General features: G+C 36.3%; 3 protein-coding genes across 3 annotated transcripts; 2 read left to right on the forward strand and 1 right to left on the reverse strand.

Moving 5' to 3' along the window:
* Positions 1-3,968: 3,968 nt before the first annotated feature.
* On the reverse strand, positions 3,969-57,964 carry huwe1 (HECT, UBA and WWE domain containing E3 ubiquitin protein ligase 1). The gene is made up of 82 exons (XM_051095738.1): positions 57,893-57,964; positions 55,057-55,106; positions 54,111-54,180; positions 53,918-54,016; positions 53,625-53,831; positions 53,369-53,521; positions 52,924-52,986; positions 51,338-51,415; positions 51,158-51,205; positions 50,865-51,033; positions 50,635-50,735; positions 49,934-50,084; positions 49,178-49,305; positions 48,946-49,086; positions 48,721-48,826; positions 47,826-47,933; positions 47,625-47,726; positions 47,439-47,519; positions 47,111-47,217; positions 46,677-46,854; positions 46,511-46,602; positions 46,173-46,375; positions 46,012-46,069; positions 45,184-45,360; positions 44,806-45,051; positions 43,079-43,212; positions 42,758-42,858; positions 42,312-42,500; positions 42,003-42,219; positions 41,712-41,834; positions 40,234-40,471; positions 39,807-40,148; positions 39,479-39,601; positions 39,258-39,353; positions 38,833-39,102; positions 35,316-35,468; positions 35,053-35,180; positions 34,735-34,816; positions 33,052-33,228; positions 32,760-32,913; positions 31,317-31,675; positions 31,037-31,232; positions 30,769-30,936; positions 30,483-30,631; positions 28,487-28,553; positions 28,113-28,336; positions 27,752-27,963; positions 26,165-26,347; positions 25,705-25,877; positions 25,469-25,608; positions 25,302-25,377; positions 25,119-25,217; positions 24,855-24,982; positions 24,600-24,759; positions 23,720-23,948; positions 23,313-23,491; positions 23,150-23,239; positions 22,881-23,041; positions 21,166-21,211; positions 20,140-20,496; positions 19,652-19,862; positions 18,582-18,706; positions 18,278-18,501; positions 17,781-18,175; positions 16,806-17,475; positions 15,380-16,064; positions 15,090-15,184; positions 14,819-14,975; positions 14,461-14,593; positions 12,859-13,064; positions 12,435-12,697; positions 10,368-10,470; positions 10,036-10,185; positions 8,797-9,042; positions 8,555-8,672; positions 7,608-7,748; positions 7,182-7,469; positions 6,994-7,099; positions 6,794-6,911; positions 6,522-6,703; positions 5,141-5,331; positions 3,969-5,011 (listed from the first exon to the last, which is right to left on the reverse strand). The coding sequence occupies exons 3-82, from the start codon at positions 54,153-54,155 to the stop codon at positions 4,909-4,911; spliced, it is 13,674 nt and encodes a 4,557-aa protein (XP_050951695.1). The 5' UTR covers positions 54,156-54,180; positions 55,057-55,106; positions 57,893-57,964; the 3' UTR covers positions 3,969-4,908.
* Positions 57,965-59,641: 1,677 nt separating this feature from the next.
* On the forward strand, positions 59,642-63,452 carry tmem107l (transmembrane protein 107 like). The gene is made up of 6 exons (XM_051096863.1): positions 59,642-59,808; positions 59,932-60,022; positions 60,111-60,163; positions 62,784-62,884; positions 63,122-63,218; positions 63,320-63,452. The coding sequence occupies exons 2-6, from the start codon at positions 59,936-59,938 to the stop codon at positions 63,387-63,389; spliced, it is 408 nt and encodes a 135-aa protein (XP_050952820.1). The 5' UTR covers positions 59,642-59,808; positions 59,932-59,935; the 3' UTR covers positions 63,390-63,452.
* A 41,453-nt stretch (positions 63,453-104,905) lies between these two features.
* On the forward strand, positions 104,906-126,038 carry c1ql4a (complement component 1, q subcomponent-like 4). The gene is made up of 4 exons (XM_051095829.1): positions 104,906-105,067; positions 105,149-105,302; positions 105,755-107,228; positions 124,490-126,038. Exons 3-4 carry the CDS (start codon positions 106,686-106,688, stop codon positions 124,667-124,669), a joined length of 723 nt encoding a protein of 240 aa, XP_050951786.1. The 5' UTR covers positions 104,906-105,067; positions 105,149-105,302; positions 105,755-106,685; the 3' UTR covers positions 124,670-126,038.
* The last annotated feature ends 1,462 nt before the right edge of the window (positions 126,039-127,500 follow it).

Below are 127,500 nucleotides of genomic sequence, written 5' to 3' on the forward strand. Positions count from 1 at the left end.
AAAAATACAGGAAAAAACTATTTTTTTTAAAATATTACTACAATTTAAAATAACAGTTTTCTATTTTAATATACTTTAAAGTATAATTTATTCTTGTGAAGCAAAGCCGATTTTCAGCATCGTTACTCCAGTCCTCAGTGTCACATGATCCTTCAGAAATCATTCTAATATGCTGATTTATTATTACAATTATCAATGTTGGAAACAGTTGTGCTGCTTAATATTTTTGGAACCTATGATACTTTTTTCAGGATTCTTTGATAAGTTAAAAAGAACAGTGTTTATTCAAAATAGAAATTTTGTGATACAATATACTCTATAATACTCAAAGGTTTGGGGTCAGTACATTTTTTCTGTCTTTTTATGAAATGGTAAAAGTGGTACTGGTAAAAAGTGATAGTAAAGATTTATATTGTTACAAAAGATTTCTATTTTAAATAAATGCTGTTCTTTTTAACTTTTTATTCAAAGAAAAAAGTATCACAGGCTCCATTGTTTCCAGCAATATAAATAAATATAATATAATATAATATAATATAATATATATATATATATATATATATATATATATATATATTTTTCTTTCTTTCTTTCTTTCATTCATTTATTCCAGTGCAGTCAACTGTAAACATGGCACTAATTTTAACATTACATTTAAGCAATCTGGACTTTTGGTCTGTCAATAATTCATGAGTTGGAAAGAAGCCACTGAGCTCTGCCTCCATCATTACCCTTCAATTACTCAGTGATTAACACCGGGTCACACCATCAGAATGACCTCACATCCACTTAATGAATTCAATTAATCTATTAGCAGCCCAAGTACAGCCGCAAAATAACCAAGCTAAACCAGCGACCCCAAGAGCGTCCCCATGTTGTAACATGCATTTATATGCAACCTCTCTGTCTGGAAATGTCAGGGTAACAGTTAATAACACCATATGCACAACGTTTTAGATCTGCTAGAAAGATCTCTTCATTAATTCAGTCTTTTGGTTACAAATACAGACAAAACAGCACATTCTTTTCATCCAGTTTCTCTCCTCAGGATCTAAAGTGGGACAAGCTATGACGTTAGTCTCTCTCTCTCTCGAGGTCTCTGGATAATGTGCACCAGCACAAGAAACGGGTGCTGAAAATGAGTGAGAGAGATAAAGATAAAGGGAAACAGAGACCAGAGATGTAGACAGGAAGGAGGAAGCCAGCGCTTGATGATTTATAATGGCCACTGCTAGAATGCAGAGTCTGTTCATAAGTTAATTTGACCATGAGGTCATGTGAGCCGCAGTGGTGTCTGTGCTACTGGAAAGAGGTTTTCTCAACCTCTGATTTGAGCAGAGACTCCCAGTCCATTTCCACACTGATGAAAAGCAAGTGAAGCAGAAAAACAAAGGTGGGAAAACATTTAAAAGGCGACACTTTGGCTTCCGCACTGGGATTCATTGAACAACCAGTGAAAACGTGAAAGATGTCATCGCTAATACTCATATGTCGCCGTAGAATTGAAAGACCCAAAATTATGTTTTGAAAAGTATCAGCACATCTCGGCAGCTCTTAATTGTTTCCCATAAACACAGTCGCTGATAACGTTATTACATATGCATAATAGCCTAAAACTAATTGTAACATCCTCTGCAAACAATACGAGTATCATATGGTGAAGCTTTTCACAGCTTAATATAATGGCATTAAATGGGACGTCTGTTCAGGAAATTATCACTTGCACTACTCAAGGTTAAAATATACATTCTCATTTAGGAGCATGAAGTTAATTGCCTTTCAGTCGGCCTGAAAAATGAAGCAGCCCATTTATTTTCATCCTTATCATTTCTCCAGGATAGTCAATATTTAAGCTGATTTATGCACACTGTGCTACACTAAAAGTGTTCTGGCTTCGCCTCAAAAAACACACTTCATTAATGAACTGGCCTTATGCCTCGCACTAGACATTTTCCCAAATATGAATTAGTATATTTGAGGTAATAAACTGTGACAACTGAAAAACATTTGGAGAAAACCATAAGAGCACATTTGTTTAGGATACCTGCACAAATGCTTCACTCTGCTCGCATTATTGATAATAACTATGGATTTGTTTATTGATCAGGTGAAACAAAAACAAAGGCACTTGCATGCACAAAGAAAAATGTAGAGTTTAATCAAACATCATGCATACAGGTAGCCAAAACTGATTAATTTTTACCTGAAAGAAAATGATTGGAATTACTAGCAATGATTTAAGCATTTGTATGTACATTTATTAACTAATAGATCACTGCACTCCCCCTGCTGGCCAGCCTGAAATGCAAAGTCATAACTGATTAGTCAAACATCGTGAGGTAAAACGTGTACAGCATCAGTTTTAGTCCAGCCTGGAAAATTCTCCTTTTTGCATACACATTATTTCTCAATGCTTAAGTAACCCGTTTTCTGATGTGTGAGACCTCCGGTTCATTAGCGAGTAAATAATAAGAATAACTGTGCAGCAAACTGTAAAAGTGTTTTCACTACAAACCAGTGTGTTTATTATTAAGATAATACATTAAACAATATGGTAAGACACACCAGCTTGCAATATCAAGCAGCAAAACGACCTGTGTAGAGCTAAAAATAGCATGAAGCCAATGACACTGGAAGCCAGACACATTAAATGAACAAACAGCCGCGCCCGTTCTTACGGAAAAATAAGGCGGATAGCAAGCAGGATTGCCAGGTTTTCACAAGAAAACCCGCCCAATTGCTACTCAAAACTAGCCCAATATCTTTTGAAGGGGGGGTTCCCCGGTAAAAAAAAAAATTATTCTAGGGGGTAAAATACGTTTTTTTGGAGGGGTTCCCATGGGAAAATTAGCATTTAGTTATTGGGGTCGCTTCAACCCGCTGACATGAAAAACAACCCGCGGCAACAGTATTAAAACACCCCAATTCCACGATAAAGTCGTGAACTTGGCAACACTGATGGCAAGTCATGTTGCATATACCTCTAATGAGAATTAAGACGCTTGAAACTACAAATGACGGAAAACTGCTGGAAATTAGACCTACATTTGGGAAAAAATTTAATTTTTAAAGATGCATAACAGTGATTTGTAGACACATTGTGGTTTAACCTGTTGTATTCCAGTCATTTTGACCCAGAGAGGATTTTCTTTTGCCTGAAAACTTAAGTTAACCCTGCTGAAAAACCAGCTAAAACCAGCTACTTTCAGCTTAGGCTGGTTTTAGCATTTTTTTTCAGCAGAGAAATGTTATCACATTGGACTAAAACTTCCCAACTTCGCTCACACATGGTATAACAATTGTGTTTTATATGCTATAATTTATGCTATATTGTCACCAAACATGTTAACTTAAATTTCACTCAACTAGGCCTTTTTGTATTTCTTTTTAAAAGTAACTGATCAGGCACATCAGTTCTTGAGGAAAAATTTGCCAAAATGATCCACATTTTTTTTTTTACCTTTAAAACTGATGAGCTGAGCTCAGATTAATCAAGCCTACAATCAGTTGGTTCCAGAAAGAACTACAAGTTGAGACAACAATGAATCCAAGATTTGGTGACAATATATAGCATAATAAGAAATTTACAAGCAATTTTTAAAGGCTGGTCATTTGTGAAATATACAAAAGAAACATCTCGGCTCCAGCATCCTCTCTCACCTTTGATCTTGCACTTTATATTGAGAGCTGTCAGTCTAGCCAAGTGGACTCCTGCAGTTTGGGGTGAGGAGGAGAAAGCAGGCGTGGTGAACTGTATCCTAACAGCACAGACGCCCAGCGGGGACATTACTGGAAGCTCCAGATGGTCCGAGACACTCATTACACTTCACACCAGCACTTGTGCAAAAACAGCGGAAGAACAGAGGCTAAAAAGCCCGTCCTAAAATGCTGATGAACAAAAATCCGAAGCAATAAATGTGACACTCATGCAGGTGATCAATAACTGGACAGAATTCCTCATACATAACTCGGGATGAAGAATAGAGCTTTTAATACTTGGACCCCACAGCATGTGTCAAGTTAGTTTCCATGGACCTCCATCAGTATATTTCTTAACATATAAATGATATTTGCTCCTGTTAGTGCAAATGTGTAAGGCATACATTGAAACAACTCTAGAGGACACAGTGGGCTCATTTTATGCATTTATTTATGTAGCAATTTACGTTCTGATTAGCTGCTGAGAGGCTGCGTCAGCAGTTGGGTAATAACCGCATGTGTCTGAGCACCCGCGGTTCAACGTCTCAGTCCTTCACTTCTCAAATCGGTGTTCCTCTCCAAAAATACCACAAAAGATGCCTAAAAATGTCCCCGTTCTGAAAATCCCTGCACGTCTGCAATTTCACCAAAACCTCGCTCCATGTTCTCGCCCTCCCGCCCTTGTCCACAACTTCCCCCTCCCCCAAATTAAAGTTCCCATTTGCAAAGCTAGTGAGGTCACACATTAGCAACAGAGGACAATCAACTTTTTTTCCCCCCCCGCCAGAGGGTTACAACCATCCTCTTCACACACACAAAAACAGCCCTCTCCTTTTTAACAGCCAGAGAAGAACAAAAAAGATTAAACATAATAAACTCCCAAACCTTTTGTACAGAGAAACCAAACTAAATGGAGAAAATGTCTTTTATATTAGTCCGCAGATATCCTCTGTGATCCTCTCTCGGGCTCTGTAATTTTAATAGGGAAGTGAGACACACACATAGACCAAATACAGTTCGGTGTGTCAATGAGAGGCTCTGTGTGTAGTAGGCAATGTCAATACATCTCTGTCACTCGTTTAGCCGTCCGTTTGTTTTATGTGGATTAGAAGTAGGTCTTGGCCGTATGTATGATAGTGTGAATATGCATGTGTGTCATAAGTTAACAACATGTAAGTCTACATCTGTGTGTGGGTTTAGGGAGAGTCTTTAGGCCAGTCCGAAGCCTTCGGAACATTCCTGAATGGCCAGCAGCAGCATGTGTCTTAACTTCTCGTAGCTCTCATACGCTGGGAGGTCCAACTGGTTAAAGCTGGAAGATGAGAGAGAAAGAGAGGTATAAGACCACAACTGCCACGTGATGTAACATGTACCACTTTGGAGCTGCTTATCACACCCATTATGGCATTTCTGAATTCAAGAGGCACCAGTATTCATTTACCAAGTGTGCGCAGAGGGCAGGCGGTCAGTGGAGCGGTCGTCTCGGTGGATCTGGAACTTCTGGATTCCGTTCATTCCTTCCAGCGCAGCAAAGCCCTGCAGTGGCACTTTAGATGTGCCTGTAACAAACTGCAGGAATTTGGCTCGGTCGGCCTGGTCAAAGGATCGTAATGCACGCCAGAACCACTGGATCTGTGGAGAGTCAGGAGGAGAGAAAATTAAAACCAGGTAGAGAATACATCTTGTGAAGTAAATGGGGAAAATCAGCATTAAAATGACTTGCTGCCTATGAAATTACAGAGTGCTGCAGGAGTAAGTCCTAAAACCCACAAATGAGTCAGGAGTCCCACACTTTTGGTTCCAATGCCTCAGACTAAGTGAGTTTTTGGTTAATGGATTAGTTCATTTCCAGAATGGCTATAAAAGAGGCTATAAAATTGTCTGACGGTGTAGTTTGACCTTGTTTTGTAAACAATGTTTGACTTCGTTAACACGTTCTCCTTGTAAACACTGGGTCGGTACTTGTGATTATGCAATGCAGCACTGCCCCCAAACTTTGAGTACTGTCATAGCATTGTGCCAAAGACATTCAGAATTTTGTAACAATACGCCAATGCGTAAAATATAAATGTATAAACACAAACGTAAAATATAAGACAAAATCCCAAGTGGCCGACACCCAAAATAGCTGACATGGGAAAATTAGGTATGGCTTGACTTGACATGTTCCTCCAGCTCCAAAGAGACCAGTTTTGTGATTTTTGGCCAAACCATTCAAGAGTTACAAGCAAATATAGCCATTTTTCATATCTCCTGACCACCAGGTGGCGCTGCTCCAAAACTGTGCAAACAGCCTCAGGTCATGCTTGTTATAACACACAGCAAGTTTGATCTCAATACACCAAACCGTTGCGGAGATAAATCCATTTTATCCTCACATCCATTTTTGCGTGCTCTTCGTAGAATTCGTTCACACATTATTCAAGAACGGTTTGACTACTTAACTTGAATTTCATAACTTTTTGCCAGCATGGTCTGAAGATGATCTGACCCAATTTTAATGAAAATCAGACAAACCATCTAAGACGAGTTCAAAAAAGTAGGTTTTTATTAAAAATAGCGAAAAAACGAAACATTACGATTTTTACATTTTAGTGTTCGTTCGACTCTGCATGAGCCAGGGATTTCTAGAATAAGTGGTGGCGCTAGAGAGTTCAAGTTAGAGACTCCAAACATGCTGTGGTTAATGTTGAGACTGTCCACCACAAGCGGTTCTATGGGCGGCCATAGACTCATAAGCGGAAGAAGAAACGGAAACGGAAGAAGATTAATAATAAGAACGCCAACTGATACAATAAATATTTTATTTTATGTGTACATACCTGAATAGAACTGGACTGATATTTGTGGTATTCTGTATTGGCCTTGAGGTCGTCAATGTCGATGGTGGGCAGACCGGAGATCAGCAGCTCCAGCTCTTGCTCAGTGAAGATGGAGATCAGTCTCTTGGGGATGATCTCATAGAAGCCCTCCAGGAAGGCGGCCAGCTGTTTACGGATCGCACCTGAGAAACACAGATGTTTCAGCTCCCTGATATACTCATGATCCTCCCCGTTCTTCACTGGCAGTGATGTTTATTGGAGTGCATGCTCACCTGTCATCTTCATCTGGCAGACCAGATGCACGTATTCTTTCTTATTCTCCTCTGTGACAAGGATGTTGGCACCATTGGCCTTCAGATCTCTCACTTCACACACGCCAAACTCTTGGACCTGTCAACATATGAGGAAATGATTATGACATGAAATGACAGAAATAAAACAAGTGTACTTGGAACCAAAATGCAGCCCATACCTCTGTGCTGAATGTCAGCTCGTAGCCCAGAGTGGACACGTCGTTCTCCAACAAGTAGACCAGACCCTGGAAGAAGGGATAGTCTTCGCTTTCCATGTCTGTATACCTATAAACCACAAAAATTTTTTTTAGCTTGTTTCATATAGATGGATGAGATAAAACCTAAACATGATAGATGAGGCTAGTACCTGACACTCTTGCCCAGGATGTGTTTGTAGAAGCTGCGTGTAAAGTAACACTCTAATAGCCTGTTGTCATAGACTGCTTTAGCCACCACACGTCCCACAAACTTGAAGTAGCTGAGATGGTTAGGGTTACAGTGGGAGGATGGGTTGATGGTGTAGGTGACCCGGTCGCCAGGTGAAGTGCGGAACAAGGCGTACATGGGGTTGAACATTTCTCTGGAGATGATCATGTACCACTCCCTTAACAGCCCACCTGCATCTTGACCCTCTTCTCCTTCAAAGACTATGTACCTGTTGAGAAAGAGAGCATGAGAATAAAGTGGAGAACAAACTATACTGCCCTGCTCTCGCAGCTTGCAGCTATCTGTAAAATACTGGGCACGTTTGTACGAGAGAGATTGGCAGAGTGAGAAAGCGTGAGAGATTTACAGTCTGTTCTTCATGTCCTCCGGGCTCTTGCGGTGCAGCTCTCTGTAAGAATCTTCAAAGACGTGGTCTCTCCTCACATGGACGGCCATATCCTCTTTCCTCAGGCCCTCATCCAGACGCTCCAACTCCTGACGGAAATACCTAAGAGACACACTTATTAGATAAAAGACTCGACCCAAAGAAAAATATAAAAACACAAAATATATTTAACTATTTCATTTCACCTCTAAAATAAAAATAAATAAATATAATAATAATAAAAAAATATATATATATTTTATATATTATATATTACATTATATTATAATTACATATAAGTTGTGTAGATACTACTTTTATGACATTAAAGCACAATTTTCAGAAGTTCTCACTACATTACAGATGTTTTATTTTAAAATTTTTTGTAATTCTCATTTTATTCACATAATGATTCTTAAGAGACATTCACTACTTTGGAAATTAATTTAAAATTAACTACTTTAAAGTTAATTGTAAAAATCAAGAAAATACAAAAAGCATCGCAATTATGTATTGTTCGCATTACATTATTAAGATTAAAGCATATATTTGTATTATTACTACTATTTTCTTTTGATTTTGAGGTGATGACCCCGGGATAAAGGGATTGTTCACCCAAAAATGAAAAATTCCATCATTAATTACTCATTAATTACCCTCATGTCTTTCCAAACCCATAAGACATTTGTACATCTTCAGAACACAAATGTGAACATGGTAGTTGCATTGGTGTCTATATAGGGTCAGAAAGGTCTTGGATTTTAATCAAAAATATCTTAATTTGTGTTCCAAAGATCAACGAAGGTCTTACGGGTTCGCAAAGATATAAAATTTCATGTGAACATTTTTGGGTGAACTATCCCTTTAAATGTCATAAAAACCCTAGCAACTTTTTTTTTCCATATTGGTGAATAAAAGGCAAATCTTACTTGCGCTTGACATCGAAGTCCAAGATGCGGATGTAGTCAACCAAAACTGCGAATGGCCCGTCTGCCAGATGAGTGGTGGACTGTCGCAGGATCTGATTTAGCACTGTGCGGTGGGTTTCTGTTAAAGATAGAGAGGGAGTTCATATCGAGGACAGTCTTCATCAGTATTCATCATGTGTTTCTTTACACTGTGTGAACCTCCATAGGGAAACATCAGGACAGCTTGTGTTTGATTGACTCACCTGCGAAACGCAGGAACTTCTGCGTGTCTGGAGGCAGGTTGGAGGAGATGTGCATAGAGGAAGGCTCCCTGGAAAAGAAGGGGTCCAGAGAGGAGGGGGTGGCGGGGGTGAGTGGGGCGGGCGACAGTGGGGGTGGTTCGTCCTTGATGTGTGACAGCTGGCTCTCTCGAGTGTCTCGAACCGGAGGTTTGCTTTCCCGCTCGGTGGCGTGCACAAGGAAAAAGGCCTCCACTGCGGGTTGCAGCACTGGAGAACAGAGAGATTTGTTAGCATGCAATAAGTCCTTTATTTTTAATACACTACCAGGCAAACATTTTTGAATACGATTTTTAATGTTTTTTAAATTAGTCTCTACTGCTCACCAAAGCCTGCATTTATTTGATCCAAAGTACAGCAAAAACAGTAAAATTTCTAAATATTTTTACTATTTAAAATAACTAAATTTCTATTTAAATATATTTTAAAATGTAATTCCATGATTTCAAAGCTGAATTTTTAGCGTCATTACACCAGTCACATAATCCTTCAGAAATCATTTAATATTAAAAAACAAAACAAAACACACATTATAAAGTTGAAAAGAGCAAAGTAGACTTTTTTCAGGTTTCTTTGATGAATAGAAAGTTCAGAATAACAGCATTTATCTGAAATAGAAATCTTTTGCAACATTATAAATGTTTATCTTCACTGTTGATCAATTTAAAGCATCCTTGCTAAATATAAGTATTAATTTCTTTACCAAAAAAAAAAAAAAAAAGATACTGACTCATAGCTTTTGAATAGTATGGTGTATAATGTTACGAAAGCTTTTTATTTCAGATAATTGCTTATCTTTGGATCTTTCTAGTCATCAAAACATCCTGAAAAAAATTACTCAACTGTTTTAAATTTTCCTAATAATATCAATATCAATAATAATAATAAAAATAATAATAATAATAATAATAATAAAAGTTTCTTGAACAGCAAATCAGTACATTACAAAGATTTCTGAAGGATCATGTGACACGGAAGACTGGAGTAATGATGCTGAAAATGTAAATTTGATCACAAAACTAAAATTACATTTAAATATATATTCAAATAGAAAAGGGTTATTTTCAATAGTAAAAATATTTCACAATTTTACAGTTTTACCCAGATTTGGATCAAATAAATGCAGACTTGGTGAGCAGGAGAGACTTCTTTAAAAAACAAAACAAAACAAACAAAAAAATAAAATAAAATAAAATACAATACCTAAAACTGCATGTTGATCATGAGACTCCTCAAGCTCTTTTAGACACTCCCCCAGCATGTCCCATAGCTCATCCAATAGCAGCTGCTCACTCAACAGTGGCAAGTCAGGCAAACGCTCCTCCTGTTCCTGCTGACTGCTGCTCTCTTCACCTACTCACACACATAAACCATATTTTAACATGCAACTAAGTTACATCAACACAGCACCAGCATCCATTTTCACAAATTACTTTAAGGTCATGGCATGATAAAACAAGTAGTTCTATGCTATAATTCCAACCACTGATGTTCCTAAGCCATCACGTCACATCTATTGTTTCACAGGACCTCACCTAATGCTGCCTGATCCTGCTCTAGGGGAGAGGGCTGGTCCACATCCATGGGCGAATCATCTCTTTGAGCTGCTGGGGGCTCGGCAACAGAGTGCACCTCCGACTGAACCAGGGGAACCAAGGAACAGGGTGAGATTCAATACAATTCCCCCCGACAGAGAAGAAGAGACAAAAAGTGTATAATGTGGGAAAAAAGATGAAATGGGGGTAATCATAGACCGAAACCAGAAGCAGTGCTAGAGACTCAGTATCATGCATCAAAACATTCAGACATTGGCGAGAAGAGGGGGTTGGGATGGAGCTTAAGCAAAAAGCATTGACGGCCAGCCAAAAATCAAACCACACACAAAGAGACAAAGCCAGTGAGAATCACAAAGCTGGATGCAACATTCAAATATCTCAAACACAGCACCATACAGACTTTCTGCATTAAATGCAGCACAATGCAGTGGAAGGCAGAGCAGTAGAGAAGTGGAACAGATTTTAGGGTTTAGAAAAGAGTCACTGGTACGTCTTATGACAGAATTACTTGGTTTGTGATTTGAAAACAATTGTGAGTTCAGTGTAACTTTTAAAATGGTGTTCAGGTGCTTGATAAATAGAGCTGAGGTGATCTTTCAGAGGATGCACAGTATTAATTTGAACTGAAAGCAAATATTTACTTGTATAATGATATTTAATGTTTAATCAGGGCTTGGGGATATAAATGTGTGATATTTCGCAATGATTTTGTTGGTGATATAAAACTAAGAATCTTGAGTACCAAATATTTCACAATCATGCGTATCAAAAAAAAAACATTAATTATAACAGGCTCTCATATTTAAAAATGGGAGTTGAAATTCTTAATTTTTGTATGAATTCCAAATCACTTCTTCTAAACTGAAAAAGGTAAATATTGCGGTCTAGCCAATCTATTGGTAAACTGGTAAATATAATTTTTAATATATCTAAATTTTACATAAATTAACATTTTTTGTTCATTTAGGACATTTAAAAAAAAATCTGCATTTTTCTTCTCTAGCTTGCTTTATGATTTAGTTTTCTATTAAACCTGGCATTGTATATTACAATTATTGTTGATTCTTCAACAAATTGCTTGTTTTTTTTTTTTTGTTGTTTTGGATAAAAGCATCTGCTACATATATACAGTACCAGTCAAAAGTTTTTAAACACTGAGATTTGTACTGTTTTTTTTTTTTTTTTTTTTTTTTTTTTTTTTTTGAAAGAAGTCTCTTCTGCTCACCAAGCCTGTATTTATTTGATCCAAAGCACATTAAAATACAATTTAAAAATTTTTTTACTATTTAAAATAACACTTTTCTATTTGAATACATTTTGAAATGTGATTTATTGCGAACCTGCGATTTCAAAGCTGAATTTTTAGCATTATTACTCCCAGTCACATGATCCTATATATATAAATATATATAAATATATATATATATATATATATATATATATATATATATATATATATATATATATATATATATTTTTTTTTTTTTTTTTATTTATTATTATATTGAAAACAGCTGAGTAGAATTTTTTCATGTCTTTGATGAATAGAAAGTTCAGAAGAACAGCTTAACAACTTATCGGAAATAGAAATCTTCTGGAACATAATAAATGTCTGTCATCAATTCTGATAATTTTAAAGCATCCTTGCTAAATAAATGTATTAATTCGATAATTTCTATTTTATTCAAATAGAAAACAGTTATTTTAAATAGTAAAAACTTTCCAAAATTTTACTGTTTTTGCTGTACTTTGGATCAAATAAATGTAGGCTTAAAATAAAGATATACAATAAATATTGTCAAATAAACATTTTAGCTATTTTGCCTCAGCCCTGTGTGTAATACGGTGCAGTCTGTTCTTCAAAAAAAAAAAAAAAAAAAAAAAAAAAAAGTACTGTACCTTTACTAAGAGAAATAAGTCAGTAATAAGTGCTAAGTCAGATATCATTACTGTTAAAAACACAGGATATTATGAACAACATGGGTGTGTGTGAGGGTGAGTACAGTCAGTAGCAGTCTGCCTGCTGTCAGTGCGGCCCATGCTAACCGTGGCTGCGCTGGCCGTGCCAGCGGGGGGGTTGTTGGTTGCAGAGGTACTGGGGGCAGACGATCCAGCCACAGCCACAGCAGCGGATGCAGCAGCAGCAGCAACAGCAGCGGAAGAGGATGCGGATGAAGAGGGTGGGGGGGCCTGCTGTAGACGGCGTGCCCTCTGCCCCTCTCTCACCATCTGAATGATGGCGTCCGCTTCAGCCTCTAGCTGACGGACCGCAGCCTGGATACTGCTGGCCGAGCCCAGACTGGTCGAACCTGGAGACAAATTGAGAATAAATTTAGAGACCTGTGAACATAAAATAAGGTGTATATATTCCCCAAAGGGAGAAGAGACTCAATTGAAAGCTTCAATGTCAAGCGTGGAAATGTTCTTAAAGGATTAGAGGATGCTTGTACGTTAAAAGAGAGTGACTTACTAAGTCGTCCTCCTGTCTGCTTAGCTTTCTTGTTAGCTCGCCGTGTGTCTTCTCTAAGCTGGATGATGACCTGCAGCACGCGCAAGAAAAACTTCTGCGTGGAGGTCTTGGACGTGAGCGAGCTCATGCAGGGCAGCTGCAGCTCACGGCCACCTAACGTGCGCTTCTGAGCAGCCACAATCACCACACTCTCTGACCCGTCAAATCTGTGATTCATAGAAACAACGGGAATCACTGTTATTGTAAAGAACCATTTTACAGAGATAGTCTGAAGCAAATCTCAATTTTTACACATTTAGTATAAGCTTTTAACAACATAAACCACACCAAATGGGATTTGAGCCAGTCGTTCTGCAACCAGCCCATCTTGCAACAGTTTACGGTCAATATGTTTTTTTTTTTTTGTTTTTTTTTTAAGAAATTAAGACTTATTAGAATGAATTCTGAAGAACTGAAGTGATACTGAAAACTAAAGAAATTGCTGTAGAGAATTTAGATTTGCCATTTTAAAATATTATATAATAGAAAAGTGATTTTACATTGTAATATAATAAAGTAATTAAAAAATAAATAAATAAATAAATAAATAAATAAAAATAATAATAAATAATAATAATAATAATAATAATAATAATAATAATAATAATAATAGATAGATAGATATCTTTTATTGCAATAAAAACAGACCTAAGCAAACAACAGCCTTTAAAATTAGTTCAAATACACATAATAGCAATAAGGAAACAATAATTAGTTCAAATAAAGTATCAAAAGCAAGTAATCATATGGTTTTATTAAAAAAAAAAAAAAAAAAAAAACTGTTAAAATAAAATAGTGTATTATGAACAATGGCGCTAACGTACATTATGCATAATAAATAACTGCCAACAGCCTGACGAATGTTTTTACACTTTACTGCGCAATCTAATCCTTGTTTAATATTGACTAAAAAATTAATTCAAACGTCCACTTAATCTTTAAAATTTGGCCATTTCTTTGGTGCTATAGCCACTGTCATTTCTTGAATATGTGGACATCAAAGCATGTAAATGCGAGTGTTTGAGCATTTATTTGAAATTGTGATGAACAGTTAGCACATTAAGAAAGATATAGATGTATTCTCCTGTGTTTGCGTAGGTTTATAAATGATTCACTTTACAAATTTAATGAAATGGTGCACATTGCGTTGTGAAATGAACGTTATAATAAACCCAAACTCACAGCAATATGCAGAGATGGATTTTGAGACACTCCACATGTAAATAATAACAGTTTGGGTGGAGCAGCATTTACTGTGAATGGAGCCGTAATTGAATTGAACTGAATCGTAGTGTGTGTGAACTCATAATAGAACGCTTTATTATGAATTTGAAATGGGTTTAATACATCATGCAGCCTTGAAAAAAAAAAAAAACAGTCTAATAATGCATTTCATGGATTCTCGTCCATGGAATGCACCACTTCCAGTATTTTGCAAGTGCAAGGATTTTTTTTTTTTTTTTTTTTTTTTTTTTTAAATTGAGTACTCTAATTGAATTAAGAAATACTGACAGCCCTAAACTGATTCCTAACGGTAATGTAGGTTGAAACTCTGGTCTTCACCTGCTGGTCATCTTGCCCTTTAGGCGTGTGGTGATGGATGGGTCTTCATGAGAAGATTCAGGAGACTGAGCATCAGCACGTGCTCTTCTCTGCTGCTCCAGGTTATACTCCCTCAACTCCGCCAGTAAAGTGCCTAAATACACACCAGAAGCAAAAGAAATATTAAGTTTTGCAATTTCTGCTAGCTAAGCTGTAAAAAAAAAGCTTAGTTTCACAAACCTAACACAATAATGAGTACCTTACCAATATCCCTGGGCATCCACATATAATACATATTCAATATTCAGCACCATACAGAAACTTAAAAACAAAAAAAACAAAAAAAAAAAAACAAAAAGGGTATTAATGTAGCACTGACCGATTTGTTTGCAGAGAGTGTATCCGAGCTGACGTGCCCCGCTGAGTAGAAGTCTCAGTACAGTGTCTCGGGTCGGTGCGTCCCCTCTGGACAGCTGCAGCAGGATGTTGGCTGCATCCTCCAGACCTTCCTCTGAACATGAGTGGGATGTCAGCACCTGGACACAAACCACAGGAGGTAACTAATCCGACCGCTGAGCAGGGTCAAAAGAGCCCAGGGTGAGGAGAACCAGACATGAGGCGACATATGTGCGTGCACCATCATTAAATACCTCCACAGAGAGCTGCAGCTGTTTCTCTGTTAGTCCAGTAGAGGCCAGTTTGGTTTCAATGTCTGCGGCACTCACTGCTGCTTTCTGCTTTCCTACTAAAATAATGAGATACAACAACGTGATTTGAATATTTTACTATCATAGAAGTCCAAACACAACTGACTGGCCATACATCAGCATTATTTAAATTACTTGACTACAGATGGCCTCTAAAATGTATAATTGCATTGAGCTGGATGTCTTTCTATATGAATTTCTGTGTGTGTGTGCGCACGCTCTGAGAGACTCACCAGCAATACTGCCGGAGGTGGTGGTGCTGCTTGCAACAACAGATACCGTAGTGGCCGGTTGAGAGGGCGTCGGGCCCACTGAGCCTTGCGTGGTGCCCGTACCTGCCACCGCTGAGATGGTCCCTGACCCTGCTGTGGTTTGAGCGGCAGGGGCAGAGGGTGTGGCAGTCGGGGCCTGAGGCACTGGGTGGCTGGCTGGAACCTCCGTGGCCTTGTTGTCAGGCAGAGCGATGGAGATCAAAGAGAGCAGACGAAGCAGTTTCTCAGTGAGAAGGGAACTACGGCGAATCACCGGGTGGGAGAGCATGTTCATCAGCTGGCCCAGCGGAGATGCCTCAAGGCTCAACAGAGCCCCCTCTGTCTCACCAGCACCCCCTAGAGGCACAGTCTTCATAGAGGCCTTGCCTTTACGGCTCACATTCATGTTGTCCAGCTTGACCAGGAGATCCCAGAAATCGGTGGAGATGCCCAGGGACTGTGGTGTAACTGTGCAGGCGCTCAGGGAATTGTGGGAAGAAGTGGGATTACTCAGTATAGCTGAGGAATTGCTCTGGCTGGTGCCACCTGACCGGCAGCTGCCGCTGGGAGTCGGTGTTGAGCTGGCACAAAGACGAGTGTCCAACTCGGATGAGGACGACGACAGGGGATCTTTACAGCGCTGCTGAGTGAAGTGACTGGGAAATACCTAGAAGAAATAAGAGCAAGAGAAACAGGGTTCATACAGGTCTTTCAAGAATCATTTGATTTAGATCATTTAATTCATTAAATGATTCAAGAACTTGTTCCAATCTGAATCAAATGATTTGCGCTCCGAAGTTCCGATCTAAAGAAAAGATTTGTAATCCACGCTCCGATGTCCTGTTACAAGCGATGTCGAAATTTGAAAAAGAATGGCTCTTTTAATTTGATCTGGTTTTAGTTAGTGAATCGCTTGAAATGAGTGATCGAAGTCATGAGTTTGAATCAATCGAAGCAGTTCCAGTGTAAATGACTATTGATTTGGTTCATCTGTTCCTCTTTTGCATCATACCACTACTTGCTTAGCTTGTTTGTTTTCTGACATTAACTGATGTTTTGAAGTGTGTGAATTTAGCTTGAAAAGATATGCGCTTACTGATAAAATTACACACTTAATTCATATATACATTGTCTTTCAATAATTCAAGCACTTTTCAAGGGGTTTTCAGGCCTTTAATTTCAAAATGTCAAATTCAAGTACTTCAAGCACTTTAAGCACCTTGTACGAACCTTGAAACAAAGACTTTGTCTTTGTGTATTGCTTTATTGCATTTAATTTTCTTTTTGGCATGAAAAAGTTTTGAAATTTGTTTTCAGGAGGACAACACTTCAGTTTCTGTACGCACACTTAAGTTAGTGAACGCACTAACAAATGATGAGCGCACTTTAGCTAAAGGTGCTCTAGTACCTTAGCCAGTTGGATGAGGGTATCCAGTACATGTCGACAGACAACCGGAGCAGCCTGTGGGTGAATGTGAACCGTTGATCCGCCTCCTCCCCCTGCACACGCCACTCCCGCTCCTGACACTCCACCTCCGAGCCCTCCCGAGCTCATGCTCCCTCCAGCTGAATGTTTCTCTGCGTGTTTCCTTCCCGACACCCGCTGGATCTGAAAGATGTTGGTCCTGCATCCCAAAGCGGCATCCATTGAAACAGACAGCCAGGAGAGCTGACTGGAACTACGCGACTCCACTCTATTCAACAGCTCCAGAGAAGAAGATGATGAGGAGGACGATGACGAAGAGGCTACAGCCGCCTGCGGGGATGAAGAGCAACCCTTTCCTCCACTTGATGAGCCCTGGCCTAGTGAGCGCTTGCCACGGGACTCCTCCAGGCGTGCGGTCTCCAGACACAGCTCGCTCTCACTGCTACGCTGAAGGATAGACAAGAGGCTGCGGATGACCCAGCCACGTGTCTGAGAGTGGTAGCACAAGTTGCGCAGCACTCGATGGAGGCGGCTGGTATTGAGCTTGGGCTCGTCCACAAAAAGCAGCACTAGAAGACAGGACAAGGCCTCGTGGTCCAACAAGAGACGCCCCCGCAGACGCAGGAGAGAATCAACATTAGAGCTAGAGGGCCTAAAATTGAAAACAAACAAAAGATGAATTAGAGATACTACATGTAACTGTCCACAAATACTGCTTTCACCAGGGCTCCACAGCATTCAACTAAAATAGATGTATAAACTGTAAATTGCATTTGTATGTGTGAACTACTCAATATACAGTTGAAGTCAAAAAGTTTACATACACCTTGCAGAATCTGCAAAATGTTTACTTTTTGCAGATTGTAAACTTTTGACTTCAACTGTATATAGAGAGAATTACCATTTATGTGCTCAGAATTTTTTCAAGCATCAAACCCTATTCATAGTCACACTCACCGGCTGTGATTGGCACTCCCTCCCATTTGAAACGTCCCTCCTCTTTGCACAGCCAATCGAGTGTATTGTACCCCACGGTTGCCGCCGAGACGGCTTGTGAAGGCAGGTGAGCGTAGGATGGCGGACAGGGCTGAGGAAGAGCTGTGACCGAACAACCTCTCATGCATCAGCTGTCTCTGCCTGGCCTCCTGTTCCCTCCGCAGTGCTGCAGCTTCTGCTGCAATATCTGGGGGCATGACCGCCAGCACGCTATCCTCCATGTCCTCCAGAACAGACCGCCGCAACTCAGAGGGCAGGGTCTGGATGAACGTGACAGGGTCCAGAGGTTGATCTCCCTGTGTGGGTTGTTGAGATAACTCTCGACGCTGCTGCTCCGCCCTCTGCTGGGCCAAGACCTGAAAGCACATAACAAAAAAACAAAAACATGCATCAAACATCATGTTCAGAAAGCTTTTTCTGTTTTTTTTCCCCAAGTTCTCTCCAATTGTTACTCATACCTCTTCCTGAATTGCAGGTGGGAGGGCAGCTAGGAATTCTGGGCTGACCTCAGTAACCCCTGGCCCTCCTCCCAGCACAGTGCTAGCTGACGACGCCAACGTGGAGGCGACAGGAGGCCGAGAAGGAGGTCTGATTCCCAGCTGGTTCTGCAGCACTTCCCGACGGATGTCTTCAGGCAGTGCTGCCAAGAAAGATGGGTCCACACCTTCTGGCAGACTGATGCCTGCAAGGAAGTGGCAAAAAAAATGTGATACAAAGTTGAGGTATGGTTCTATAAACATCAAACTAAGCTGAAACACCTACCTGCCAGAGGGTCATCCTCGTCATTGCTGGTAGATGGGAGGGGCTCCTCCTGGATGGCCTGCGATTGGCTATCTGCACTGTCACTCCGAGGCATGGTCTCACCAGGAGATGAAACAGAAGTTGAGCTGAAATAAAGATCATACTATGATAAGAATTCAATAGTCATACAAAACCAAGTACATTATTCATAGGTACTGTGGTCCAAATCAGTGCGACAATTTCAGTTGCATTTACGACTGAAAAAGTACTGCATGTGACTATGAAAAATGTTTTAGAAGCACCAGTGTGACTGACTCGATGAGACTCGACAGACATATCTCAATCCATTCATAAAGTGTAGAGAGAGTGTAAATAAGAGATTCATTGTGCAGTGTAAAGAGCTTCGTTGATTATAATGGAACTTTGTGAAATCGCATTGAACTAAGGGGAGTGAAAGCTTTTAATGATTTTTTATGGAGTTTGTAAATGAGATACGGATTTGATACAACAGTTAAATAAACAAGAAGTTAATATTAAATGACTTACATTTTCTGACTATGACACTATTGCCTGATTTTGCTCTATTTCGGCACCAAAAATAGTTTAAAACATCTCTGCCGTGCATCTCCATTCAAACACAGCGGTGTTTCATTTATGAATGAACGCGCGATTTTAAACAAATCTAGTGAGTCAGTGATTCAATTACCCATTCATAAAGAAAGTCACCTGATTTACTCCTGAATGAATCAGCCATTTGAAAGAATCGAATGAATGATTCAGTAATTAAACCAGTGACTTGTGCTATTCAAAAAATTATATTTAAAACAATCTCAACATGAATTTATGAATTTGATTGCCCTCATGCCACCTCTGAGCCTCATTAAACAAAACTACATCTAAAGCCACTTTTGTGTTCTTCTGTGCCACCTCTGTTGTACAAATTATCTTAATACTGATTTTATTTGATTGATAACTTATTCTTCTTATTCTACATATTCTTATTCTGTTGTTTTAATTAGAAGGTGCTCCTGAAATTTTGACAGTGCTCCTAAAAAGAAAAGTAAGCATAGAGCCCTGGTCCAAATACTCACCCTGTTTCTGCATCTGTTTGCCTGTCTGTGAGGCCACTGTCACCACTTCCTGACAGTTCCTGAGACATGTGATTGGGTGGAGCGGAGCTGGCAGCTGGCTCTTCCTGTGTTCCTGAGGCGGGACTGCTTGTATCCATGGGTGAACCCTCAAGCTGAGACACACCCACTGGCACAGGCTCTGAACTTTCAGCTATATCTGGACTGAGAGAAGCTAAGACAAAGACAGCAGGGGGAAAAAACTCAAATCATGTTCGCAATTGGTAGACAATTCAACATACGCAATGTAAAAGTCGGGGAAACGTACATGCAGTAGTTGCATGTAGAATGCAGTGGGATTATACAACAATTCTGATAAAGGCCCAGCCTTTTCACAGATCATTTAGCTGTGGCATTTTAAATGAGAATAAGGAATTCACTGTGCTGTGAATGCCACTCCACCAAACCACAGTGCGTAAAATTTAATTTTACAGGATTCAAAGTTAATCTACCTTCCCTGACTGCATCCAATGCTCCTCCTCCTCCTCTCTCACCAATAGTGGGTGCAGGTGACATCTCCATCTGAGATGCTTCTGCATCACAATTCGGCCTATCGGGTGCTGAGAGCTGGGGAAGCCCCGCCCCTGCCAAGGCTCCGTGAGAGTCAGGATTGGAGTCAGCCAGCAGCAGCTCCGTGATTGGCTGGTGCACCTGCTGACTGATGGCTGTTTCCAGAGACACGAGGGCTTGCTCGTGCGGGGCAGGGGTGGTTGGGGTGACTTCTCCGGATGGGGGCGCTGTGAGGAAACCCTCAGAGGTGCGAGGAGGGTCCAGGCAGGATGACACTCCACTCTGGGCCTGTTCTCCTTCTGACCAAAATACAGAATGAGAAGAAATGAGTGTTGCGGACATTAGTTAAGACAAACAAAGTAAAAAACACTGTAGCTCAGCAGTAAAAGGGCATGTGATTGAGGGTCTGCAGTGAGGAAGGCAGTAAATTGTATAGTTATCTCCTTCGAGGGCCACACTACACTGATCCCCAACAACAACACAACTTACTACCTCACCACAACACAGCCACTGTGGCCTCACCCAACTAAAGACAATAATTACATTCAAACATATTACAGCCAAAGGCAAAAAAAAAAAAAAAAGTGTTCATACTGAAATTAATGTGATGAATGCAATTCATATAGAGCAGTTGCCTAGAAACAATTGATTGATTAAGCAATTGATTGTTGCCTAGCAGCAGTTACCACAGTAATGGAGACAGGCGGGAGGATCATCCAGCTGTTGAAGCGGTTACCGTGGGAAAGACAGTAGACTGTATAGTTATCTCCCAGATCTGGTGTGATCCTAAAACTATACAAACTACTACCTCATCCCACAGCCCACAGAAGAACTCATCCAGAGGCCTGGTTTTTCATAATGACGTGTGAGATTCAATTTTTACATTTCAGAAAAATTTGATTCACAGTTAAAAACAAGCACCAAAACATTATTATCATTAATTTCTGTAAAACATGCAGTGCTCTTACCTGCAGTGTTCTCTCCTGCTCCATTTACTGTTCCAAGCCCAGAGCCCTGTTGGACATAAAAGCAAAAATTAATCTAAGCTTACTGTGAAACAGACACTGAATTAGGAATGTGACCTGTGTTTGGGCTGATACCCATCTTCCTGCTGTAAATCAGTACTGATCTAATTCAATCCAAAATCTTATAAATCACAGCAGTGTATAGTGGTGGCCAAAATTATTAGAACACTAGTATTTTCACCAGCTAAAAATGGTTTTAATTCAGTTATTTCTATCTTTTGCTGTATTGTGTCAGTAGGAAATATCGGTTTACATTTCCAAACATTTGTTTTGCCATTAATTGTAATTGCAGTGAGATTTTTGTTTGCACAAGGAGTCTGACAACAGCCAGCTCTCCACACATAGATCTGATATCATCATAATCATCAAATCTGTCTGGAATGACATGAAGAAACAGAACAAACTGAGACAGACTAAATCCAGAAGAACTGTGGCAACGTCTCCAAGATGCTTTAAGAAACCTACGTGCAAAGCTACCTAAAAAAAAAAAAAAAAAACACTATGCACAAGAGCACTTAGGGCAAATGCTGCTTTAAACGCAAAAGACGTTCAGAACAAATGTTGATTTAATAGAAGTTAATAGAGGTTAATTGATATAGAAAATCCATTTATGACATTATTTTTGACAGCATCCTCATTTTACAGCATTACAGTACTGTAGCTTTGCAAGTAGGTTTCTTGAAGCATCTTGGAGATGTTGCCACAGTTCGTATGGATTTAGTCTAAGTTCGTCTGTTTCTTTCCAGACAGACTGAATGATGAGATCTGATCTCTGCGTGGAGCACTGTCTGTTATCAGACTACTTGTGCAAACAAAAAAAATCTCACTGGACTATTACAATAATGGCAAAATGAATGTTTGGAAATGTAAACAGATATTTCCTTTTGACAAACTACAGCAAAAGATAGAAATAACTGACCTATAACCATTTTTAGCTGGTGTTTTTTATTTCATCAGTGTTCTAACAGCCACCACTGTATCTACAGAATTTGTTTTCCCCCACATTATAGAACAAATCAAAAGAGAACTCATAACAAATGAATGATGAAGAGTTCCATTAGCATAATAACAGCTGTTTTACATTAAATAAAAAGCAAAACAGTACATTGGTAAAACATTCTATTTCAAATAAATGTTTTTTTTTAGCTTTCTATTTAAGGAATCCTTAAAAAAATGTTTCTTAGTTTTCACAAAAACATCCATTTCATTCAACATTAATAATAATTAAAAATACAGCTGAGCACCAAATCAGCATTTTCAAATCATTTCTGAAGGATCATGTACATTGAAAACTGAAGTAATGGCTGTTGAATAAATAAATTATATGGAATAAATTACATTTTAAATTGCATTTTACTATTTTAAATTGTAATACTTTCACAATATCATCGTTGCACTGTATTTTTGACCAAATAAAGGCAGCCTCGGTGACTTCTCTTCAAAAACATTTTTAGAAAACTAAAAATCTTGTACAGTAGCGTATAAATGGATGAGCAACATTCAAAAGTGTGACCTAATTCCTAATTGCTACCGTTATAAATCAACAAAATGTCTATAATAGAGGCGCCTCTCTGCAATACAGCCTATAGACTATACTACAGTTTAATCTTTCAAACGTATCTTCTATCTTTATTTATTCACATTTCACTCTCTTTTACCTGTAGGCTCTGTTCCCGGGTCTCTTCTCCAGCTGCAGAACTCTCATTCTGTTTGGCTGTCTCCTCTTCCTCTGCCAACTGTCTTCTCCTCTTCTCCCTGCGCTCTTCCAACTCCTCATCACGCAAGCTCTCCAGGTGCTGCAGTATGGGGACCTTCACCACTGAGAGTCCAAGCACAAGACTTGACATTAGAGACAAACTCCTATAGCAGTTCTTCCTGCAGTGCATAAACAACAGATGGTGATATATTCATTTTGAGATGGTCTCACCTGCCACACAGTCATGCATGCTCTCAGCATCCAAGACTTTACACTCATCCGTCCATCTGGTTAAGGCGGTCGGGATGCTTGAAAGGGTGCCTGTAAAACATGAGGGTTTAGCAGTTGCATCTATAGCTGTTCATTTAAAGCAGATTGTCTGTGGGAGACTCACCAGCTTGTCCTCCAGTGCTACTCTGCTCATGGAAGAAGTCATCCAGTAGCTCATCATCCGAACGGGCAATAATGTGCACGTCCTCATTTCCCACCAGTAAACGCGCACGACCGCGAGACTGCAGAGGCAGAGAGCTTGACAGCTGCAAGATATCAGCTGCAGCACTGGGGCCCAATAATCTGAGACACATAAAAGGGTTTAGAAACTGAAGTGGCACCAAACAGAATTGCAAATGAGTCTCATTTATGGTATTTGCAATATTGAAACTAGAAGAAACCAAGAACAGCAAAGAAAGCTGTGATTTTTGAAGGGGAAAAAGAACAATCAAACTTTATAGATAAAGTGTGCAAATTTCTGCACCACTCTAAAGCATGTAATCGCATATCCAAGTTCATTAAAGGACTCACCTCTGCAAGATGAGAGGAGGGTTGGGCTGACGGTTACCAGGGTAGTGTACATGGACCGTGTGACCTGTGTTGGCTGTGAGCTGGCGGAGAGATCGTTGGCTGCGTCCCATGCCCTGAGCCAATCTGCTGCTGGTGCCTGATCCCCCCAGAGTCAGTGAGCCATGGTCAGCGTGACGCACCATCAGAGGGTGGGAGCTGGGGATATTTCCTGGTGAGGGAGGGATGTCAGCTAAAGTGCACAAAAGACAGAAAGAATGGACGTGACCCATTTGGTCAAAACAAAACAAAACAAAACAAAAAAAAGTAAAAATTAAATAAATTAAATTAAATTAAATTAAATTAAATTAAATTAAATTAAATTAAATTAAATTTTAAAAAATAAAATAAAATTAAACAAAACAAATAAAAATGAATAAAATTCAAAATAAAATTAAATCAAAAATAAAATTCAAAATAAATTCAAAATAAAATTAAATAAAAAAAAAAAATTCAATTCAATTCAAAATAAAATTTAAAAAAATAAATAAATAAAAATAAAAATAACGAAAATAAATTAAAATAAAATAAAAAATAAATTTAAAATAAAAATAAATAAAATTAAAATAAAATTAAATAAATATTTTAATAAAAAATAAATTAAATTAAATTAAAAATAAAACAAAAATAAAAAAATAAAATATTATAAAATAAAATAAATTAATTAAAAAAAAAAAAAAAATTAAAAAAAAAAATTAAAATAAATCTACCAATCTATCTTTCTATACATCTATCTATCTATCGACTGTTTAACTCAAACTACTTTGACTAATTCAAAACTAACAAATGTACAGTAGCTAAAAGATGTTTAATCAATTTTAATTCTACAATATTACTTTCTTACCAGATGTGGAGAACATGTTATCAAACTCAATGATGAGGTCATCGTCTCGGTCAAATCTCTCAAAACGAATGTGTGGAGCGGCATTGATATCAGGAAAATCTTCATCCAGTTCCATTTCTGAGCCTTCATCATCGTCATCCTCATCTCCCTCCTCATCATCCTGAGAACACATAACACAATGAGAAAAATGTAGAAAAATACAGAGATCACTTTTCCACAGTGGTTTACAACTTTGCTTTTCAACTACAGTATTACCTGATCCTCCTCCTCTTCTTCCTCCTCCTCTTCCTCCTCATCTTGACTATCCTCATCCTCGTTGCTACCGCTGGAGTCTTCCTCCTGTGTGTGCTCCTCATCTTCTGGCTCGAGGATGTTCATAGAGTCTAAATGAGTAAAGAAAACAAAATGACCACAGGATCTTCCCCAAGATGGTATAAAGAAACTGGGAACGAAAATTCCCAATGATTTCATTGTCATCCGAAGTGCCAAGAGCGAATACGTAGGAGATTCACGTCCTACCCTCTCTGTTGGCTTGGAGAGTGGAGGCCTGACTCATATTGGAAGGAGCTTCATCCATCAGCACGTCCTCTTGAGACTCGTCCTCGCCAGAGCGACCCACTGATTAACAGTAAAACCGAATTAAAAACATATCCAACTCTGTATAGCTTTCATATTTGGCCAGGAATCAAAGAAATCACTTACCGATGATGGTGCTATTAACAGTTCCTGCATCTCTTTCTAAAAGTTCATCGATCAGATCCACCAACTCATTCTCCACCTACAATGTATGAATAACAAACATTGTTTAGCTGGAGAAGGATTTTCATATTCGTCAACAGATGTCATCCATAAACTACTGTGCTTCTAACCTGCATGGCCTGAGTGCTCAGCACCTCAGGCTGTCCAGCAATGACCACGGTGTCTCCCTCGGTTTCTCCATCCATCAGGTCGGCATCTGTTGCTTGACCACGATCACGATTCTCTGCTGGCTCTGCCTCGCCTGCCTCCCCTGTACATAATATCAGCCATTAAAACACACAATACTCGGTAAGGACACTGATTACTTTAACTCAGCAGAGTATGGATACAACGATATGAGCATTACCTTGATCTTGGGTGTTGCTGTTGCTGTCCCTGACTGTGCCAACAGTGTCATGCTCAGTCTTGTTTTTGCTGGATCCCCCTTTACCACCAAACAGGCTGCTAGGCTGGTTCACGATTCGTGACAATGTCTCCAAAGGCTTCAGAGCAGCATTTACTGTGTTTGCCATGTTAGGACTGCATGAAACCAAAATGAGAAATGGCAATGAGAAATAAAAATAAAATAAAATAAAATTTTGGGGGGCAATTAACCAAGGTTGTGATAAAACGGGGAAAAAAAAAAAAAAAACAATTAAAAAAAAAAAAAAAAAAACAATAAAAAGAAAAAAAAAAAAAGGGGCAATTAACCAAGGTTGGGATAAAAGAAGAAAAAAAAAACAATTAAATATTTGCCTTAAATAAAACTTATATCATACTAACATCAAATGTTTGTTACTATTCTTATAATTGTTATTATGTGATACCTGGATAAATCAAGGCTGTGAGGCACACGGGCAAGGTCATTGACAAGGCCTTTCTTCAGAAAGAGTCTGATGATATTGTTCATGCCGTTGTGCTGGGTCTTGGCTGTGGCTGTGCTGTAGAAGCTGGAGGTGGAAGGACACGACTCCATAATGGTGCTGATGATACACATCACTGCTTGCAAGCTGCAAACAGAGAAAAGTCAAAGTTAAGTCAAGTTTTTACATATCAAATTAAGTACATTCCAGGTATTTTAATTGACCAATTGGTAAGCCCCGCCCCCTGCTGCCTCAGACAAACAAACAGAGTTGCTAACTGTCTTACAATGATAGCGGTCACTGCAAAAACCTTGTCCCAATATGTTTCTGATAAATTTTGGACACAGAAGGACCACTTTTCGCCGAGGAGCATTCAGGTAGAACTTAAATATGCCGTGGAGGGATATATGAAAGATTTTTAACCAGTTTAATATGGAGAGGCACGGAAATGTAGACCTGTGTGTTTTTGACCTACATTGTACACAAAGTGACAACAGTTAGCCATTTAGGTTTGTACAATGGCATGGAGAAAAAAAAAATAAATAAAAAATAAATAAATAAATAAAATTATTTTGGCCAATTAACCCAGGTTGAGATAAAAGAAAAAAGGGGAAAAAAAAAAAAAAAAAAAAAAAAAAAAAAAAACATATAGACCTTTGTTTGTGTTTTTGACCTAAATTGTACACAGATAACAGTTAGCCATTTAGGTTTGTGCATTAGCATAGAAAATAAAAGAAAAAATATTGTGGGCAAATTAACCAAGGTTGGGATAAAAGAAAAAAGGGGGGGGAATCAAACCAAAAACAAACAAACAAACAAAAACACAGACTTTTGTCTGAAAGAAAAAGGAGCAAAAGAAGGGAACAAATAAACATTAAAAAAAATAAATAAACATATTTAGACCTTTGTTTGTGTGTTTTTGTACACAAAGTGACAACAGTTAGTTATTTAGGTTTGTACATTAACATGGAAAGCTAAACTAAAAAAAAAAAAATAATAATAATAATAATAATAATAATAATAATAATAATAATAATAATAATAATAATAATAATAATAATAGAAAATAAAATAAATATTTTGGCCAATTAACCAAGGTTGGGATAAAAGAAAAAGGGAAAAAAATAAAATAAAACAACAAACAAACAATTAAACATTTAATGTAGGTTTCAGCCAGAGATATCTTGGCGAAGCACAAGATTAACGTTCCACTTGAGCAGATGAAAATTGTAACAGAGTATGACAATCAGAAAATGAATACTGAATAGTAAAATAAATTCCAATTTCTATTGCCTATCCTCTCAGGATACATGGAATCAGTGTTACAAGTACCCCAGACACATCGTTTTACTATTTTTAAATCATAAACACCAAACCGATGAGAGCTTTGGATCTTCCAATGTTTGTCTATGGCGCTGAAACCTAAAGATGTCCGAGTTCCGGTCCCCATGCAACTGATACTCAGCTGCCACTGGCCCATCTGCGTTCGAGGAGAGGGGCGTACCGATAGGTCAGTTGTTTAAAAGACAATTTTAGTACAACTAAACTCACCGGGCGTGTTTCTCTGTGCCTTCTGCCATGCCCAGGGCTCGACTCAAAGCAGCCTTGACCTCATTGACCAGGGCCGCCTGGGCATCAGTGCCTGTGCCAGCTGCAGCGAGGCTGGCCAGGAAAAGGCGCGCAAGGGCAGGGGTGTCCTTGTCCTCAGAGTTCTGGGTGTGTGGGAGCAAGTGGTCCAAAACAAATGCCAGCACACTGCAATCCTGTACATACATAGGGTCACAATTGTTACACATTACAAATGAGGTTTGCTAAGATTAAACATTTTTTAAAAAAAGTTAAGTTCTCTAAAAACAGTATGATGTGAAAAGTGAAACATTTGCCCAGAAACACTTCAACCAATGTGCCTCACCTCCTTAATGAGCTCTGACTGGCCAGCTGTGTAGTTGTAAGAGGTGATGAGAGTGGCGATGCCAACATAGGAGCGCACCAGCTCTGCAAGCAGCCTCAGGATGGTAGAGGTAGGCATCAGGGGTTTGCTGGCCTTAGCTTTGGCAGCTCGGCTCTCCTCCGAGGAAGCTCCCTTCTCTCCCTCCTGCTCCTTTTTCTCTTCACGCATCTCCTCAGGCGTAGAGGCTAGAGACAGAGAAAGAGCAATGACAGGGCAAGTCAAATACAAGGGCAAGTCAAGAAACCAGGAAAAGTGAGAAAATACGGTCACTGTATAAAGAAAGATTTTGAGTTCTGTGTTTGAGAGTGTTTGCGTGCGTGCATAGCGGTTCACACCTTCTCCCTGTGGAGTTCCAGATTGGGAGGATTCTGCAACAGCACCATCTGCAGCAAACACCTGAGTCTGATAGAGTATAATTAACACCCGCTATTAATGCAAATCCCACATTTCTGAGCCCATTATAGTACACATACACTTGGGGTTACTTGTGTTTTTCATAGACAGCTAGTTGAACTAGAATGTACAAACATTTTGTGAAGAGAACACGAGTAGTGTTGTACATGCAAAAAACTCATGTCATGGCATTGGAGCAGGCCTTGACAACCTTAACTGTGTGCTATGTAAAGGATAAAGTGTTGAGGCAGTTTTTTGCTACCCTTAGTTCATCTAAATGTTTTAATGTACATTTTTTTCCACTAATCCACCAGTAAGAACTCATCTGATTATTCCAAAAAGGAAAAAAAAAATCTATGCAGCAAAGCACACACTTTGAGGTCATTAATAAAGCATAAATCAGAGTTCCAATATTCTCAATGGCTTTAATAGTCAACTGTTAAAGGCCATTTCACACTGGGCACGATGCAAAAAAGCGAGGTGAATCGAAGATGAGCGGTGCTTTTACACCAAACGTGAAACGAATGATCTCCTTCTGCTAATTCACACCTGCACGCTAGGTGTTCACATGTTCAGTGTCAAAAGGCCTTGGCATAAATAAATGGAAGAATACTGCCAAGTATGAGTGTTCCTTTTATCTGTTGCTGCTTTGAGTGACGTGGAGGCACATGCTGATTCATTTGGTGAAGTTCATAGGAAAAACACTTAAAATAGAGAAAAACATTTGTCTAATGTGCCCTGAATTCATGCAGTTGCATTAAATGATCACTAAGCTTTTAGACTGCCTGCTCCAAATGACAAAAACACACAGTTTCATATTTTAGAAAACAGTAGGCATTAGTATAGCAAAATGCAAATATTTTTCAATTTGTTTTTTTTTTTTTGTTTTTTTTTTAAACTTATGGAGACCTGGGGGGGTTACATCTGGATACAATGTATATACTTCAGTGTCAAAAGTGATGCTAATTATGACACTCTATTGATGCAACACACAAAAATCTGACAGACCTTACACAACATAGACTGCCGTTTAAAAGTTTGGGATCAGTAAGATTTGTTTTTTGTTTGTTTTTTTAAGTCTCTTATGCTCAAAGTTGTATTTATTTGATCAAAAAAAAAATACAGAAAAAAAATAATATTACTGCAATTTAAGATAACAGTTTTCTATTTTGATATACTTTAAGATACAATTTATTTCTGTGATGCAAAGCTGAATTTTCATAAGCCATTACTACAGTTTTTGGTGTCACACGATCCTTTAGAAATCATTCTAACATGCTAATTTATAATCAACATCAGAAACAGTTAATATTATTAACAGTTAATATAATTAATATAATTTTTGGAACCTGTGATACTTTTTTCAGGATTCTCTGATTATTAGAAGTTCAAAAGAACAGCATTTGTTCAAAACAGAAATCTTTTCTAACAATTTAAGTCTTTACTAATCACTTTTGATCAATTTAACACATCCGTGCTGAATAAAAGTAATAATTTCTTTCAAAAGATAGAAATAAAAAATCCAAACTTTGAACAACAGTGTTCATTGTTACAAAAGATTTCTAATTTAAACAAACACTGTTCTTTTTGAGATTTTATTCAAAGAAAAAAAATAATCACAGGTTCCAAAAAAATATTAAGCAGCACAACTGTTATCAACATTGATAAACCAGCATATTAGAATGGATCATGTGACACTGAAGATTGCAGTAATGCCTGATAAAAATTCAGCTTTGCATCACAGAAATAAATTATAAAGAATATTAAAACCACTGTTTTAAAATGGCAACAATATTTCACAATATTACTGTTTTTCTGTATTTTTGATCAAATAAATACAGCCTTGAAGAGCAGAAAAGACTAGTTTAAAAACATTAAAAATCTTACCAATCCCAAACTTTTGAACGGAAGCGTATACAAAACCATGTCGGCTCTTACATTGATGTGGAAGGCGGACTGTGAGTCAAAATCACTGCCTTGTCTGGTGAGTCTGTATTGCTGGTAGACATCATCACCGACATCCTGCAGAATCTGACACAGGTCTTGACTTCCCGGTACTGCTGCTGCCCGCTCCTCTCCTCTTTCTGCTACACATAAACAAACCCAAACAGACCCCGAGCATTAAGAGAAGTGGATGTTGATGAGAGATGACAGCTTGATAGATCTGGACCATGAACTAAATAAAACGCATGCTCTCATTTTTCTGTCTAACGATATTTCTTACCCTCTTCTGGAGCGTGATATGCTGCTAGGGCATTCAGCATGTCATAGATGACCTCTTTAATAGTCTCTGGTATGGAGGGCAGTGGAGACAGCTTCAGGGGTGTAGTCTTCACTAGCTGAACAGCATTGGGACCCTTAATTCTGAAGTTCTCAAACTCATCATCTGAGGCTGGTTAAGGGAGAGAAATTGTGATTGGTTATTCAGCTTTAGAACACCACCATATGATCATATATTATTTTTGGGAGAATTTCTGGATTTTCCACCATACCAGTACCAGCACCTCTTGGGGCCGGGAGAGCAATTCGGATACAGCTCTTGGCAGTTTCTGTAAAGCACTCTGGGTTGCGACAGGCTGCTGGGCCGAGGACACGTAAGATGTAGTTGATCTCCCTGGAGCCCAGACTACCTGACACCACACCTGATGTAGTGCTTCCTGCACCACTGGTGACAGCAGACCGTACCACCTGAGAAGAGAGTGAGCATGTAGCAGTGAGATAAGGATAAACTATTTCAGATAATACAAATGTAGCTTTCATCTGAATATGCACCTTCTCCATAGTGTGTCGCAGCGTGGCTGGGTCTTCTATGATGTGACGGAAGAGCAGAGTGACCAATGGGGTGAAGCCGTTGAACCCTGAGCTCTGCGTGAGGTTCAGGATCATACGAGTGCTCTTGAGTTCTGCAAACATCATGGCGTAATGGTGTGTACGCGTGAGGCGCAGACAGAGACGCAAAGTGGCGTGCAAAGTGTCCGGATCCACAGGAACACTGATCATGCTGACACAGGCGCGAATCAAAACGGTGATCATATCCTCCGTCAGCCCCTGTACAACAATACCGCTAGAACCAGAGGGGTCCTGAAGGGTAGATGGAGCTGCTGTGCTTGAATCCTTCTGCTCTGACTCTTCTTTCGGGGGGCGCCATCTCCACAGCCACAGAGCTGGAATCTGAAAAAAAGTCATAAAAGAAAAATGCAATTAAATATAACAAAAAATACACTGCCATTCAAAAGTTTGGAGTAACATTTTAAAGGTTTTTTTTAAAGAAGAATTTTTTCCTCATCAAGGCTGTTTATTTGCTTAAAAATACAATTAAATACAAAAAAAACCCTATAACATTGTGAAATATTATTGCAATTTAAAATAATGTTTTTTGTGTTAATATACTTTAAATAGAATTTATTCCTGTGATACAAAGCTGCATTTTTGGCATCAATACTCCAGTCTTCAGTCACATGATCCTTCAAAAACCATTCTAACATGTTGATTTATTATGAATGTTGGAAACTTTTGCTGCCTAATATTTTTTTGGAACCTGTGATACTTTTTTTTTCAGGATTTTTTGATGAATAAAACTTATTTAAAAGTTTGGGGTCAGTAATTTTTTTCTCTTTCTTTAAAAGAAATTAATACTTTTATTTAGCAAGGATGTGTTAAATTGAAAAAAAGTGATAGTAAAGACTCGTATTGTTTGAAAGGATTTCTATTATGAATAAATGCTGTTATTGTTAATGCTTTTTTCATGAAAGAATGCTGGAAAAAAATAATCACAGATTCCCCATTTCCAACACTGATAATAAATTAACATATGAGAATGATTTCTGAAAGATCATGCGACACCGAAGACTGGAGTAATGGCTGATGAAAAAAAATCAGCTTTGCATCACAGAAATAAATTAGATTTTATATTTTGAATTAAATAAATATATATAAGTACATATATAAATGCATAAGACTTCTTAAAAAATAAATAAATAAAAATCTTACTGATCCCAAACTTTTGAATGGCAGTGTTAATTAAACTAAAAATATACAAATAAATACATAAAAATTATCCAGAATGCTAATACATTTTAATTGTAATATTTATATCTAATCATTTTATTTCATTCAATTTAATTTTTCATTTCAAACATGACGCACTCAGTAACTTTTCTTCTCTCTCTCACAATAAAAAACTGTTTAAACTACATCGGCTTGTTGTTTCTCCACCTGTGTCAGTTTGTGTCTCCTCAGTCTTTGCTCTCTGCTCACTCTCTTCTCTCTCTGCATCAGTAACACTTCCGGATTTTGAGGTCTTGGGCATGCGTGGCACCCGCTGTACAGTCAACATAACTGGCCTTCTGTTCCCAGTCTCCTCATTCACCTGAAAAAAAGAGAAAAACAAAGAATCTAGAAACAAAGATCTACTACTTATAGTGTATGTACACTGGCATAAATGAATCAAATTTGTATTTCTATCTAATCCACAATACAAGTGCTTTTCCCAGGTTGTAGCTGTTACCTGCACCATGGTGTTGAACTGGACAGTGTATCTTCTACGGCCAGCAGTGAAGCGGACACTGGTCTCTCCTGCCCTCCAAGCAGAGTCGATGGTGCTGTTGTTACTCGCACTGTAGCTGCACCAGCGGCCTGAGCGGTCGTCAAACCAGCGCCAGTTATTCCCATTGGGCTGCAGGTACTAAGATGATAAGAATAAAGTTAATACAACACTTCCGTTAGATACAGACCTTATATAGACCATTCGTCAGATGTAAACATACTGGTCCCGATGCACTTCCTGTTTATTTCTTCTTTTTTTTTTTTAACTTTACACAAACATCACAAAAAAATACAACCAGCATAACATTTGACTGGATGAAAATTTTACATTAGCACCTTTAAGATGTATTTGTATATGTGAAATAAAATAAAAAATAAAAAACAAAAAAACAGGAAGTGCTTCTGGACCAGTGTTGTTTACATCTAGCGAAATGGTCTATTGACAGTTTAGAATTATAACCAGGGTTCGTACAGATACTGTAAAATATAAATAATAATTAAGGACTTTTCAAGCACTACTTTTTTGAATACCAAGGACTTCAATCAGAGATCTAACTTATTGAATAATAATCTTCCATTTCAAACTCTACAAAAAGAGAAACAGATAAATAAAAACATACTAATAAAAATGGCAAAAATAATGTGAAGCACATTACTAAAGTATTGCAAAGCATACTGCACTTTTTACTATAGTAAGGAATTTGTATTTGTGTATACTTTGTTTCGTTTTTATAACTGATGTTTTCTACTGTTAAAAAAATAAATAAATAAATAAAATTATTCGCCAAATCACTCCAAAATCCTGATCTGAAACAAATGATTCGCAAACCTGCATCAAAGTCCCAATCTGAATTAAATGATTCACGATCCACACTTTGAAGTTCCGATTTAAAGCAAAAGATTCGCAATCCACACTCAAGCCACGATCTGAATTCGATTAGGATCTGGACTTTAAATTGCGTATCACGAATCATTTTATTTGAATCATTCAAATCGCTAAATGATTTACAAACCTGTTCTGACCCAAATCAAATGATTCGCAATACGCACTCTAAAGTCCCAACCTGAATCAAATGATTCGCAATACGAGATCATTTTGGGACGCAATGGTTTAACTGATTCAGAGTTTTGAAAAGCTCTGTTTTTTTTTTTTTAATTGTTACAAGCGATGTCAAAATTCGAAAATGAATGACACTTTTAATGTGATCTGGTTTTTGCCAGTGAATTGCTTGAAATGAATAACCGAAGTCACACATCTGAATCAATCAGAGTGGTTCCAGCGTAAATGACTCAATTGATTTGGTTCATCTGTTCCTTTTCGCAACTTCAGCCATGTTTACTACTACTTGCTTACCTTGATTATTTCAGTTAATGTCAGAAAACAATCAAAAAAGGTATGTTTTTTGAATTGCGTGAATTTTGCGTGAAAAGATGTGTGCTTATTGACATGAACACTTATTTCATAGACACATTTTCTTTCACTAATTCAAGTACTTTTCAAGTACCTCTTCAGGAATATTGCTATTTTCAAGGGTATTCCAAGGCCTTAAATTTCAAAGATTCAAATCCAAGTAGTTTAAGCACTTTAATCACCTTGTACGATCCCTGTATAACTAACTGCCTTTGTACTTCATATGAAACCAACCTTATTCATCTGAGCTCTTCGTTTGGATGAAACAGCCATTTTCTCATAGAAGTCAATAAGCAGAAGAACAGGGGTGATCCATCTACAAATAAACACAGGATTGTTAAAACAGACATGGGAAATATACCGTTTATATATCTTATTACATTGAAAATGCTATATAGTGTTGCATAAGGCTGTAAATGTAACATTATTCCTCCATAAACAAATTCTGCGTCACCGTTTCTAACATGCTTGACTCAGCAGAGCTTTCTAGGAATGCTGATGTCTGAGTGCAAACTGATCACTCATGCAGACAGGGAAAGGACAGGGACTCACTTGGGTGTTTGGATGTCCTTCTGCTCTTTGGCAGCTTGCAGACAGGGCTGCACCACCTCCAACAGCTTAATCAGCACAGTCAAGACACCACTGCTCTCCACCACCCGAGCACATGAGAGTTTCAGCTCCTGCGGCACAAAGCATGACACGCTTCCATCAGAGCAGCACAGTATTTACATGCATGCAGATCCTTACATTCTTTTAGAGGACATACACTAATAAACAGTGATGATGTGTGCAGCCGACCGTGCAAGACCGTGTACCTCAAAGAGCAGCGTGAGCAGCAGGATGCGGGTGGCCAGGTTGGAGGCCTGGGGGAGGGTTGCCATCTGTCTCGTCCACTCAGACACTGTCTTGGTGTCACTGGTTGTTAGCGGCACTGCAGCCTTTATCAACACGTTGGCAGCCTCCCACACCTTTGGAAATATACACAAACAAGCTGAGGACAGGGTCATAGTTTTAACTCAAAACCTACCCAGAAATCAACATAGGCTAAACAGTAAGGATGGCCTTACTGACCTTGGCCCAGTGTGAGAGAATTTTGGGCCAGCTGACAATAATGTAACCAACATTACAGCCTACACTTGTCAATCATGAATTTTTGTGTGTCGCAATCCTACGTATAGCTATGCATTGTGGTAATTAATAAATGGTACATTTTTGTAGTGCTGAGCAATGATTAACTGCGATTAATCACATCCAAAATAAAAGTTGTGTACATAATATGTGTGCACTGTGTGTATATATATATATATATATATATATATATATATATATATAAAGACACACATACTATACATATTTTAAAAATATTTACAAGCATCAAGACGTATATTTATATTCAGATAATTTAGATTATAAACATACCATATTTTTCTTAAATATATACATGCATGTGTGTGTATTTGTATATATATGTAATAAATATAAACAGTACACACACATACATTACATACACTAAAACTTATCTGGGATGCAATTAATCGTTGCCCAGCACTACTTTTTTTTTTTTTTATTTCATTTATTGAACAATGTCTTCCATTTCAAATTCTAAAAAAAAACAAAAAAAAAAAAACAAAAAAAAAACAAGCGAATAAAAACAACAAAAATAAAGTGAAGCACATGTGAAGTATTACTTCTAGCATTACAAAGTATACTGCATTTTTACTATAGTAAAGCCATGGTTAGTTTTCTTAAAGGATTTGCATTTGTGTATACTTTTTTTTTTTTTTTTATATATATACATATATAACTGTACTGCCTTAATGGTTTGATGTTTTCTACTGAGAAACTAAGGAAAAAAAAAAAAAAAAAAAAAAAAAAAACAACACCACATACACACACACACACACATATATATATATATATATATATATATATATATATATATATATATATATATATATATATATATATATATATATATATATATATATATATATATATATATATATATATATTAGGGGTGTGCAAAGCAGCCGGTATTTGTATCTGTATTTGTATTTGTTGAGGGGGAAAAGTATTTGTATTTGTATTTGAGTAAAATTCAAAATAGGCGTAAAAATCCAGTTTTTTTGCGTTACACTTCTACACACTTTTTCTGGCTGGTGGAGGACCAAGAGATGGCTCAGCAGCAGCCACACTCTTTTCTATTTGGTTGCCCAAATCCATGTGAGGAGTTTCAACTAAGTTAATGAGTGACGGGAAGCTATGCTAAGGTTAACTGGGGAGTCGCTCTCTAAACGTGGGGTATTAAAACTGCTTTTGAATGCGCGCGCGCGCGTTTTACTTTCGGTTTCGTTTTAACGATGGCACTAAACTCTCTGCGGTGCTGAGCGTGCATTCCACAATACAAGACATTAATTTAACAAAACTATTTGAAAGTGGTGGGACACAAACGGGATTTTGAAAAGTGTGTCCCCAGTGGAAATTACGCCCCTGCGTGAGTGGAGTTATCATTTGATGTGAATGTATGCCAGAACGTGCGCTGTAGCACAAAATATAGTATATTTCTTCAAAAGCAGATTGTGGAGACATTTTAATTCTCCACAATCAAAAATCGTCATATCACACACCCCTAATTGCAATGTAGTTTGTGCAAATCTGGAACAGAGGTTGGTTAAGAGAGAAAAAACGGCCGGTTCCGAGTTTCAGCGGAGCGCAGTGTCAGTGACAGGGAGTGATTGACGACTAATATCTAAATTCTGCATTAAAGTTAAGAATGTAAAGATCAAGTTTAGTTAGTTATGTAATGTTGGAGAGAACGGCGAAACTGTCACTGTATCAGCTCACAGCATTCTGGGCAGTATTAGGCTAGCGAAAGTTTTGTAAAGAAATAAAAACAAGTCGCACCACAATACTTTCTCGCACTCGCACAAATGCTTCCGAATATATTTTGAGGTCGCGCAGATTTAATTTTGGGAGCATATGCGACCAAAACGGTCGCAATTTGGAGCCCTGCCCCCAACCCCTCCGACTCCTGAATGTCACTCACTCACTCAGGCGGGCATGCACTGCGGTCTCATGAGGAAACGCAGCTTTTTGATATAAAGTTTTTCTTGTTCCCGAATACAAATATTTTTTTAAGTATTTGTTCGAAATAAGTATTTGTAAAAAGCACGCTATTTGTGCCTTTCCGAATACCGTATTCGGGTTCGGCTCCACCCCTATATATATATATATATATATATATATATATATATATATATATATATATATATATACACACACACATATATATATATATATATAAAAGGAAAACAAAGATTCTCTGAAATCCCGATCTGAATCAAATGATTTGTGATCCATGCTCTGAAGTCCCAATCTAAATGATTCACGAATGATTCAGTGAGGATCAGACTTAGATCAGAACTTTGCGTAACGTGAATCATTTGATTTAAATCTGGACTTCAAATCGCAGATCACTTGATCCAAATCATTTGGATCGTTCAATTTGCTCTGTGATTCATGAACCCGTTGCGATCTATATAAAATGATTTGCGATACGTGTCCTGATCCGAAACAAATGACTCACAATATGCAATTTGAAGTCCCGATCTGAAACTAATGATTCACGATATGCGATCCAATTGGAGCGCACTGAAACAGTCAATCATTTTGAGATGCAATGGTTTAACTGATTCAGAGTTTCAAAATGCTCAGTTTCACCCATCATTACGTGTTTTTTAAAACCGTCACAAGTGATGTCGAAATTCTAAAACGAATGGCTATTTTATTTTGAATCGCTTGAAATGAATGATCATTCACAAGACTGAATCAACTCATCAACTCATATCATAGATACATTGCCTTTTAATAATTCAAGCAGTTTCAAGTACCTCTTTAGAAATATTGCTGATTTCAAGGGTTTTCCATGCCTTAAATTTCAAAAGCTCAAATTAAAGTACTTCAAGCTCTTTAAGCACCTTGTACAAACCCTGTGAATAAAGTTATTTTTGTTTTCTTTGTGCATAAAAAGCATTTTCGTAGATCCATAAAATTTAGGTTGAATCACAGATGTCACATGGACTATTTTAACAACGTCCTTAATACATTCCTAGGCCTTGAACATGGTAGTTGCATTGCTTTCTATGCAGAGTCAGAAAGCTGTTGGATTTCATCAAAAATATCTTAATTTGTGTTTTGAAGATTAACTAAGGCACTGGAGGCATTACAGGATTGAAACTACATGAGGGCGAGTAATTAATGACAGAAACTGACTTTCACTGCCAAAATACCCGTTTCAAATAGTATGTTGTGAGTACACACAGGTATACTGACCTGATTGACCACCTGTCTGAGGATGAGGTCCCTGTACTCAGGGCCGTTCCTTTTAATAGCAGTCATGAGCAGATCACAGAGGCGGTAGACTGTGTCCGGCAGCTCGTCGAGCAGGTGGAAGCAGCCAGGCAGCATCGAGTCTGTGAAGGCATGCAGCTCTGTGGTGTCTAGAGGCTCAGCTTCGAGGAAACGCTCCAGACAGCGTGCTTCCTCCTCTTCTACCCGCTCCCTTGCTCTCCTCTCCTCCTCCTCACGCCGGCGAGCTGCTTCCTGCAAACAAAAAGTAACACAGGTGTGACTTGTGTCTCTGTTAAAAGGCAGGGAAAGCTTAGTGAAGATGAGAAGTAGACAGGTGAGGTGGCCTATGCTGTGCTATTTAGTAATTCCTATTTAACTGATGTAATAATGAGTGTGTGGGTGCCCACCTCAGGTGAGTCTGAGCGCTGCTCCATGCTAACTTCTTGACCTAGAGACATGGCAATGGCCCGCATCATCTGGTCTTCTTCAGACATGGTGAACTCCTACAGAAACAAAGCTCACAGTGACTACACTAACTTGTGTGTGCATCCTGTCTGTGTATGCTTGTGTGTGTGTGCGTGTGTGTATGAGAGAAAGACAGAGGGTTTTGTCTGTGTTAAAGTCTTACTCTGACAGCCGCGCTGAGCAGTGGTGGAGGGTGTGTGAGCAGGTACTCAGTGGCCTGTTCCATAGTGCTGGTGTTTAGCAGAGCCTCCATCGCATGCTCTCTGGAGAAGCCCATGTCCATTAGCTGTGAAGAAGGCCAAACGTTGGTTAGAAATGGCTAATAGCTTTCTTCAGGCATAATGGATCTTGATTACAACACATCATCATTTATATGAGAATGACTGGGGATATCCACTAAATTGTTAAAGTTTTACGCATTTGTTTAATTACCATTTTTGATAAATTTGTATTAAAACCCAGAAGACATAAGGCCCTACAACAGGAAGTACCTGAGTCAGTTGAGCCTGGTTGACCTGTGGCTCTCTGCGTGCTGCAGTGTTGCTTGCTTCCTCTGTAGAGCCTCCAGCAGTGTTGCCATTGGCACCTGCAGACACTCCTTCTCCAACTGCTCCCCCTGCTACTGAAGGCCCGCTAGCTTGCCCAGTACTTGCAGAAGTGCTCTCCTCATCAGGGCGAGCAGTGCCCTCCCTCTCTTTGGACAGCCGCTCCTGGATGATAGGTTCTCCTCGTAGGATGTGGCACAGAATTGCCAGCATGGACTCAGCCATGCGTCCACCATAGACCTTCAAGGGCTTACGGTTCCACAGGTTACGTATACAGCTGAATGCAGCCTACATAAAGAAATGGAAAAATTAGAACTGTGCTGGTTCGCTATAGCAATGCAAGTGTATTTATACCAATATTAAAACGTCATACCTTCTGGGTGACAATGAGAAAGCGCAATGCGCTGAACTGTGGGGTGTTAAGTGTCGCTCCAGGCACTTTAGCAGGCAGAGAGTGAGGGGAGTCCAGAACTGTGCTGGGGTTCACCATCTTCTCTACTAGCATCAACCAGGCGTCTAGGAACTCTCCTGTCCCGTCAGGCAGCTCAGGGTGTTCCAAGCCCTCCGACACGGGGACTTTACCTCCCATGGACAGGGCCCAGTTAAATGTCCTGATGAACAAAAAGCATTTTTACTTATTCTAATAAGCATGATACTAAAAGTCAATACAGCATAACTACTGATAAGTTTTTTTTTTAATTCAGTTAAGTAATACACTACTATGCAAAAGTTTTTGAACAGTAAGATTTTCAATGTTTTTTAACAATTCTTTTCTGCTCACCAAGCCTGCATTTAGTACTATTTTTACTATTTAAAATGATTGCTTTCTATTTGGAAATATTGTAAAATGTAATTTATTCTTGTAATCAAAGCTACATTTTCAGCATCATTATTCCAGTCTTCAGTGTCACGTGATTCTTCAGAAATCATTTTAATATGCTGATTTACTGTTCAATAAACTTTTTTATATATTATTAATATTTAAAACAGTTCAGTATTTTTTTTTTCAGGATTCTTTAATGAATAGAAAGATCAAAAGCATTTGTCAGAAATAAAAAGTAACTTTTGTAACATTATACACTATATCACTCAAATGCCTGGAGAAATGATAGAAATTAATGCTTTTATTTAGCAAGGATGCTTTAAATTGATCAAAAGTGATGGTAAAGACATTTATAATGTTACAAAAGATTTCCATTTCAGATAAAAGCTGTCCTTCTGAACTTTGCATTTAAAGAAACCTGAAAAAAAAAAAAAAAAAAAAAAAAAAAAAAAAAAAATTCTACTCCGCTGTTTTCAACAAAAGTTCTTCGAGCAGCAAATCAGAATATTAGAATGATTTCTGAAGGATCATGTGACTTAAGTAATGAGGCTAAAAATTCAGCTTTGAAATCACAGGAATGAGACATTTTAAAATATCTTAAATCTTAAAATATTCAAATAGAAAATAGTTATTTTTAATAGTAAAATATTTCAAAATTGTACTGTTTTTGCTGTACTCTTGACCAAATAAATGCAGGCTTGGTTAGCAGAAGAGACTTTAAAACACTAAAAATCTTACAGTTCAAAAACCTCTGACAGGTAGTGTCAGTTTTTTGCCCCCAAAATTTACATTGCTAATGTGAAACTGTTGTGAATTTTTTTGGCCATGATAATCATGCAGCGAAAATTACCTATTTAAAAAAATAAAAAACATTTTCAAATCACTGATGATTTTATTTTTCCAGGTCTAAGGTTATGAATTTCCATTATTGTGGAACCCCAGCCTACGGGTAAGAGAACAGGGGGAACAAAAAAAAAAAAATATATATATAAAACAAAAAAACAAAAACACAACTCTTCTCTACTCACTCAAACAAAGCATCATGGCCACCAGAACAGAAAAACTTCTGCAGCATCAGATGGTATGGATATTTCCTCTCATCAAACAGCATGGGTGAAGTAAATCCCACAGAGCAGATGAAGAAAGTCAGCCTGATAATGAAAGAGAAGCACATAAATATTAGTCTCGTACACCTCCAGGAAAGACCAGGTTTAGGCTTAGGGAAGTCTGTTTATATTGGACTAACAGCAGCTCCCTTACTAAATGCTATGTTTAGAATTATAGGTTAAACGATACTATAAAAGGGCAGGTGTATTTACCTGAAACGTGGTGTGGGTGTATAGGGAGGCGGCTGCCAGCTCAAACCCTTGGTGAGGAGTTTCGTAAGAGAAGAAGCGGTGGCCCGTGCCGCCGGTGTTGGGGCGGTGCCAGTGCTGGTGGTATGGTGAGAGCGCCTCTGACGGACAGGTGAGCCCACACAGAGTTTAACCAGCAGTCCGAACAGCTCTGCCAGAGCCCTGCCCAAACGAGAGGAGGCTGGAGAGATAGATGCAATGTTATTCAGGGTTTCTCATTTTACTTATTAAATAACTGATTAAAGTGGTTGTGACAGCTCCACTGGTGCCGACCTGAAAGCAGAGGCTTAATTTGTTTGATGCGTGTTGCCATGGCAGGGGTGAGTTTAGATTTGGTCTTGGGGTCAGTGGTTGTGGGCTCATCCGTCTCCATGGGAGCGAGAGAGTCTCCATCCAGGCCCATTCCTTCCAGCAAACCCTGAGCAGAGGGATCCACCCCCACAGACAGGGTCTCAGCCTCAGCTGGTGGAGAGAGAAGGGCTTTAGAAAAGAAAAAGCAAATGCAAACCAGCAAAAAAAGGACGTGAAATGCAAATAAAAGGAAGCGAGGTGCAAAAAGATATGAAAGAGGAAATAAAAGAGAGAAACTGGTAGCTAAAATAACCCCCAAAAAATTTACATATAAAATCATATCAAATAAGGAGGCAGAGACAGGTAGTGAGCTTCATAAAGAATTCTGGTGTGAAATTGCCACTAAGCAGTTATTGCAGTATTTTTACCAGTTCTCCTTCCTGCAGCCGCTGTGCTGCTGGAGGGTTTATCCTCTTTAGGCACAAGTTTCTGCATGTCAGCCTGACCAAACTCACAGCCAGGAGGCAAACTGCGAAAAAGTCAAACGAGACCAATTACCAAAAAAATAAAAACAAACAAAAACATTGTTTCAGTTAGCAGACAACCACCTGGCCTTATTCTTTACTGTACATAGACTAAATAACTGTAGAAGTCTGTCATATACATATATCATCTCACCAAATGATTGAGTTAGGACATTTTAAAGGTCCACCATGTGCTTAGGTTTCAGCTGTGAGCGCAGTACTAACCTGTTTGGTGTGCAGAGGGACAGCAGAACAGTGCTTTCCCACACCAGAGAGCAGTAGAGCTGACTCAGTTTGTTCAGAACACTCAGACCCAGTTGAGATCCCCACTGATTCACTGAGATAGCACGGATCTCACTCTGAAAGAAAAGGAGGAACAAGAGGTACCACATCAGTCCTTGCACTCTAAACATCTTATCATGCTTCCAGACTCTTTCAGCCTAGTCACTAAGCTTTAAATATTAGGGCAGCAATAACTCAGTGTGAAAATTTTTATTCATCAATAATGAAAATAATCTTCAAATCTCATTACTGATTAATCGTCACAGATTTTTTTGAACAAGTGCCAGCACACACAAGCACGTCAGCACAATTGGGGAACCCCCCCACCGCCCCAAAAAAAAAACAAAAAACAAACAATCAAATATATTTCTTGCTAGATGTTTAAAGTCTAAAATTCCACATGCAAAATAAGTTACTGTATTTTTAATAAAAGCAGTAGTGCTGTCAATCAATTAAAAAACATTTTTTCTAAAATTAAATCGCAATCATTTAAAGTTTTTAAATATACTTCTATATTGAAATAATTTTACATTCAATCTTCAAATGAAAGTACAAACAAAATAAAGACACTATATTTGTAATTGATACCAATATTACTGATGTCACTAGGAAATCTTTTTTCCTAATATTTAACTATTGACTATATCCATTCAACATTACAGTACAATTGAGAGCTACCAATTTTAACATTTATTAGACAATTTATTAGACACTATTAAATATAGATGAACCCCCAAAGCTACAAAAGTTATTTATTTTCTGTTTTTTCTTTTGTTCTTCGATTAATAGAAATCACAGCAGCTGGGTAATTAGCTTATTTGGCAGCTATTACTTTAAGAGCTGCCATTGCTGAACGTGACGCAGATCTGAACTTCATTCACGCTATATTATGAAATGATAAAGGCTACAGCGCGCAAAGCCGCATTTGAGCTGCCATTGCTGAACGTGACGCAGATCTGAACTTCATTCACGCTATATTATGAAATGATAAAGGCTACAGCGCGCAAAGCCGCATTTGTGCGTGCAATTGAAGCGCACATACTACGAGCACAGTATAACAGCCTACAGGACAAGTAAATTTGTTTTTACTGACACATGGCCTGACAACATCTCATCTGACCGCAGTTCACTTTTGTTCTACTGAAGCTCCCTCATCACCTGTACATTTCCTGTGCTCGTTTGACTAGCGCCAGGCACTGAAGAGAAGTTGGTGTGCGCATTTGAAAAGTCTCCCGTTTGATGTGGTCACAAAGCCGTTTTGTGACTAAAAGCACACTTCTTGTCAAGAAAAAAGAAAAAAGACTGAAGCAGAAGTTGTGAAGCTGCCCCTGGATTATATATTTTTAAAGCCATTAAACTGGAAAAATGAATCGCCTGCGTTAACACGCTAATTTCAGCAGCACTAGAGAGCAGTAATAGTAATGTCATAAATGTAATTTTTAGATGAGTAGAGTGAACGTGTGTTCCTCCAAACTAGCACCAATTATTAACATTGTCAATTTATTTATTTATTTATTTATTTGATTTGATTTTAGTGACAGACTTTTTTCTTTTTTAAATTACTATTTTCATCTGATCAATTGAAGAAATAATAAACGGATTAATTGATTATCAAAATAATCATTACCTGCAGCTCTAAAACTAAAAAAAACAGCTGCCTATATACATACCTGTCCAACTCTGCAGGTATGAACGAACATAAGGATGTACGCATGTGCTGCCGTGAGGGCGTGCAACAGCGGGGTGGCACGTGCTGACAGTGTGGCATCCGTAACATGGCCTGCGTTGGCCAGCTCTCTGAGCAGCACAGAGCCACCAGGAACCTCGATGGGCCGGTGAAGGGGCTCCAGAGCAGACAGTATGCTGTCCAACTGACACAGACCCTCTTGGAGAACTTTCGGCTCATGGGACAAAGTCTAAGACACAGTGAAAACATGAGGGTTAAAAGAATCAAATGAAACACTAAATAACACAACATCTAAAGCAAAACCCCTGACACATATGATTAGGGGAAAACTGTGTTTCCTACAGGTAGGTGTCAATCTTACCAGTATAGATTTGCAGACTCCTGCCACAGCTTGGCAGGCAGCAGAGGTGGGGAAATCAATGGGCAGGTTGGGCAGCCCAAGGATTGACACCAGTGGAAGGAGTCCTTTCTGATTGACAAATTCCTGACAGTGGTCATCTGTTGTGTTGTTACTAAGAATGGACTCCACAAACTTCATCTAAAAAGAAAGGCGCATATTTTAGCTACAGTCCTTGGAGAGCAAACTCATCTAAATTTAAACTTGAAGAACTTCGATAAACTGTGCATATGCAATAAGACTAATTGTGACCCTGGATCACAAGACCAGTCATAAGTCAAGTATATTTACAGCAATATATTTATAGCAAGTATATTTGTAGCAATAGCCAACAATACATCTGGGTCAAAATGACTGATTTTACTTTTATGCCAAAAATCATTAGGATATTAAGTAAAGATCATGTTCCATGAAGATATTTTGTACATTTCTTACCCTAAAGGCATCAAAACTTATTTTCTGATTAGTAATATGCATTGCTAAAACCTTCATTTGGACAACTTTTAAAGGCTATTTTCTCAAGATTTTGATTTTTTTGCACCCTCAGATTCCAGATTTTCGAATAGTTATATCTTGTCCAAATATTGTCCTTTTACTAACAAACCATACATCAATAGAAAGCTTATTTACTCAGCTTTCAGGTGCTGTATAAATCTAGGATTGTTTTTAGGATTGATCCTAATGACTGGTTTTGTGGTCCAGGGTCAGAGTTCAGAATATAGAATATAGTCTGAATGATAATAATAAAAGGCATAAAAGTATAAGACAAGATAAGCCTAGGTCTGCACGTACCACATTCAGAATGTAATCCATAAGAGGAATAGGGATTCGCTCCTCTGTTCCCACCACTCTGTAAAAAAACAAAACAAAAAAAAGGTTTATTGATTGTCCAAAACAATATAGACTTCTCACACATGGCATTGAAACACTAGAAGCTATGATGATGAACTAACTGCCTGTTGCTTTCTGGCTCCCCCTGCTGTTGGCTAAAGGTATGTAGAGCCTCTTCCTCCTCCTCATCCTCACTGGATGCCTCCTCTGCAGCATGGTTCGAGCGAGCTGGAGGCACCGTGACGGTCCCGTCTGCTTTCTGTATGGAGGGTTTCTGGCAGATGTATTCTGGCGATCGGCCTAAGTTGCAGATCTCCTCCAGCAACTGTGAAAGGTTAAGTTAGTAATCAAATTCAAGGACTCAGAACCAAAGAGAGTTACATATGCATATAACACTGCAATAAAAGGGTGTTTTTTTTTAAGACGGAGTGTCAAAATGTTTCAGCGCTATCGGCTTTACCTTGATGATGGCTGTTGTAGCATCTGTTTTAAGTGTGGGCTGATGCCGCATTAGCTCGTCAACAGCACTGCCCAAGTTAGAAGCAGTGTCACCTGTTTTATAAAAATCAAAGTGTTAGAAACACATTATTTACTGTGAAATAAGTAATCCTATAGAGGCTACTCACCTAGTGGATCAGAACTGCGTCGACGGCGCATGGCCGGAAGGTAGTCTGGTGAGAGCAGCACCTTGAACAGCCGCTCAAAGGGCTGGCACTGCACAAATGAGTGCAGACCACGGGCATTCAGGCATAGGGCGCTGAAGACGTTAGGTAGGGAACCCAGCACCTCTCTGGTGGCAGGGACCTGTCAAGAAGAAAAAAAAAACAAAAAAACAAATGAGTTGGACTATTCATGAGAGAGCAATAGAAAAACATTACAGAAGTATTTGCTGGTGAAAAGGGATATAAAGAGTCTAGCATGATTGAACAGGGGGTGGTCAAAGACCATGAAACAGACAAAAGGACTTTCTGAAATGCACAAAATGTGTGGGCACAAAAAAGTGAAAGAGAAAGGGAGATGGTACAGACACAAAACAGGTATATTGTTAAGCCAGACTCACGTCTTTGATGAGCAGTGCATGTAGCATGACATCGGTGAGACCATTGTCCTGCAGAGATGACAGTAGAGAGGGCTCCTGGAACACAAACACTGTCACCACCTCCGTCGCTGAAACAAAGAGCAAGAGGAATAAAATTAGAAAGAAATATAGAGGGCAGGCAAGTAAACTCAAACCAATTAATTCCACAATTTTCAAAGGGCCTTTTAGCCGTGCAACTTTTTTTCCTGTATACAGAGGTGACCTTGAAGCCAGATCCACAGAAAGTTGTGCATAAAGAGTTCAGCTAATATTTCAGCAGCATCAGAAGTACTGTTCTCCATGTGCTTACCCAGGAGAAACAGTGAGGGTCCATAATACTCTGCATTACTGATAATGTGTTTCAGAGAGGTAGGGAGGGACCCATCCATTACTATAAAGAGAGTGCAAAGGCAATGAATATCATGTTCAGCAAATAAAAACGCTCTATTAACCACAACGTAAAAATTAAAGCTTCGTTAAATGCCAAGTTTTATACCGTGACGAATGCCGTCAGAGAATGCAGGGTCCTGAATGGCTTTTTTCAAAAAGTTCAACATAGATTTCAACAGAGCGGCCCTCTGAGGAATGCACTGCACTCCTGTTAGGAAAGAAGAAAATATGCATTATGAAAAAATCCACAGATTATCCTGTACTAATATAAAGAAGACCTGCTGATTTGCATGTATACTTATTGTACCTGCTCTGGGAGTGCTGGCTGCACTGCTCTGTGCTCGCGAATCTGTCTCTGCTCTGGAACCAGAAGAAGTGGATGGGCCAGGACTGCTCTCCATGGCAACTTCTGACACTACATTGAAAAAAACATTTTTACTAACTTGCTTTTATAAGTACTAATCATTTAATTCCAAACCCTTACTTTATATCATACGGCATTAGCATCAGAAGATTTGGAATACATATTCTTAGTCTTTACTTGCTTTGACAGGGTTGCCCAAAGAGAAGCAACATGAGTTTGTTGAATTGAAAGCCAGACACAGATTGTGTAACCAGAATACCAACAATAAACAGATTTTAAAAATAATGCAGGACTATTTTGTGAACCACAAAAACAAATCCACATATGTGACCCTGGGCCACAAAGCCAGTCATAAGGGTCAATTTTTTAAATTGAGATTTATACATAAATAAGCGTTCCATTGGTGTATGGTTTGTTAGGATAGGACAATATTTGTCCGAGATGCAACTACTTGAAAATTTGAATCTGATGGTGCCAAAAAAAAAAAAAAAAAAATCAAAATACTGAGAAAATTGCCTTTAAAGTTGTCCAAATGAAGTACTTAGCAATGCATATTACTAATCAAAAATTAAGTTGATATTTACGGTAGGAAACGTACAAAATATCTTCATGGAACATGATTTTTACTTAATATCCTAATGATATTTGGCATAAAATAAAATTTATAATTTTGACCCATACAATGCACTTTTGGCTATTGCTACAAATACGCCCGTGCTACTTAAGACTGTTTTTTTCATATTATCATTACAAAACCTTGGCCTTGTGTGTCAATACTATACACAGATTTGCTCAATTTAGTGCCACATGCAGAAAACATAACAGAGATGGTACTAACTGTCCATATCTGTGTCCATGTCCTCTGTCTCAGTAGCTGTGGTGGGCCTCTGGATCTTTGGTTTGATTACAAAAGGGCACTCTTTCCTGGAGAGGTCAACCTCATGCTGCACAGAAAAACAATGGGGGTCACATTCCGTCAACAAAAGGGCAGAGGGCAAAAAGCTGAATAGTCTACGCAGAAACAAGAGGTTGAACGATTTCTGGACGGGGGGGCTTTTAGTACCTCCAGTCTGCAGATAAAGATTGAGAGGCCGCCGTGGGACTGAAAAGCAGCCATGTCTAGATTGGTGATGAGATCCACAACTCTTACTGCCCGTGTCACAAAGGTAATCTGGTCCTGCTCGTCCCCAAGGAACTTGATCACCTGATGTGGAAGTGGCACAGTTCACAATACATCCTCACATAACACCATCTCATCAAATGCTCCACAAATGAGGAAGCAGCGAAGTACCAACCTTTAGCAATGCCTCCATCATACCACAAGATACTAGGGCCTCTCCGCCTGCATCATAACTAGCCAGGTGGTAGAGGAAGGAAAAAAGGGCTGTGGCAAATTGGTGGGGGTACGGCTCCATCAGCGGGTCTGAAGCAAACACAAGAACAAAATGTCAGCAAACTCAACGTAACAAAACAGCTGAAATAAAGAATTTACAGCTAAAAATAGGTTTTTTTTCCGATTTTATTGATTAATTCAAATTTATCCATGTTTACATAGAACAAAACAATGGAAAAGCAGCGTAACTGAATAAAAGAAAAAAAAAAAATTGTGAAGAACTACTACTGCATGTCGGAAATTTCATGTTTGCATAATTATGACAGAAGAGGATATTTATAGTTCATAATAGTCTACTGGCTTTATACCTTCAGTAATTTAGAATTTAAATTACCTTGATTTTTAAGATTTTTTAAAAGCATTTTCCTTGTATTATTTCTTAACGATAAGCGATTACCGTTATAAGCGATTTGTTTAACATTTACATCATGTTGACAACTTCATGTGTGGTGCACTTAGAATAGAATTTTCTTTAAACAGAGAGGATTGATAAAAAAAAAAGATACATGTGAATCATGTTGTAGTCACATTTTCAAATTGACTAGTTAAAAAAAAAAAAAAGAAAAGAAAATAAACATAATAAATAAAATTAAAAAAAAAAAAATCTAGATTTAATTTTTTTGCCATATCACCCAGCCCTAGCTAAAAATCTCCTCACCAATCATGGCCTGGATGCAGTTGCGGACAAGCACAGGCAGAAATCCATGGTAGGAGGCTGTTCCTGTGCAGTCGATAATGTTGGAGAGTTTGGGAGTCCGCTCCAAGTGAACTATGGATGTCAACGTGCGCAAAGATGCGGCCTTAATGTCCTGTAACAATACAATTGGGGGTTCATAAATAAAATAAATCTAAAAGCACCTTTTCTAGTAATGCAACACTGGCAATTCTTGGCAATCACTCTAAATATTGCAACAAGTACATATATGTGACCCTGGACCACAAAACCAGTCATTAGTTGCATGGGTATATTTGTAGCAATAGCCAATAATAGACTGTATGGTTCAAAATGATTGATTTTTCTTTTATGCCAAACAATCATTAGGATATTAAGTAAAAATCATGTTCCATGAAGATATTTTGTAAATTTCCTACCTATTTTTGATTAGTAATATGTATTGCTAAGGACTTCATTTGGAGAACTTTAAAGGTGATTTTCTTAATATTACGATTTTTTTGAACCCTCAGATTCCAGATTTTCAAATAGTTCTATCTCGGCCAAATATTGTCCTATTCTAACAAACCATACATCAATGCAAAGCTTATTTATTCAGCAAATCCCATTTTCAGAAAAGTGACCCTTATGACTGGTATCTATATATCATAATAGAGCTTCAATTAATATTAACAATTGCTACCTACCACCAACTGTTTGTCTGTGATCTGAAGTACGTCCACTAGCTCCTCTATAAGCCCATTATAGAGTATGCTATTGGCTGACTCCTGAAGGGCGTTCGAGTACACTGCAAAAAAACACACACATAATATCAACCTCACCAACCTCTATTATGACAGAAAGTGAGAACCTAGTACTGTTTCATGAAAATAAATACCTGTACTTATTTTGGTCAGTACCAGAGGGGTCAACTCACCGAGTATGGAGATGGCATGCAGCCTGGCCTGCACAGCCTGCAGTCTCCTCTTGTGGTTGGAGAAGCCATGAGCCAGGCGAATGTGTGTGAAAAGCAATATTTGTTTGTCTTTAGGGATGTTGTACATAGCCGTCAGAGACTCCATGATCTCTGAGGGGCTCTCGGAAATCTGAGGGCACACCGGGGAAAAGCAAAAATCAGGTTTTAAGTGTAATCAATAGCTATTAAAGGCCTACGCGCTTCCATTAACGGCTCCACAAGGACAGCAAATGAAAACAACTAGGAGAACTCACCTTATCAAGTTGTTCGATATGAATGTAGTGTAGCGTATTACTGCTCGACTGTTGAGAGGGGAAAAAGGTACAACAAAAAAAAAAAAAAATACAAAGAATGAATGAATTGTTTGCTTAACAAAAAAACAACAATGTTGAAAGAGAATGGCAAAATAAAGGGAAGCATGACTCCATGCATACCTTTTTCTCCACTTTGACCTCAGAGCTGGGTTCTGCATAGAACTCAAAGTGCAATGTGGTGGCACTCGGTGGATATTTCTGCATAACAAATACAGATACATCAGGAAAAAAACAAACTTGCAAATTGCAGGAATAACAAGAAGGCCTGGTGAGTAAAAATAACCCAAACAAAAATATGATATTTTAACACTAATGAGCCATAAATTATTTTTATTTGATTAAAATGTTCTATACACAAAAGTAAATATACCTCTGTAAGACCAATAAATTATAGGCACTTTAAAATGATACTATACAGTGTGGTATTACTTACAATTTGCTTTTTACTTTTTATTTGCCATATCAGTACAGCTGCAAAAAGATTAGTCTCGATTAATTGATTTAAAATAAATGTGTTTGCATACTATGTGTGTACTTATTATGTATATATAAATACACATACATATAAGTATATATTTAAAAAATCTTTGTATTAGGGCTGTCAGACAATTAATCGTGATTAATCACATACAGTTTAAGTTCGCCTAACATAGGTGTGTGTACCGTGTGTATTTTTATATATATATATATATATATATATATATATATATATATATATATATATATATATATATATATATATATATATATATATATATATATATATATATATATATATACACACACACACACACACACTCATGTATATATTTAAGAAATATTTACAAGTATTTATTATAATTTGTGTGTAATTTATAGTAATACAATTTTGAACATAACATTTCTAATAAATATATACATTAATTTGTATTTATATATGCACACATTACACATAACAGTACACACACATATATTAGGTAAAACTCAAACTTTTATTTTGTATTTAATCGCAATTAATCATTTGACAGCCCTAATTTGTATGTACTGTATGTAAAACTTGCATAAAAATTGTATTATATATAAATATAAATACTTTACATATAAATCTAACATATTGTCGGTGCCAACAGCCTTGCGGTTAGCGCGCCAACATACAGTGCAACTGCGCTCACGGCGACCCGAGTTCGAATCCCGATTAGTGGTCCTTTGCCGATCCCACTCCCCTCTCTTCACCCAATGCTTTCCTGTCTTATCTACACTGCCCTGTCCAAATAAAGGCATAAAAAAGCCCATAAATAAATCTAAAAAATATATATAATATTTTCCTAAATATATACATGTATGTGCACTTTTATATACATAAATATACACAGTTCACACACAGAAAGCATGCAAATAAACGTATATTTTGAATCGAATAATTGCAACTAATCGTTTTGCAGCTCTACATATCAGTACTGAATTTTGTATAATATTCAACGGATTGCAACCATCAAGCGTTTGAATTACTTTACCTTTGAGACATTTCAAAGAAAATCGTAATTCATGAAATTTAGCCGTTATAAATTAGAAAGTCACATAAATTTGGATTAAAATGTTTTTCCTACTACTTAGCCATCAATAACTTAATGTCACTCACACACAACTCAAACGGCTTCAAATATAGCATGTTTTTTCATTTTTTCACAATACAATAGTATAATACGTGATAGAAGAAAATAGCATACCGACATCGGCAGATCTCTGCAACACTCTGCAAGACCAAAGCCATTCTCTTTCCCACCCCAGCTCTAGGACAGCGGAAATAAAAGAGTCAGGAAAAGGTGTAGGATGAAAGATAACAGCATCAGCCTTGAAATGTCACCATGAAAGCACCTGTCTGTACAAAACCAGGCCATCATGCTACTATGGTTAGAACCGATACTAAACAACTGAACTAATTTCAACAAGGATTAAAAAATTCAACCTAGAATCAAAGATGCAAGTCATGGATTAAGACTTTTAAAACTGACGAAGATGTGAAACACTGCATGCTGCACCATTAGCCGCATACATTTCAAAGTACTTTGATTTGCAGTTGCTTTCAAACTTGGCATTTCAATCTTCTAGACTTCAGCGATCAAAACTGATAAAAGAAATATGATGACAAGACTAAAAGTAAAGTTCACATACCTCAGCCAGATGTTGGAGACGGGCGAGCAGTGGGCTCCTCTTATCTGAGCCCAGTCTGGTGATGTAGTTGGAACGTTTGCTGAACACATACAGGAGATTCAGCACAGACAGAACCACCTGCATGTCACATGATGCTAGAAGGGTGGTCAAGTGCTACAGACACACAAAAAAAAAAAAAAAAAAGAGAAAAGCAGATGATCAAAATCAACTCGTGATGAACCGTTTAAGGCAGAAGCGGATTTTGTTGTATCGGTACCTCTATAGAGCTGTACAGGTGTCTTGAAAAACTGTATTCGATTAACAGCGCGGTGAAGTTGAGCACCGCCAGCAATAAGGCTTTCAGCTGCCCATTCTCTGGCCGGTCGCACACCAACAACCACGACATGTTCTCCACTGTCTGCCCTGCATCACAGAGGATGCCATCGAAACGGTCCAGCAGGTCCACCCAATGATACAACTCACACTGTGAAGAGAAACAGGTCTTCGTTACAGATTTGAATAATGTTAATGTATATTAAACACCATGATGCTACAGGTGCTCACATATACCTTGCCAATGTTCCAGGTCTTGATTTGCTGCAGTTCCAGCAACAGTTGTTCGTCGCTGCATCCTTTCAGCTTCTCTATGAGAGTCCTGCAGTCAGCAGGCTGGAAGAGGAGCGCAAGAACATGTCAACCATGAGGAAACGCATGTGCATACCACTGCAAATACCTCAAATGCACAGAAATCCTGTTTACTGACCGCTTCAGTGGGGGTTTTCTTCAATTTGCTTCTGTCAACCTTCATGGTCGCTAATTTCTACACTCGATTCCTACAAAAAAACATCAAATCATGAGAGAGAAGTTCAGTCATATGAACAATGAATAATCTACATGCCACCTCATGACATTTAAGCTTCCACAGTATCACATATGAAAAAAGACCAAAGGTCTTTTCGCACTTCTAAAACGTGGGTAAACAAAATCCTAGGTTCTCGTTTCACGTTTCACACTTCTTATACTTTACCCGAAGTTAAAAGTTCATCCTGGGTTTTCACAACACTATACATTCCTAAACCCTGTATTTATGTACTTATTAGCAACGTCAGTGTCACTGATTAATTGAAAACAGCACATGACCCGTTTACATAAAGCCTCATTGTGAATTCCTCAAATTTTATATTGCTGACTGTACTATCAAGTATTTCCTGAATGGACTTTTCAGACTATAAATGTAAGATTGAAAGGGTCTCTTTGACACACTGACACATTTTCCATCACCATTTGACATTTCCACTGCAGACAAACTACTGTTTATACAACACACAGTGTTTCTGTGACTGTCTAAAGCATGTGAGGCACTAGATGTTTGTTGCTAAGCATGCAACCGTAACATTTTAACACCACAACGGTTCACAGGCTCTATTTTGGCACAGCAAATTGTGGTTAACACCACAAAAGTGGCCCTAATTCTGCTTCTAAATAACAAGTGTGAAACACACCTTCACCTGGGGTTAAATGGGGTTAAGAATACAAATAACCCAGGGTTAAGCACAGTGCGAAAACTCCTTATGAGGTGTGTTTTTTTTAATCATACATGAACAATTACATATGAATAATAAAAGATCCAAATGTAGGTCAAAGTGCCAACAAGTTCATGCCAATGTAAACAGCCCTGTGTTTAATTCAGAAAACGTAAAAGAACTTACGGTATACGATTTGGCAATTCCAACTTAACGGCATTTTTCATGTGCAAAACCTAAAACAAAAAAGATAAATGAAAGTGAAACAACTCCCAAGAATGAACAAGAATGTGATCTTGCTGCCCAACAGTATGTCAAAAAAAACCTATTTCTTCTAAATGGTCGAAAACAATCCCATACTAATTAGCTGTAGAATAAAAATAAAGGTCAGCAGAAAGAAAACAGAAGTCTGAGAGCAAGCCATGGGAAAAGCAACCCACATTGGTTCAGATATGGGGCATAGATTCTGGGCACAGACAATCCCTAGCATCTCACAAACAAGTCCTTAATGAATTCAACCAATTAATTTGCTCTTTCTGAAACAAGAGGCTGTTAATGTCGCGTTCTTAGAAACGTACCCACACCTTCTGAGAAACAAAACTCATTTAGGACCTTGAACCCGGTCAAAGAGAAACACTGGCCTGTGATCAAGAAACCAGACATGGAAAAATGTGCCAAACACATTTCAACTTTGTCCAGCTATGTCATTAAAACGTAAGCGTGATTATTAAAGAAACACACTAATTTAGTTCTTGACACAGAACCAAACTGTGCTGTAGTCGAGAGAACAACACAGCAGCTAGTTGCCGAATACCGAAAATTACAATGACATTAGCAAACCGGAGCATTCAGCATAAACGAAACTATAACACCGTAAACAAACAGATTCGAGTACAAGTGAAAGTCACATAGCCACTGTTGAAATAACCCAAATAACTCTACATGTTATTTCATTAACTATTTCTAAAGAAAACAAGTCCGCAAACGAAGTTCAATTTGAGGGAAAATGCAGCTAACGTGCTAGCTAACGTTAGTTTTTTCTATGCTAACGAGCTACCTCAGTCAGCAAGCTAGGTTTTGCGTATAAACATTGCGGATAAACAATCACGTCACTCGTATTAAACGGCGCAAATAAAACAAAACGATCGTCAGCTTTTGAATAAACTAACGGAATTATCGTAAACGGACTGTGGGGAGATTTGACCGTTAGCCGCTAGCGCGACATCTTCGAGGCACTAAGCATATAATTCCCCTCAACATGTCAACACAAACCCGCAATCCCTCAACTCACTGTTAAAATCTCACCCAAAGCCCTTCTTTTTCAACAAACACTCGCCAAATCCTTAATATAAGGCCCGACTGTGACGGAAAACGTCAGGAGGGAAGCTACACAGGTCCGTATTTTTCCTCCAAGCTGCACACATGCTCTGCTCTAATCTAGAGCCCGGCTCAGCCCGGCCTGCTCCGGCAAACCCGCTCACTCCCCTCAGATCTCTAGCTCACAAAAACGGCGTCTGTCACGGCGCTTACACGCCGACACAACCGTACCGTAGCGTATATTATCACACATTTTCAGCAAGCGCTTCGTCTCGATGAACCTTGACTGGTGAAGAGTACGCGCTGGCGACTGATGAGATGCTCTTGCATGCGTTGGTTTGCTTGGTTAGCTGAGAAACGCAGAATATCTCGCTGAATCATTCCCTACTCGGGCCTACCATAACACTGACTTCCAGTGGACGGCTCAATTTCTCACTTTTTACTGCTGCACTTGTGCGTAGCTGCAGTTGGGGCGAACGTAGCGTGTCACACATGATGCTAAAGTCTACTTTAAGTTAAAAACACATTTATATGAAATAATATTTCGAAATATAAAACACTGAACGTTTAAATTGAGACATGATGGAATTTATCAGCCTAACTTTAATTTAAAGAAAAGTTAATGCATTTTGCAATCGACAAGTCTTGATATTTTTGTTAATGCACCACATTAGATATAATAAACCAATGAAGATATAGTATGAAATATATATTTCTCAAATTAATTCTAATATGGTTTAACTTAATTACACTTTTACACTTATGGAATGACTACAATTCGATTTTAATAATTTTATCATTCATCGTACATAGTTGTTATACTCTATACTATAGTTGTTTGGAATTAACAGGTTTAAGTTCTTTATTCCTGTCATCAGCAACAAGACAGAGAGGGTGGAAAATTCACAATTACATACTGTATATACATCAATATGATATTTTGCAGGGTACAACATTGGTTAGGGTCAGTTTGGCTACACTGACCTATATTATCCATCAGCAGTAATCTCTATAATAGATCATATGAGAGAGATTTCTGGGGGTGCATTTGGGAATATAAACACTGTCGACGTCTCTGATAGAAAATTGTATATTACAACTGGACAACATAATAGATTACTGAAAATGGAAATATGTAAACCCCCAAAAGGCCAGATAAGAGGAATTTAGGCGTCAAGACTGATGCATACTCAGCATATTTATAGGTATGAGCATCCACATCTAGAGAACACAATGTTTGAAGTCTAATTTTAAGCCGTGATGATTGAAAACGCAAAAATCTTGCACAAACTGTGCACCTCATTTATCACATAGGCACATGATATCACATCCACATGCTCTTTTCGTCGTGATCCCTTGACATAATCATATAAGGGTTATCCGCCAGTTCCCCACCATTTTCACTCATGCACGTTTATTATATTTCATTTTACAGATTCTGCCTAGGGAAAGACAGATTGTGTAAACAGATTTCAGTCTGATGTGCGCGCGCATACAACACACCACAATGCTCGTCAGTCCGACTGCAAATTAAAAATGGCGGTTTATATTAGCAAAGTGTCTGGTCTTTCCATCCAAAACACGTATTTTAATGACAGTATTCGCGTACAGTTTGCAAGCAAACCCGTCTGGTAGTGTTAACGGTCATGTAGAGTCAACCACAGACGTCTCCACCTAACAGACAAAGACTAATTTAAGCTCTTACCTCGGTTGCGCCTCAACATAACTTCTCCATCTTACAGCAGCGAGTGGGGATGTAAATCTCGCGATATTTCAGTTGGCTTGCTCTGGTCCAATAGTAACTTGCTGTAGTCACGCAGACCAGCCCCTTCAGTGATCTGCTCCTAGACAGACGAACTTAATCATATAAAATATGATTAGTATTCAGTGTAATAAAATATATTTCTGTATGATAATCCATTGTCGGTCATACACGGCTCGCCTGAAACTTTAGATACTCAAAAAGCACTGTCAAAGAATAAAAACAGGAGCAACACACAAGATAAAGTAATACATGTGATTAAATTGGTTTTATTATGTGTATGCCTGTTTAGGATTGTCACAGACTACACCCTGAATCCCAAACAGCAAAGCTGTTTGCGATTATAATGTATTAAAAATATTTCCATAATTTAATATTTGATTCATTTTCCTCAAAACAGTGAATGCTCTTCTTGTAATTCTACTAAAATTACTATACCAGTCAAAAGTTTTTGCACAGTAAGATTTTTAATGTTTTTAAAAAAGTCTCGTCTGCTCACCAAGCCTGCATTTATTTGATCCGGAGTACAGCAAAAACAGTAAAATTTTGAAATATTTTTACTATTTAAAATAACCACATTCTATTTGAATATGTTTTTACATGTAATTTATTCCTGTGATTTCAAAGCTGAATTTTTAGCAACATTACTCCAGTCTTCAGTGTCACATGATCCTTCAAAAACCATTCTAATATTCTGATTTGCTGCTCAAAACATTTGTTATTATTATTATGGTGTTGAAAACAGCTGAGTACAATTTCTTCAGGTTTCTTTAATATTAATAGAAAGTTCAGAAGAACAGCATATGAAATAGAAATCTTTTGTGACATTATAAATTTGATGAATTTAAAGCATCCTTGCTAAATAAAAGTATTAATTTCTATATTTTTTTTCCCTTAAAATTATACTGACTCCAAACTTTTGAATGGTATAGTGTATAATATTACAATAGCTTTTTATTTCAGATAAATGCTGATCTTTGGATATTTGTATTCGTCAAAGAATCCTGAAAATAATGACTCAGCTGTTTTAAATACTGATAATAATAGAAAATGTTTCTTGAACAGCAAATCAGCATATTAGAATGATTTCTGTAGGATCATGTGACACTGAAGACTGGAGTAATGATGCTGAAAATGTAGCTTTGATCACAGGAATAAATTACAGTCTAAACTATATTCGAAACAGAAAGCAGTTACTTTAAATAATAAAATATTTCAAAAAGACACATTAATATGAGTGTTTTTGCTGTATTTTGGATCAAATAAATGCAGGCTTTAAAACCCTTACTGTTCAAAAACTTTCGAATATAACAAAAACATGTGGTGTTTACAGATTTTTTACTAGGCCTATTAGACACTAGAACTGTCTGTATATTAAAATAATTAATCATGATTAATTTCAAGAAGTTACAAATACCACCCATTTACTGACAGTTGTTTATACGAATTTAAATTGTGTTTAATTGTGTCATGCTGCAGTGAAAAAGTGCATGTAATATTTCATATTCTTCTCCAAAGTAAAAATGAATTAATTATCTAAATATAACTTGTGTAAAAAAAAAAAAAAAAAAAATTGAAGACATTTTGCTTCCCCTCTGCTGAGAAGCACTGTCACAGAGCGACTCCTGCCAGTAGGTGGCAGCATAAAACTGTGTGATGGTCAGTTTTAGTAAATAACCGATTCCCCAAATAGAAGAAGAGTGTTGTCGTAGCAACCTGAAGCTTATAGCAAAGGACTATCCACAGTTTTTGTAGATAAGTATAACAGCTACCTAAAAGCGTTATATTTAGGTTCTGCTTTGTCATCTGTTATAAACAAATGTATTTTTGGAGGTCAACTGAACTGTATTAGACAGCTGGTACGTGCATCCGCGATAAGTGTCACACCTTTTGTGTAAACCGCTAATTTACCATATGCATGCGGCTTTAGCGTTATGCTCGTTTGCACAGTTAATTCTCACATGATGTTGTTTTGTGATTAGTTCAATGTCGGTGATAAACAGTCTGGTGCCAGCCCGTTTCCTGACTCTAATTGCGCACCTTGTAATAGTCATCATCATATTCTGGTCCCGGGTAAGAACTTCTCCTATGTTTAATGACTGTTGTAAGGCAGGATAATAATGTTAGGTCTGTGATTAAGTGTTAACTTATCATCCCACAGAAGAACAGTGTCAGTGCCTGCCTACCACTGAACTACACTGATGAAGAATACAGGTTAGAGGACACACGCTACGTAAAATAACTTCTGTATTCTCAATTTCTTCATAAGCATGTAGTAAATAGGTCAGCGATTAAAAAAAAAAAAAGTAAACATTTAAATTGAATAAAATGTCTTTTTTGGTTTAAAAATAAAGTAGAAACAGTAATATTTTTAAAATGTTAACACAATTTAAAATAACTGTTTTCTGTTTTAATATTCTTTTTACTTATATAAACATTTACATTTTTAGTCATTTAGCAGACTCTTTTATCCAAAGCCACTTACAAATGTGGAAAACAGAACCAAACAAAACCAACAAAAAAGCTATATACATACATATATATATATATATATATATATATATATATATATATATATATATATATATATATATATATATGGGTAATATATTCCATGTATTCCATATGTTCCATGCAAAATCAACCTTACCATGAAAAAAAATATGTTTTTACCAAAGGTTTTTACTATGCTGATAGCACAGATTCATAACATCTGGTGGTTCAATTACCCATGTGAGGTCTCTCTTAAAGTTTTTAAAGCATTTTTTTAGTTTTAGTGTATGATTTACCATAGTCTGGAAGGTGCTATTTTCAGGCTTGTTACATCCATAACGCTGGATTTGCTCACACACACACACATGTTTGTTTTTGTGAAATGTGGGGACTTTCCATAGACTTCTATAGATTTTATACTGACCAAACGATATTGTCTATCCCCTAACCCAACCCTAACCCTAAACCTAGCCCTCACAGAAAACATGTTTGCATCATTACACTTTCAGATAAACATCATTTACTATTTTTAATCATTTTTTAACATTGTGGGGACCGCAGGCCGGTGTGTGTGTGTGTGTACTTGTTTTTGCTACATTGTGGGGACTGGCTTGAGGTCCCCATGGGTACAAAAGCTTATAAATCATACAGAATGAGTTTTTTTGAGAAAGTAAAAATGCAGAAAGTTTTCTGTTAGGGTTAGGTTTAGGGGTAGGGTTAGGGTAAGGGGATAGAAAATACAGTGTGGAGAGTATAAAAACCATTGCACCTATAGAGAGTCCCCACAAGGATAATAAACCAGACGTGTGTGTGTGTGTGTGTGTGTATATATATATATATATATATATAAAACACAAGTAGATAGAATAGAAAAAGAATAGTGAACACTAGTGTTAGAGGGTCTTTTTTAATAAAAATAAAACAGTCAAAAGAATACAAAAAGAATAGAAAATGTTTGTGCTAGAGAATAATTTTTTAAATAAAAAGAAAACAAATCAAAAGAATAGAGAATACTAGTGTTAGAGGGTCTTTTTTAAATAAATAAAAAGAAAACAAGTAAAAAATAGAAAAATAGAAAAAGAGTAGAATATGGTAGAGTTAGAGGGTCATTTTTAAATACAAATAAAATAAGTCAAAAGAATAGATAATGCCAGTGATAGAAGGTCATTGCTTATAATAAATAAAAAGAAAACAAGTGGACAGAATACTAAAATAATAGAAAATATTTAAATAAATATTTTTAAATAAAACAAGTTAAAAGAACAGAAAAAGAATAGAGAATGCTAGTGTTTGAGGGTCACTTTTTTTATAATAAATAAAACGAAAACAAGTAGATAGAATAGAAAAAGAACAGTGAACACTAGTGTTAGAGGCTCTTTTTTAAAATATAAATAGAACATTTCAAAAGAATAGAATATGTTAGTGTTAGAGAGTATGTTTTTTTTTTGTTTTTTTTATTAAAATAAAACAAGCCAAAATAATAGAAAAAGAATAGAATATGTTAGTGTTGGAGAGAATTTTTTTTTTAAATGAAAATAAAACAAGTCCAAAGAATAGAAAAAGAACAGAAAATCCTAGTATTAGGAAGTAATTTTTAAATAAAACAAGTTAAAGGAACAGAAAAAGAATAGAGAATGCTTGTGTTTGAGGGTCTTTTGTTTATAGTAAATAAAAAGACAACAAGTAGATAGAATAGAGAAAGAATAGAGAGAGCTAGTGTCTTTTTAAAGAAGAAAAGTATGTAGAAATTGAATAGAGAGTGCAAATGTTAGAATTTTTTTATAAAAAAGAAAACAAATAGATAAAATTTAAATAGAGAGTGCTAGAATTAAATCATGGTCAAATGTTGAATGTTGAAAACCGTTGTGCTGCCCAATATTTTATAGGAAACTGTGACTTTTTTTAAGGAATCTTTGATTAAGAAAAAGTTTAGAAAAAGCGTTTACTTGAAATCGACTGATTTTGTAACAATGTAAAGTCTTTACTGTCACTTTTGTTTAATTTAATGCATCCTTGCTAAATAAACATATTCAGTTCTTTAAAAAATTACTGACCTCAAACTTTTGAACAATTTTAGATATATAATAATTTAGATATACTATATATACATATACAATAGATAGATAGATAGATAGATATTCCATTTATGGTAACAATTGTTCATATACCAAAAAAATCTTGTCAGGCATATTTACAACAGGAATCATCAGATGAAATTAAAAAACTAAAAGTATAATAAGTATAAAAAGTTATTTGAACATTAAAGCAGACACTTGCATTTAATATGCTTTCTATGTATATAAAATTGGTCTCATCTTTTACCCCATATACTCATATGCAGCCTTATAGTGGGTTTATCCGTGACCCTGGGCCTGTTTGCTGTCGAGCTGGTTGGGTTCCTCTGTGGAGTCTCTATGTTCAACAACAATCAAGCTCTTCTTTGTATCCTTACCAGAAGCACATCATCACCACAGGCTCAACTTACTTGCTTGTTACTTCAGATGGATATCTTGACCTTTATTATCCTAGAGCAGTCCAAAAAAAGGAATGCAGTACTTAATGCAGTACTTGACCATTACGTTGGTATTCACAACGATAGCAATCAGTCATTTCTGGTTGTTACTGATATGGCCTAATCATATTACCAGTACAGATTTTTCTTTAACCATCACTTTGTAGCTATTGCATGTCATGCCAGTGGCTCTGTGGCTTTGCTTTTCTTCTTGTTTGAGCAATGGACCTGCAGCATCTACTGGTGGATCTTTGGCTTCTGTAGGTCAGTCGGTAAACTGTGAATATAAATGGTCTTATTAATAACGTCTCTTTAATTCTGTCTTTTAAAACTTTTTGTAATCATTCTTTCTCTCTGTATTTCAGTGTGATTCCAGCGCTGTATGAGATGATCCTTTTTGTAGTAGTGTTTGGATTTAAGAAGAAGCCTCTATGAGTCTCTTTGCCCTTTTGGTTCAGGCGAGTTGGATATTATTTTTCCATGACTGATGTACCAAAATATCCCGAAACCAGAATAATATTCACTGGTACAATTTTCCATTAGGCTTCTCCGGCGAGTTCTTAGATTGCTAATTTATGTTCGAAAGCTTTTTTATGTGGTTACAAACAACTTGATAACATCATATTTTGTATTTACTTTGATGAATTAAAGCATTTTGTATTTTAATACAACTTACCAACAAACTGGGCTTGTTCATGCTTCACATTTTTCAGAAAATTACATAACGTATGAATGTTACTTGTATAATTTATAACTGCATTCCCCAAATTCATACTAAAAACAAACATTTTGTCATAATTCACTCCCCCTTATGTCATTTTGTGTGAAGCTGTATGACTTTCTTTCCTCTGTGGGGGAACAAAACAACCACAGACATTTCTGAAAATATTTTGTGCTCCACAGAAGAAAGAAAGTCACACCCACAAAGTGAGTAAATTTTATTTTTGAGTGAACTATCACTCTAGGATATTTTGTTTTGCCAGGGTGAGAGAAACATTTGGAAACTGCTTGTGAGTGAACACTGAATGTGACGCTGAAATCATGATGTGTTGACATTTCAGCTGGAAGTGGAAGGTGAGTAACTACATGAGAATGAGAGTGAGAATTATCCAACCATCTGCTTAAGTCACAAGGTTAGCAAGTTATCATTTTTATTTTAAGCATAATTGCCAGTCTGTAGTCTATATATTTGCTGCACTCCTTATTTTAGCTTTAAACAATCCTTTCCAGTCCTAAAAAAGGAGCAGTATGACCCACAGAGCATTTCATGTGAATCCCAATACCTCTATGATGTATTCCATCAGCTTACAAGAGTACATTTATATTTATGTTCTAAGCAAACATCAAGGTGTTTGCTGATATGCTGTAGAACTGCCAAGAGAAGTTAGTCCTTCACAGGAGTGATGAGTCCGTGGGCCTGCGAGGTACATGCTGAGCTGAGCATAGTTGACTTCAGCTGGACTGCACACACTCTTTCATTAAGATGGATGAAAACACACAAATGAACAGTGACAGTCACTACACTCCTAAAAATAAAGCTTCCAAAAGTGGGTTTTCACAGCAATGCCATAGAAGAACCATTTTTGGTTCCTCAAAAAACCCTTCAGGCAACAGCTCTTAAAAGAACCATTTTTTCTTAGTGCGAATAACTTTTTTTTTAATCTGAAGAGCTTTTTTCCCATTATAAAGCTTTTGTGCAATAGAGAGTTCCTATGGATATTAAAGGTTCCTCATGGAACCATAGATGTCAACAAAAAAACTTTAATTTTAAGAAATTTAGAATAATGTATGATTTCACGTTATTTCTCACAAGTTATTTTTTTTACATAATCATATATATAGAGGTTCTTATAAAAGAGAAACATTTATAGTTTATATATTAAAAGTAATAAAATTCTTGAATAATAAATAAATATACAATTACTTATAATTATACATATTTTTTGTTAAACATACATATTTATGTTTTTATACACACACAAGAAATACACACATATATAGCAAGTAGTTTACTTATTAATATTAAAAATATATAATAAAATAACATTTTTTGAATGAAACAAACATTAAATTGTAAAAAAGAAAAAGATCTGTTTGTTTATAGTAATACATGCATATATAAATATAAATAGCAAAGTTTTCTTATATATTAAAAATAATAAAATACACAATTAATAAATAATTATGATAACAGTGTATTTTTAATATATACACACACACATATATATACAAACATATATAGATATAAATATACATATAGATTTTTATAAAAAAAACATTTACTTATCTTATAATATATTCAAATAATAAAATACATAATATATAATATATACATTTTATATAATATTTATTATTTATATATATATATATATATATTATATTTATTATATATAATATTTATTATTTATTTTACACACACATGTAAGTAGTTTTCTTATTAATATTATAAATATATAACAAAATAATACACATTATATAATACATACACACTATCTGTACAATCTATCTACGTCTATCTATACAAGAAAAACATGCATATTTAAATAGATTATTATAAAAGAAAAACATTCATAACGTTTTCTTATAATATATATTAAAAATAAAATAAATACAAAAAATTAACACAATAAATAATTAAATTAATTATGATAACAATACATTTTTTAATATACACACATGTGTGTAGTACAAAAAATATAATATATTATAATATATAAAATATATAGATAATATATTAAATTATAATATATAATACAATATATATGTATATTCTTATAAAAGAAAAATCTTACTTTTCATTAAATATATATAAAAATAAATATAATAACAATATTATTATATATTTGTTTAGCTATTTTTACAATAGTAGTATTAAAGGACACCTAAATTAAACTCCATTAAATTCAAATTGATTAACTTAATAAGTTAAATTAAGGTTACTGTAAAGACATTTGAAATTGGTTTTGTTTGCATTTACTTGTTTAAAAGGACTTGGAATTAAACGCAGTGCTGAAAGTCATCTCTATATGCCTTTAAGAGAAACCCCATCTCTCCCTTTCAGCTCAGCTCTGGTGGCACCTATTCATGTACCCTGATTTTCTTGGACAAAATCAATACCTCCATTTCCAAGAAACTTCCCTCATATCCTCTAAATAATCCAACCACTCGTCCTAACTTAAATAAACCATAGCAATCAATAAGGCAACTTCAGCCAAGACGCTGCATCGGCCTGTCTTTAATGAGCTCCACTCTCTGTGTGTACACAGCCCTATTTCCTCGGCACCTCATGCAACTGTCTGCACACATATTATCGGCACGCTTTGCTCCCCATCGTTATTTTCGTCCTTGTCTCTGTTTGCCACGACCCACCTCATCGCCTGACCCCTCTGCTGTCTGTCGCATAGCGAAAGCTCTCTTCACCTTAGGCCAATTAGTGTCAACTAGACACCAACAACATCAGTGACCTCTGGCTAGATAATTAAAACTAAATGGAAAGTGCATCTTGACAAAAAAACGCCACTTCCGGTGACTACGCCGAGACCTTTTGCCGTCTCCTTCAGTGACTATTAATACTGTGCACACCACGACACTTCACAGTGTATTGATGTCAGCATCCAGTACTAGTTTTGCACAAGTACTAGTGATCTAAAGAAAATAAACTAGAGTAGATGCCTTTACGTTATATTGACAGCTTCAAAGATACACTGTACTTGAATAATTGTGGTGGACTTTATCTGTAGCATCACGTAATGCTAATTTATACTAAATGCATAAAATGTATTTTTACAGTTATTTTCTGCAACCATATATAAAAAAAAAATAGCAGGATATACAACAGTTTTACCATTCACGAATGCCCTTTGAACTGTAAATTGAACATGTTCAGACAATTAGCGGTTTAAATTTGTGGTTTATTCACGTTACCAAAGTGTTGTTTAATGGCACTACTGAAGGATGAACAGTAGAGGGCGCTAGCATGTATGTTAATGGCACGGTTCCTTAGCGATACCAATTACCATTTATTAGGTCTAAATCGTTTTTAAATGTTAACTAACTTTAGGTGAGACATATGTTGACTGCATAATCTGTGACAAAACTGTCCTTTAAAAAAGGTCGTAGTTCAGATTGTGATACTTGCACATATGTTTAGGTAAATAACGGTCTTCTCTATCATTAGTGATTAAGAAAATTATTAAGAAGATAATTTGTCTCAGTTTAAGTAGATCTGTGGGTAGTCATATATTTTGACCTGTGGATTGTCCAGTCAGTGGCATACTATGTTACAACATGCTAAAAATACTGAATACCCTTTCTCTGAATAGCCTACAATGTCCATAATAATAAGCATTTACCTTCTCATACAGACATTTCTCTTAAAAAAAGGAAATAAAAAAAATGTAAAAATAACAAATCTCTGATCCAGCTTATAGCTCATTCTATAATTTAAAGTACATTTCACAAAGAATATTAAAAAATATAATTATAAAAAAAAAGTAACATAGTTCACTGGACACATTTTAACTATTGCTTTAGGCATGCGATTAAAGGTATTTCTTATAAATTTACAAAATACAATGACACCCAGATCATTTATATTAACCATCTGTCTTATTTTCTGAAGTATTTAGATTTTAGAACTAAATGTAATAAAACCTGTAATTTAAGATACATCAATGCAATTTTAAGAAAACTGAAACATGAAGTGTACAAAATACTTGTGTGAAAATATATGTTTTCCCTTACGTTGTTATCATTGGACATGGAATGTACCCTAAATTGTAGAATGACTTTTATACTTATGCATTGAATTGTCATTTTTTCAACTATTTATATGGGCCATTTTACAGAATTGGTCCAAACTACTGTCCCCTACCCACAGCAAAAAAAAAAAAAAAAAACACATTTAAAAAGCATTTAAGTATTTAAATCTTAGATGTTTACTAAGACCCTTTTATTTTCTATTGAAACCCACAATAATATTTAAAATATCAGTAAGTTTAATATATATAAAATCATCATTTAGTGGGTACTTACAATTAAGAAGTTGCTGTCCCAAACCCTACCCCCAAATTTCAACTTATGAAAATGATATTGAAATCATTTTTGTATTTTATTCCATTGTTTTTTTTTTTTTTTAATTAAAATATCTTTTTGATTCTTTTAAAAAGTGAAGTTCAAAATATTTATATATTTATATACATATTTTTATATATACAGTACTGTGCAAAAGTCTTAGGCCACTAGTATTTTCATCAGCTAAAAAATGGTTTAAAGTCAGTTAAAGTCAGTCTTTTGCTGTAGTGTGTCAGTAGGAAATATCAGTTTACATTTCTAAACATTCATTTTGCCATTAATTGTAATAATCCAGTGAGATTTTTGTGTGGAGCACAGGCTGTTGTCAGACTCCTTGTGCAAACAAAGATCTGATCTCTCCATCATTCAGTCCAGTCTGTCTTAAGAAACAAAAAAAACTGAGACAGATTAAATCCAGAAGAACTGTGGCAACATCTCCAAGATGCTTTAAGAGACCTACACCTACAAAGCTACAGTACTGTTAAAATTTTTAGGCAGTTAGGCACATAAAATGAGGATGCTGTCAAAAACAATGTCATAAATCGATTTTCTTTATCAAGGAACTTCTATTAACTAAAATAAATAAGCATTTGATGTGACCATCCTTTGCATTTAAAGTAGCTTTTACCCTAGGTGCACTTGTGCAGAGTTTTTCAGGTAGCTTTGCAGGTAGGTTATTTGAAACATCTTGGAGATGTTGCCACAGTTTTTCTGGATTTAGTCTGTTTCAGTTATTCTGTTTCTTCATGTCATTCCAGAGACAGACTGGATGATGGTGAGATCAGATCTCTGTGTGGAGCACTGGCTGGTGTCGGACTGCCTGTGCAAACAAAAATCTCACTAGATTATTACAATTAATGGCAAACAGAATGTTTGGCAATGTAAACTGATGTTTCCTACTGACACACTACAGCAAAAGATAGAAATAACGTACTTTAAACCATTTTTTAGCTGGGGAAAATACTAGTGGCCTAAGACTTTTGTACAGTACTGTATATTCTTTGTAAATGTAAAAAAAAAAAAAATATATATATATATATATTATATATATATATATGATCAGGAAATATTTATGTGTCCCTCTCTCTCATAGCTACATGAGTAGGACCCATCATTTTAAGGTAAATGTGTTCAAAAGTCTGAAAAATCTGTGTGTAACTTTAAGGAACGTCACTACCGAACACCTTTTTTTCTGCAATTAAGCACACTTTTTTTGTGAGTTATTCCATAACATTTAGTTTTTATATGTGTAAAACTGTTCAGAACTGTGCTAGCTAACCATGTGCTAATTAGCATCTTTGAGCTAGCTTCAAAAGTATCTAAAATTGTCACTTCCAAAACAGTCACTACCGAATCATGGTGGAGTTTCAGTAGTGACATCTTTATTTTTTGGGTGTTATTCAATAAATTTGTCACTACTGAAACAGTCACAACCAAAACATGTCATCATTGTTTCAGTAGTGACAAAAGGGAACACATAATCCTTTATTTTGAGGAAATAAACTAAATTTTAGTACAGTTATGCACATTTGTAGTATTTTAGTATGTTTTTGTTGTGTTTTAGTATGCAATTCTTCTGTCGCTACTGAAAATGTGCAGTCACTACTGAAACATGGAATGTTTTGTCAAAAATATGTTATGTTTTTGGTTCAGTGTATATGTAAACTATATGAATCCTTAACTTTGAAATCAGTATGATCTACTTTGTGCCTTTTACAAAGAAAAATTGTATTCAAATTACAACAAATCTCATAAATTACACTTAAAATATTGTTAAAAATCTAATTGTTGATTTACATATGAAAATGTTTTATAAAATAGCAAAATATATACACAAAGTAGATATGCAAAATCTTAATAGGTCAATATCACCCTTTTTATTAAATTATTTATTACTGTTTTGTTAGTGACAAATTTGGGGAGAGGACAAATATTACAAAACAATACAATATGAGAATTAACTGCACAATTACTAGACGTGTACCTCGGATATTATACAATTTGCATACATACAAATTGTTTTGAAAAAGGCATTTTTTTTCCAATGTTTCCAGCTCTGACTTTGAATGGCCTATATATTTATCTGTTCCCTGAATTGAACTCATGGCCTTAGTAGTGCTATGCTCCACCAGTTATGTTATATAACATTCACGTTAACTTAAATATCTGTTACGTGATGTAGCTATTTTAGTTCCGCTTCCAAAATTCAAAATAGCTGGCCTGTTTGCAAATGAAGAGCACACAGAGAAGTGGTATGTCCTGTCCTGCTCCCCTCAGTGCAGATGATGTATTATAGGTAGTGTGACTATTCTAATAAACACGGTTGGGGTAATTAAGGCATGGAGAGGCAGCAGACAGTGGTGGTCTAGGGACAACACGAAACGATAAATCACAACTCCTGGTTCCGCCTTCTCGAGCGTGGCCGATCACACTCACCGAGAAAGCAATTCTGCCAACCTGGGTTTGCACATTTGTCTTCATCAGCCTCTGGTTGTTTAGGGGCCGGTCTGAATTTGCTGGTTCCCATGGTAATCAAACAAGCCAGAGATATCAAATGTGTCCATTTTAATGTCAGCAATGGCATAACATTTAGGGCCAGCCTGGAAGCTAACTGCATGTTTTATTACAGAGCCTAGAGTGTACTGGATTAAACCATGAATTTAAGGCTGAATGAGAAATAGACTTTGTTGCGAGTGCACAACTAAACAGTAGGATCAATAAGCAAGCATATCTTGTGTTTGAAAAAGGATTTGTGTAATGTGTAATGTTATACATCAATCTACATTGTCACTGTTATAAAGTGAACACACTTTTTGACAATGGGGTATGTAGTCACACCATGTACACATGGTGTATAGTCACACATGTATAGTCACACTATATATCTGCTGCTACACTGTAATAAAGCAATAAGCCCCAAGAAGCCTTGGTTTACAGTGAATTTATAACAGCTAAGGGGTGATGTTACGCTTCACTGACCTTATTGCTTTTAGAAAATGGTTATTCCATATACATAGTAAGGTTTCACAAAATAAAACAGAGCAAATAAAGTACAATGATACAAAAAAAAAACAGTATTCTTCTACCAAACAATGTAGTTCCTCAGGCAAAGAAGTAAACAAAGGTGTATGTTTGTAGAATGTGGCTCAACCAATCAGAATCAAGGACCGGAACTATCCGTTTTAAAAAACATTTTTGAAATTGTAAACAAAATTTCACATTTAATTTGATGTGCTACTTGCAATTTCTTTATAATTATTTGTGAAATTTGATTGAAATTTGAATGGCTGAAAGTTGAAAATTGTTTTTTTAGATCTGTAAAAATATAAAATACTAAAATAAAATAAAACACCAAGAACGATAACTACATTGAAAAAAAATAAAATTTTTCCTCAGAAACTGCTATTAAATTTCACAAATAATTACAAATAATCGGAAAGTAAGGATTGAATTAAGATTGAACTTTTGAAGAAGAAAGATTTAAATAATATTTTCTTGTAAAACACACTCCAATAATCGCTGTTTTTTCACAACTCTGAAAAAATATATTTTTTTATGGTGTATAATGATACTATAAAAAAGTTTTAATAATCCTTCTAATTCTAAGTATTGATTCTATAAGTATTGTGAAGTTTACATCACAACTGTTTTTAAATTAAACATGATGTGGTATTTGCCATTTCTTTGTAATTATTTGTGTATTTATTTTACACTAATTTATACAAATATTAAAAAAAAAAATATAAAACACTAAAATAAAAAAGGGTTTTAGAAAATAAATAAATAAATAAATAAATAAATAAATAAATAAATAAATCCTGCTCTGAATTATAGTGTCACAGCAAGATAAATACATTGGGAAACATTTTTAAATAATTTTTATCTAGAAATTGCTATTTAATTTTCACAAATATTTACAGAATCGGAAATTAAACTTGAAATTTTGAAGCAGAAAGACTTAAATAGTATTTTATGTAAAACATACTCTAATAATCACTGTTTTTTTTACAACTCTGAAACTAGTTTCTTAGTAAAAAATTGTTTCACTACTGTTTTACACTAATGTAAATATAATAATTAAAATAAAATAATAATAAAATACATTTTAAGAAAGATAAATACATTGAAAAAACAAAATTGAAATTGCTATTAAATTTCACAAAAAATATATTATATTAATTATATATGTTATATATAAATTATAACCACATGCTTCAGATATGTCACCTGCTGCTTTAAATCTTTTAAAGTTATTAGAGTTATTGTTCTTGGTGTGTACCCCTTTTAAAAATTAACCATAGTTTTACTACACATAAAACCAAAAGACTGTGGTAATAGTTAAAACCATGGTATTTGTAGTAAAACTCTGGTTAAACTAGTGGTAATCAATAAGCCAAAAAAAAAAAAAAAAACCATAACCATTTACTATAAAAAAACGTAAGAGATGGGCCTTTACACCTCAATAAATTTAGAGTTTTGCTGTCCTTACAAACAGAAGGGCATTTTAGCCAAAAACAAACTATATTCATAACGGTAAACAAAGGACTCGTCAGGTCAGGTGTCTGTCTCTTGTCCCGATGCCTTAGGACTTGGATTTGGACAGATGCCATTCAAGCACACCTGAGCCCTACGTGAGAGTGAGGAGAGACAACAAAACAGAGGTGTGTAAGGTGTCAGGAGAAAAGTAGGGCTGAACTCCACCGGACTGAGAGAGGAGGCTATGGAGCATTCTGCCTCTGAGGGACAGAGAGGCAACAGCAACCGCTGGAGCAGGAGATTCAGCCAGACAGAACACAAAACCCAGGAGCAGCCATGACACATGATGGACACTAAGAGGCAGAGAGAGCTTGTTTTTTTTTTTCACTCCACCCAAACGCATTAACTATTCTGATCTTGTGCTGGAGGATCTTAAAGCAAAGGACAGAAGCCATTCCATAAGCTCCGGTGATGTTGGAGCTGCAGAACTGTGTCTGAATAAAGCCAGGCTTCTCCAGTCTGAGAATAAAGCGGAACAACAGTTCTGCAAGCAATAAATCCATTTTCGTCAATAGAGAAATGTATGTTTTTTTAACAATAATATATAAACCTTTAAAGCTCTAAAGCTATATATGGGCGTTTCCTCTGAGGACGCAAGGAAGGAATCGCCAATATTACAAAATACAACATTAAAAAGCTTATAAATCACTCGTTTTTTTACAGTAAAACTGTCCAACAGTGACAGCAGCAGGTAAAGTTAGCGGAAGAACGCGTTCGCGTACTGAGAGGCGTCTGACGCGACATGATTGGGCATGACTGGTTATGATCGACTGTGATTGGTTCATGCGATAAATCCCGCCACTTGTGTGCATTCTGCAGTCTGAATGAGCAATATAATGGCGTTAATGGGAAGAATAATTTAAAGAAGTAAACAATTCACGCACTTAAATATATCCACTTTGTTACGTCAAAAGTAAGACTTAAAATGACCTAATGACCTAATGACCAATATTTACAGAGCTTTGATGACTGATGATCCAAACAATTCAAAAAGAGTTACAAGTTAACTATTAAAAGGAATAGCTGAAAATAAGTTCACAAATAAATATATATTGTTTAAATTGTTACTGCCTTGAGTTATTATTTTGGAATAAATGTAAATTGCTTAAAAACATTAACTTGAAGAGATTCATACTTGGCTTTAATAAACAGAATATTTATTAGGTAAAATATAAAATTAATTTTTTTTGATAGTGTAATGCCTATTTAACCAAGAAAATGTGACTGGGACATGAATTTACATTTGATTTAAAAGAAAAAAAAAAAATTTCCTACTCATATGTGGCCCTGAACCACATCATAAGGGTCTATTTTTTTAGGAGATTTATGCATCAATAAATAAATAAGCTTTCCATTGATGTATGGTTTGTTAGAATAGGACAATATTTGGCCGACAAACAACTATTTGAAAATCTGGAATCTGAGGGGAAAAAAAATCAAAATAAATAAAAAATCAAAATATGCAGAAAATCGCCTTTAAAGTTGTCTAAATGAAGTTCTTAGCAAAGCATGTTACTAATCAAAAATTAAGTTTTGATTTTAAAAAATATCTTAATGGAATATGATCTTTATTTAATATCCTAATGATTTTTGGCATAAAAGAAAAAATGATCATTTTGACCCATACAATGTATTTTTGGCTATTGCTACAATATACCCGTGCTACTTAAGACTGGTTTTGTGGTCCAGGTTCATATTATATATAATGTCTTAATTGGAATTTGGCTACTAAAAAACATAAAAAAAAGGTTAATACACATTCAAAATTACAATTTTATTAGTTACTTTATTTATTTTCCACTAATGAAAATAGTACAAAACAAAGCCACAGAAGAACTGTTGCAACACACAGTGTTTAGTTCTTGAAAGAATCAGAGTGTTTAAATGAATCATTTAAGTGATTCCATGTCTCACTCATAAAGACAGTCATATCTTCCATTTCTGCGTGAATCAATGTTTTCAGATGAATCATTTGAGTAAATAATTTAGTTCCTCACTCATAAAAACATTGTGTAATCACGAAGAGTACTGAAAAATACAGACATCACAGTGTCTCATGGCAAATGTATAATTCAATCCTCATAAAGCAATTTCACTGCACTGACTTTTTATAAACAGTTCTGCTTCAGATAAAAGGTTCTCATTCTATGACTCATGTGATTCATGCATGCTTTGGTTTAAAGCTTAGAACTATTTATTGAAGATTTGAAATCCTTATGGAGAAACTGAATGACAAAAATATTACTTTCCAAACAAAGCTATGGAATCGTGGCATCTTTGATAAATATAATCAGAGCACCTGACAATCAAATGCACTTCACATGTGAGCCCCAGGGAGGAGCCGCAAGAACAGCGATGTGTGTGGAGAGCAGAATACACTGCCTGAGGGGCTGAGATGGTTTTAGACTAGAAATAAAAAGCTGATCTTTCTGTCCTTTGGTCCAGCTAATTTTCAGACACGAATTAGCTATGAGCAGAGGAATATATGGCAAAAGGTCTTCTCGCAAAGGTTCCTTTTAATCTGTCACCGCTTTTTAATTACGTTTACCGAAGCACCATGAATAATGGAAAAGAGGGACTGTAAAATTAAAGCAACAGAGTCCCAAAAATGAACATTTCGTGGTTATTTACTCCATGCAATGAAACTCTATAGGGTCCAATCTTATTAGAACCCCAACATTTTTCAAAATCTCGTCTTTTGTGTTCCACAGAAGACGAAAGTTCTAAATGTTTGAACATTCTAATTTCATTTTTAAGTGTACTATCCCTTTAAGACATTAAACATCCTCAATTATTGTATGCAAAGACAATCTTTTTACAACAAAGTCCCTTTGCCGTGACGAAGGGTGCAAACAACTCACTCCAGCCAACACCGTTCAGTTCGAATTAGATCTGATCTGGTGACTGGCTGATTGATCAAGGCAGAGGGGGAAGCTACATTGTCAGTTCTAATCTTCACCAAGCGGCCCGGGTGACGTCTCAGTGCCGTGGCACTTCAAACAATGGGGTGTGTGTTTGTGTTGGGGGTTAAGGGGATTTGTATGGAAGCAGGTCGCAAGCGTGGTGGGCTCAAGGATGAATCGTGTCGGACCCCCACCACCCCACAGTCACCAATCCACCTGCTACAGTTGGTGGACGCCTTCTTCCAGATGCACTGCGCTTGCTAAAATAGCCGTCAGAAAGCGCCCAGACACCCGATCCAATCTGTCGGCACGCTTGCGCACATGAACTCCCCCCATATTACGAATGGGCAAATAACCGTGATTCATGCTCAAGGGTATTCTCACGGGTACCACACAGAAGGCATTTACCGGCCACAATTAGAGGTAAAATAACCAATCCGAAGCATATTGTAATCTTCCTAAACCTTAGAGAACAGATTTTAAATGAGAAAACACACTCGGATGCCTCGGAGCAAAAGCAAACACGCTAGAATGTACGCGCGCTCACAACAAACAATTTGTCTGATATTGCTCAAAGTGGGAAGGCTTGCTGCGAATGTGCTGTAAACAGGCAGAGCTGAGACCTGACTTGTCATATAACAGCTCCAGAAATCGATCGAGGCCCACTCTCCCCTCTGATCCCCCCCACACACGCGCGTGGAGCGAGCAGTGGGCGGCTGGACACAGCCCGCAGCTTCTGAGAGCGCGGAGGAGAAAAAGAGTGAGAGAGAGAGATCGACGTGAGGGGTGCTGGGTTGGAGAACGCAAGTGGAAGCAAGGTGGAGGTTGGCAGCGTGTGCCTGGGATTTCGGCAGAACCTGTCAGAGAAACACTGAGGCTGATGGGGAGAGAGGGACCACAGGAGCGGATTTGAATATATAAATCTTTCAAACGCAAAGTGTGTGAGAGGAAAATCAAAGTGTATGTGCTCTTAAAGTCAGCGAGGAGCGCAGGGCCTGGATCTTCTGCGTCCGTTGCCGTCTCTTGCGTCAAACCCCCACGCCGCCGTGTCACAGCTCCAGACCGTCAATACTGCGTGTAAAAGAGATTCAGCTAGATGAGTTGTATCCAAATTATTATTGATTGATCTCGGTGGTGCGCAGGTTTGCCGGAGGAAAAATCTTAAGGCACTCCTGCCCTCGAGGACCAGGGTCAAGTAAGCTGGTTCTGTGGATTATCAAACCATGACAGAATTCCAATGGCCCATTTTGAAATTCATGCCTAATATCGGCCCTCGATCGTGCTGCTGAGGTTTTTCCTTAAGAATGACTGATCCCTTGTTGCCTCCATAATGATGTAGCAAACATCTTCACAAACTGTCAAATTTGCTAATTCGATAAAGTCTGTTTGTGAAGAGATTTACATGTGGAGCATGTACGAACAGCAAAAGCTTTTCAACGAAAAGGCCCCCTTAACATGACAATTGCCTTACAACGAACCTTCTCAAGTCAAAGTCATTTATTGTCATATGTAAAAGTATCTTACCTGAATGTTTCTCCAAAGACGATAGACAGAATATAATAGACTGTATTGCTATGGACAAAAATAAACATATATGCAGAGATAACACCAATAAAAATAAATTAATTAATTGAAGCTGCAAGCAGCGTTTAAAAGGCCCTCACACCTAGACTCACAACCACCTGGTGGCAATAGGTGGCGCTATGATTATAACTGAATATTGGCCTTTAGATGTGAAGGTTGTGGCAGTTTAGCCTTTGTATGGCTGAGCTATAACACCTACTATTCCCATGGCGAAACACTGAACTTTGTCAGGCCGCCACGGACACGCCCTTTAATGAAAACTCAAGATTTTCACAATTTACCATTGCAAAGGCCTTTAGAGTAGACTGACCAAATATAATTTTGATGTCATTAAATCAGAATGAGGAGTTCGTTAGAATGTAAAACATGCCATTTCCTGTTGCCAGCAGGTAAGTGAATATGGTCATGGGTATGTGTTCAGGACAGGACTCTTATCAACATGTGAATTTTGGTGCAGATCGAACATTGTATGCCTGAATTATAACAACTTCCTTTTTCATGGCAAAACATCAAAACAAGTTTTTCAGGCCACCAAGGACGCGCCCTTCAACAAAAACTCAAGATCTTCACAAATTAATGTCTTTTTTGTAGGTATTGGTGTGTTACATGTATCTACCAAATTTCGCACATGTGCGTGAAACATAGCTCGAGAGGCACTTTGTTGAAATTTTATAGTTGGTGCTATCGAGCCATTTTGCCACACCCACTTCTGAAGCTCATATCAGATGTAAATTTTCACCATTTTTTGAGTTTTTTGAGTTTTCGAGCATAGGCCCTCAAAAATGCGATTCATTTTGGAGAAGAAGAAGAAGGATCTGAGCACCAACGGTACTCGGGCCCTAATAAATACCCAGTGGTCCGCAGGTGCGCACGCATGACCAAAATAAAAAATGCACTGTGTAAATAAGTTGAGACTGTTCATTTGCATACCACCATGGTTTACAGCTGTTAATGCACAATCACCATGTTAAATTGACTAACTAACTAATACTGTGCAAAATTTTCATTTGAAATGAAAGCATAAATATAGGCTACACGTGGCTGGTTTCAATGCAAAACATTCACTAGGTGCATTTCCATTACATATTTGCACAAAACTTTTGTGACATTTTATAAATGTCGATAAAAAGCTATTGCGAAATTGACGGCGTTTTCATTAACCAATGTTATATGGCCGATGGTGGTAGGAGATGCAAACGTGTATATCTATCAAAGCAGTGCAGAGAAAAACTTCTGGGACACAATTCCTTTCACAGATTGCCCAGGTTTCCATTGGGTGTTTTTTCAATTCGCATTTTCAATTTGTGCAGTTTGAAGGGTAATAGAAGTGCAGCTGCCGACGCACTTCACTCATTAAAATCGCATTAAGCGCATTTACTGTCAACCCGCCAAAATAAAAGCTTGCTGATTTTACACTTTATTCATTTTTTTTGTGATTATTTTATTTTTAAAATTAAGTAAACAAAGTGCAATAATACTATTATTATTAATTACTTAATTTTAATTAATTTTATAGTTATATGTAATGGGTCATATTTTTATATAAATACAGAAAAATGTGACTAAAGATTATTAATCTCATGATTTCCAAGTCTCTAGAAAGCAGATAATATCAAATTATGTAAATGTGTTAAAAATGTTACCAAAATATTTTAGTATTTTTCCATTAAAAATATTAATACAAAAAAATTAATACGAAAACATATTAAAACATTCATTTACAACATGTTAACTTTGACAGCCCTAAAACTACATTTTAAAAAAAATTCGTTTATCTGTCTGATTTCAATTTTGGATGACCACTCAGAATCAAAATACAGATCTGAATAAACATTTACCTTTAAGACAGCAGGTGGTAAATCTTCAAACTTCTAAATGCTCAAAACAAAACAAAATAAACAGAGGGTTTGATTTCGGTTGATTCTAAGCATGTATTACATTGATTAGAGATAAACGAGGAGTGGCATTGAAGCATTACCTCGGAGTCTTAGAGCCGTGCGGATCCATAATTCACTACGTACGCATGTGTATGTATTCATGCATTGGTATTCACATTTAGGCTCACTTCAGAGCACGAGAGGAAGGGGACGTAGAGAGATGCTACAGGTGCAGGAAACCACAAGAAGAACCTGAAATGAAGAGTCAGGAAATGAACATCTGACAGTGGACAGTTCCAGTGTGTAGCATCATAAGATATAAAGATTTACGTTTGAACTGGAAATGAACACCTTAAAGTCAAAATCGAATCAAAACTAACCCTGTTTACTTTCAGAAAAAACACTTGATTTCATTCATAATACTAATGTTCTTAGTAATAGTCACTAATTTTCACTTGCTCTGCCTCTAAGGAACTTTCCTATTTGGCTGAAATTTTCAGCCAATCAGTCCAGGTCTACATTTTTTTTTTTTTTTCACACAAAAAAAAAACATCACAAGAAAATGGGCTGTGAATGAGGTTTCATGCTGACTTTAAATTTTCATAGAAAGTTCTTTCTCGTTTTACCCTCAAAATTAGATACTAGCTCTTATAACAACGTGCTCATGCACACTCTATTCGCCTTCTCATTGGCATTCTACACACCCTTTGTCTGTCTTATTAGGAATATCTCTTTGGTGCAATTAGTTGTGCCCGTTTCTCTTTCTATTTTGCACCGCTCACTCGGTTAAGGAGCCTTTAGCTTCCATCACGTCTCACAAAGCAGCGTCTCTCACTCCCTTTCCGTTACCGCTTTTATCAACAGGCTGTTTCCTCCATTAACCGTAACAAGAGTGAAGGCAGATTAAAGCGGAGGGAGAGATAGAGAGAGAAAAAAGGGGGGTTTAGGGGGAGACGCTCGACTGGTTGGCTGACAAACAGAGGGTCCCTCTAGAGTGCAGGCAGAGGAAGAAGGAGAGTAAAAAGAAGAGGAGAGTTTGATGTGGGTAGCCGAGCTCAATCTCCCCCTCATCTCCACCCCCCTCATTTCAGCAGAAAATCTATGCTCGCTCTCTTAGTATTCCAGCCGTCCTCCTCTGAAGCCTCTATAGGCTCGGTCAGACAACTGGGCTGCTGTTGAGGCCTGGGCCAAGCGGGAGAGCAGCGGGGTGGTAGGCTTTTTGGAGGGGAGAGGGGAAGGGAGGGGAGTGTTTGCTCGAGGCTGTCAGAAGTGACAGAAGGCCAAGCGACTTAAAACCTCACTGGGGACTTCAGCTGGACAAGCCCTGTCTCCTCTCCTCCTTCTCGCTCCTTTTTTTCTTCTGTATCATCGTTTCCTCTCGCTTTTACCTGTGTCCCACACTGACTATTACGCTCTGTGATCGTCCCTTTTGCAACCACTGATCATGAGCTTAGCTGTTTGTTTATTTTCTTCAAAACCAACATTCATTCTGAGGTATTCATCTTAAACCCAGAATACACTACACAGCTTTGCATAGATTTTCTTCCCCCCTGATTCTTTTAACCTGGATGTTTTTTTCCTACTTAGTTTGTTGCGTTGCATTATGGGATTCTTTTCTTCATGAAGGACACGTGAGGTGAGATCCAATCGACTGTAAGTGCCCTGCGAAGTGGACTTCAGCCAATTTAAACGAGAATCCAATTCGAAGGGAGGGTGCATGATCAGTTTGAAGGGCACTGCAAATGGTATAGGGAATAAGGGTACATCGATACATCACTTAACAGGAAGTGGAGCCAGTGGACTCTAAAAAATGCTGGGTTAAAAACAACAATTTCTGGGTTATTAACCCAGCGCTGGGTAAATACTGGATTGAACACATGCTGGGTTATTTTGACCCAGTTTGTTGGGTTTTATACATTAACATATTTGTTGGGTTGTTTTTTTTAGTTCTGGGTCAGTCAACCTATTGAAGATTTTTCATTTTAAGTTATAAAATGCGCTCTAAAATCTGTTTTATATAGGACAGTTTACAGTATACAATATTTTTTATTTAATGTCAAGTCTTTTACAATCATAAAATCTTCAAAAACATTTAGCAAAGGTTTAAGGATGTTAAAGGATGTTTAAGGATGCTCGTTGTTTTTTTTTTAAACCCAAATGCTGGGTTCAGCCTGTTGGCTTAATTTATTGGATTTTTTTTTTTTTATATACTTTTATACTTTTTTTATACCTACGATCTGCGTAGTTTTTCTGCACTCTCAAAAATGCTGGGTTATTTTTTTTAACCCAAATGCTGGGTTCAGCCTGTTGGGTTATTTTATTGGGTTATTTTTAAAATATTTTTACCCAGGAGCTGGGTAGTTTTTCTGCACTCTAAAAAATGCTGGGTTATTTTTTTTAACCCAAATGCTGGGCTCAGCCTGTTGGGTTATTTTAAATATTTTTAAACAGGAGCTGGGTAGTTTTTCTGCACTCTAAAAAATGCTGGGTTATTTTTTTTAACCCAAATTCTGGGTTCAGCCTGTTGGGTCATTTTATTGGGTTGTTTTTAATATTTTTATGAAGGAGCTGGGTAGTTTTTTCTGCACTCTAAAAAAATGCTGGGTTATTTTTTTTAACCCAAATGTTGTGCTCAGCCCGTTGGGTAATTTTATTGGGTTGATTTTAATATTTTTACCCAGGAGCTGGGTAGTTTTGTTCTGCACTCTAAAAAATGCTGGGTTATTTTTTTTAACCCAAATGCTGTGGGTTCAGCTTGCTGGGTCATTTTATTGGGTTATTTTAAATATTTTTAAACAGGAGCTGGGTAGTTTTTCTGCACTCTAAAAATGCTGGGGTTTTTTTTTTAACCCAAATGTTGTGCTCAGCCTGTTGGGTCATTTTATTGGGTTGATTTTAATATTTTTACCCAGGAGCTGGGAAGTTTTTCTGCACTCTAAAAAAATGCTGGGTTATTTTCTTTTTAACCCAAATGCTGGGTTCAGCCTGTTGGCTCATTTTATTGGGATGTTTTTTTATATATATTTTTACCCAGGAGCTGGTTAGTTTTTTTCTGCACTTTTTTCTTATATTTATGTCCATAGGTGTTCTTGCTTAATTATAAATGTTTATCTTTTGATAATTACTGCTGCCTCTATAATTTAGCCCATTTAAGCCAACACTATAATATTTTTTAAACAATAATTTACTTAAATAAAACAACCCAGCATTTTGGATAAAAACATTCAACCCAACCAGCTGGGTCAATATAACCCAGCATGTTTCTGTCCCATATTTACCCAGCGCTGGTTGGCAAGTAACCCATATAATGTTCTCACCCCCTTGTCATCCAAGATGTTCATGTCTTTCTTTCTTCAGTTGTAAAGAAATGATGTTTTCTGAGGAAAACATTTCAGCATTTTTCTCCATATAATGGACTGATATGGTTCCCCCGATTTTGAACTTCCAAAATGCAAATGTGGCTTCAAACTATCCCAAATGTGGTTGTAAATCCAAGCCAAGAAAGAAGGGTCTTATCTAGCGCAGCGATCGGTTATTTTAATAAAAATAATACAATTTATATACTTTTTAATGCCAAACGCTCGTCTTGTCTTACTCTGCCTGGACTGTTTTTGTTCCGGTTCAGTGACAGTTAGGGTATGTCAAAAAACTCCCATCTCATGTTCTCCCTCAACTTCAAAATTGTCCCATATCACTGTTTTACCTTTTTTGTTAAGGGTGTTTGATCTTCTTTGCATGTTTACTTTGCAAAGACTGGGTATAGGATACATATGTATGGATTCAGAAACCACTCTGACAGATTTTCTTTCAGTGTCGTATTCATCAGACAGATTCAAAAGGTATTTGTAAATTATCATTACTTTCCGTGATATTTGTCCCGAATTTAAGCAAGTTTGTGTACTTGAACTCCATGAAACTTTAGTGTGAGTGCTGAATGTATTAAAATATGGACAAAATTCAAGTATAGTCTTGTTGAACGAGTAATTATGCCTTTCTGATGCTTCTGTGGTGTAATACAGTACAAAAAAGTTGTGGAAATGCAGTCTTAGTAGTCAGCATATGTTTGGAAGAGACTAAAAATGCTGTCTCACAAGACAGAGCAAATGTTTGTATGTTCCACACCGGCGCAAAACACTTCTTCAAAGCCACTTTAACAACCTACAATTCACTGATTCCAGGCATACGGTCCCACACCTCATCCCCAAACACCCGGCCACCCCCAAATTCCCTCTTCTCTCTGTCACCTTGAGCCTCGCCGTCATGCTTCTGTGATCGCTCTAAAGGTCAGCGCGTGTAGCCACTGTCATTACCTGTCACTCTCACTCCCTCCCTCGTTCTCTCGCTCCTCGACCGCCTCTCTGTCATGCATTTCATTCCTAAGCTCTGGAAGACAGATCAAAGTGCCATCCTTAGTTGGGCTTTGAAGGTTACAAGCGGATAGGGGTGATCTCACAGCAGAGTCGGATGAGAGACAGGGAAACACTGGATGGAACAGGAGGTGGCTAAATGTTCTGGTGTAAGTGACAGTCATTCTGTGGCTCCGAATTAACGTGGATATCCATCAGTGTGTCACTTAGCATTAGGCTCCTATTTGCATCCAGGACACTATTTCAGGGTGAGCTGACAGGTTACTGACAGTAGGAGAACCAGCTGGAGTTAACCGGTGGGGGAGATGTACCTGTCCTTTTAAATCTCTAACAAGCATTAGTAATGATAGAAATCATGTAGTCCTTAGCTCAGAACCTAACTGTGATCTACTTTAATTAAGTTTTCACTGATCAGGTCACATGAAGTAAAGACGAGGCCTGTAAGATGCTTTACAGAGCGCTTAAAGGGAACATCGGATGCAAAATTCACTTTTACACGGTGTTTGCATATAAATGTGTCTTAGCAGTGTGTGAACACAACCACAATGATAAAAATCTATTCACTCCTTTTTTAATCCCCAAAAAATCTAAACAGTCTCAATTATCAAGCCGTTTTGATTTTCTGAGCAGTATGATGTCATTCTATTTAGGCCTTGCTCATGACCGCTGACAGACTGTCCTATATTGCATATTTCCGCCCTCAGTCAATTGTACGCTGTCCGCCATTTTTACCATGCTTGAGCAGCTGTAGCGACAACAATGTCTCTTAAGCAATGCAGGTGTTTTATAGTTGAATGTATAAGTGAACATAGAGTTCATTTTCTCCCGACAGGACACAGTCTATTAGTTTTGTTTCTGATGGTAACCAAATACACAAAAAAAAGAAGATGGGGTGGAATGAGCAGTAGCTCATTAGCATTTAAAGAGACATGAACTGAAATGGGTCGTTGTGAACAGAGCTGTTTCTGACAAGGTAAAAAGGGGGTTGTTTTACAGTCAGCTCCTAAATGTCGTTCTAATGTGTGTTTTAGAGAAATATTGTAGATGAGCAAACATACAAGTTAAATTGCACACCAAATCATGAAGGGAAGTGATTGTGGCAATGAAAGTGCAATGTACACTACCGTTCAAAAGTTTGGGTTTTTTAAGAAATTAATACTTTTATTCACCAAGGATGTATTAAGTTAATAATTAAAAGTTTATTAAAAGTTAATAATAAATAATTTACATTGTTATAAATTATTTATATTTTGAATAAACACTGTACTTTTTAAACTTGTTATTCATGAAAGAATCCTGAAAAAAAAAAAAATCACAGGTTCCAAAAAATATTTGGCAGCACAACTGTTGATATTATCCAACATTGATCATTCTAATAATAAATCCGCATATTAGAATGATTTCTGAAGGATCATGTGACACTTAAGACTGGAGTAACAGCTGATAAAAATTCAGCTTTTCATCACAGGAATAAATTCTATTTTAAAGTATGTTAAAATAAAAAACATTATTTTATATTGTAAAAACATTTTGAAATATTACTGTTTTTTTTCTATATTTTTAATCAAATAAATGCAGCCTTGATGAGCATAAGAGACTTCTTTAAAGACTATTACAAGTCTTACTGACCCCGAACTTTTGAACAGTAGTGTAGGTGTTTTGTAGTTGGATGTAAAAGTAAACATAAGAATCTTCATTTTCTCCTCACATCAGAGCCACTGAGGACGCAGTGGATTAATTTTTTTTCTCCACCAAATACATAAAAAAACAGAAGAGGGGGAGGAGTGAGCAGTAGCTCATTATCATTTAAAGAGACATGCACCAAAACGGGTCGCTGTGAACAGAGCTGTTTTTGACAAGGTAAAAAGGGGGGTTTACAGTCATCTCCTAAATGTCATTTTAATGTGTGTTTCAGAGAAATGTTGTAGATGAGCAAACACACAACTTAAACTGTGCAACAAATAATGAAGGGAAGTGACTGTGGCAATAAAAATGCAATGCAGGTGTTTTGTAGTTGGATGTAAAAGTGAACATAAGAATCTTCATTTTCTTCTGACATCAGAGCCACTGAGGACACAGTGGATTAGTTTTTGCTTTTTTGTTTTCTTTTTCACCACCAAATACACAAAAAAACAGACGAGGGGGTGGAGTGAGCAGTAGCTCATTATCATTTAAAGAGACATGCACCAAAATAGGTCACTGTGAACAGAGCTGTTTTTGACAAGGTAAAAAGGGGGTTTTATAGTCAGCTCCTAAATGTTGTTCTAATGTGTGTTTTAGAGCAATATTGTAGATGAGCAAACATACAACTTAAATTGCACAACAAATCATCAAGGTAAGTGATTGTGGCAATAAAAATGCAATGCAGGTGTTTTGTAGTTGGATGTAAAAGTAAACATAAGAGTCTTCATTTTCTTTTGACATCAGAGCCACTGAGAACACAGTGGATTTTGCTTTATTGTTTTCGCTGTGAACAGAGCTGTTTTTGACAAGGTAAAAAGGGGGTTTTACAGTCATCTCCTAAATGTTATTTTAATGTGTGTTTTAGAGAAATGTTGTAGATGAGCAAACACTGTCAGAGTTCTGTGTGCCATTTGGACTGTTTATGTTTGTTTTTCCCATTGTGCCCATATTTGGTTCTTCCTGTCCTCATTTTGTCCTGATTAGTTTATTTACTACACCTGTCTGTGTCTTAATCACCACCCTTTATAAGTCTGCTTGTGATTTGAGTTTGCTGTCGGTCCTTGACGTTATTTGGATGTGTGTGGATTATCGTTCTGTTCCTGCCTGTTCCTGCCTGTTCCTACTAAGAGTTATATTAAATTGTTATTTGTATCGTATCTCGTCTCTCGACTCATCTATCCAGCACGTACCGTGACAGAAGGACCGACCCTACAGTTTATCCCCGGCGTTTCCCTGCTTTATTTTTTTCCGTTTTTTTTTTTCTCAGTGTTTGTTTTTTTGTTTTTCGTTATGGATAACCCTGCTGTCCTCCTCCTTCTCCTGGAGCAGGGGAATCGCTCTCTCGTGGACCACACTAGAGACTTTGTCCACCTCGTACCACTCACACACTTCCCGGACAGCAGCCTTTGCACATTTTACCGTGCAGGACTGAACATCGCCACGAAAGCGCAGCTGTCCGGGAGGGTCCACGAGAGAGCTTCGCCGACTACATGGAGTGGGTGCTGGTGTCCTGTAGATCTTCGTTGACCGCGGAGGATGACACCAGCCCCACTCAAGACCCAGAGCCCAGCCAACCAGCACCCCGACACGCGGAGTTTGAGCCCGAGCCCACCGCGGATGACGAGCCAGAGCCACGAGCGACAGAGCTAAAGATCGCCACAGAGCCAGAGCCCTACACATCCGATCAGGTGCGAGAGCCGGCTACATCTACCATGACGGGGAGTGCAAGATGGAGCGTGTGAGGGCTATGGAGAGCCCTGCCCACTGCACCACTGCTGGGGGTGAGCTGGATGATAACTCTGGGGACTTGATTGACTTTTCTACGGAAGATCTAGAGGATAACTCTGGGGACTTGATTGACTTTTCTACGGAAGATCTAGAGGATAACTCTGGGGACTTGATTGACTTTTCTACGGAAGATCTAGAGAATAACTCTGGGGATTTAATAGACTTCTTTACAGAAGTATCTACCTGTCTCGTTATGCCTGCCTGTATGGAATCCCCACCCACCCTCCCTCTTCTGCCTATGTCAACATCTGTCTGCTCACCGCTGTCCCCTGACAGCCCCTCTGCTCACCCTCAGCCCACCACCTGTGCAGTGGGTGCGCCGCGGGTCTGCCAGCTTCCATCGGCGTCAGGGCTGGAGGATCCCTCATCTCCGCCTCCAGCCTCAGAGTCCAGAACTCCGCCTCAGCCCTCCGACCCTGCGGCTTCACCACGGCTCTCAGCGCCCCTCGTCTCCATCGTCGCCCATCGGTCCACCAGCTCCACCGGGCTCCCTCGTCTTTCCGGCTCCGCCCTGGTCGGTCGTCGGCCCTTCATCACCTCAGGACTCTGTTCCTACGGCTGCGCCTCGTCACTCCGTCCCACCGGCTCTGTGGACCTCCTTCCTCCCTCTGGCACAGCCTCCATCCTCTGTCGCTCCGGCTCCGCCGCGGACCTTCGGATCTCCGCCTACGCCTCGGTCGCCAGAGCCTAGGGCTCCGCCTTGGCCCTCCGGATCCTCGGTGTCGCCCTGGATCTTCGGCTCTCCGTCTCCGCCTCGGGCTCCTCCGCCAGCTCCTCCGCCAGCGGCTCCGCCTCCGTCGGTCGCCCCCTGGAGTCGTCAGCCTTTTCTCCACCATGGCTCCTCCCTCCGTCGGCTCCACCGTGGGTCGTCATGATGGCTGTGGTCTGGGTCTCGCATGGCTCCTCCTGCTCCGGGTCCCTCCTGAGTTCTCCCTGGCTCCTCCCTCCGTCGTCACCACCCTGGACTTTGTTTATTGTCCTCCTCCCGGAAGACCGTCCGCCACCAGAGCCTCCTCCCACAATGACTTTATTATTTTCACTCCCTTTCCACGCCGCGAGGTCGCGCCTTCCGGGAGGGGGGAGTAATGTCAGAGTTCTGTGTGCCATTTGGACTGTTTATGTTTGTTTTTCCCATTGTGCCCATATTTGGTTCTTCCTGTCCTCATTTTGTCCTGATTAGTTTATTTACTACACCTGTCTGTGTCTTAATCACCACCCTTTATAAGTCTGCTTGTGATTTGAGTTTGCTGTCGGTCCTTGACGTTATTTGGATGTGTGTGGATTATCGTTCTGTTCCTGCCTGTTCCTGCCTGTTCCTACTAAGAGTTATATTAAATTGTTATTTGTATCGTATCTCGTCTCTCGACTCATCTATCCAGCACGTACCGTGACAAACACAGAATTTAAATTGTGCAACAAATAATGAAGGGAAGTCATTGTGGCAATAAAAATGCAATGCAGGTGTTTTGTAGTTGGATGTTAAAGTAAACATAAGTCTTCATTTTCTCCAGACATCAGAGTCACTGAGGACACAGTGTTTTTTTTTTCTCTCTCCACAAAATACATAAAAAACAGAAGAGGGGGTGAAGTGAGCAGTAGCTCATTATCATTTAAAGAGACATGCACCGAAATGGGTTGTTGTAAACAGAGCTGTTTTTTTTCAAGGTAAAAAGGGTGTTGTTTTACACAACCACTGAGGAATTTTAACCAAAGTATGTTACAGGCATTTCATGTAGATCCTAAAGAATCATACCAACTTGTGGAAAATCGGCATCTGACAACCCTTTAAAGGTTAGTTTAACAAAAGATAGATATTTTATACCAAATAATGTCATAATTTATTGTTATACACCATTCAGTGATTTTTTTAAATTAAAGAATCACTGAAACCAGATCATACTTCTAAGCTGGTTCTTTTAAAAAATCTTGCATTTTTCAAAATGAGAAACTGGTGTGTGCAAGATATTTTTGAATGTAATTGAGAAAAAAACGTTTAGATTTTCTACCAATTTCTTTCCAATGAAGTTTAGTTGGATCGATTGAGGTGTTTACATGACGGCTTTTCACTCCGATTAAACCATCAATGCAATTACTAATGGATTATTTGTTTGCCTGTAAACAGTTCAATCGTTCTTTTAACATGGTTCTTTTTAATGAACCAATTGATCTAGTTCAGGACTGAAAGATTCATTCCTGAATTAGAATGGATATAGCACACAATTTTGGATTTTATTCATCATGTCTTAATTTTGTGTCATTTTTGTTGTATGGAAAAGACAAAAAGTGAGTAAATAATTTTTATTTATGGGTAAATTGTTTCTTTAACATTATCTGTACTTCGATAAAAAAAAAAAATTCCATAATCAAAACTGACACTAGTCGAAAATATTTTTGCTTAAAATAAAAAGATGCTTAATTTTATTTCCAGAGGTGACAGAAAGGCAGAACAGAGAGTGCTAAAGCAAAGCAAACACAGGTGTGTCTTTTTATCAACTCGGAGGTAAGGACTAATCAATGGCAAACTTTAATCAGATATGATCAATTATTCATGGCCTGAGGCCTAGCCATCCCATCTCTCAACCATTCTCATACTGACGGCACAAGATGAATAATTCAGACACCATTTACACAAAACCAAGCACCATCCTGATGCCAGATTACTGAATTAGAAATATTATGCAACAAAGAATGTTAATTAGACTGGAGCAATCCAGCCTGTCTACAACGAGTTAAAAAGTAAAAACTATTGAAAAAAATGTTTCTGTGTTTTCTGTCCTTATCAATTTGCCATGAAACTTAAAAGTATATATATTTTTGAATGTATTATAGTCTGAAAAACATTCAAATTAAAATAGAGTCACTTATTTTAGGTCACTACAGACAAGCAAATTCATACAAATCAACAGACAAATACACACAGATATTTATGGCACTGCGATTTGAAAGTGGCCATGAATTAAAAGTGAATCACAAGCTAGTGAATCACGTAACTTTGCAAGCGCAGAGAGAGAAAGAGAGAGAGAGAGACAGAGAAGGGGGGTAGATGGATGAAGGGTAAGGGAGAAAGTGTAATTCTTGTTTGCCTCAATTTATCCTGAAATCCCTGACAGCAAGCAACCATAAGTCACCAAATAATCGCTCTCGGTAATTTAAAAAGATCACTCATGTCTCCTTCACCTTCCTATGCCTTGTTCTCTTTATCTAGCTCAGATATCAGCGTAGAGAAGTCAAAACGAGGTTCATTCATAAACTCAGGACTTAGTCTATTTTGTTGCTCTGTTTACATCTCTCTTTTTTTTGGCACACTATGCTTGTTTAAAAATGTAGTGTTAATAAATCTATTCAGTAAAGCATTCTAAAACCGGCTCCTTAATATCATTCTAACGTGTATTTTAGAGAAATATTGTAGATGAGCAAGCACAAACTCAAACTTAAATTGCTCATCAAATCATGAAGGGAAGTGAATGTGACAGTGACAAATTTTTTGCAGTTAACAAGGTGTTTCTGGTGGTGTTATATTCGAAAGGCCTTTCATGCAATATGTGCTTATTTTTGTGTTTAGCGTTGCAATATTTTCAAGAGATATTCACACTGTACAACCAGGTGTAAAAGAGTTCGGGGCGACAGAGAAGCTGAAAAATTGAGGCGATCGGTGTGAAACTGAGGAAAGGATTTTACAGCGTGAAACACGATGCTTATGCATTTACAGGGAAGAGTTTTAATGAGGGCGCGCGGTATTGATATCTCCATGGGAACATCTCAGAGCACCGCTAACAAACCACACTCCTGTGTTTTGTAACATTTGTTTGAATATACAAATTAAGCATGGTGGAAAATATGAATGTAATGTGTATAATGCTTGAAAATGTACAGGCAAATAGATCATTTTATTTGTGTCTCTGGGTGGAAGTAAATAATTAGTAGTAATCAAAATATTTGGATGAAGGAGATTACATTTATAGATTACATTTGTAATTTGAATGTATAACTTTTCATTTTAATTTTTTACATATTTAACATTGAAAAATGTTTAACATTAATGTTTAAAATGCCAAAAAAGAACTATGTAAACAGCCCTAAAATTGACCACATATTAATAAAATCAATTGATATTGAAACAAACAAACTGTATATTGACTTCTAAAGCCACTTTTTAAAAGTCTGTTTAGTGGTTTCTTCTGCCACAATGAAGCAGTGTTGTCAGTGTTAACAAAAACTCAACTCTTAGTGTTAAAAAAAAATCAAAATAAATTATTGTTAAATAGAAATATTAAAAACCAAAAACTAATATAAATGAAAAATTAACATTAAAGTTTTTAATTAAAAATTAATTAAATGTAACTAAATTAAAGTGAACATAAAACCTGAAAATATAAAAATAAAAGCTAATTAAAAAAAATAATAAATACTACAATAACATAAATAATACTGAAAGGACACTGCATTGATTTAATGTGGTTTGAATTTTTACCATTTGGTAGCTTTTCTCAGCAAATATTGATGATTGATTGATTGATTGATATTGAATATTGCCATTAATTGCTATTATTAATGTGCATATGATTAATGAATGCATTTTACAAATTTGCTGTTGATTGATAACCCCAATATATTTTCTCCTACTACTAAGAAATACAATATTATTGTTAAGAAGGTTTCTTAGGTCTCAGCATTTTTGCAGAACAGAAACTTAAAATGAAAAAAAAAAAAAAAAACATAAATGAAAATGAGAAGTATTGCCTTGGCAAGTAATTTAACCAAAACAAAAGGACAAAAATAACTAAAAATAAAACTAAAATCAAAATAAAGTTTTGCTAAATAGGAATATTAAAAACAAAAACTAGTATGAATGAACTATATACTACAAAGTTACAAAATTAAAATGAAAATAAAACTAAAAATTAAAAAAGCTAATTACTTTAATAAAAATATTAATAAATAATACAGTAACATAAACAATACTAATATAACACTGGAGTGATTTAATGTGATTTGAATTATCATCATTTGGTAGTTTTTCTTAGCAAACATTGATGCCATTAATTGCCATTATTAATCAGCATATTATGTGCTTATTTTACAAATTTGCTGTCGATTGACAACCCCAACTTTTTTCTATTAAGAAATACAATATTATTGTAAAGAAGGTTTCTCAGGTCTCAGCATTTCCTCAGAAGAGAACATTAAAAAAAAAAAAAAAACTTAAAATCTTGTCTTGGCAAGTAATTAAAATAAAATAAATGGACAAAAATAACTCAAACTAAAACTGAAATCCCAATAAATTATTGCTAAATATAAATATTAAAAAACTAAATTAATATAAATGAAAAATACAAAATTAAAATGAAACTAAAAATAGAAAAATAAATGCTACTTTAAAAAATAACACAATAACAAATAATGCTACAATAACACTGCAGTGATTTAATGTGCTTTGAATTATGATCATTTGGTAGTTTTTCTCAGAAATTTGTAAAACCATACTTGTTTTACAAATTTGCTATCAATTCACAAGCCCAACTAGTAAAAAATACATTATTATTGTAAAGGAGGTTTCTCAGGTCTCAGCATTTCCTCAGAAGAACTTGTATGTGTGTGCGTGCGTGTGGTTGTCTCACCAACAGACTACGCACCCTTGTCATGTTGCTGTCACATCTGGAGCTGAGAAGAAAGATGAGTCCTCACGCAGAATGACACAATGTCTCAATGTGACTGATAGAAAGGTAGAATGTGTCTGCAGCACTGGAGAAATCAATCCTTCCCTTCATCTGCCCTCTCCCTCTCTTTTTCCTCAAACCGCATAAGCTGAACCCTCCCCTCCATGATCATATCAAATCTTTTTCATCTGCTCCTTTTATCATTTTTAACGGCAATTAAGGCAAAGTTCATCTCATTGTCAAAAACGGTCCTTTTGTTCTGTGAAGAGGTGAGCCCGGGTCTATATCGCGAATCTGTGTGTGTGAGACACGGACGGAGGGACGTGCGCCGGCCTCCGGAGGGATTCTTTGTGAAAATGTTGTTGTGTATTTATTTTTTTATGTGTTATGACACTGTTTGGACTCTGCGACTGATTTCCATCCCCCATGAGGCTTTGGGCTTTGTCTGGCTGGATTCGAGGGCGGTAAATAAGTGGTAATGGAAGTGAATGGGAGGGACTTGGGGAGCGCTCTCTGTCATCACTTTAGAAGGTTGTGACCCCTGAGCGCAGTGACACCGAGCTGCTAAATTATTCAGCCGTCGTCTCGCGCGGGGCCTCGGGAGGAGTCGAGGCTGTGATTGCTGGGAGCTGACTGACTGACATTTGCACATGAAAATCGGCTTGGTTTTCCCCTCCGAACACTGGTGCTGCTTAAGAAAAACAGCGCAAGGCCTCTGCGGGGAGACGGAGGGCAAGGTACTGTAATGACAGCACCCCCATCTGACTAACGTACCGCGTGAGGCCTGCCAATGAGAACGGCCCCGTGAGATTAGCGCCGAAATCCTTTAAAGGCATCTTTCCTATGGATCTGACACTAGGCCGAACATGCAAAATAGCAGCTTTTAATAAAGATCACTTCTGGTGAAACATCCTTGTCTGCACACATACATTTGCAGGGTATTTGCCAGTCCTGCCCATGAAGTGCTACAATCCCTGGCGAAAGTCTTGGGGCTTAGTCTGTTCATCTTATGTATTCAGATCACCTATCCTAAAGTCTTTTTAAAGGGATAGTTCACCCAAAAATAAACATTCTGTCATTAAATACTCACAAGAACTGGCGTTCTGACGTACAACCCGGATGTGCTGTGCCTTGTTTGCAAGCAGAAGAAGACGCATGATGTACATAAAACATGTCTTCATAAAGATATCTGAATATTTCGACAGAGAGGATGACTTGCAATTTTCTGCCCAGCCTTACTTATTTGAACCAGAATGTACGGACGATGAACTAAAAGAAATGGACGTTGAATGTCAGAATGCCGGCTCCTGCATCAGCAGAACCACACGCATGCATCACAGTATTGTGAATGCACGTCAAAGATTGACACGGAATAGAAGAAGTTGTTGAATAGTCGTTAAACAAAAAGTATTCTCATAGCTTCATAAAATTATGGTTGAACCACTGAGGTCACATGGACTATTTTAACAGTGTATCACCTTTCTGGGGCTTGAATGTGGTAGTTGTGTTGATGTCTGTGCAGGGTCAGAAAGCTCTTGGATTTCATCAAAAATATCTTAATTTGTGTTTCGAAGATGAATGAAGGTCTCACGAGTATGGACCAACAGGCTAACACTATGTCTACACTGGATGCGACAGCTGTCGCGCCGCATCGCACCTCAACAGTCAAAGTCTGTCTACACTGGATGCGACAAAGCGACTGTTGCAAATCATCTGAACTTTGTGTGAGCATGTCATAAACAGAACGCGGCATCAGTTTACTGTCTGGGATTTGTCGTGTCGCACCGCACCACCATAGCATCACTGATTATAATGGGTTCTACTGTATTTCGTTGCACAGCACCACACCGCTCGCGTCTGGTGTAGACATGGTGTAAGCAATTAATGACTACATTTTTATTTTTGGGTGAACTATCCTTTAAAAACTGTCTTATGCCTGCATATTATATGAACTATAACTGATATACAACAATATTTTTATCAATATTTATTTATTACATTTATGGTAACACTTTATTTTACAGTTTCTTAACTAGTTGCTTATTATCATGCATATTACTAGAATATTAGCCATTTATTAGTACTAATTAAACACATATTAAAGCCTTATTCCACATGACCTTATTCTACATCCCTAATCATACCCAATACCTAAATTTAACAACTACCTTAATAACTATTAATAAGCAGCAAATTAGCAATTTATTGAGGGAAAAGTCGTAGGTAATTGTGAATAAGTGTTACCTATTCTAAAGTGTTACCAAAATGACAACACAACTGTTTTCAACATTGATAATAATAAGAAATGTTTTTGAGCAGCAAATCAGCATATTAGAATGATTTCTAGGATCACGTACACGTACGTATTATCAATCAAAAGTTTTTGAACAGTACGATTTTTAATGTTTTTTAAGGAAGTATCTTATTTGATCCAAAAACATTTCAAATAACTGTTTTCTATTTGAATATATTTTTAAAAATGAATTTATTATATATGTAAATATTTAGCATCATTACTTCAGTTTTCATTGTCACATGATCCATCAGAAATCATTATAATATTCAGTTTTGCTGTTCAACAAACATTTATTATTTATTTATTGTTTTTAAAATGTATTATTATTTATTATTATTAAAACAGTTGAGAACATTTTCCAAAGATCCAAAGATTTTTTTTTTTAATTAAAAAGCTTTTGTAAGAGTATACACTATACTATTCAAAAGCTTGGAGTCAGTTTTTTTTTATTATTATTATTATTTATTTATTTATTTATTTTTTATGAACTTTCTATTCATCAAAGAAACCTGAAAAAATCTACTGCTGTTTTCAACATAATAATAATAATAATAATAATAATAAATTTTTTTTTGTGTCAGAATATTAAAATGAAAACAAAATATTCAAAATTTCACTGTTTTACCTGTACTTTGGATCAAATAAATGCAGGCTTGGTGAGCAGAAGAGACTTCTTTAAAAAAAAAAAAAACATTAAAAATCTTACTGTTCAAAAACTTTTGACTGATGTCAAACTGTGATGTCTAGAGTAATGACTGTTAAAAAGGTAGCTTTGCTACAACAGAAATTACATTCTAAATTATATTAAAATAATATCCTGTGATAATATTTTATGATATTACTGTATTCAGTGTCTTGGAAAAACATATTGGTTGATACTGGTGATTGGTATGCTATACTGTGCATCTTTGATAAGTTAAGTAATGAATTATAAATATTTTACCAATCTAATACTGACCCTAACAGAAAGTGTTCAAGTGCCATACTGTTGCTATGGTTACCTCCTTAATCGCAATTTCTGTTTGCAAAGGTCAGTTTGGCAGGAGGTGAAAATGTAATTTTTTATTACCATTTGAAATCATATTGAAATGTTCCTTAAGTAAAATGTTGTAACTAACTGTTCTAATACTTTGCAAGATCCCCACCCCCACAGTTTGTTTTGACGTCCTTTGGGGGGTTAAAGCTTTGATTTGGGAGTTTGCAGATGTTTTATGTCAGGTTTTAGTGTTGTAGATAGAGCTGATATTTTACTCCTTCTTCAGGCTTGGGTTTATGCAGCCTGACAGATATTTGCCCATGTATGGATTGATTACCTTTGAGACAAGTCTTCGAATCCAGAGTGTCAGGGTAATGAGACCAAGTCCAATTAGTTAATCCTCTGAGCCAATAAAACCGATAGGCAGTTTGTACAGGGTGAAATGTAAGTAAGATGCTGTTATTTGTGTTTCAGCTGCTGGATACTGTAGTTGAAGGATCTGTTTAAGATAAAGACATAGTCTTTTTAAACTACTTACAGAGTTTTTTTTAATATTCACAGCCTTTAGATCAATCTCATCACTTTAGACTGAAGATTCGAATGATGACTTTTGCAAATAAATAACAAGCAGCGCTAACATTTGAGCGAAACGCTTTGGATTAGTCTCTGAGTCCTCTAAGAAGATGAATGTGGACTTAACGAGAGAGCAAGTCGTGCCGCCGCAGACTTTCAGCATGCTTGACCATGTCTCTCTGTTTGAGAGAGGGAAAGCAAGGGATAAGTGGACAGAGAGAGAAATGCACAAAAGGGAAGGAGAAAGAGAGAGAAAGAGAGGGAGAGAGAATGGACACGGAAGGGGTGGAGCGCAAGGCAGATGACAAATTGTGATTAATAAATGTGGTCCGGGACGGCAGTGTGGAACGATGCTTATTAATGGAGAGAATTAGAGTGGCTGTGCAACTCAATCTACACACTGTCACTCTGCATCAGGCACCATGATCAGAGTCTAATGAAACAGCACAACAGAAACACACACACACAAACACACACACATACACAGGCTCACCTTCCTGTGTTTCCCCTTTTCTATCGAATGCTCACACACTGCAATATCATTTCTGTCTTATTTCATGGTGAAATATCTAAACACAAAAACTAAAATGTAAAAGTTTTGACATTTACATTAGAAGCAAAATTGCATTTTATCTTATTATCATGTCAACTTTAGATAATTTGAATTTAAAGGGGTCATCGGAAGCCCATTCTCCACAAGTTGATATGATTCTTTAGGGTCTTAATGAAAAGTCTCTAATATACTTTGGTTAAAAATTCTCAATGGTAGTGTAAAACAACACCCTTTTTACCTTGCCAAAATCAGCTCTGCAAAAATCAGCTCATTCTGGTTGAGGCTGCTTTAAATGTTAATGAGCTCTGCTCACCCCGCCCCTCTCTTCTCTCTGTGGAATGACGATCTTGTTTACTTTAGCCGCGTTTAGCCGCTAAACTTGCTAACTAGCTCATTATTAGAAAAGGCGATCGCAAAGATTCATAAAAAACCCTTATACTCACTTCTGCTGTAAGTTGTGATTCGCGCAAACATAGACGGATATATGCGGATCGGGAGGCGCATTCCCTTTACAAACAAACGTAATCCACTGCATGTTCAGCAGCTCAGAGTAAATGACGACCACTGCGTTCATTATTACATCCAGCAACACAACACCTCAATCGCTCAATTCTTGTCTAACTTACATCCCTGCTCTGGCATCAAAACATGGAGGTTGGACTGTTACAGCTGATCTGAGGTAAGATGCTCATGTCAATCAACTATCGTGGGAGCGATGTGATGCCACACCGACAGGCATCTGAGAATGGCTCGATTTGAAAAAGGGGATATTATTTTTACAGATTAATTAAAAACCACTGCATGGATTTTTATCATTATTGGTTAGATTTGTACATACACTGACAACACACATTAATGTTCAAACACATTAATGTCCAAAAATGTACATTTTGTCATTAATTACTCACCCTCATGTTGTTCCAAACCTGTCAGACCTTCGTTCATTTTCGGAACACAAATTAAGAGATTTTTGTGGATTAACCATAATTTTATGAAGATATGAGAATACATTATGTGTCAGCTGCCAGTTGCGTTGCTGTCTATGCAGGGTCAGAAAGTTCTCAAATTTGATCAAAAATATAATCCAAAATATCTTAATTTGTGTTCTGAAGATCTTAACAGGTTTGGAACGACATGAGGGTGAATAATTAATGACTTTTTTGGGTGAACTTTTGGGTGAACTATCCCTTTAAATTAGAAGCAAAATTGCATTAAATGTTCAGAATTTTGAATTTTTCTAGGTTTTTTTTTTATTTTGAGATTTTAAATTATTTATATTAAGATTTTAAGTTTATTTAGAAGCAAAAGATATTCAAAATTGTTTTCAGCTAGTTAATTCTAGAATTTTTATACAAATATTTTTTGATAATTTAGATAATTATTATTTTTGTACTTTTACTGCAAAATAAGACAACTGACCTGTAACCTCTCACACTTTTTTCTCTTTCTCTCTCACTCAGGAAACACAAATATTTACCTGTCATTTCCGTCTCATCTCTTTTTCCACATTTGCATACAAAAAGCAAGCTCTCCATGACATAAACCGGCATCTGGTAATTACATCCTTTCATGCACATTCATTGTACTGTATGAATGCCAAAGTGAATCCATTTCCTCCCTTACACCTTATTCCTGAAACAACGTGAAAGTCCAAAAGGCTTTTGTTTCAGCACCTGGTAATGTTTTATTAATCTTTTTTCTCCAACACCATAACCCTCCAAGGCACTGATCTATAGGCGGTTATATTTTTAGATCAAGATCCATTCTTTTCCTCTGGGGCAAAGGTCAGGTCACCTCTCCTTTGACCATTTGGGAGACTCCGTCAATATTTCCTGTTTAACCGAGTGTTAATTCATGTCCTAATTTCTTTTTACTGCCCACTGGTATTCTCATTATCCAAAATTTAACATAAATAACGGCGTATAAATCATTCTTCACACCTACTCAGTGACACGGGTGGATCTATGTGCAGAATCCATGTTTCAATAAGTGTCACAGCGACTCTCATGGGATCTTGTGTCTGCTAATGATTAGTGAGTCTGTATGTGTTCATGTGTAGAACACTTGTGGTTTTCTCGTTATTTTCAATAACAAAGCATTGATTCATCGACAATAAAGAGATTTATTTTAAATAGCATACTAACAGAATGCACTTACTAAGTCTGTAGTATATAATATGCATTTTATGTCTACATGGAATACCTTCTCAATTTTCCAAATGTAACTATATATCAGAGCACACTGTATGGAATATGTATCCCACAATGCAATGTGCTCCACCTTCCATTTCCACCAGAGATATCTTTTAAAACAAATTCTGACTTTACATCTCACAACTGTAAACTCATTGTTGCACAATGCACTACATGCTTAAGTTGTGATGTGTTTCTCTTGCAAACTGAATACAAAGAGGGACCTTGGAGCTGAACATCCACTGGATCAAGCTGTCCCTGTCTCGTCATACTCAGTTTATAGTGCTGTACCAGCCTGGTTGATCTGACACACACAATATGTGTGGTAAGACAAGAACTACATTTTGTTCCAAGGAAACTGTCCAGATATTGCTTTCCCAGTGTCATTCAATACAACTCTCGACAGTTCGTCAAGCAACAGTCAATGAGAGCCCAACAGAGATCTATAGACGTATGATATGAAACAATCATCAATGGTTTTCTTGAGTCATCAGCAGTGACAGAAAAAGGTACATCACCTAAAGGCTAAAAATGAGTCAGATGCAACAATTCTCAAGCCTAGCTTAATGCATGGCAAAAAAAGAATGACTAAAGTAGCGCCCTATAATTTCCACGATGCAGAAAACGCAGACAGAGTCATGGAATCCAGTCATAAAGCTGCAAGCACTCGGGCTCACCACCACCCGGTGGCTTAAGGAAAACAGTGAACGGTGAGCAATATGCATTTAAAGTGGTAAATATAGGAGGAATATGTCAAAGTCGTTTATATGTGCCAAACTCCCTGCTGCCAACTGGTGGCGGTATGACTATAACTGCATATTGACGTGAATGTCTTCAAGCTAGGACTTTGATTAAACATTTGAAGTTTGGTGCAGATTGAACATGGTATGTTGAGTTAGTGTAAAACATGACATATTCTGTTGCGAACAGGTGGTGCTATGATTATAACTGAATATTGGCCTTTAGATGTGTTCAGGCCAGGTCTCTTACTGAACGTGTGAAATTTGGGGCAGATCGGACATTGTATGGCTGAGTTATAACAACGTCCTTTTACATGATGAAATATCCTACTCTGTCAGGCCACCACGGACACACCCTTTAACGAAAATTCAAGATCTTCACAATTTAACATCATAAACGCCTCAAGATTAGACTGATCAAATATAATGTTGATGTCATTAAATCTCTATGAGGAGTTCGTTTGAGCAAAAAACACGTCACTTCCTGTTGCCAGCAGGTTGCGCTATGACTATAACTGAATATAAGCATGGGCATGTGTTCAGAACAGGAATCTTATCAAACATGTTAAACAATGTCATGTTTCAATGTTTAACTCTGGTGCAATTCAGACACTGTATGCCTGAATTATAACAACTTCCTGTTTCATGAAGTTTGTCAGGCCTTCAACGAAAACTCAAGATCTTTGCAATTTAACGAGGTCACAAAGGGCTTTAGATTACACTAACCAAATCTGGTGTTGATCTGTTTAAATTTCTAGGAGTTTGTTTAAATACAACACATTAAAATGGCAAACCGACTTCTTGTTGGGTTTCGGACTTCGTACCGGGGGACTTTTTTAGGTATTGGTTTGTTACCTGTCTGCCGAATTTCGTACATGTATATGAAACATAGCTCAAGGGGCACTTCGTTGAAATTTTATAGGTGGTGCTATTGAGCCATTTTGGCACTCCCACTTCTGAAACCCATATCAGATGTAAATTTTCACCATTTTTGGTGTTTGTGCAATGTTTCATGAGCTTTCAAGCTTGTTTAGGCCCTCAAAAATGCGATTAATTTTGAGAAGAAGAAGAAGAAACTGAGCAATTCCACCGGTGCTTGGGCCTTAAAAATGGAATTTAAATGCGGAATGTCATGGAATTTGCCAATTTTGGGATATATTAATCAAAAGTAGGTCAGTAGACTTAAATCAAAATGCGATATGGACTAGTGTCTGTTAATATTAACAGAAACTTAAAGGTCTTCACACCAACCCGTCAAAATAAAAGTTTGGTTTAACTTGAAGAAACTGTGACAGAAATATATTACTTAATGTAATGACAGCACTACTACTATTAAATTATTATTAAAACATTATTTTAAAAAGAATATTTACCAGAAAAATGTAAATACACAAAATAAATAAATAAATAAATAATAAATAAATTCTTTATAAAATCAATTGATTAGACTTCCTTTTGGTTATTAAACTTTAATGAAACCATTAAAACAGAATCCAGAGAAAAAATAAAATGTATTCGATAGGGCCTTAAAAATTTAATTTTGTTAAACTTTAAATTGCTGTTAAATTTCATGGTTTCAGTAAATTAAACATTCTTTTTGATAACTGTTTTAATTTATCCATTAAAACAGAGTCTAGAAAAATTAAAACAGGAAAAAACAGAATTTGGAAAAAAACAACAACAAGGGAAGTTGGGAACAAAAAAATGGATTTCATAGGGCCGTTGTAAAGACGGCAGTGGATCATTATAGGTCTAGGTAAAAACTAGCCTCACACCAAAACCCACACTAAACCTACCCTTCACAAGTGTCAAATCCAGCCCAAAACCCATAGAATTGGTAGGATTAATGGCAGGAGTAGTGGTGGGAACAACAAACCACCAAAAACCAGACAAAAAACACCCCAAACCAAGCAAAAAGCAAGCAAGAACTTTTACCAAAATGGTAGCTGTGGGGTAAACTGTGCCAAATGCTTTGGCATTAGTCTGTGTCACCTGCTCAACTATACTCAAAGCTTCTCGTCCAAAAACAGTATTGACACAGCTTACCCCACTCTCCCCTAAATGACAGGAGAAAGAGAAAAGAGAGACAGAATGGTGAAACAAGACCTGAAAAGAAGAGCGAATGAGAGACAGACAGCTCAGAGACATGTGCATTTTTTAATATTAATCATCTCAGTAATATTTTAACAGCCACTAAAAATCCAATTCTCACTATATTGCCTATGTCTCCTGGCGATGATTATACACCCATTGTGGTTAAACCCATTCTGTGAGTGAGTGTGTGTGCATTTCTAATGGAAGAGACTGACTGACACAGAAGGCAGAAGTGACACTGTGTTTAACTCAACACTGTAACACACATTTACTTCTTACTTAAGAAGAAGCATCTTCCGTACCTTTCTCTCCAGACCGTTCTTTGCTCTGCCACTTCTTTTGTTTTTCTCTTTTCTGGCCCTGGTCATATCAGATAAAGAGGTGCAGAAAGGGGTGGCTGATGGAGAAAGCAAAAAAAAACTGTCAATATGTTTTCCCCCCACTACCACCTCCACCATTAAACTTTAAAAATGCAGATGTGTGATTAAGCCTGACAGGGAAGCAGACTGGATGAGTTACACTGAATTCTCAATGGATCTGCTACCAGACCCAATATTTAAACACTGGTAGCATTAGCCTTCAGACTGACTGCAAGGTGATGCTATGCAAACTCTGTATGAAAGTGTTCATTTAGCCTATATTATATGGATGATGGGTCAGTTTTAATGATGTGTCGACAAAAATCCATCATAACAGGCTTATATTTTTTTAGCTATTCTAGGTATATATAATATATCTGTTAGTTTGTTGCTGATATCCACCTACTTTGTAAATTGTATGGGTCTGGCTTCAGGTCTCATCCGCGTCCAGCTATTATTAGCTGTACAAAACAGCTTGTTTTGCTGCTTGATATTGCAAATAGTGTGTCTTACCATATTATTGAAATTAAAACCATATGAAGTTTTTTGGCTGTAAGTTGATGTGCTTCAAAAGAATGGCAAAATTCACATTTAGAAAATATAAGCATCTAAAATCATACAGTCTCTAACTTCCGCCAATATGGATCAATGAATTTGATTACATCACCCTGCACGTCAGCTTCTGTCCAATCAAATGCTCTCTAGAATCCGACGCGTCCTGCCCCCTACACTATAAATAGATGCTGAAGTCTGAAATCAGTCACTTGTTCACAGAATTTGTATTTTATGTACAGTGAATGGCATGCAGTGCACTATAGGGGACAGGGGACAGAAACATTCAACATAGAAATTTAGACAGAAATATGCATTCTGTTGAGGCAAATGAAGTCTGGTTTCGTTTTGTATCACACAAACCACAGCGAGTACACAGCCTGCTCCAGTCCAGAGACACGATAGCACGCAGCGGCTCATGTGAGAGTCGGCGCAGATCGAAAAACGTATTGGACCTATTTGAATTCTACACAGGATGCTATTTTATATATAGATAATGCGATATGGATGAGATTGTGGCTGTCATACTGTCAAACGTGGCTTTACCCAGCTCAGCGTCTCTCTGTGAAAACAAAACACTACTGGCTATTTAAAAAAGGGGGCAGGACTGCTGGATATGTGCTTTGTGTGAACACAGAACAAGATTACTGGTATGAGCTTGTATGAGATCAGAACTTGTTGACGTAAGACATCTGCTCTGCCAATCATGACATTCTGACGCATTTACTAGGCACTAAGTCACCTAATACAATGTCTGTGGACCAAAAGCAGCAGCATAAATGTGAATTTTTGACATAAAATGAAAACATCAACAAAAACACTGACTACGTTTACCCCTCCACGTTTACAAATGATGCTGCAGAAATTACCGGTATTTTGAAACTGATGTGTGAATAGTGCTTTACCGGTAAAAAGACAGAACACCATTGCCTGTGTAAACAGCACATTTTTGTATTTACTGGCATATTTTATGGCAGTTTATTGGTATTACTATGTGAAAGGGACTGGACAGACAGATAGGCCTATTATCTGTCAGATATTATAGTTTATTTATAGTTTATATAGTATATTTATGTACATTTTATCCATTAATCCAATTATTAGTCAAATAATTATATAGATAGTAACTTTCAGGACATTTTCCACATGTTGTGTGACCCTTTGCTCTCTGTATATTTTTCCTTGAATTGTATCCACCTTTTGTCCTCTAAATTTTATGGGTCTCATCCACATCCAGCTATTTTTAGCTGTACAAAACAGCTAATTTTGCTGCTTGATATTGCAAATTGGTGTCTTACCATGTTATTTTAATGTATTATCTTAATTATGAGCACACTGGTTTGTAGTGCAAACAGTTTTACCGTTTACTGCATGTTGTTATTCTTCTCATTATTTCCCTAGCAGTTAATGAACTGGAAGTCTCACCCATAAGCTTACTTCCGCGTCGCAGAAAAAGGTGGATAACATCATGTGAGAACCAACTAAGTGTGTCTACTTTCAAGAAAGCTGAAAACACTTTTTCTTCCATGATCACAAGCAGGGATTTTCGAGTGTCAGCAGGAGAATATGAGTGAAGATTGATGAGAAACAAAATCTAACAGACAGATATATTTGTTTTATGTTTGATTTGTTTTGTAATAAATAGATAGATAGATAGATAGATAGATAGATAGATAGGAATAATGACAGAAATGGAGAAAGAGAGCGAGGGAGAGCACAATGGTCTCAGTGTCCTTCACTAATGAGCTCTGAAAGCTAGAGAAACTGAGCCACACACACAATGGCCTCGAAAAGTCACAGTGCTCCATCTTTAACCCAAACAGATAGAGATGCTTCACCCAGGCATTTTTTCCCTGCGTCTTCCACAAGAGTTTTCTGGTTAATAAAATGGGTTGTTTTTAAAAGCATTAATCAACATAGGCTGCTGACATGATAAACGATTAACATTTACACCACTTTCCCCCATTAAATGATGATTAAGTTGGGAAAACAACGTCTGTCGGCTGTGTTTAAAAACCAAGTGTGTTGCCGAAGTCAGACAGCGTCTTTGGGCATCTCACAAGCGTTCTATGTAGGCAGCTCAGTGGTGTTTGAGACAGAGCCAGTGAGAGGAGCGAGGATGAGATGGGATGGAGGGAGGGAGGAGTCGACCGGATGGAAGAATGAGGGGACAGTGTGTGTGTGGAGTGTGAAAATCTCACAGGTGTCGGAGTCAGAAGTCCAGCGCTGTTGCTGTTTTATTATTTCTCTCGACAAAACGAACAACAAAAGCTGAAGTTTCACTCGCGCGCAGTCCGGGGAATAAATAAGGTCAGAAGTGATGGTCGCAACTTAATTAAGTTAACTCACCTTAAGCATTTAAAATTTATTCTGCGTTATTCTGCGATTCAGTATCTTGCTGGAGTAAACAGAGGAGTCTTCGTCTGCTGAAGATGAACATAAATAACGTTCACCGTTAATTTGCTCCGGAACTCAGCAAATGTAAGGACAGACAACAGAGGAAGATTTTTAATCATAAAGATTTTCCATAAACACCTTAGTCAAGGTAAGTGTCTCTTTAATGTCTTTTTTGTGTACTTTAAGTCGCGCACTTCTGTCATACTTTCACAGGTGTTATTTCGCGTTTTTCATTGAATGAATTAAAAATGTATGTTTTAGTTCTGTTAGCCTAATGTAATTATTTGTTTATTTTCTCAAGTTTAGGATAAACCTTTTGCATAGAATTCAGTGGTCATTCTGTTAAAATAAGTAAATAAATAATAATAATAAAATAAAATAATAAATGTTTTAGATGCATTTTGGATTTTGCAAGAAATAACGCAAGAAAACTTTCAGCATGTTCAATCTATAATGTAAATAAAACTGTGATAATATGGAAATAAAATTGAGTGTGTGTGTGTATATATATATATATATATATATATATAATATGTATAAAATATAGCATAGCCTACACAGATTTTCCTTATTGTCTTTTCATATTTTTTCCTCCTCCAGTTCTGTTTCTGTGGAATTTTCCCAATCCTGCCAGATCGACTAGAGGGGTCCTCCATATGTCCCTAAAAAATTAATAACAATAATATACTGAAGGATCAATACATTGTGGCTCATCAGGTTTTGATGCGGGGCGTTGGACAAATTTCATTCTGCAGGATCGGTTTATTTTGAAATGTGGAACATTGGATGTTAAGTTCTTTTTGGCACATCTGTCAGGTGTTTGTTTGGACTTGATTTGAATTTTGTTTTGCAAGCACATAACTTTGTGAATTCATTTAGCCTCTCATGAACTGAGTTTTGCAATTGCATATCTTTTGTTAGGTGGATGGGAACTTGAACAAAAACCAAAAACAGGTTGTTGTTCACTTATGCAAAAGAAAACCTCAAAGCATCTTCTGTGTATTGGAGAATTTACTGTATATTTAATGTTAACAAACAAGGGGATGAATGAAAAGATCTTTGTTGTTATTAGCCACAGAATTCCAATACTGTAAAAATACTGTATTGCATTGTATTGCTAGCGTTCCCGTATAATAGGTGACCATAAGCCTTTTCCGTGCCACACCTTTCTGTTGCAGTTTCTTTTCGTTCTTCCAGATCTTGCTGTCACTCTTCACTCTGTCCTACCACTAGTCCCATTGCACCCTCGCCTTTCTGTATGCTCCACGCTCTTCTTGGTCTCCTTGTCTCATCCATAAATTCATCTGCTATTCTTCTCCCCACTGGCCGTATTCCTCTATAGATATCTGTGGCTCTTTGTCTGTTCTTTTGTACCCAAACATACATTTGCTTTCACACTTTAGTGAGTTTTTCTCCACCTTTCACGCTGGCGGGCACCATTCCACCTAAAGGAGAGGAGGACTTTCTAACGCTTGCCGCCTCTCGGCTCAGCCGTCGCAAGCGTGTCATCGGAGCGGCCGTGGGTGTGGCCATGGTTCTGATTCTTCTGGTGACCATTCCATTACTGGTCCACAGCACTAAAGGAGGAGGAGCCGGCAACGCGGGAAGCCATTATGAAATGCTAGGAAGTTGTCGGATGGTTTGTGACCCCTACACCACATCTCACGGCCAGGAGCTAACGGCTGTTTCACCCGCACCTCCTGATTTTCCAAACCGGAAAGGGAAATCGGGTTATCGGGGACCTCCGGGAATCCCAGGACCACCTGGACCACGAGGACCACCTGGAGAGCCTGGAAAACCAGGCCCACAAGGGCCACCAGGTCCTGGACCTGGTGGGTACGTGCCGTCGTTCTACAGCCCTAAGATTGCGTTTTACGCAGGCCTGCGCAAGCAACATGAAGGCACTGACGTGCTCAAGTTTGATGATGTGGTGACCAATGTGGGCAACTACTATGAGCCCAGCACTGGAAAATTCACATGCCCTCTTCCTGGTATCTACTTCTTCACATATCATGTCCTGATGAGAGGAGGAGATGGGACCAGCATGTGGGCGGACCTCAAGAAGAACGGACAGGTAAGAATCTATCATTGTTTGGGGTTGAAATGAAATGTTGGGCTCAAGGATAGTTCACCCAAAAATTAATAATGCCTTCATCATTTACTCACCCACATGCCATTCCAAACTTGATTGACTTTCTAACTTCTGCAGGACAAAATAAGGATATTTCGAAGAATGTTTCAACTGATTGGTCCATACAATGGAAGTCCTTGACTTTCTTTGAACCTCAAAGACAAAAACCTGAGACGTTTTTCAAAATATCATATTTGTGTTCTACAAAGGTAAAATAATGATGAGAGAATTACATTTTGGGGCTTTATTATGGACATTATGTGTGCAGTCACATGTTAAAAGTAATTTCTCTTTGTCTCAGTTCACCATATTGAGCTTCACCGCTAAGGTCAACTTAATTTAGATGAGTCAGAATAGTTGGATTATGAGTTTTTTTCTTATTAAAATTCCTATTAAATTATATAAATGTTTAACATGAAAGCAAATTGGATGCAGATGTATTGTTTTGCAAGGCTGACTAGGAGAAGACTAAAAGGAAAATGATGACATTAATATCTTATCTGTGTGTCCAAACTATCTCAGCTGCATTGCCATATGTTTTGACAATTTAATAACATCATATTTACATCTCACTCATCACCTAAAAATGTGTCGTACGACTCAGCAGCCAGAGCTGTCATGGTGTGGTCTACTGCCAGTTAAATAATGAATGTACAAAAAAATTAACAGTTTCCACATTCATTCCCTCGACATTAATTAAACACCGAAGGCAGGAAATGAGCGAGACGTAAAAAGGTTTATCTGTAGTGTTTTTAAGTGACTGTATGACCTTTGTAGATCAAGACACACTCTTGGACCTTTTTATTTGACAGGCAATCGTAACATATTCTTTTATGAACAGTTTTACCCAAGCACACTATAAAATGTTTATTTGAAAGCCTGGTGTTAATACAGTGGACCACCTGTAAAAGTGATTAGAGTCATAGTAGATTAAATTGGACTGACCTGTACAGTTTTGTATTGTCATGCAAGTCTGCTTCCCCTGTTAAATCATTCATAACTCTTAGATTGAATCCCCTGCACGCTGTACGTGCCCCCTTCTATTGCATGTTCATTGATTGCTCATTAATTATCTTTTCGGTCCACTCAATTACGTCCATTTCGAGCACATCAGGTGGCACTGCTTTACACCTCTGTAGGGCCTGAAATGTAATTGGGAAACGTGTGGGTTAACTGCTCACTACACTAAATAAACTGCAGATGGAATGATTTGATCCATCCCTTAGCACCTAAAATAAATTCAGCAGTCCATCTGTGACACAAATCACAAGTTTTGTAGATTTTAAAGAGCTCATAGGATGCAGATTTGTGCAGCTACCTATGGAAAGTACAGAGCATGTAAAAGTGAAAAGGATGCTAGATTTTTGACAGATGCTGAGAGACTGGAATTCTCAGAAGTGTCATCTGAAAGCAGACAATGGTCCGTTGGGATTAGGAGGTTTATGTTAATTTGTAAAAGGTTATTTTTGAATGCTGACAAAATGATGTTCAAACAGTCATGTCTGTTGAATATCATAGGCCAGTTTCCAAAACACAGAGTTCATAGAAACTTGGGTTTGAAGGTGGACAATCACCATTGTGCATAAAGATATAAAGGTGTTCAACTAAAAGAACTTTTAGGTTAATGTTTATTGAAACATATTTTCTCTTTTTTTTTTTTTGTCATCCATCTTATTCTTCAATCCAGAATTAAGCCTTGGGCGAGACTTCCAGTTTATTAGCTGCTATAGGGAAATAACGAGAAGAATAACAACGTGCAGTAAACGGTAGAACTGTTTGCACTACAAACCAGTGTGCTCATAATTAAGATAATACATTAAAATAATATGGTAAGACACACAAATTTCAACATCAAGCAGCAAAACCAGCTGTTCTGTACAGGTAAAAATAGCTGGACGTGGATGAGACTGAAAGCCAGACCTATAAAATGTACAAATGGCTGCAGAAAATATGGAAAAAAACTAAGGTGGATAGCTTATGAAGCAGAGCTTCATGATTATTCATTAAAAGATCACAGTTCGTATTCACACTCCCACATGATCTTATTTGTGAAACAAACAAACAAAACAGAAAAAAACTGCTTCACAATTGTCCTATTCGAACATCGCTACACCAGTAGGTGGCAACAAGTGATTTTAAGTGACTTATGAATCACTAATTTTAACTGATTCGTTTAAAAACATTGATTCATTTAGAAAGGAAACAAGTAATTATCTATTTAATTTAAAGATTAATACATAGTTGTATTTCATAACTTAAAAAAAATGTTACATCAGTAGTGTTTTAATACTTAGTACATATTACCTCTATGTAAACTTTTACTATATAGCTGATTTTTGATTACATATTTGTGTACATATTTTGATTCATATATTTTGTTTTGTTTATTATTATTCTTTTAAAATAGACTTAAGCAAAGATTATTTTGTCAGTTAGGATTTTTGTAAATCACTGAAATATATTCATTAAAAACAAGCATCATAATCTTTAAAATTACAATTAATTTATTATTTAAAAAGATTTAAATGCCTTTATGTATAGACTTTATTTCTTTACCATTTGCCCCAGATCCAGATGTTTTCAACATTACAATATGTAGTCATTTTTAAAATAATTTTAATGTTCATATTTTATATTGGCCATTGGTAGTAGACTTTAGAATTAACTTAATTTAAGGCCATGTCAATAAAAGTTTATTGTTAGGAAAAAATTACAATTCATTTATTCATTTTTTAATAAAAAAAAAAAAAAAAAGATTCAAATGCCTTTATGTATAGATTTTATTGCTTTACCCTTGGCCCAGATCCAGATGTTTTAAATATTAAAATATGAAAATCTAAACATTAAATTTTTAGAACTATGACCTAAACTAAGCTTTAAATATTCATTTTTAAATCATTTTAATGTTTATGTTTTATATTGCCCATTGTTAGTAGAAAAATTAATTAATTACAATAACAATTACAATTAATTTATTGTTATTATTAAAAAAAGATTCAAATCCATTTATATACAGATTTTACTGCTTTACCCTCGACAATATTTTCGACATTAAAATATGAAAATCCATCCTAAAAATATTATGTTTTTAGAACTATGGCATAAACTTTTTAAATCATTTTAATGTTTATATTTTATATTGACCATTGTTAGTAGATTTTGTAATTAAATTACACTCTTAAAAATAAAGGTTCCAAAGGGGTGTTTTTGCAGCGTTGCAAACGCCATTTTTGGTTCCCCAAAAAACCTTTCAGTGAACAGTTCCTAAAAAAACATTTTAAAGAACATTTTAAAAATCTAAAGAAACTTTTTCAATTATAAAGAACCTTTTGTTGCATTTGAAGGTTTCATAAATTCTTCTTAGAACCAATGATGCCAATAAAGAACCTTTATTCCCTTACGAAAATTAACCATGGTTTTATTATAGTAAAACTGTAGTAACCATGGTTTTTTGGTGCATTGATTACCATTTGTATAACCATAGTTTTACTACTAATACCATGGTTAAACTATGGTTAGTGTAGCAAGACCATGGTTAATTTGTGGTTACCAGGGTTTAACTATAGTAGCCATGGTTTTTTGGTTTTATTTGTAGTAAAACCAGGATTAATTTTCATAAGGGTTTTTAAGAGTGTATAGTGAGAAAATTGTGTTTTAAAGGAATCTAATTAAAGCCTGCATGAATAAAAGTGTCTATCGTTGAAGAAACACTCACAAATATGTAATTTTACAGGAGAAACTGTAAAGGAACAACACCAAGATAGAAAAAATAAGCAGTGAAATATATCATAGTTTTTATCCTTCATCTTGAAAACGAGTTTCGACACAGTCATCTCGCATCTTCATTGTGGAGGCCATGTTCAGTATGGCACCCCAGTGGGCGGCCCACAAGCTCAAGTGCACAAGTGAATTGTGAGACAAACTGAGAGAAGGACGCAAGGGTAGCCATGACAGTTAAGAGTATGGCAGAATCACCCAGGCTGGTTGACAGAAAGATCAGGGGAGGAAAGGAAGATAGATGGCTTAATAGAAAGCTGCAGACAGTGGGCAGAGAGACGAGACTTCTGGGAGGCTTACACGCACGGACAAAAATGAATACACAGCCACAGACAGATGGAGAAGCGCCAAACATGTCACGGTTTGACAGGTTAACAAGGCGTCTTAAAGATAAAAAGACCGGATCCTGACATTAGCATTTGTTTGCTAATTATGACTGTCTGTGAATGTTTGGGTGCTAATTAAGAGAAAAAAAGGATCTCAGGTATCCTCTAGAGTGTGGCATGCATGTTGCCGTACCTGGTTGCAGGCCCGTGTGACCATCTGGCTGATCGTTGTCTGTGGCGTGGTTTTGACAGCTAGTGAAAGCTGGTCTCTTGATACCGACTGGTGCCGTTGTGATGGTCCGCTCGTTGTCGGACCTCAGACGTGTGAGGCTAAAGTGTCCCAGTAGTGTGATTGTTGAACGGTCTGTGAGTTAATGCCCTTTGGTACTGCCTGAAATGGAGACGATGTAGGTGGACAATCATGGAAAAGTCACAGGTCAGCAGGACCGAAAACTAAAGATTCTTTGATATCATTTAAATATTTTCTTGTGGGATTAAGATTCAATTACAGGTAGTTTTTACTTTACAGAAGAAAGAAAATTAAAAGAATAGAGTATATTCAATTCTTGCACTTATGTCACAATTTGGTCAGTTACCTGGATGCGCGGCCATATTGGCGATACTTGGATGTAAACAACAGCATGGATTGCATGGTTAATGTACTACTGAATTTGTTGTTCTGCTAATTTTTGCTGTCAAAACCACAGAACAAAACGTGTGGAAGCTGCTAAATCATATAGAGAAGGACTTAGTAAGCAGGAAAGGGCGCAATATTTTGACAAACTAAAGTTAATAGGTAGTAAAGATACGTTTGAGTAGTATTATTAAGATTTTACTTTTTAACATTTCACCTACCTGACCAGAAATGATAAGAACAAACATGAATGTTGTCAAGATTCTTGCCCTGAGCCACAAACGCCTTTTGTTCCTCAGACAGTTTTTTTCACATTTCTCCTTGATTTGTTATCACTTTTGGCAGCACTCTGAAAATTTTTCCCGGTCTGACCGATTAGTACAGCCCAAAACATGACAATAATTAACCATTATTAGTTTGCGAGTTACGTTCGGTTCAGTGGTATTGTTTACGTTCCATGCCGCCAATATGGCCGATTGATGACGCATCATGAAAACACTCTGAAGATTCAATAACAGGACATTTTCTTGATTTTAGAGAAAAAAGAAAATTAAAAGAATATAGTATATTCAGTATTCACTGTGTTTCCTTAATGACTTTATTCCTATACATTTTTTTAAAGGTCAAAGTTTGACTTCAATCTTTTGGGTTTGTCACATATCCAGACTTTTTGACTTCCCCTGTAACTTTAATTTAGGGCTGTCATAATTCCTTGATTCAATTTGAGTACTCTATTTTAAAAAATCGTTGACTGCAATTTGCCCGTGTCCAGTAACCAAAAGTGGTGCATTCCTTCAACGAGAATCCATGGCTGCGTCCGAAAGCCTAGTCAGCTGACTTGCTGCCTCGCTGCCCTATCAGGCAGTGACTTTGAAGGCTGCAAAGGCGACTCTAGAAACAGACAGACGTCAGAGGCAGCGTAACGTGAAGTCATTGTTAGGTTACCTAACGGTTAAGTTGTACATTTTGTAGAAAAACGATCTTAAACAGTTATGTATAAATGATTTAATAATACATAAAGACCTCACTGTCATTGTCATTGAAGGTCTGTGCGTCAGAATAGACGGCAGAGAATGGCATTTTTTGCTTAAAAAATAAAAGCACTGTTGCAAGTGTTATTGCAGAACAGGTCATTGTTATTAGTGGCTGTTTCATTATTAATGGTAGTATATTGTAAATATTATTCTTATTTACTACTCATTTGAACCCTTTTAAAGGAACACTCCACTTTTTTTGAAAATAGTCTCATTTTCCAACTCCCCTAGATTTAAACAGTTGAATTTCACCATTTTCGAATCTATTCAGCCAATCTCCGGGTCTGGCGGTAGCACTTTTAGCATAGCCTAGCATAGATCATTTTTGATCTGATTAGACCGTTAGCATCTCACTCAAAAATGACCAGTTTCGATATTTTTCCTATTTAAAACTTGACTCTTCTGTAGGTACGTCGTGTACTACGACTGATGGAAAATAAACAGTTGTGATTTTCTGGACTGATATGGCTAGGAACTATACTCTCATTCCGGCGTAATAATCAAGGAACTTTGCTTGCTTACTTTGGTTATGTTGACGGAAGTTAGCCTAAACTCAACTGTTTAACTCTAGGGGAGTTGGAAAATGAACCTATTTTCAAAAAAAGTGGAGTGTTCCTTTACATTTTTATAAAATACTACTATTAGTATTTTAAATACTATTATTTATTATGCTCTTTATGCTAGTACTATTCATAAAGTATATCATGGTCAAGATCTTATCTATTATATGAAGTAACAAGTTTAATTTCACCAGAATATCTTTATTTATATAGCCTATACGACGCACACGCACAGGATTGTGGGAAATCGAAGGCAGCGAAGGATACATCTACGCTGCCTTCGAAATTCGATCAAAAGAAGGTACCTCCAGAGACAGGAAGTGAAGCAGAATTTGGATTCGGACATTCCTTGATGCCTTCCTGCTTTGGAATGCTGCCTCCGAAGGCAGCATTTTGGCGCTTTCAGACACAGCCCATAAAAGCATTATTAGACTTCTCCAAGGCTGCATTATATAATGCATTTAAATCCTAAAAATCCTAAAATCCTAAGCATAATGTTATTATGAATTCACAAACGCCAAGATTTAATTAAACATGTGCGATGCAATCTAGTTTTGGTTTACTATAATGTTCAGCTGGGGCCGCTATTTCATCAGATTTGTAAGGTAAATTATTTATAAACCTATCAAACACAGATTACATGCTAACTGTTCATCGCAATTTCAAAATAAAAGCTCAAACCCTCACTCTTGAGTTTACACATTTGATGTCCACATATTCAAGAAACTACTGTAGCTGTAGTATTCTGTCGTAAAGAAATGGCCAAATTTTAAAGATTTAATGGACATTTGAAGTAAATATTGTTGAGTCAGTATTAAAGAATGATTAGATCGCACAGTAAAGTGTAAAAACAATCGTCAGGCCGTTTGGCGCACTCTGCAGCCATTTTTTTTATAATGCATAATGTATGTTATTCTATTGTTTATAATACATTATGTAGCCTATTTTAACAGTAATATTTTTGTTTAATAAAACCATACGATTACTTGCTTTTGATACTTTATTTGAACTAATTATTGCCTCATTGTTATTATATATGTATTTTAAGTTATTTTAAAGGCTATTGTTCGCTTAGGTCTATTTTTACAACCCTAAAAAATTATTTATAACTATCCGATTATTCAATTAATCATCAGAATAATCAACCTGTTTCTCAATTATATAATCTAAATAATGGTTAGTGACAGCTCTACCTTAAATTTTTTAAAACGTGTTAAAAGAGGGAAGTTTTTCGAATTTGTAATTAAATTGAAATTAAAATTTTTATTGGCAATGTATAAAGTGTACTGTACATATAGAAAAAGAAATATAAAAAACATATTTTAATATACAACATATACATTAAATATAATTTGTTATATAATTTTAGAGAAAAATTTAAACAATGTTAAATCGTTTAATAATGGAAATCAGATTTGACCGGAAATTTTAATTCAGAAAGAGTCTGAATATAAATTTAAAATTAATGTAAAGTTAAACTTCTTGTGTTAGCAAGTCCAATGCTTATCTTTTTTTCCCCACACAAACATATGTTAAACCCACTTGCAGTTTGAAGGAGTTACATATTTCATTTTTAAAATCAAATTATAGAGTGACGCCTTTTTCATTGTCTTGTGATGTAGTACATTTTGTTTATTTGTACTTAAACTGTACCAGTATATCACAATAGATGAATATGTAATTTTTTGTTACAATAATTCATTTGTTCAGTAACAGATGGAAAGGATTAGTGGTGTGATCATAATAGTGCCCTCTTCAATATTTAATGAGGTCATCTTCATTTTTCTTGTAATTAATTTGGTGTATTGCCCACTGAAGGAGATTCATAATGAAATTTCATCACTGTACATTTAGCCACTGTATCACATTAACTGAAGGGAATTCTTGCGCAAGAAAAGATTTTTACTTATCATATCCCATCCTCAAAAATCCCAGTGTCGTTAGGGTCAAAAATCATACATCATTTAATAACAACTTCTCATTTTTATGCCGCATAAATCACATAACCTCTGCTGTCTGATGGAATAACTGCATAAAGATCTGTAAACATATGGAGTGATTTGTTAAAAGGATCTGATGCTGTTAGCATTATTGGTGGCGCTTTTATTGTGCTTGTTGAATAATGGTTTGTTTGCCTTAATGCTAATGCGAGTCAAAATATGACACCAGGGTCGTACGTCAAATCTGATTTAGCATCTACATGCTTCTTCCTCATCATTAACGTGCCTTGTGCTGTTAATCTTTTAATTTATGATCCCTCAGCTTCCATGTAGGTTCCCAAACCTCTGTTCAAAGTAGACTAATCTACACTCCGTTCTCTCTGTTGCTTAATCGTTCCACCATTTCTTTTTCCCCTTTTTCACCTGTCACACGCTCTTTTAATAGACCTCCAAAAGGTCGAGCTCTTTCACACGCTAGTGTTAAAAATGCCATCGCCTGTCTGTTAATGACCAGTACCTGCTCTAATAAATGTCTCCCGGTGCAGTGACACGTACATAGTCCGGTAGAAATATAATGAGTGTCTTTGGTAGTCTCTAATTGTTGTGATCCCTAATTGCACGGCCTCTAATTGCCAAATAGTTTTAAGGGAAATCATATAAACTGATTGAAAATGAGTAAAATGGAATGCATAGGTTTTACATGGGGTTACTTGTTAAAGGGATTGTTCACCTAAAAATGACAATTCTGACATTATGTGTTCACACGTGTGTGAGTTTCTTTTCTCTAAAACGTAAAAGACAATGGATGTTTTTTGAGTCAATGACAGTCAGTGGGGACGAATGTTGTTTTGAACCCTGACATTCTTCAAAGAATAAAAAAAAAATCATTTTACGCTTTTACGGTTTATCACGTTTTTTTTTTCCCCAGTGGTGCCTTTATATTAATCAGAATGCATGGAATAGTTGCAGAACCACTGCATTTTAATCACGATACAAACAAACATTGTACATATACACTACCGGTCAAACGTTTTTTGAACAGTAAGATTTTTTAAAGAATTCTCTTTTGCTCAACAAGCCTGCATTTATTTGATCCAAAATACAGCAAAGCAGTAATATTGTAAAATATTTTTACTATTTAAATAACTGCTTTCTATTTGAATATATTTTAAAATGTAATTTATTCCTGTGATCATAACTGAATTTTTAGCATCATTACTCCTGTCTTCAGTGTCACATGATCCTTCAGAAATCATTGTAATATGCTGATTTGCTGTTCAAGAAACATTTTTTATTATTATCAATATTTAAAACAGTTGAGTACTTTTTTTGAGGATTCTTTGATCAGTTGAAAAATCCAAAGATCAGTATTTATCTGAAATAAAAAGCTTTTGTAACATTATACACTATATCATTCAAAAGCTTTGAGTCAGTATATGTATATATATTTGTGAATAAAATTATAGAAATTAATACTTTTATTTAGCAAGATGCTTAAATTGATCAAAAGTGATGATAAAGACATTCATAAAGTTACAAAAGATTTCTATTTCAGATAAATGCTGTTCTTCTAAACTTTCTATTCATCAAAGAAACCTGAAAAAAATCTACTCAGCTGAATTCATCATCATCAATGTCAAATGTTTTTTTGTTTTTTTTTATTATTTTGAGCAGCACATCAGAATATTAGAATGATTTCTGAAGGATCACGTGATCATAAGAAATGATGCCAAAAACTCAGCTTTGAAATCACAGGAATAAATTACATTTTAAAATATATTAAAATAGAAAATAGTTATTTTTTGAAATTTTCAAATATTTCACAATTTAGCTGTTTTTGCTGTAGTTTGAATCAAATAAATGCAGATTTGGTGAGCAGGAAAGCATTAAAAATTTTATTGTTCAAAAACTTTTGACTGGCGTGGGTTTTTTATGTAAATTAGATTGTATAAGTTCAAAATTTAAAGCAAAAACAAAATAGGCCTATGCTATATTATGCTACACAAAACATCTGAAGGAAAGAAATTCACTTTTTGACAGCAGGTGGTGCTTACGGAAAAGCGCAATATGGCGTTTCAGCGGTCACTGCTGTAAACAAAGCAACGCAGCTTGTTCAAATACTACATTGATATGCATTATACGGAGGTAATATGAAATGAAATCCCATCTAAACCTTTCTGAAAGCAGTCAGTTCCCTCAGAGATAAATATAAATCCCCATCCCAATTCAGTATTTAGGATTTTCTTCCTATATTTTGCGCATCGTGAACGATCTCTTGCTCTGCCTGCTACAGTATTTTCTCCTCACTGCGCTCGTCTTCAGCGTCTCTGGCTTCTGTTAACAGCCGTTTACAGTTGGTTTATTTGCCCAGTTAAAGTGTTAATAGTGTGTTATTAATAGTTCTAAAAGTTTTCCAACTATTAGTCAGAACTGTATGCAGTTAACAGTGATTTCCTCTCAGTTAAGGACGCTGTGTACGTTGCATTTGTACCGGTGTTTGCGTAATTCAAACCGCTGTATCTCTCAGCACTAATCTGAATTTACATTTTAACCAGTTGATTATATCCATACAGTGATTCACAGAGCTTGTAACTGGTGTAATAGTGTGCACTTGGACGGTTAGTATGCAACGCCACACTTGTACAGTATGCCAATTAAGCATAACTCTCTGAAGAAGTGAAACGAATTTTATTCTCCCTTTGAGGCAAAACGGAGCTATTCAATAAATGTTCAATTTTTTTTCTGCTTTAGTCTTTTCCCTTCCCTTGCGTGTGCTCGGTCCCTTAGGTAAGTTTAAGAGCTAGTTTTCCATTGTCTCCGCTCTAAGAGGTCTGTATATCACGGAGAATGAATCCTGTCAGTTTTATTACCGCTGGAGCACGGCACCACTGATAAAAACAAGACTTCATATACCCTTGCATCTAGCCGCTCGCACAAAATAGCCTTGCTTGATCAGTCTGTTATCCGAACCTCCCCCTCCTATTTTCTCCTTCAACCCTTGTCTTTCTCCTCAGCTAAGTATAAAATGCCGCCGCAGATGTGCCCCCCTCCCCGTAATGAAAAGGCCTGGCAGAACAAGCCCCCAGCAGGCCCGAGGGTCCCTGCTCGCAGCCGGCGCTGAGATCAAGTCAGCGTGGCGTTTCACAAGTAGTCGGCTCCCATGTCAATATCCATCTCCAGTGCAGTCAGCGGTAATCCTAAAATGCCTCTCTCCCTCTCCCTCCAAGACAAGCTTTCATATCACTTATATTTGATAAATGCCGGGAAGCATCTAACAAGCGCGCTTTGTGGGAGATGTCTAAACCCCGGGCGCTCAGATACGGTGTAACTGATCCCAAAAATACAAGACGAGAATCAATGGAAGCGAAGAAAGGTCTTAAATGGTCTTCGCCGGATATCTGCTAATTAAAGTGACCGCTCGCGTTGTCGTATCGAACACGGGGGTATGCCGGAGGGAGAGACTGCCCCTTTGCCCACTTAGCCAAAATAATGAGGAGAATGACATACACTGGGCGTCGATAGAGAGAAGAGGCCAAGCCGTCACTGTCAGACGTGGAATGATGCAAACGACATATTGACCCTCAAATTTATGATCTTTTTTGATCTTTCAGTTTTCTTATGTTGTGTCTTTGCAGTAAAAATAATTCAGATATGATATACTTTGATGTGTATTATAAAGAAAACATTGTTGCACTGATTGGTTTTCAGTCACACATGACAGCGTTCACCCACACATACAAGTGTTTAGATTATTGACTGGCCCGCTGTGTGAATTACTGGATCATAGAGTGTGGCTGTTAGATCTGGGTGTGAAAGATTGTGTAGTTGTTTCTGTAGTCAGTTTTTTATGTGAGATATAGTTGGAAAAGGGGTTTCTCAAGGGACTGGCAACCGAGCACAACTGTTTGATGTAGGCTGCACAGGAACAAGCCAAAAATGCTGTTCACATCACACATCAACACAACGAATATCTTCAGTTGAAACAATGTTTTTTTTTGTTTGTTTGTTTTGTTTTGTTTTACATTAAATTGCATTGCATTTTTAAGTGCTCTGAGTGTAAACTTATTTTTAAGCAATAAAAAGCATAACATTTACTGTGAATATTATTTAAAATAGTAGGTAAAGTTATTCATAATCAAAGTTTCAGTAATCAGAATAATAGTAATTATTATAACTATTATTGATCATACAGATTTATATTATGCACAGATAAATGACACCATTTGCTGAGTATTTTATTTTATTTGTAACACTTTACAAGAAGGTTCCATTAGTTAATGCTAGTTACTGTATTAACTAACATTAATAAACAATGAGCAATACATTTATTACAGTATTTATTAATCTTTGTTAATGTTAGTTAATGAAAATTCAGTTGTTCATTGTTAGTTCATGTTAATTCACAGTGCATTAACTAATGTTAACAAGCACAACTTTTGATTTTAATAATGCATTAGTAAATGTTGAAATTACCATTAACTAAGATTAATAAATGCTGCAAAAGTATTGTTCATTTCTAGTTAATGTTATCTGAAGTAATTAATTAATATTATTTTATTTTATTTTATGATAATTTAATATATTTGGAAGCCCATTTCTGCCACTTAATAAAAAAGGTAATTTCGACTTTTTTATCTCACAATTCTGACTTTTTCTCACAATTGCGAGTTTACATCTTGCAATTCTGACTTTTTTCTCTGAATTGTGAGATACAAACTTGCATATCTGAGAAATGAAGTCAGAATTGTGAGACATAAACTTGCAATTCTGAGAAATAAACACACTATTTTTTCTTGTCAGAATTTTGAGTTTATATCCCACAATTCTGACTTTCTAACATGCAATTGCGAGTTATTAAGCCAGAATTGTAAAATTACCTCACAATTCTGAGAACATCAGTCTTTTTTCCCGTCAAAAAAACTAACCGCAACCTGTCAAAATAAAAGTACGGTTTAATATGTAGCATAAATGTATTAGTCTTGTATTACTTTTGTACAGTATAATGTAGGTGTTTATATTCCTATTTCTGGCAAATTCAAATAAAACAATTAAATGCAGAAATTATAATAATAACAGAAAAACCTCTGTTTGGCAACAAATAAAAAGGGTTTAATTTTCATTTAATTAAAAATAAATAAATGTTTAATGCCTTAATTTTAATTAAGGCATTAACCGGAGTTTATATAGCGCAATTCTGAGAAAAAAGTAAGAATTGTGGATTTATATCTTGCAGTTCTGACTTTATAATTCGCGATTGCAACTTTATATCACGTAATTCTGAGAAAAAAGTCAGAACTGTGAGTTTATATCTTGCAATTCTGAATTTAGAACTCGCATTTGCGAATTTATCCACAATTCTGAGAAAAAAGTCAGAATTGCGAGATATAAACTCGCATTTGCAAGAAAAAAAGTGAGAATTGAGAGTTTATATCATGCAGTTTCGCAATTCTGACTTTATAACTTGCAATTTTTACTTTATATCATGCTGTTCAGACTTTATAACTCGCAACTGCGAGTTTGTATTACACAGTTCTGAGAAAAAATGTCCGAATTATGAGATAAAAAGTAGCAATAACCTTATTTTTTATTCAGTAGTGAAAATGAGCTTTCATATATTTGTGACAATTTAATTAGCAAAAACTGCATTAGTAGTAATAGTATAGCATTCATTATGATTATTCATTAAAATATGATATAAAAATATTTGAAATTTGTAATTATGAATAATTTTACTACTACTATTATTAATAATATTGACAGTGAATGTTTTGCTTTTTATTGTTCTAAAATAAAATAAATATTTTAAAAATAAGTTCTCATCAATTAATGAACACAACGTAAATGCAGTATTGGTTGATCACTGGTCATTACTTATTTTTGTTTTGTTTTTCCATTTTGAAGCTGTAGCTTGTGAAAACATGCAAGGCTATTTTTCAAATTGCAAATGACAAATATCTATCACTGCTATGCGAAATCAATTTAAAACTGATACATTGGTCCTAGAGCGCTGCGTTGTAAACCTCCCTAACATCATTATACAGATTGGTATTCAATAAAGCATCTAAATGGCGGTAGTCTCCACTCAGGATGTTGTGTGGATGTTGACAGTATCGTGATGGTAATGGAGTGGGGTTATTAGATTATGGATATGGGAGGGAGTTCATCTCTGTCTGGGGTCAGTGTGTTTTATGTGGGCTGTGGCTCTGGGTGTTTCTCAAGGGAATAACACACCCAATAAAACAAGAGGCATTTGAGTGAGTGATGGCATGTTGTATGAGGATGTTTACTGACACCATGCATGTCATTGTATTTTTTTCCCTAAGATGAGCTCGCTCCGTATGTTTAGGCAACCTGACAGAGATTGAGTGGCTATAACACGGCCGAGCAAAATGCCTGACAATCACTGTCTGTCATCTGACACCTGTCTCCTAAAACATTACCTATTTTTCCATTGAGAATTCGTGAGCATAGATCAGATGCTAAAAAATGATGATAAAATATCACTCGGCTAATGTCTAAATCGTATTGCAGTGTATTCGTAGCTTTTTTATCACAAGTCTTTTTAATTGCATCACTATGCAGGAATGTACGTCTGTCTGACCACATGACTAATCTCAATTTAAAATGTTAACAAACAAGTTTCAGATCCACTGCTGGGAGTCAATACGGCTGATCTCTCAAGCAGAATTTAAATGAGTCCGTGTCTCCAGTAAACAGTCTCATTGCGGTTTGCGTGATACGTGCGCTTGCGATTAAATTCAACAGGTCAATATGAGGAAGGGATATAGTACAGTTTTAGCATCACCCCCCATATAGGTCTTGCTACATGATCCTACAGTACAGTAGATAAATAGGAGCGAGTGTGACTGCTTTCTCAGTTGAGGTGGAGGTCAGCAGGTTATCTGCAGCACCATCCATTTAACCTGACCAGCCCTTGTCAGAGTATCATTTAATAATGACTCCATTCCATTGCCGTAGAGGTGATAAAACAAGGCCTCTTTCATGTCAAGAGAGCATCTGTATGTTGAGATATGGCTAGAGTGCAGTGTTTACCAACCTTTTTTAGAATTAAGTACCTAAACAGCCCCATCAGCACTGTGATATCAACATTTACCAAAAGTGTGATTCTTTTAAATCTTTGTACATTGTTTTATGTAGCATTCTTATTAATATGAATTAATATGAGTAATGTATTATATATAACAATGTATAATATTCCCTACAAAGGAACTTGAAAAACTGAAATCAATTACAATTTGTTATTTTTACCTATTCATTGCAATTAGTACATTTATTATTTTTAATATGTGTTTTTTATATAGGTTAACAAAATATTTCCAAGCTGGAAATGATGTTATAGTAGTGTGTGTTATTTTATTTTATTTTATTTTATTTTATATAATTAAATATATTTATGACCATTTAAATAGCAAAAATTGCATTAGAAGTAGTAGTAGTAGTATATTTGATTTGATTAATAGATCTAATTGAATTATTATAATAAAAGTAATTAGTAATAATTTTAATAATAACAGTTGTTATTATTACTATTTTTTAAAAATAGTAATAATAACAACTATTATTATTACAATTATTACTTATTCCATAAAATATATTTGTGGTCATTTATAGTAAAAAAACATTATATTATATGAATATGATATAAATATGATTGTATTAATACATTTAATTTATTATTTAAATATTGTAATTAATATAATTAATAATAATAATAATAATAGCCAGTATTTCTTATAGTTTATAATTTAATAAATGCAAATGGTGTAAAAACGGTTTCTGGAATCTGGAAAAAAATCTTTTCTTTTCTATTCTTCTTTTACTTCATACAAATAGAATCACAAAACAATCATGAAATCAATTATAATTTATTATTTTTGTTTATTAATTCATTTTATTTTATTGTATGATAATTTAAACAGCAAAAAAATGCATTAGTAGTAGTAGTATAGCATTCATTAGGATTTGATTAATAGATTTATTTTTATCATAATAAAATGATACATAGTAATTGTAATAATTATCACTATTATTTAAAAAAAAATAATATATTTGTGACCGTTTAAAAAAGCAAAAATTGCATTAGTAGTAGTATAGCATTCATTATGATTTGACTAATAGATTTAATTATGAATAGTAATTATAAAATTATATATTTTTTTAATATATGTGTGACCATTAAAATAGCTAAATTTATAAGGATTTAATATATCTAATTTTATGTTTAATTATTATAATTAATATGATAAATAATAATTATAATTTTTCTATAGTTCTGTTTGTTCTATAGTTAACAAATGGAAATTTGTTATAGGAAAATAGGGGAAAAAATCAAAGTTATAACAAAATCAATTAGAAGTCATTATTTTGTGTATTTATTATTATAATTATGATTATTATTAATATGAAAAATTTATTAAATTATTAATTTGTTATCATATTACATTTTATTTTGGTACTGTGGCTTGAATATATTTAAAAACAAAATACCTATTAATTTCTCTTTCATATATGATAATGAAAAATTCACCATGCAGATTTATAATAAATGTCACTCAAGTTGTCGCATATCATAAAAAACAAACAAAATCCTTTTTACCATAATATCTACTATCTTTTCTCAATGCAATGTTTAGATCTTGCTTGTGAAAAAATTAATAGAGTGTCTAATGCATGGTGGGGCAGTGGATAAATCATTTTAAAAGCTCCAAATGTCACACTTCATGTTGTTGTGCTTAAGTTATATTTTCCTGTTTGGTCTAATGATTATTACTAAACATTTATGAATACTTAGTGCATCACCTACATTTCAGCAACATTCAAGTATCCTGGAATATTGAGAACCTGCAAATTGCTGCAATCTGCTCCGTGTCCTTCCTCTAACCGTGGCTTCATTTCTCCGGTGTGTGTGACAGGTGAGGGCCAGCGCTATCGCCCAGGACGCTGATCAGAATTACGACTACGCCTCCAACAGTGTGATCCTGCATTTAGACGTGGGAGATGAGGTCTGCGTTCAGCTGGACGGAGGGAAAGTCCACGGAGGAAACACCAACAAATACAGCACGTTCTCTGGCTTCCTCATCTATGCTGACTGACCCGCTCGTGATGCTGCTCTACACACTCAGATGTACTGTGTATGAACGCACACACTCGAACACACACTCATACACTTACGTACACACACCGAACAGGCTTGAAAGAAACGGACACGGTTTATACGGAGCAGAAGGGCTTCGCAGACATAACGGCAACCAATTCCTTTCATAAAGCAAGAGGATTTCCGACGCGCTGTTTGTATGTGTGTAAATTATAACTATCCTACATTATACACTACTCCCAAAATTAAATTAAAATGCTTATATATGTCTATATCTATCCGGGACGGTGACACGCTCATATTTTCATGTGTACTTGTTAGTGTACTTGTCTCCATTTTGTGTGTCGATCAAACCCAGAGATTCAGACTCGCTAGTCAACATGCTTTATGGTGAACTGAGCTGCATTTACACATGGCTGGACTTGAAAGAAAATCAGTACGTAGATGTACTTTTCACTTACTAGATGCAGCCGTAGCACAGTACGGGCACGTATATATGCGTACGCGCACGTCGTAGGGCTAGTGATTAATCTAAGTCCTCTTGTTCAATTCATTTGACGTAAAGTGACTGCTTTGGTTGTGTTGTGTGTGTGGAATTGGAAGTATGGCTCGCAGAAGTGCAATCACACACACAATGGCTCACTACAACCAAATAAATAGATTTCCAATCAGTCTAAAGAATCTGAGCCGGACCGGAGCATTAGTATATTGATTAAGGCTGATAACGCTCTTTAATATTCAAATTTAAACCAATACAATGTTTTATCCACACAAATAAATTAAATTATTTAGTACGTTATAAAACAAAGGATGTGTCAGTCTAATAAAAGATATTACAATGTAAAACTCAAATTTAAATGAAAATGTTAGACTTTTGGCAAGGAAGGATACATTTTTAATATCATATCAGCATTGTGTTACAGAATTATTTATAAAGAGATTGTAGATTTTACTTTAAGAGAAAATAGCCAAGTAAAATTCTTTGTAATTAATACATTTCTTTGACATTTAAAGTGTAACTACATTACATGGTCAATACACTTTCACAGTGATCAATGCGTTTGTATGTATTATATTTTAGAATATGTTTTTATAGAAGTTGCAGATTTATAAATCAAGCTCTTTACATTTTCCTGGGATCTGAAGTCCAGTAAGGTTGCTGTTTTATGAGAGATCTCATAAAATAAAATAGGACAAACATTTGAATGATAAATCTGAAAAAGTGTGTCCCTAAAAATGTTAGATTCATAACCTATACATTTTTGTAAGAATGAAGGATGAAGGAGTTGTTGATCCAAGTCAAGCCATGTGCAAATACACTGATACAAATATACAAATAACATGTCCAAACATCAAAAACATTCCCTATTCATAAACAATTCAATAATAAATAATATTCAAATACCTCTGCCTCATTTTTATGTAATATTTGTACAGCTGACTATATAAAAAATTGAAATATGTTAGGTGGTTTGAAGTATAAAGAGTTATTTATTCAGAGATTCCTAGACAGTAGGCGAGTAAAATTCTAAGAAATCTATATATTTATTTATTTTATTTTTTACTTTAAGAGAAAGTAGGTGAGTAACATTCTAAGAATTTTTTTTAAATTTATTTTCACATTAAGAGAAAGTAGGCAAGTAAAGTTCTAAAAACATACTTTTATTTATTTTCACTTAAAGAGATTCTAAAAAAATTCTAAGAAATGTTATTTGTTTATTTTCACTTTAAGAGAAAGTAGGTGAGAAAAATTTTAAGAAATAAGATTATAGTTTTTTCTACTTTAAGAGAAAGTAGGTGAGTAAAATTCTAAGGAATTTATTTCATTTTTTAATACAGAGATTATAGATTTATTTTCACTTTAAGAAAAAGTAGGTGAGTAAAAGTCTAAGAAATTAATTTTTTATACAGAGATTATAGATTTATTTATTTTCACTTAAGAAAAAGTAGACGAGTAAAATTCTAAGAAATTAATTTCATTTTTAATACGGAGATTTTACATTTATTTATTTTTACCTTAAGAGAAAGTAGGCAAGTAAAATACTAAGAAATATTATTTTTTTTTTAATTCTCACTTTAAGAGAAAGTAGGTGATAAATTCTTAAGAATTTTTTTTTAATTCATTTTCACTGTAAGAGAAAGTAGGCAAGTAAAATTCTAAGGAATTAATTTCATTTTTAATACAGAGATTCTACATTTATTTATTTTCACCTTAAGAAAAAGTAGGTGAGTAAAATTCTAAGAATTTTTTTTATTCTAACTTTAAGAGAAATTAGGTGAGTGAAATTTTTAAGAAATTATTTTTTTTTATTTATTTTCACCTTAAGAGAAAATAGGAGAGTAAAATTCTAAGAAATAATTTTTTTTTATTCTCACTTTAAGAGAAAATATGTGAGTAAAATTCTTAAGAAATTACTTTTTTAATTTATATTTACTTTAAGAGAAAGTAGGCAAGTAAAATTGTAAGAAATAATTTTTATACAGATTATAGATCTATTCATTTTTACTTTAAGAGAACGTAGTAAAATTCTAAAAAACTAAATTTTTTATACAGATTATAGATTTATTTTCACTTCAAGAGAAAGTAGGCAAGTAAAAATCTAAGAAATTAATTTCATTTTTGTATTATTTTCACTTAAAAAGTAGGTGAGTAAAATTCTAAAATAATTTCATTTTTTATAGAGATTATAGATTTATTTTTCACTTTAAGAGAGTTGGTGTGTAAAATTGTAAGAAATTAATTTCATTTTTTGTTTATTTTCACTTCAAGAGAAAGTAGGTGAGAAATTCTAAGAAATTAATTAAATTTTTTTAATTTATTTTCACTTT

The sequence above is a fragment of the Labeo rohita genome, chromosome 23 (genome assembly GCF_022985175.1).
Source record: "Labeo rohita strain BAU-BD-2019 chromosome 23, IGBB_LRoh.1.0, whole genome shotgun sequence".
NCBI lineage: Eukaryota > Metazoa > Chordata > Actinopteri > Cypriniformes > Cyprinidae > Labeo > Labeo rohita.

Excerpts from the sequence above, each read along its gene's own strand:
- huwe1 (XM_051095738.1), bottom strand. The coding sequence starts at position 54,155 with ATGAAGGTTGACAGAAGCAAATTGAAGAAAACCCCCACTGAAGCG. Across the intron at positions 35,469-38,832 it reads TCAGACAGGTGGTCAATCAG|GTGTGGGAGGCTGCCAACGT; the intron begins GTCAGTATACCT and ends ATATTTCCAAAG. Across the intron at positions 10,186-10,367 it reads GCAGGATCAGGCAGCATTAG|GTGAAGAGAGCAGCAGTCAG; the intron begins GTGAGGTCCTGT and ends GTGTGTGAGTAG.
- tmem107l (XM_051096863.1), top strand. The coding sequence starts at position 59,936 with ATGTCGGTGATAAACAGTCTGGTGCCAGCCCGTTTCCTGACTCTAATT. Across the intron at positions 60,023-60,110 it reads TCATCATATTCTGGTCCCGG|AAGAACAGTGTCAGTGCCTG; the intron begins GTAAGAACTTCT and ends ATCATCCCACAG. Across the intron at positions 63,219-63,319 it reads TGGATCTTTGGCTTCTGTAG|TGTGATTCCAGCGCTGTATG; the intron begins GTCAGTCGGTAA and ends TCTGTATTTCAG.
- c1ql4a (XM_051095829.1), top strand. The coding sequence starts at position 106,686 with ATGGTTCTGATTCTTCTGGTGACCATTCCATTACTGGTCCACAGCACT. Across the intron at positions 107,229-124,489 it reads ACCTCAAGAAGAACGGACAG|GTGAGGGCCAGCGCTATCGC; the intron begins GTAAGAATCTAT and ends TGTGTGTGACAG.